A 142,426-nucleotide genomic window follows, 5' to 3' on the forward strand; every position below is an offset into this window, starting at 1 on the left:
CCAAGTCTGAGCGTGTGACAGCTATACATATTGCATCTTTTTTCCTAATCTAATTCCTGCCTGGTGCCATGACAACTGCATGTGCATGAGTATCGAAGCATACAAAACAAAGTATGCAACCCCACACTCTGAATGTTACACACACAGAGAACACTAAATAAATCAATAAGCAGTGACCTAGGGCCAGTTTATAAACTGCTTATTCTAGTCTTAGATGTTAGTCATCAATTTTTTTTCTTCAAGACTGGTCATAACTTCTTTAAATCAGTTACATAAAAAGGTAGATTGGGCTAATAGAAATATGAAAAGTAATACTGATTAGTCCTAACTAATTCCTAATCTGTGAGAATAGCTTTTAAGACGCTGTCTTAATTTAGCGGCTAAATTTATGCAACTGGGCCCTAATGTGCCCTCGGTCTAACAGACACTGTGAATATTTCTGGCACAGAGGAAAAGACGCAGTACAAAGGTCCCCGGGCGCTCTTGTCTCAACAAGTTTTTGTCCAAAACCATCTTAATACTGTCACCCCTCCCTCTCTCAAGCACTCTCATTCTTTCTTTTTACTTCATTCTCTCTCTCATTTTTCACTCTCTCCCCCTTCCTTTTTGTGGAGTGTTGGCTGTCATGCAAATTAAATTCTGGGGGTATGATGGTCATAGAGACATTCTGATACTCTGGGTCATTGCTAGATTAAAGAGAGGCGAGTTTCTCCCTCACTTTCTGTCTCTCATGTTAATTAGTTTACAAAGGATATTCTATGTTTTCCTAAAAAAGCACAAAATACACTAAATGAAGTCGAATTGTCTGCAATGTTCAGTGTAGTTAAATCATGCACAACACAATCTGCTTTCATTTCAAAGTTTTTTGGTTGAATCGAATTTACATCTCAAATTTTTTGTATTAACCAATAAATATGTATACAATTATTCAGTTTGGTCCTCAGCAATCAAGGGATGTTGGAGGAAAAGAAATTAAAGAGGTGTGGCAACATCCACCTCCACCAACATGGTGCAGGGATGCTGGATCCCTGCTTTCTCATTGGCTACAGAAACGGTGGAACGATGACATACTTATCTCAGATAGAGTTCAGCCATTGGTCATTTGAAATAGGCACACACACATTCAGCTGTGTTAGGAGATTTGGGTTGTGTGGGGTTTGTCAGAACACGCTGAACTAATAAGGAATGTTAATGCTTAAGATTATTAATGAGCCCTTTGGATGTGGTCTGAGAAGCCTTTATAATGGAAATTTGCCCAATAGATTATGGTCCGAATGCTAAAAATACTCCCGCACCGCCTTTTTCCTCGAGAGCGATTTGTCACGCTGAGTTTGTCATGTCCATTTGATGTTGAAGAGCATATGAGGTCTAAAGTATCCAACAGTTTTTCAGGAACAACAGATATTATGTATTAATGTGTTTAAATTGTGTTATTTATTTAAGCACAAGAGATAAATGTTTTAATTTTTTTTCAAGTTTACAATGGAGTAAATTAATTAAATTATATTTAAAATAAGCTTCATTTTCTACAAACCAAACATATTAGAGGTTTTATTAGATTCACCCATGAACTAAAGAAAATATTATTATTATTATATTTTATTAAACAATTGTATTATAATAATTATTAATAATAATAAAAATAAAATCTAATTTGTATTTTATTAAATAATAGCATTATTATTATCATTATTATACGAACTTTTCATTAAAGCACACCACTTGTGTCTAAAAACACCGCTTCATCCTTTTGAACACATTTTGTGTTATTGTGTGCCAATGGAAATGTGCTTTTTTCCTTTGCTTGTTCTTTTCGCAGGGACAAATGACAATTGACATCGAGCTCCACTTTCCAAAACACGCCAAAGTCTTACCCCACCACAATCCGTTAATCCACCATGAAGTGTTTCTCTATAAAGTGGCCAAATCGCCAAAGTACAGCAGGGCGAAGCACAGGGTAAGATGGCAGGACTGTGAATACTGTGCCTGTGAGTCTCCCGTCACCTGCTATCCGTCCTACAATACCCTCAGCACACGCTCACTGCCTGCAATCACTCACGAGAGGACTCGACCACGCAAGCGTGTATCATACACCTTAGGAGTGCCTTCTGAGCCGGTCCTCTGACCATCAGGTGTCACACCAACTCCAATGGTCTCATTATTCTCATGGTGAATGATCGATACTGCAAAGTGGAGACCTGAACACTGGCTTCATAAAATGGTACTAAAACAAGAAGTATTGTGGGAAACGTGGTAAAGTAGACTTAAGCAGTGTAATATGGTATTCATGAAGTCTAAGTAATGTATATTAATAAATGACATAAATGTGTCATAATGATTGTTTCTCTACTTCTTTTCACTTGTATAAAAAAGACAGGACAACACTGCATATCCCCATAATGCACATTAAGGAAACTTGATAAAACCATCATGTGAAAACCATCAGTGCATTTTACATTTACATTTAGCAGACGCTTTTATCCAAAGCGACTTACAAAAGAGGTAAACTGAAAGCAATTGGAACAACATAAGGACAACAAAAAGCATAAGCACAGTGAAACTGGTCTCGTATTGCCTACCAGAATATACAAAGCTACGTTTTTTCCTATCCTTAAAAAAAAAAGAGTAGAAAAGAGGAGTCAGATAGATTTCCCCCAAATTGGCAGAGTCACTTATATGGCTCAGAATATCTCTTGATTCTCTTGGGATATCACTTGCCAGATTGTTAAGGAACACCTACAAACAAAAAATCTATCTTTAAAACGAATATCTTGTTTTTGCATATGTGCACATTTATTTATAGCAAAAGTCAACATAAAACAAAAGGGTATTATAATAAAGGCTTCTTTGAGCCAATATGCGTCGGTGTTTTTAAGATGTAGGCCTGCCAATAAAGATTTTTTTGTATTGATATTCCACGTGCATGCTTTTTTCCACCCTATATGTGGTTATCTACTGTTTCTATGCCATATAAGAAATAAAAAAGTTATTTCAGAGTCCTTCTGTATGAGATTTGAGGTAACTAATGCTAGATACGATCGAATTTACATTTTGTTTTGAAACAAAAGAGGTACATACATTTAAATCAACATACGAAACAGGTCCACTGCGTAAGGGTTTCATTTATCAAGCCACTGGCTAAACTGGTGGATTGTAAGTGTTTGAGACTCAGAAAGGACCCCTACAATTTATTAGACCTGGACTGTCCGACCCTCTGCCATGAACACAGGTTGACAGAGCCAGGGTATGTGCAAAGAGTTTTGTGTGGTCAAAGGGACTCCTGCAAGAAAGCAACAGGACTGTCTCTGGAGCTCTGAGGCCCCTTTGTGTCACATTGGATTAAATTAGCACGGTCCATTGGCTTCTTGGTGACACAAAGACACAGTCGCCTGCTATGACAAAACACACACACACACTCAGTGTCAGCATTTTCACTTTCATTTACATAAGTGGTTCTCAACTCTGGCCCGTGAGATCCATTTTCCTGCCGAGTTTAGCCCCATCTCTGATAAAACACCCGAAGAAGCTAATCAGCGACCTCAGGAAGAGACGCGATCAATTTAATGTGGGGCTGTGCAGATGGTTTGGCATATCGCATTAAAGTACCGCGAGAGCGATTCAAATGCACACAGAGCAATCTGCACTTGAATCGCTCTCGAGGTATTTTAATGTCATACGCAGATAGACTGGCGCAGCGCCGCATTAAGTTGAACGCATCTATTACTAAAATTACTAAAGTCGCTGATTAGCTTGCTCAGGTGTTTTATCAGAGTTGGAGCTAAACTCGGCAGGAAAATGGATCTCGCGGGCCAGAGTTGAGAACCACTGATTTACATCATGGTATTTTATAAATCATAGGTTGAAAATATGATTCCTAATATCTGCAATTTAAGTATTTATAGTATCAATACTTGATTGTTAATGGGCTATATTGTGTCAACGGTATAACTTGGTTAAAGAGTGAAATCACCCACAGCCTAGTACGATTCACAAGACAAAACTCGTTCAAAGAGCAAAGCTCGTTCACAAAGCTTGTTCAAAGAAGAACAAGCATGGCAGAGGTCAGTTTTGGGTAAACACATGATACACATGATGAAGATGTGGAGAAAATCTTGGGACAACTGCAGCCAAAGGCACAAAATAACTTGTCACGGTTAGAAACGAAAACGGCATGGTCTGTTCTGCCATCTAGAGGCTAAATATTACATCGCAGTGAGAGAGTAAACCATTTTAAATCCTTCGGGTACCTCAAAAGCATAGTAGCCTATCATAATCTGCAGAATTCATAGATGTTTGTTTATGCAAACAATTGTTTATTGCTAAACAGTAAAAACGTTACGAAAATGCGAATGGACTTTTTTTACTTTCTTCAAACATCTAAACATTATTTATGTAACGCAAAGTTGTGTGTTATTACTATAGATTGTGACGAATATGTTCAAATGTAAACCATATATAGAAAATATTTAAAATGAACTATTGCTAAGAATTGTATTTCTATTTATTTCTTATAAACATTGCATAATTATTTTATTTCTATTTCATTTTAATTTTATGTTACGTTTCTGTGCATGCAGCATTAAAATTAGATTGATAATGTTAATTCCAAGAAGCTTTCAGTAAGTAAATTACAAAAATTAAAACGATTTCAATCAAATATCTGTTGAAAACTACAGCGAGGAAGAGGCTTTTATTATGAAGATTTCACGCATGTTAATCGTTGTTGGAGTTGGGTTCACACAACACTACACTCATGTCGTTTAGGTAACAGAAGCCGCTTGATCTGAAATCCAAAAGTTTATGCAGGTATCGTATGTTTTTATGACTGTCATTTGCATTGGTAAGGTTTGTGGTCTTCTACTTTTATGATTGAACGTTGACAGCGTGCATTCGTCCTGCTGTTTTCATGGTATGTTGCTCAAGACAAGTCAGGTTTGATGTAACGTTAAGTCTACAAAACAGTATCGTTTTTTTTAAACGTTTTTGTGACTCATTTTTTTAATTAGCTATGAATAATACTTAGCTTTTTATTATTACTGTAGTGTTGTATTGTATTAAAATTTAAATTATATTGTGAATTATTAATTTATTTCTCACTATTTCGTAAGATGTTTTTATAGTCTGGTTTGACATCCCCGCTGATAAAACAACAGAGCCCTACTCAAAACACAATAGAACATTAACATATCTATTTATGGGTTAGCATATCATGGGAATTGTATTGGTTTTAATATGGAAACTATAATGATGTCTACTACTGGTTTGTGATGGTAGGATGATAGCCCTGCTGAAAAAAACCCCGAAAGAAGTTATAATGGTTTTAAAGGCATTTGTATTGGTGCACACATTCAACATGTAAATAATTCAGCACACATTTAATTCATAAGCTCGAAACTTTTCGCTTTTGTTTGACTCTGATAAATGACAGCACAGCCACCTTATCTAGGACCACCACCCTGATACTCCCATCAGGGGTCACACAGCCCGTAACCATTAACTTCCAACTCTAATTTTTCTTTTGCTGTCAAGTCAGATGAACTCAAACTTCCTGCATTTCTTTACAGTTTATTGTGGTTCAATTTGACTTATTCTTTGGAATTAGAAAATGTTGTAACTTGGCCTGTCCATTTTTTCCGTAACAGTCCTAATTCATGTTTTATTATTGACTCAAAGTATAACAGTGCTGTATCTAAATGTTTGCCTGCTGTTATTTTAGACTGTGTTCTTGTTGGATGTGTGGAGGTGTTTGGAGTTGAATGCAGAAGATTGTAGCAGTGGTCGGTGGGGGGATCGGGGGTCTGTCTGCCTGCCACCATCTCAGCAAGAGTCCTAATGTCTCCAAGGTTAAACAGCATTAACTTTTCTAGGCAAAGGTTCCCATCGATTTTATTTTATATTTAAATAGTTAGCCGATATTCAAATAAATTGTGACCGTATGTAAAGAGGCTTACAAACAGCAGTTCTTTTTATGTTCAGTTTTTTAACACGTATAATATAGATCGAATAGGATTATGTATGAGATGTCTAATTTTAATTCCTATCTTTCTCTAGCTTTTTGTGTTGTAGCTCTTGGATTGAAAATATCTGTTTTTATATACAGTATTACTACCTTGCATTTCAAGTCACATTATTTATAAACTTGTTTTTTCCACTGACTGTACACCTTAAACCACCACATATCTCCTGTCATGATGTAGGTGGTGCTCCTGGAGGGAAGTGGGAGGTGTGGAGGTTGGTTGAACTCCACACGGAGAGATGATGGAGCGGTGTTTGAACACGGACCCCGAGGGGTGAGACCTGCAGGAGCTGTCGGCTGGAACGCTTTGAATATGGTATACATGTTTGTTTTTATGCTTTGTATGAGAGTTAATAAGTCAGCTTACTTTAAAAAAGACTAATGCATAAGTACTACACACCAAATGTAATGAGATAAGAGTTCCTGTAGCTCAGTTAGTATTAGCAGTTCAAAGGCCAAGGGTTTGATCCCCAGGGTACACACATACTGGTTAATTGTATACCTTTTAATGGACTATAAGTCACTTTGGATCAAGCGAAATGCATAAATGTAAATGTGGATTATGTCTTTCTTGTCTGAGAGGGTGCTTTTCCATTGGATGGCCACAAGAGGGCCTCAGTGCACTAATAATATCAAAATAGCCATAAATGTAAAATCTTTATCAAGATGCATGGATCCAAAGAGATTCATTTCTATTGTAAAGGTCTGTTAACATTTGCATTGTAAGGTCTTGTAAAGGTGTACCAGACATTACTGTAACAGAAATACTCAGCTACTATCAAACTCCTTAAACTTGAATTATTATATCTTGAATTGACTGGTTAAAGGGATAGTTCACCCAAAAATGGAAATTCCACCTTAATTTACTCACCCTCAAGTTGTTCCAAATCTGTATAAATTTCTTTGTTCTGATGAACAGTTCTTGGCCACCATTGACTACCATAGTTGGAAAAATTGCTTGTAAATTTCTTTGTTCTGTTGAACACAAAAGAAGATATTTTGAAGAATGTAGGAAAGCCAACAGTTCTGGGGCATTTTTGACTACTATTGTAATTTTTCCTACTATGGTTGTCAATGGTTGCCAAAAACGTTTTGGTTACAAGCATTCTTCCAAATGTCTTTCCCTGTATTCATCAGAACAAAGAAATGTATACAGATTTGGAACAACTTGAGGGTGAGTAAATGATGACGGAATTTTTATTTGTGGGTGAACTGGGTTCATGGTTTGTGCAGGTGTCTGAGTTGGGTCTTGAGACTGAAATCCTGTTAGTTACAAAAGACCACGTGGCTTCCAAGAACCGGTTCCTGTATGTGAAAGGACAACTGCACAAGATGCCTTCAGGACCCGGGTGAGAAGAAATTCACTACGGTTTATCATCCATAAAGCAATACTAGTACTTTTTTGACACCACAGATCAGCATGAACAGGTATTGAATTTAAAGAGCTTAAAACATTTTACTGTGGTCCCCCCTGAAATGTATTTTAATATTTTTTTTAGCGGGGTTCTGCGCACCATCTCTCCCTTCTCCCGTCCCATCATTCATAGCGTTCTGAAGGAGATGCTGGTCAGTAAAGGAAAGGATGAGGACGAATCTGTTCATGCTTTTGTGTCCAGGCGTCTGAGTTCTGAGGTGAGAACTAGCCTAACAGGATGAGATTTGATGACCTACACAACAAATCCCTGCTGTATGGTGCACTTCCCTATCACTCGCAAATGCCTGTTTTTCTTCTCTCTCTGTCTCTGTGCAGTTAGCAGATATAGCTATAGACAGTTTGTGTAGAGGAGTGTTTGCTGGTGACTGCAGGCAGTTAAGTGTGAGATCTTGCTTTCCGCCTCTTTATAAAGCAGAGCGGGCACGGGGCTCCATTGTTCTGGGCATGCTGATGGGTTCAGGTGAGACCTCAGAAGAGACGTTTCTGTTGTAGTATACAGTACTGTTTCTGAATGTTGTTCACATTAAGTCAGAGAACTGTTATTTAAAGGGATACTTCATCCAAGAATAAAACTTCTGTCATCATGTATTCAAATTTTGTAGGATTATCTGTGAATTCAAATGCACAAATTAGAAACAATAATAACCAACTAATGAAGAAGAGATGGCTCTTCATAGAATATGAAATAGTTGATGTTTTTGACATTTGCATGCAATTGCCTTGAAATGTCATCGAATGTTTGTACATAATCGTATTACATAAGGTGGTGGTGGTCCTAATGTAGTCCCTTCTGAGTTGGCCAAGAGAGCATCAGAAGAGTCATGGAGCCTGTGGTCTCTGAAGAGAGGCATGCAGACACTTCCAGAAGCCTTGGAGAACTCGCTGAGGAGACGAGAGCGTGTGGAGGTTCATCACAACACTTGTGTAAAGAGCCTGACCCTGCAAGGGGGGGTCTGGGAGGTGAGATGTGGCCATAGCAAGAAGCTTCTTATTCAAATTAGGCAAAAAAAATCATGACATGCTTTGCTGTTTTGTTGCAGACAGTAATCTTGATGTCTTATGTTTTTCTACATTTTTGAAAGATCAAACTGGAAGATGGAGCCACATTAAAAGCTGATCATGTGATTTCCACCCTACCTGCATCAGGTAAATCTTTTTTTTGTCACAATGTATGTCTTTTTATTTCCGTTCTTTATTACTTGTTTTATTTCACGTTTAGTAAACTCATTTAGTAAAAGTAAATTATTTTACAGCACTTTCTGTATGTATCTTTACAGCCTTGGCATCAGTGCTGCCCCCTACTGCTCAACCCCTGACAGAACAGCTGCGAGCCATTGCCTCTGCCACTGTTGCCGTGGTGAATTTGGAGTATGAAGGTTTCGTTCTTCCTGTTACAGTAAGACCTTATTCTGTGATCTCAAACAACAATAAAGAATCTATATAGAAGACACTATATACAATATAGTCCACTGACTGTACCCCACTGTTCAGATGAGCAAGTGGGCGATATTGATTAAACTGTGGATTCTGTCAGTCTGGTTGGAATGTTGAAGTTCACACATTCTCATGATCCAGAGGTTTTGTTTATATTACCAGGAACATGCATGTGTTGATCTGTTTAGCAATGTATCTGTGATGTGTTTAAGGGCTTTGGACACTTGGTGCCTTCCTCAGAAGATCCCGGTCTGTTAGGGGTCGTATATGACTCGGTTTCCTTTCCGCAGCACAATCGAAATGGAGGACCGACCACCAGACTGACAGTGAGACCTTTTACATACACAAAATTTGTGTCACAGTATGTTTTTTATGATTATCTTCATACAAGCAAAAAAGGGTTTCTGATGTTTTTGGCTCAAGCAATGGGAAAATATATATAAATAAGAGACACACTCAAGGAGTCAAAAGCTTATAATTTGTCTTTTAAAACTACAAATTTTGTTTATATATGAAGAGACACATTTCTGATTCGATCAAATCCTACCGGTTCTTATATCAGGAACATATTAGCCACAGTAATAAAAATAGCATCTAGTGCTCTCCTGGCCTCGAAACAACAACAAAATGTTGCTGAATTATTCATTTCTTATCCACTTAAATCGTTATTAATTTACGAGTTACGAGTCCTTTGCTGTGAACATGTTTTCCCACTGCTGGATATCATCTGTGTATTCGAGGGGCTGGAAACTTCTGAACAAGCATGAAATCCGAGTGCCATTAGCAGAGTTGAAATATGCTGTGTGTAGTGTTAGGAACCTGAATAACATAATGTAACCCCCCAAACCTGCGCTGTGAGATCAGTCATTTGAATGGATATTATAATAATGATTCCAACTGTTATCATCACCAGGCGGTTTTCTGAATAGTGTCATTTTCCAGTGTAATTGCTGCCGCTCTGTGCTCTAGCCGTATGTGTGTGATTATTGAAAGTGTGTGTGTGTGTGTGTGTGTGTGTGTGTGTGTGTGTGCGTGCGCGTGTGTGTGCGTGCGTGTGTGTGTGTGTGTGTGTGTGTGTGTGTAGGTGATGATGGGTGGTGCCTGGTTCGAGCAGGCATTTGGTAATCGACATGAAGTGACCCAACAGACAGTCTTGGATCGGGCCACCAGGGCGGTAACCTCTCATCTGGGCGTCACGTCCCCACCTGTGTGGAGCCTGGTTTCTATACTGAAGGTACTACAATGTTTGCTGATTAATTATTAAAGAGAGAGTTTACACATGAAAACTCCCCCATCCTCATGGCATTTTTTTTCATTTGAACACGATTTGTTTTACATTAAAATGCTGTTATGTTGTTTAACTTATGTGATCCAAAAGGGCGAAGCAACAAAACGCACACAAATACACTCACCTAAAGGATTATTAGGAACACCTGTTCAATTTCTCATTAATGCAATTATCTAATCAACCAATCACATGGCAGTTGCTTCAATGCATTTAGGGGTGTGGTCCTGGTCAAGACAATCTCCTGAACTCCAAACTGAATGTCAGAATGGGAAAGAAAGGTGATTTAAGCAATTTTGAGCGTGGCATGGTTGTTGGTGCCAGACGGGCCGGTCTGAGTATTTCACAATCTGCTCAGTTACTGGGATTTTCACGCACAACCATTTCTAGGGTTTACAAAGAATGGTGTGAAAAGGGAAAAACATCCAGTATGCGGCAGTCCTGTGGGCGAAAATGCCTTGTTGATGCTAGAGGTCAGAGGAGAATGGGCCGACTGATTCAAGCTGATAGAAGAGCAACTTTGACTGAAATAACCACTCGTTACAACCGAGGTATGCAGCAAAGCATTTGTGAAGCCACAACACGCACAACCTTGAGGCAGATGGGCTACAACAGCAGAAGACCCCACCGGGTACCACTCATCTCCACTACAAATAGGAAAAAGAGGCTACAATTTGCACGAGCTCACCAAAATTGGACAGTTGAAGACTGGAAAAATGTTGCCTGGTCTGATGAGTCTCGATTTCTGTTGAGACATTCAAATGGTAGAGTCAGAATTTGGCGTAAACAGAATGAGAACATGGATCCATCATGCCTTGTTACCACTGTGCAGGCTGGTGGTGGTGGTGTAATGGTGTGGGGGATGTTTTCTTGGCACACTTTAGGCCCCTTAGTGCCAATTGGGCATCGTTTAAATGCCACGGCCTACCTGAGCATTGTTTCTGACCATGTCCATCCCTTTATGACCACCATGTACCCATCCTCTAATGGCTACTTCCAGCAGGATAATGCACCATGTCACAAAGCTCGAATCATTTCAAATTGGTTTCTTGAACATGACAATGAGTTCACTGTACTAGAATGGCCCCCACAGTCACCAGATCTCAACCCGATAGAACATCTTTGGGATGTGGTGGAACGGGACCTTCGTGCCCTGGATGTGCATCCCACAAATCTCCATATGGGCCAACATTTCTAAAGAATGCTTTCAGCACCTTGTTGAATCAATGCCACGTAGAATTAAGGCAGTTCTGAAGGCGAAAGGGGGTCAAACACCGTATTAGTATGGTGTTCCTAATAATCCTTTAGGTGAGTGTACATCTTATCTACATGCACCATGGGACCCCTTACATGGAATTCACCATGTTGTTTCTACAGTAGTAGAGTTCAGTGAGCAGAACAGAATGGAAGATGCTGGTGCAGGAAGTCTTAAAAAGGGTCACCCATGACCAGACAAGACAGACTGTCTCAGAGGGGTCGAGAAGAGCCGCTCCGCTTCATTTATGACTGAATTTTGTTTAATTATATAGTCAAAGGGCAAGATGAAAATTTCCACCTTAGTGCGCCCACACGCTCGTGCTCATATTCTTTCATGCTACATTGTCTAATTGACTACAATGTCTCTGAACGGTTTAATTACCCTGATATACTCTCACAAAGAGGAGAGCTATTCACTCCTCTGATGTATCTAAAATCTCATATCATCTTTCAGACAAATGAATCCCTCTTTGAATTTTGATGTTTTTCTTTGTGTGTTTTTGTCTGAGCTCAGCTGTGAATAAATCATGCTTATTTATGTCATTTGCTTTTCAGAACTGCATTCCCCAGTATCATTTGGGACACTGGAAACGACTTGGTAAGTCAAAGTTCATTAATCACCCGAACTGATGTTCTATTCTAGAGACATATTAATTACAGACAGACGTTTCTTATTTTCAGAAAAGATGAGGCAATACATCAGCAAGAACAATCTTCCCCTTACACTGGCAGGAGCTTCCTATGACGGTGTCTCTGTCAATGATGTTATATTCAGTGGGCGAACAGCTGCCGAGGGTCTCGTCGGAAAACCTGACCTGCAGTCGCTTAATTCTGATTGAGCGAGATGGTTTGGTGTCGTACATTTGATGGTGATTCCTGGGAAGTAACAGCTTTACTTGAATCCTAAATGGAAATTTAAGTGTCTATAGTAAAATGTTTGGTTTTCTAATATATTTCTGGACTGCTGTGAATGTTTAGACCCTTTGTGCAAAAATGAGCCACCAAAAAAATGAATGCAATGCAGCTAAATGATTGTAGAGCTCGGCTGTCCCTATGGCAGATTAATTAAATAATTTTTTTTATTTTAAAAATTAATCTCGGATGAAGAATCTAATATTGCCCTGGAATATTGTGTACCGGGGTCTTAACTAGAACATCTATATAAATCTCACTTATCATTAGGAAAGTTTACGCACCTTTTTGTTACCATTCAGCTATCAGAAATGGCCAGAAGCAGACTCGTATTTTCAAAATATAATATAATTTCACCCGTTTTCTTCGTTTGCCTAAAAATAGATGGCATTTTGACCAGGCTGAGATGATATGGCATTAGAAAAGAGTGTATTTTTTTCCCGAAATGTCCATAACGTTGTAATGTTCACATTTCATACGCGCAGCAGATTGGAAATGACTGTGGCCATCTGTATTGTCGTTGACTTTGAAAGGACAAACAAATGTGTAAAGTACACTATCACTCAGAGAAGCAGTCTTTTAATGGCCGCTTGAGTGCCATCCGTTTAACATGCAGATGCTTGGAAAAGCATTTCTCATAATGTATCGCAGTGATGTGATTCAATGCATAATATACACAGGTGTGCCTTTTTGCTTTTAAACTGAGCACTGCGGGCGATCGGTGGATGGGCCAAATAACATTTTAAATGGCTTTGTGTCTGCAGTACAAAGTTATATAATGTGAAGTCAAGTGTGTGTGTGATAAGGAAACCCAATGTATGAAAGCCCTAAACAGTTCCATTAAATTACCTGAATTCATTTATTAGGAATGACAGTTGATCTTGGTTATAATTTTGTTCATATTATCTGTAGATCTTTGCATGTGATCAGCAATAAATGAGATGTGTTTGCTATGTCACGTCACACGTAATGTAGTATCTGTATCTTGATAAACAGTAAATAAAACAAACCGCGCCAATATACTGTATATGTGAAAAGGCCAGCAGGTAAACAACAGCTTGCGTCAATAACGTACACAACACAAATGAAATAATTAATGTGCCAATTACACGAGCCCACTCGAACCCATTACCATCAGCCATATGGTGAGTTCACCTTGACATGTTGCTCGCTCCTCTGGGTCTGTTGACAGCTCGGTTGGAAAGTTGTTTGACAAAAGGCACATCATCAGACGTGCTCGGAGAATGCTGTGCCTGCCAGCAACATTGACATGTTTTTGCAAGAGTTCTTGTTTGTTTTGTAAATTGTGCATTTTAAGCCATTTCCTGTCTGGATTCACACTGCTGGGGATTTTGACATTGTCGCTAATCCTTATTTTGGATGTCAAGACCTGACAACCATTTATGATTTCAGCTAAACCTTTATTTGTATTTTATAGGCTATAGACTTGTGTTTAAAGATGGACTTGGGTTGCACCCATGGAGAGGTGCAACTGGGATGTATTGATTTGGACCAGTAAGCAACCACCTAGCAACTGCATAGTAATGCACTAAAAATAGAAAAGCCTAAGCATGTTTACACAAGGAAACAACTTTCACCATTCTTGTTAAATCTAGTTTAAGATGAACAAACTTCACAAATATATCGAAAAGTTAGGTGAGGATCTATGAGATCTGTGACTTTCCACTTGAATATGACAAGCCCACCTTTCCTATCAGTGCGTCATATAAAAATAAAACTAGCATATGGCTGATTCTAAAACAAGGAAGTGAAACATATGGTTATAAAAGAGTTTAAGGAACAGCATCAAGAAGAGACGCTTTGGCGTTACTCGACAGTCGTGAAGACGTGTGAAGGAATCTCTTTCAAATCCCGTCGGGAGCAGTTGGCAGCCGTCCTCCGCTGAACTCCTGACAGAATCAGCTTTGTTAAAATGCCTGGCATCAGTTTCACTCTGAGCAGAGATTTTCTGTCTTTTTTTTATTTCTGTACCACCTAGGACAGTACTATTCCTGTTTGGCCGTTTATTTTTTGCAAGCATTTCACGTTGACCAATGTCATTCCATGATGCCACAACACATTCCCTTTGTTGACGATGTTGTTTCATTAGGAGCTCATGTTTTATAATCATTAGCCAATGTGTCGTTTAAATACCATTCTCAAAGCTGGTGGGTGGGATTTCAGATTCTCTTTCAATTTGCATATATTTCACGCTCAATGTGGGCTACTAAATACCTTCGCATCTCAAAGATAAGCTTCAGTTTCTGATTCTTATACAGAAATTATAATTGAGTCTTGTTTGTTTTTTGACATGCTCTTTTAAGTTCAACAATGAGCAGCGCGTTGCATAATAATGACAAATCCAGTGAAACAGTCAGCCAGTTAGATGATCCATGGGTTTATTTTAGGCTTATACACAGTAAAATCGCCAGTGTTAAAAAAGGTCACATTAACACTCACGGTGTATATATAATCCACACTCTCACACTGGCGATTTTGAAGTACTCCAAAACCAATGATCTGAATTATATGTATCCTCATTTTTGTGTTCTCTGCTGGCAGGTAAAGCTACAGTATATGATGCCAAAATGCAAACCTGATAGTTAATAGAACTCAATAGAAATCATGATTTAATACAACACACGCAATAGTATATCATGATATTTTGACAACAAAATCCAAAACATGAACAATGTTCAGCAAGATTTTTTGTTGTACATATAACTTGTTATAAAGATGACAATCTAGATTGAATTGAACCATCTGTATGTAAATGGTTACATAGTAAACTGAATGTAAAACTACATCTCAACATTAACCTTAAGAAAGCTAAACCCTAATAAGTTAAAGCGGTAAAAAGTATGAAAAAATAAAACGTTATATGTTAATGCAGATCCAATATTAAACAGTAAAAACATTGCCAATACAGTACACACAGTAAATTGTTTCGTATTGCAATATGATGTTACACCCCTACTATTTAACTATTTATAGGCTTGATCTGAAAATGTACATATATTCTCCTCAGCTATTCATTCATTTATTTCTTATTATTATATTGCTTAAAATCCCATCATTCAAATAACCCGTTTAACATCTTTTGATTTATAATGCAACATAGTCAAAGTATGAGGCTAATGGCTGTAATTAGCAAGACATACTTATCTATTCCTTTGTTTGCTTGTTTTTCAATCAATCATGGCAACACAGAGATTTTCATCTCGGAGTTGTTTTTTATACTTTAATATTCTGTTTTTTTTTTTGCGCTGTCCTTGGTTCCTCTTTGTCTTTTCACCATAGACATTCATTGGGTTTTCTACCCCCCCACCATTTTTAATATTCTGTAAACGTATCACTGAATTCAATTAATTAATAATGCACATTTCTTTATTCACACCTGAGTGTCCCTTTCTTTTGTCATCCCCAAAAGATCTAATTCAAATGTTGGATTGTATATAAATAGAAAACAAGATTTTTAGATTTTTTTTAAAGAAAAGGTGAATAGTGTTTGCCTGTTCAAAAACCCTGCATGCTGTGGTTGCCAGGGTGTAGGCCTGTGGTTGCTAAGGTGTTTTGAGCGGATTGTAGTGTGATGTGCTGGTTAAGTGGCTCCTGACTTTCCTAAGAAAAAAACAATTCTCAAGTTGATATTCTGGTTCTGGTATTTCAGATATGGCTCAGGTCCCTCTTTCATTATATGGGATTTGTTTGCTTTTATAATCCCTCGGGGAAATATTATAAGTCTGAATGCTCAGGCATGTAATAGCACAGCTTCCCTCAATAAACCACATCATGAATTTAGCTTTTATTCAGGTCTGTAGCTTAAACAATGCTAGACTTTTCTTTTAAACCCATAACACAAATAATAATTTATATATTAACAATATTTATATTAAAATATCTAACGCAATATAAAACATTTTTCTAAATCATTTTAAGTGTCTGTATTGCTTTTGTTTCATTTCATTTTTGAATTTTATGAGCTATTCATTTACGCTTTATCCCACATCAACAGTGCAATTTATTGTCGCAGCGGCAGTAGTGACTCTCACCGCAAGTGTCTGACAGACAGAAATGATTTACCTTTATAATACATTAATGCGGCGAGGGACATGTACGACGATGATAAAATGTTTTTCTTCCCTTTGTGATTTAGAGATGGGAAGTCATCTTTCATTACCAAAAAAATACACGTCACACTTTGTGCTGTTGGCCTCTTGTTTATAATCCACTGACAAGTTCTTTCTTGAGGACTGATTTTTGTGTTGAACATTCATTGCTGGATGGATCTTTGACGTACAGAAGCATTTCAGGATTCCAAGTCGCTGTCTTAAAAATAGGTGCGTAACTATGAGTGACCTGAGGTGTGCCAAATTGGCACTGGTGCCCACCCAATAACTGTTTAAACAAGTTAATACAAGTCTGAAATGCTTTCTGTTGTTTTCTTGTTTTTATTTGGTTGTTTCTGATAATCAATAATCAATGCAACTTTGTGCCAATGTCATCGTTTGGACATATTTGTCGCTCGGCACTTACAGAAAAGACACATGAATTTCACATGTTTTTTTTTTTACATGTTTTTCACATGTGATCACATGTATACAACATGTGTTTAACATGTGCAAAAAAACACGTGTGATCACATGTGAAATGTGTGTTTTTGGAACATTTTGGTGTGAATTCCATGTGAATTCCCACGTGAAACCCATGGGATAACATGTAAAAACCCATGGGATGACATGTGCAACATGTGGTGACGTGAAGAACATGTGATCACATGTGGAGACATGTCGCATATGTTATCCCATGGGTTTTTACATGTTATCCCATGGGTTTCACGTGGGAATTCACATGGAATTCACACCAAAATGTTCCAAAAACACACGTTTCACATGTGATCACATGTGTTTTTCGCACATGTGAATTTCGTGTGTCTTTTCTGTAAGGGAGTGGTTGCTCTGTTAGCTATAGTTCGCTCATGCTTTAAGTTACATAGTCGCTCCTAAAATTACTTTGGAGAAAACAAAGAAACACACGAGACGATTGTTAAAATACATGAAGAGTAGATGGAGCTGTAATGTAAATGTGCATTGTATTGATAGAATAATCTGGATTTCTCTCATTTTGAGAATAATCTGGATTTCTCTAAATTTGTTGACAATGTCTGAGTTCATATTGAAACCTTCAATAACTTTTGACTTGGCAAATCTGAGCTCAGTTTGAGTTAAAGTAAAAACTTTAATAAAAGACGTGTGAAATGTCTTAGTCTTTTTCTCAGGAGAAATATCTGAGACGCAAGAGACATGCCCAAGCTTGCTCTAAAATCTCATCTGTGATATTTTTTCTTCTGGGATATCAAATGCGTCCTTTGTAGATATTGTGTTGTTTTGAGGTCAATATTAAGAAAATCTAAGATGGCTGGCGAATTGTTGATGATAAATAATAAAATGACGTCAACTTTTAGTTATATTATAAACGTGCCTGTGTTCTGTTGTGCTCCGTTTGTATACAAATACGAAATACCCTCTATTTGTTGTCACGCCATAGTCTTTCTTGCACCAGAATGGTGCACGTGACCTCTGGTCCGTTAGATTGCAGTAGACAGAAACATGAGGAAAACCTCCCCCCAATGCCTCATTACTGGAGATGATGAAAAATATAAGGGAGGTGGGTAGTGGGAGACTGCAACCGCCTTTATTAGTGAACGGAAAAGAGCTTCATTTACCACTGTCAAAAGCTAAAAGCCCTCCAAATCGTTCAGTAATTAAAGCAGCCTGTTTGAAATGCATACGGCGCCGCTGAGGGTCTCGTGAGGAGCTTTAGTTTTCACGTGGTATCGGGCCGCTGCTTTTAAACATTCAATCAGTCGACGCGTTGAGGAGAAAAAGCCCCCGGGTGCCTCCCACACACCTCCGTCCTGTTTGGCTTTGTGTAATAATGGACCCGTTTCTTCCAGTGGTCCCTTACCATGTTCCTCGTCATATTAACAAAGACGTATTGCCTCCGAATGCAATTACCTGCAAAGCTTTGGAGGACGTTAAACCGCACACTTCGGTAAGCAGCACAGACAAGCCGGTCATATTCCACAGGAGTTTAATTAATCAGAAAGTAATACTGTTTCTCCGAGCGGGGACTCGAGCTTCTGATCTGTTCATGACAGTGGATAAATCTTGCCTACGCAAATGTGCGCCCGCGAACTTAAATATTAATCGAGCTCATCGTTTTACTTCACCAAAAGTGAATGGATGATCGTTAGCGCGGCTGTCTTCGTCCATTCGTCCCCGTGTTTTTCAGTATCTAGAAATAATTACTATGAGCTGTAATAAATACTCTAGTTCCCTCTTTTCCTCATGGTTCTGTCTGAATGTGACTGTTAGACGTTGATATTAATTGGAATAGTGGAGCTCATTCCCCTGCTTGTGTGAATAGGGATCGAAACAGCCTTGCTCGGTCCAATTAGATGTAGTGTCAGTCAGAACCTGTTGTAGATTTGTCCTCCAAAGCCAAAGGGTTTTTTAGGCTTTTTATTATAGAAATAGTAGGCTACAGAGAAATGAAAGTATGAGGGGTAGCGAAGAATGGGATTAGAGTGTATGTAAGTAGGCAGGCAGCCGGTTGTTATCGCAGAAGTCCCGACAGTGTGATCAGGATTTTGTACCACACTGAAGGGGCTTATAGCGTGATAACAGCTGGCTGCTTGCACATTATCCCGCTTATTACACGGCTACTTGCCACATGAAAAAAAACTGGACATTAAATGTGAATTTGAAATATTTTATTAGCTCATTTTTACTGAATGGAGACCTTCCGCGAGGGAAGCTGTTTAGTTTCGGTTTCAAGGTAAGAAACGACGTTCAGATGTCACGAACAGTGTTGGGTGTAACTAGTTACTAAGTAATTAGTTACTGTAATTTAATTACTTTTCCCTTGAAAAAGTAAAGTATGGGATAACTATTATTTTTCTGTAATTTAATTACAGTTACTTCCGATGTAATTAAACTAAATACTTTGTGTAATATGTGTGTGCAATAGTGGAATTGACATCAAAATTCAAAGTCTAACTTTAAAATCCTTGCTTTAATGTATAATTCTCACATCTGTAATACTTTAGTCAGTTAATAAGAGTACTTTATGTAGTTTAATATTATTTATTTGAATGAATAAATAAGACGTTTCATGTCTATCCTTCAATCACTTAACTAATCAAGGTTGATGTAGGATATAGAAAGTAATTAGTAATAAGTAACTAAATACTTTTTGGAGAGAGTAACTTGTACAGTAATCTAATTACACTATTGAATATGTAATGAGTAACTAGTAATTAATTACTTTTTCAGAGTAACTTACCCAACACTGGTCACGAAAAGGCAATTTGGTTTAATCATTCGTAAATATAATGTCATATATGTTATTAAAAGATTTCATTTGTCAAAAAAAACTGTTAAAATGATTTGCTGCATGCGGGTTACCGTGTGTTATTAGTTTTGAGAGGTTGTTATCTGGGAAATAAATAAGGAACCTGCAAATGTCGCGACTGGCCAATCAGAATCAAGCATTCCAACGAGCCGTGTAATAAACCAGATTAGAACATATGGTTCCCGCATAAGCACCAGGTCTTAAACTTTTAGTAGAAGGAATTTAAATAGCTGGCATATAAAACCATTATGAAAATCCTGAATCATTATAAATCCAGCATTTTCATCCAGTAAACTTACAATTAACCTCCTCTTCAATTCCTTATAAATGCTTTTTAAAACGGAGAGGATTGCCCTTCCACGTTTACCCTGTACTGGGTTGATATTGGAAAGCAATTTAAAGTGACGATTGCTGGGAAAGCCACAGATCTGAATCTGAAGGCAAACCTCTCCCAAAACTGTAGAAATGTTCTTTCAAAGACTGAATTTATGGGATCCCATGAGAAGTGCAGTTACAATTAGGTTATTTATCCATATAAATTAGATGTGTGAGCTGAGGGTGATTGCATAAAAGAGAGAAAAGAGCTCAAATTGAAGGGAAAAGTGCCAATTTGTGCCCACTTAGCACAGATTTGTAAAGGATTTTACTGCTCAGTCCATTTCTTGATTTATGCAGGTGAATCTGTAATAATCCATAACAATTTGCAGTACATTTATTCCATGAACTAACTTCTGCAGGAGCCTTAAAGGAGCAGTTCATACAAAAATGAAAATTCTGTCTTCATTTACTCACCCTCAAGTTGATACAAATCTGTGTACATTTATTTGTTCTGATGAACACAGAGAAAGATATTGGGAATAATGCTTGTAACCAATCAGTTCTTGGCCACCATTGATAGTAGGAAAAATTGTCTTTGTTCTGTTGAACACAAAAGAAGATATTTTGAAGAATGTAGGAAAGCAAACAGTTCTGGGGCACTTTTGACTAGTATCATCGTAATTTTTCCTACTATAGTAGTCAAATATCTTGTTCATATAGGACAAAGACATTTATACAGATTTGGAACAAATCGAGGGCGAGGAAATGATGACAGAATTGTTATTTTTGGTTGAACTGTCCCTTTAAGTTTTCCCTTAAAGCGATAGTTCACACAGAAATAAAATTTCTGCTAACATTTATTCACACACTCGTTGCTCAAAACCTGTATATGCCCTTTTCTTTTGGAACAAAGAGGTTTTGTGTCTATACAATGGAAGTCAGTGGGGATCGATTGCTTTTAGGTTACCAACATTCTTCAAAATAACTTCTGTAGTGTTCTGCAAAGTGTTACAGGCTTGGAAAGACATAAGGGTGAGTTAATCATGAAAGAATTTTCATTTTTGGGTACGCTATCCCTTTAATTATTGGTACAAAGGTGATACTTTATGTAACGCCCCTTGAACTATTTGAACTCATCATTCCAGACCTTTAAGCACTAGGCTATGATTAAAGTAAAATCTTTTCTTTAGTACTCCTCAAGGTTATCAATGTTAACATTTATCAGATATACGCTTTTAAAATTTAAAGTCTGTCTTGTGTTGTTAAAAGGACCAAAAAATATTTACTTGTCTTACACAGACCAATGACACCAGTAATTGATACAACTGGCCTTTTCTCCTGCAGTTTCATGTAGTTTTACGGTGGTAAAGTGAATCTGAAGTAAAATCTGCACAAAGTTTCTATCAGTGAGATGGAGTGAACCGGATCCAGGGAATCCGATTAGATGCAGGTTAGTCCAGCAGCCTTGACATCAGATAACACAGCAGCAACTGATCTCCTGCATTTCAGTATCTGACGTGCTTCAAGCACGAGAGATCAGTGATTAAATGCCTGTTTGTGCGACACACTGTTAACGTGTGTCTAGCCATGCGACAAGATCGTCTGTTTGTTTTCCCTGAAATTAGATGCTGAGACACAAACTCGCCACATGTTTGTATGTGTGTATGTCTGAGCAACACAGCAGGTCTATGTATATCATTGAATCATCTGCTAGATCCAGTTATTTTTTTTGATATTCATAACCTACTGTAAATCGATCCTGCTCATTACAGACCATTATAAATGTGCATAAATGCCTCAGACAAATAAAACATTCAATATTTTTCTGTATAATGTTTGCATATATAAATAACATAGAACAGAGTGACAGATGCGCTATATACAGCGTGCATGCAATTTCAGAATAAAATTAGTTTTCATGCCTTGCACTCAGCTCCAATAAAAAAAGATTTTAGAGTCCATATTACATTTCAGGCTCATACAGATGTTCTTTGGTGAGGTTGCTTCAATGTTAGTGGGCTAGATGACCTCACAGACCTTTGAATTAGATCTCAGCCTCTCAAATATGAAATTAAATAATACCCAGGAGGAGAAAATTCTTCCCTCTGAGCTCGAACGGTTTTAAACCCACTTACAATGCTCGTAATGCTTGAAATGTGTTCTCTGCAATAAAAGTAAACTCGGCGTCCATTGAGATCTGGAGTTGTGTAACTGTGCAACTCGGCATGCGCGCAGTGTGAGCTCCCAAAGCAAAGAGAAATATTCCCCGCGCAGCTCTGAAAGAACCACAAATGCGTCCTGGAGCTCTGCTGTGTTGAACAGTGTATCTATTTTAAACATGTTATAATGTAACTTATGAAACTATATGTGTTTTTAGGTGCAGAAGTGAACATTTTACATCAACTGTGGAAAATGAATAGACAGACTGTGCAGAGGAGAAAAATAAGGTTAGTGTTTCAACATAATTAGTTAATTTCCAAACATCGACAAGAAATGTATTATTTCTTTTGTGATGTTTTCTCTACTTAAAGATATAGTTCACTCAAAAATAAAAATTCATTCATCATTTGATGCGGTCTGGGAGAACCCGTCAGATGTTGCACTGGGACGTTTTCAGAAATATCAAAAAGGTTGAATGACTTGAATGAATTTTTGTCAAAATTGGTTTTCATTCAATTATTATTCTATAACATCATGTCTATCATCTCTAAAAACATCTTGGCACAGATGTAAATGTTGTCATTCCAAACCTGTATTCTTTCTTCTGAAGGAAGATATTTTGAAGAATGCTGGTAAACCAACAACACTTTACTTGCATTGGTTCTGTGCCTACACAATAGAAGTGAATTGGGTACCGCCATTGTTCGGTTACCAACATTCTTTAATATATCTTCTGTTGTGTTCTGCATAAGAAAGAAAGTCATACAGGTTTGAAATGACAAGAGGGTGAGTAAATGATGACAGAGTTTTCATTTTGGGGGGAACTATCACTTTAATCTCACCACCATTTGTATGTTTTTAACTGTAAACTGTATGTAAACGTTTAAGAGTTTGTTTGATAAACTCTATTTACAGTTGACTTGTGCCTTTTATTATAATTACTTAATTTTTTCATGTCAGTTAGATTTAGTGGCAGTAACATTGCATCTCACAAGAAAAGAATATATATGTAGTATATTATAGTATATACTATAGTACACTGTAGTAAAATTCTTATAGTGTTTTTTAGCCTTACTCTAGTAAATATTAAGGCTTACTAGAGTGTTTGCTCAATTTACTGAACTACTGTTATGGTACCATGTCCAAAACAAAACATTTATGAATTTCGTATGTTTATACATTTGACAGATGTTTAAAAAAAGACATACATTGATTTCAATCTTTTTTTATCAGTTTGTGTGTTTCCTGGGGATCGAACCCATGACCATTGTTTTGCTAACCCAATGATCCACCAATTGAGTTACAGGAACATATGGAAAACAAGGATTTGCTGTTTTGTATTCAGAGTATTCCCTTGTTCAAAATCAATTGATGAACAGATTCTCCTGCGCTTTGATTTTAGCCCTGCGTTCCCTGTTGTTCTCGGTCAAGTGAACAGGAAGACAATCAGTAGCCCTGTAATTAGACTTTAGCCCCAAACATGTGAAGGAAGTATCACTTCTTATTCCGTCTGTGTCCATTTGCATAATTTAACATTTGGAGATGACAGGATTAAATAGCAGCTCTCTCTACCCTGTAATTGCGGCCACAATCAACGGGTATTGGCATTTACATTTAACTGATGCTGCCTCTTGTTACTGGGATGTGCCCGGCATTAAACACCAAAGGCTCGTGCTCTCGCAGCTTGCCGGTCACGTTGAAGGTCTGTCGGGATGAGGGGAGACGGAATGTGAGAAAAATGAAAATTTCTTCCAATGACTTTCACACACAGCCACAGACCCTTCGTAGAAATTCGAAGCTCCGTCTGGTTTTAGAAAGAAATAGTCTTAAAGCTGACAATCTGCTACATCTATTATTTCATGTATGCAATGCAATTTTTTTCAGCTTTCAGCTGAATAATGGATTGTTCACTTCCTTCGCCAAGCGTATTTGGCTTGCCTTGTGTATTTACATTCCAATAACATTTACGTCTGTCTGGGCATTTATTTCTCTTTTCTGTCTTTATTTCTTTCTCTCTCACTCACCTCAGGGACATAACAGCAGGAGGTTCAGTAATGTGAAAGTCTGTAATCACAATGAGGATTCATGCTTAAATTATTCATTTTTACACTTGGGTTGTTTTGTCTTGTCCATAATTACACCTTATAATGCGTCACTGTGGTTTAAATATCATTTAAAGTATACTGTTTTGTATTTTTTAGGTGAAATCATTGAATGCCGTCCTTCCTGGAGTTATAATTGTAACAGAATGTTATATTTGAATAACAGTAATGCTGCTGTATGATGCATAGTATCTTGTTCAGAGATGTCATAGTTCTTTTTTTATGTTTTATGAAAATGCCCCAAAAAATGTTCACAAAACATTTGTTCACAAATGAACACAAAAAGAAATGTTCACAAAAGAACACAAAAGAAATGTTAATTTTTCCCTGTTCTGTTGAACAGGATATTTAAGCAAACAGAAAGATGTCATCATTTTGTTTCTGCAACAGTGAATCAATCTGGCAACAGTCATTTTTCAAACACATTCTGTCACTTAATATCTGCCCGGCATTTAGGATTTTACCACCAGAATGCTTTATATTTCTGCCCCTTTTATTAAACATGGCTGTATTTTCTGTTTTCTAATAATAGATTGCTAAATTAGCATCAGCTGTAACTTCCTGTTTGGTGACATTTCTTGTCTGAATCAGTTTCAGTCTGGCTTGTCTTCTTCTTAACTTCCACTTTGTACATTGATTGGCCCAAATGAAAACTGTTTGGACGGAGAGGCGCCGATGCCCTGGAGGCCAGACAGAATCTGGGAAAGGAAATAAAAGTCACTTTGTTTGCTTACATGAGGCTAAAAGAACATTTTCATCTTTACTTGAATAAAGAGCATTTTAGTTTTTTTGATTTTTCTGTGTAAATTCAGGTTGACATTGAGATGAATGTGGAATGGAATTATAAACCTTATTATGACTCATGAATATTAATTAGATGGTGTTGCATAGTCCTTACTGATAGTTAGAAGAGTTGCAGACCACAAATCTCTCAGTGGGCGTGGCCTCGGCAGCATTAGGCTTGTGGGTGCTCTGGTTGTCTGATATTCAAAAGGATTCATTTCGTGCCATACATTGACAAATCTGTCCATTAATCCAAAAGAGGAGAACCCCTGGGAAATGTTAGACTTGGAAAGGAGCTCTTGATATTTTTATTATTCCTTAACGCAAATGGGATGCCAGTTTAACACCGATGCTCTTATTAGATTCGACAGGGTTGGAGGAGTTTTGAAAGGATAACATTTAGTGGCTTTGTGTTTAGAAAGTGAGGAATGAGATGAGTCATTTTGCCGAACGGACTCAGAATGCACCAAAATGCCAGTGTGTTTGTTCTGAACGTTTGCTTGTGTGTCCTCAGATTACTAAATTATGCTGGGCCCTTAAGTACTAGAGCGTGAGTGTGATGGGGTAAACGACTAAAATTAAGATTTAATAAAGAGATTTTTGTAAGTTTTAAACATTCTTTGAGACAAACAATGTGTTTGAATTGTGCCTTGATACATCAGTTATACTTGGCATGCCTATGCGTGACTTTTGCACAATATCAATAACTATTGTGCCTTAAAATGGGTAACAGGGTTGACCATTTTAAAGACGAATTTGACTTTATTTCTATTTTACAGTGTTCAATTATCAGTTGCTTGAAAATCATGGTAACGGGGTTGACATTTTACGTTGTTTACTTACAAAAGTGACGAAGAGAAAAAAGCAATGTTCCACATTCTGCAGAATGTCTGAATCTTATTTATAGTCATGACTTTAGCTCACTGTTAAAGGTTTGCTGTATTGTTGCTAATACTGAAAGTTTTTATTTTATAGAGCAAATGCTCTTAATTAATGGTATAACCTATGCAATTGTGCCTTAAAATAGGTAACAGCGTTGGCAGTTTTAGAAATGAATTTAACATTTAACAGATTAGCAAGACTAGTAAAGATAGTAAAACTAGAAGGTGCATCTTTCAAATAAATTTTAATGCCGTTTCTATTTTACACTTTTCAATTATTAGTTGTTTGCTGTAGAAAGTCTTGGTCACGGGGTTGATATTTTAAGATTCTACTGACATAGAGAAAAGGGCAGTGGTGTACATTCCGCTGAATATTTTGCTATATTGTTGGTGATACTGAAAGTTTTTATTTTGTAGAGCAAATGCTCTGGATGCCATAACAACATGTTGCACCTAGACATGAACCTGCCTAGATGCGTGACTTACACAATGGTAGTTTGACCGAGCATATTACCTTTGTTACATAACGCATGACTCAAATGCTTATTTTTTCTGACCCCTTGAAACCTGAATTTAACAGGCATAAAAAGACAACACTTGAGGCAAAGTCACAAAGAAACTATATTTGTAATGTTTGTAACACCACAGTAACATTTCAATTTAAATCCAGTAGCACTGACACATAGCACTATATATGTGTTTCAAATACAAACATGCCCTGCCATCTTTGAGGTACATCAAGTGCTTTCACTCTTTCAGAGCAGGTATATAGCGATGTTCACTTTGGATCAGGAAGCAAAAGAGATATGGAGAAAGATGGAGACACAGTAAACGAGAATGTATTGTAAGTGAACAATCTCAGACCTTCTGTTTGATCGCTGCAGAAGTTGCTTTGCAATAATGGAGCAATTATCATATTGTCATTTGATGCACAATTAATGGTTTCAAATGTACTTCAGGGACCTGGATTTCATTAGAGGGGCTGTGATGATATGAAATACTTATTGAGTCTATTGTGTGTACTGAATCATTCTGATCATTGAAGCCTTGAATCTCGTTTAATCAGATTTGTATTTAGTCCTTGAAATGTTGCTTTGCATCTCTCTTTCTCTCTCTGTTACTCGGTCTGCCCATTGAAAGGGCATAGACATACATTTTAAAACAAGATTTGTTCTTTGTCACTAACCTTTGCTTTCTAAAGTGTGTTCCACTTGCAAAAGAACCTGAATCATTTATGCATGAGGTGTTTTGACAAGAAAGCAGCTTTTCTTTTAGCCAGGGTGGAATTAGGCATCAACTCGCCTAAACCGAAGTGTTAAGCTCTGATCGTGTAAAGGTTTAATTAAGCAGCGAGAAAACGCAAGCAATACTAATCAACTCTTGCTTGTATGTATTTCTTGGCAATTGCCTGTAGCTCAACTGGTAGAGAGTTATGGGTTTGATCCTTGGGGAGCACATAAATTGATTGAATGTAAGACTTTTAATGCTCTTTGGATAAATAAAGAAAATAAAAAAATATGTCAATGTTGTGTTGAACATTTTGATAAAGGAATGAAAGATTTTCCTTTTAAAATAATAGTTCATCCTTAAATGATACATTGATAGTTCATTCTTGTCTCACTCCCATTTTGTTTTTGACATAAAAAAGACATACATTGTTTGTTTTTTATCTTTTTATATCCTGACAGGTATTTTTCATTATATGGAAAATATTCTTCAAAACACTTTTCACGGATGAAATCAAGGCGTTTAAAACAACACAAAGATGCTTATTTTTGGGTGAACTGTTCCTTTAAATTCTTAACACACACCAGAGAAAATGAACTTTGTAAGCCTTGTTTTTCCGAGCATATTTGAATTTGTTACTTTAATGTGCCAAGTAGCTTTTAACACCCATCAATGCATGCGGCTCTGCTCTCCTGAGGGGCACTAATCGGGCAAAATGTCTTTTAAACAAACCGCCTCATCAGAGTCACATCTGCTCTTGTACGGAGGGCATGTCTCTCTGTGTCCCTTATCTCAGAATAATTTCGAGTAATGTGCAATTTGCAGTGAGATTAAGCCATGAAAGTGTGCACCGGGTCAGGCGTGTAATTACAGGGACTGTAGCAGCCCATCAAAATACAAGTCATCTTTCACATGAGCCTTTGATGGTTATCTGACCTTGCCTCAACCCTTCTCTCACCCCTTCCATCCTCTTGCGTATTCGTTTGCGATATAAAGGAAGAAATGGTTACGTATCATTCAAAAGGATCCCTTGAAGGCAGAGACTGTAATGGATTCATTTCCAGCATTTAGGCGCACAGTCATTGTGATGGGCTATTTAGAAGTGATTGAGAAGGACATGGGGCCGCAGGGGCCACATTTCAAACTGATGGAGAGATTTTGAAGAGCACGCTTCTCTCCGTGTTGTTGAATGAGGATCGTTACTCTCAGAATTTAAAAGGCGCAGTGGTAGTGGGTTAGATCTACTTGCTGCGTTGGATTTGTTTTCTCTCTTCATGTTGTGTTAAAACACAAAGTGCAACATTTTCAATAAGTTTGGAAAGAAAATACTTAAATATAATAAAAAAGGTTTATAAAATAAGCATATAAAGTATACTATATGGTTCAGAATAGGGGAGGTCAAAAAGGGAGGAAGCCAACGGTTGGGTTGTAAATTAACCTGTGCTGTTTTTATTATTTCATATAAATCATTTTCAGGTTTAATTTAACCCAACAGTTTGTCCATAATGTTTGATCCAACAGTTTGTTTTGTCTAACAGTTTGACCCAACGCAAAGCCTTTTTTAAAGTGTAAAGAAAAAATGTCGGTATTGACAATAACCGTGATATTTAAAATTATTATTGTCAATATTGTGTTAAAGGAGTCATATTGCATGGCTAAAACGAATATTATTGTTTGTTTTAGATGTAACGCAATGTGTATACACCATTTAAAGTTTAAAAAACGCTGTATTTTCCACATACCGTGCATGTTTGTATCTCCTCTTTGCCCCGCCTCTCTGAAACGCGCTGATTTTTTACAAAGCTCATCGCTCTGAAAAGCGAGGTGTGCTATGATTGGCCAGTTCACCAGTGATTGGTCAAATACTGCAAGCATTTCACGGAAATGTAATGCCTCTTACCATATTCGGAACATCAGGTTCCAAAGCAATTGTACTGACAGACGATACAATGAGATTTACAATTACGCCCACCTTAACTACGTGTAGATTTGGGCGGTCTTAATCAAATCATGTTACGAAGTTACGTAGATTCGCCGGGGTGTGGTTACACGAGGCGTTTCAGGCAAGTCTGGGTGAGCATTCGCTTTTAGATAGAATGCATCTTTTGTTCCCACACTTTCATTTGTGCAATTTTACTTGTCTAATACATGCATGGGCAACTTATAACACACCAAAAACACAGAAAAACACGTACTTCCTCCATATGACCCCTTTAATACTAAATGTATGAAATAAATAATCACGTTAAATATTTTGCCTTTAACCACAATGGTTACAAACTCTCTCTTCCTCCCTACACTCGTATTTTGAATGTGATTCATTGGCTTAAATAAAAGAAAACACAAAATAAACAAATTTATTTATTAAAAAAAATGAATCATTTTAATAGTTGTGATAATATTGTTATCATGAATTCTTGCATGACAGTCGTGTAGTGAAAATCTGATATTGTGACAGCCCTTATAGACATATGCAAGTCGTTGACACTGTTGAGCTCTAAAAATGCCAAAGCAACACAATAAATGTAATTCATACCTCTTGATGTGCTGTATTTTCCTTGAATAAACTTGTTAGTCATTATCTTGCCAGTGGAGTATATACTAAATCTACAGACCTTTGTGTTAAATGATGCTGCAATAGGGTAGTTTTTAAAGGCTTACACGCTTTACACTAATGAAGATACGCTAAGAGTCCCAGGCCAAGTGCTTCTGACTCTGCAGCCCTTTAAAACACATAAATAATGACCTATGTTGCTACATAAAAATTTGTATGTAAGCCTATTATATAGCTAATTTTATATACTAGTCCACAGACTAGTACCTCAGAGAATGGTTTAAATTTCAAGTTTGTAAACTTTAACAAACAGTGATATCAGATTCAGGAGGAATCGCTTCACCCCTGCGCTGTAATGGAAAAGTGAAATACACCACACAAAGCCCTTAGCTCAACACAACAGCGTAACATTCATCACAGTTAAAGTTCCTGGACCTTGGACGGTTTTGCCCTTTTGAAATGGTTTGTTACAGATTGAAACTGTAAACGCAATAGCTGAAGGTTAACAAGTAAAAGAGAACATGATGAAAGAGGGGCTAATAACTTGACAAATATGTTTAAGTACTCGGATTGCTCTTCTTTAAAAAAAAGTGCGGCTTTCAGATGATGTGTTGCATTCAATCTTCGGAGGGATAATGAGACAAAAGCAATCCATTGTGGTTCAAAAGCCAATTTCTTCTGTTTTAAAGGAAACAAGTTGATCTGACTTTTTGTGCATTGGAGTTAACAGGACAGTTCAACCAAAAATTAAAGTTTTGTCATAATTTATTCACCCTCAAAACCTTTGTATGATTCTTTTTTCTGTGGAACACAAGAGAAGATATTTTGAGAAATGTCTCTCTTGTTTTGTGTCCATACAATGGAAGTCAATGGGGCCCCGATGTTTTTGTCTTCTTTTGTGGTCTGCATAAGAAAGTCATACAGGTTTGCAATGACATGAGGTTGAATAAATGATTAGTAAATGAATTTTCATTTGTGGGCGAACTCTCCTTTTGACATGGTCTAAGCCAGATTTTATTAATCATCCAGATATGGCAAGGAATCATACATCATCTGTCTTTTTTTTTTACTTTGTGTAGAATTGTTTTTAATCCAAAAGCTGTTTAGATTTAAATGATGTGGTCTCAGACTTCTTGACCCCACTGCATTTCCACAATCTGTTGTGTGACTCCCCTGGCGTCCCCGTATAGTGGTGCTGAATGTGGCAAATATATCTGCAAATAACAGGTGTTCATATATCATTACAACTTTGCAAACTGCTGAACTTTCTGTGTTATAGGGCATTATTTTAGTATGTGCAAATCCTTCTCTCATCATCCTCATCCCATCAAAGTGCAGCGATCTCTGGGCTCCTACAGAGATCCTTGTGGCGACTCCCCTCTTTGCTCAACCCTTATTATATGGCATCTTTACATACATAGTGTGTTTGCTGCGTTTAAACATTAGCATGCTTTTGTAAAAAGTAGCTAACAAATTATGATGTAACTAGTATTGTTCAGTGATAGTTCATAATTAAAATACAAGTATAAGAGTACAATCTTGGTAATGTTTGGAGTATTGGTATGAACCAATATTCTTTCATAAAAATCGAGTGTTAAAAAGTTGATGGCTAGTAACCGCAAGGTTTTTCACCTGAGACCTGCAAGAAGCTAATAATGAGCAGTCACCATTATGCCCATAAGCACTGTACTGAAACCTGGGTTTCTGCTTTGAGTAAGTGTGCTGGAATTCACTTTATATTGTGTTGGTTAAAAACTATTTACTATTATCACTGTATCGTTCACCCTTGGTATTACCAGCTAATATCATTGCTGTGTCTCCACAGTACCTTTTTGTAAGGGAAAGAATAACAAAGTAGCACCTGTGTGTTAAGAGAAAACAATCCTAATGCAATATTATCAATCATACCTCAAATTCAAGTCTTTTGAATAAAATGTAAATGCTTTGTTAGTGGTTGAGTATGTATAAGAGAGAGAAAGAGAGTAGTGGTTGCCTTACAATTAAGCATCTGACTTGCTAATGTGATGGTGCCCGTTCCTCAGGGCCAAGGGCAGAGCTTGTCTTCTGTGTGTGCATGTGACAACGCCTGGGGTACTCTAGAATTTGCTTCGAAGAGGCTCAAAAGTGGCTCAAAATTAGTTTTGCGATATTTATTTATTTTTATGCAACACATTTCGTACATTTATATATTTCTGGATTTTGCACACACATCGAACATCCAATGGTGCCTAATCCCTGTTTCTTATTGGGGGAGGGTTTTCTGTACAATAATGGCGTACTTTCACAAACACTGCTGGATTTTGCTTATTACAGCTCCAGCGTTTATGGTAACAACATTCAGCCGCCTACATGCCGAGGTGTTCACGGGAAGGGAAATTATTTCTACTTTTTAGGGCTGTCAGTCGATTAAAATAATCACGCTTTTGATATTAACACGACTGATCTTGAATTTGCTGAAATTCACCATCAAATTGTTTTTTTTCTAAATGGAATACATTCTCTTTCTGAATCATAAAATATTTTTCCATCCTGCAGTCCACTGTTGAATCTCTCATTAATAATGTGGCATTTAAATTCCACCATACAACGATTGCAAGTGCCCTATGGATGTAATTTTTACACAAATGTACTCTTCAGGAGCTCTTTGTCTACACTGATTCAACACACATTGGTGGTATTAAGCCAAGTACACGCTCTGATATTTTGTATGTACTTTTTGCCTTTATACGCTTAGCAGTATTTGATCTAACTGCACACTGTAACTCGACTGTAATAGTAGAATTACTCTGAATTGGGTTTTTTTACCAGTAATCTGTGTCAAAATGCAATGAAGAAATTATTGTTTCAAATAATTTCACTGCTACGCGCATTTCAAAAGGGGGTGGGGGGTATGTGTATCACGCGTTCAGTGATGCTTTCGCGTACCAATTCCTCTCCTCCTCGTGCGCGAGCGCGACGCGATCGTCCAGCCTAACCATCAGCGCACCTTTATGTGATGTGCATTTTTGCTGCTTGCGTTTCGGAAGCGTCCATTCGCTTGGGAGAATAACCCAACGTAGCTTCGTGCGATCCACTTCCCATTTCATCTGACTTCGTGGGACGTGGTTTTACTCTAAAGCCCTGCCAGTCATATTGTTTGTTTGTGCGCGTGGAGACAATAAGCAAAGCTTGGTGCGCGCTTCTCTTTAAATGAGCCCGTATTGGAAACCCACTGCGAACCGAGGCAAGGAACTAACTTAAACTACACAAGTGAGTTTACTGCTTTAATTTTTTAGTAATTGTTATCATGTCGTGCACGATTTTGTATGTAGAATTCAAGATTTGGACGATTTGCGACCGACGCGCTTTGACTGATTCTCAATGCAGGGGTAGGAAATATATATTTTCGTTGAGTATTAGCATCCAGTTATATACGATGAATAATGTTCATGATTTTGTTTTGTTTTCGTTTTTCCAATTTTAAAGTTTTCACGAATACAATTTAAACTGTGTTCGCGTTGCGTCAGGATCCAAGAGTTTACCCGTTATGTTTATTAGTTTCTCCACTTCTGTACTAGGCTACTATGATTTATGGTTGTCGTGAAAACGACGAGGCTTTCACTGTCGGAACGACATGCGTATAAATAATTGACATGCATGAATGATGTATTGAGACATAAACCTGAACGCGGTTTTCATGGCAGTACAGGAGCTGGCCGTTTGTCGCGCGCGCTTCTAGGCTATTGAATAAATCATCATTCTAGAACTGACAAGAAGCGGTGAGTAAAAGCTTCGGGCACTGTGTGCTCAACAAACCCTCTTATTCATATTAATGTTTTTAAAAGGCGAAGTCTCGCCAGACCCAGAGTATTTTCTAGTCAGTGCAATTGCATTTGTTTGGAAGGCTAAGAAGAACATTGTTGCACTGGTAAACAACTTTCAGCCAACGTTCAGTCTCCCCTAAAGGCTTCATGAGATATAAAAGGATGCTTTTCTGGGTATGGAAATACAGTATATAAACTGCTCATAAAAAATCTAAAGCCATAATTTGTATTATTGTAATTTATTTAAACATACAATTTAAAGCTTTTAAAGTGATAGTTCGCCCAAAATATACACATTTCTGTTATAATTTACTCACAATAGTAGTTCCAAATCCATTTGATTGAATGACAGTATACACTATATGTCCATGTAAAGGATGCTTTTCTTTTAGAAAACCCTTCACATGGGTACTGATGTATGCCTGTTTACAGAAATAATGGACAACTCTGCATAAATTGTGCATTTGATTGTAATGATCCTGTCCTTTCCTAACTTAAAAGCTAAAGTTAAAGCATTAGTCCACTCAAAACAGTATAGTTTAAAGCAACATGACAAAATTTTGACATTTTTAGACTTGTGACTTAAAAGTGAACTATCCCTTTAAGATAAAGATGAGACATAATATCACTAAACATTTATAATATCACTAAACATTTATGGATATTAGATACACTTTCCTCTGATGCAGAGCCCTTGCAAGAATTGCAAGCGTTGTGTCATGCGTAGAGATCAGGACTGCAATACAACGAGGTCTAGACATACCGTATATTTGCATTGAGGTAAGTTACGTAACTCATGTTGTCAACACAAGGTCTAACAGTTTTCTCTCAGGAGACTGTGTGTAATGGGTTTGCTCAGTGAAAGCTTTGATGTTTTACCTGTTTCTCTGCATGAAGCCATTAGGATATCTGACAATTGGTAAAGTTCCTGTGTTGCTGGTGTCCTCCTGTCCAAGGTTATCTTGTTTAACACTACTTTACTGAGTTGGTAAATAATACTGGATGGTCAGGTTTTGAGATTTCATGAACATTTGTAAGCCTTGGGTTAATGTTCAAATTTGCATAGTTATGAAGTAAGATTGTATACATATTTGATGAGGTAAGCGGCAGTTTATGATTGGTTGTTTATTTTATTTGTTTATAAACTCATAACACTACATTGTTTTACAATGCGTTAACCTGCTCAAGAATTCATAACCCATGGGTTAAAAGCGGTGCTAAATCTTTCTAAGCTCCAGGGTTAAAATTTTAAGTGTAAAGTATAGTGTGAAAGGCCCTTTTATGAGGTGGATGATGGGTGACAAAACTGGTTTTTATTTTCTTCAAAGTAAAACCGTTAGCTCATAGCATAAAATAATTTATCCTCATTTGATGACATATCTGCCATCATTCCATTTACTGAACCTGTCAAAGAAACCAAAAGCAATATCATTTTATATCACACCGTATGAGTTAATAAGCATACGGACTGAGACAGGCTTGCAATGAACGGACCTCAGGCTATAAGAGACCCATAGAGCTTCGTAAATGTAATGAATTACTTTTCAGCTCTATAGATTAATGCTGAAACAATAAGGCCCAGTTTAGGTTCTTCTGTTCATCTGAGACGAAACACAGACATAAAATATAACCCTTAGGCTGTAATTAAACCCAAAATTCTCAAGGGAACGTTCCCAAGGGAACGGGCAACTTAGAAAAGGTCTCAAATTTAAGCAACTCTCAAAGGGGGCCAGATTTGCGAAGAGAAAAAAACATCCCTCGTAAGACTTCCTATCTTGTTTGGGAAGGATGCAATATAATGTTGCCCAAACTATCACCTGCTCTGTATGAGCACCCTAATGGAATAGAATCAGTGGACTAAAAGCTTTGAAAATGCAGATTTATTTTTGGGACGTTTTGGATGGCTCACTTCTCCATGCATCTGTGTGTATCTGTTGTTCTGAGCAGAGAAGAGACGGCTGCCAGACGCAACAAAGCGATTTTATCGCTGGAGATGAAGATGCCCTCTGTTGCTGATAAAAGGGTTTTGTAAATACACAAGTGCATAATGAGAGCCCATCTATATTCTGAACCCCTAAAGCTTTGTTTTATCATTTTGTAAAGTTTTTAGTGAGCATAGTATTGTTGTTTTGGAATTTGTACAACAAGAGATTTCTAAGCGTTTTGTTCTTCAGTTATATAGCGAGAGTATATCCTTTAAAGGGATAGTTCACCCAAAAATAAAATTCTTGCATTATTCACTCACCCTCATGTTATTCCAAACCTGTATGACTTACTTTCTTCTGCACGACACAAAAGAAGATACTTTGAAGAACGTTGGTAACTAATCAACATTGGACCCCATTTACTTCCATTGTATGGGAGCAAAACCACTGAGCGATTTCTCAATATATCTTAATTTGTGTTCCACAGAAGAAACAGTCACATACAGGTTTTAAACCACATGCTGTATGGGTGAAAAGAATAGAATATACAGAATTTGTATTTTTGGGTGAACTATCCCTTTAACAAATAAATATAAGGCTATGAGGAGACACACATCGCTGAATGTCCATCATTAGCTACCCTGAAATTCTGTGCAGATTTGAGACAATAATGAAAATGTTAGACTATTACAGTTTGTCTCCTTTGAGGTACAGCGTATAGCCGTATAACATATATCAAAGGTTACTAAATCCAATTTACAGGCCAGACAGCCTTCAGGTCTTTCCTTATGTCAGCAGTAGTAAAGGTTGAAGAATCACATCAGCGGTTGTATGTACTGACCGACCATGATGCAGTTACACCACAGTAACCATCTAAAAGGTGAACCCAAGGTAAACCCCCAGTCTTCGATGGCGGTGATAATCCAGTATATCTCTGAAACAGAAGTATTATGTAAAAATAGTTGAAAAGGTGATTATGTAAATCGTGGGAGCGGAGAATTAGTGCTCTATACCGCCATACTAAAACTCCCGAGTCCCTACTGCTGGACGGGTTTGAAGTGAAAGAGCTTTCTTTGCCCTTGAGGTAGTATCAGCTCAGCACTGATGGTAGATTATAAAATAGGTGAAGTAAAGCGGTGACTTCCATATATGTGATGTGGATGAGGGTTGTGTGAAGGTCAGAGTCTGTCCAGAGATCAGTCAAAGTCGTCCGGCGAGATCTTTTCTTGAGCACTGTCTAATCTATTTTGGCATTGGAGCCATTTTTATATCTTCTCAATTTCTCTCAAAGTGCTGTCTGGAGTATATCATTCAGCTAATAGAATGTGGACCGCAATAATAGCCATGTTCATCTCTTCGGTTGTGTTCTGTTTCTCTGCTGGTCCTTTTTAAAGGTGAATTGACTCTATGCACGATCGCTTCCACGTTTTGTCTTAGCCAGCTCAGTTACATCTGGCACACGTAGCATCCATAAGGAAACAATGACGTTTTCACTAAAGATGCAAGTCGGATTACGGTCAACGACATAAGTCAAATTATCCAAACACTATCATACATCGACAACCAAAAAAGGGAAAGGCTTCAGGCTATCCGTTTCAAGCTACATTCACAAATATGAAAAAACACTAAGTAAACTTTTGCACTTACTTGATCACGGAGGCACTAAACAATGCTGAACGTTTTTTTTAGTAAACACTTAAAGCCACAATATGGAAGAATTTTGTTATGAAATATCCAAAAATCACTTGCACAGTGTGATATATTTCATGCAGTTGTGTACTTACATTATCCCAAATGTTCCCAAGAATGTGCAAATCCAGAGAAATTCCTATTTAAAATAATGGCTCGTCCCTTGTCTCCCTTGTATTTTTCGCATATCAGTGACTTAAGCCCAATCCCAATTCTACCCCTTACCCCTACACTTTCCCCTACCCCTCCGTTTGGCGCGTTCACGTGAAGGGGTAGTGGTGTCTCAATTCTCTTTTGGTTGGAGGGCTAGGGGTAAGGGGAAGGGCCAGATAGCCCTTCAAACGAAGATTTTTCGGGACCTCACTTCAAACGAAGGGCTAAGAGAAATTTCCAACATGGCCGCTCACTCGAGCAAGCAGACCCATAAATGTAAGTAATTTTTGCCATTAATAAGGATTTTTATGACAATTTTTCCTTTTATGTATGTTACATTCAATCTTGTGTTAGTATTTACGGTGATGTTCTTTTAACGTTTGCAAAAAAATCTCTAAAGTTTGCTAGCGGACAGCACTGATTGCACGATACTAGAAAATATATTTTTATGTCATATACACGGTGCATCGGCACATGTCCTCTGACGTGACGAGCTAGCAACGACGTATATGATGACGTATAACAGTGTAGTAGTGGTGTCCCATTTCTTAGCGGAAAATTTGTAGCCCTTCCCCTTGCCACTTTGTTTCAAGAGGCAAGGGGAAGGGGCGAGGGGTAGGCGAAGGGGTAGAAAATAGAATTGGGATTGGGCCTTAATATCCGGTGCTCCGCACTACCCTCAGTTTCCGGTTGTAGAAACTACGACAACACGCAAATGCGGAAGTGGTTATACAGCATCTGGCACGCAGCATCTGTTGTTCTGTTATTATGGATCACAATTACTCTTTGGCGAGTAAAGGAAACCCAAAAAAGTGTAAATGTAGGCCAAATGAGGCAAGCAGGCTTATGGACAAACAAAGAAATATAACAAGGATTAATATCCTTTTTAATATTAATAAAAGCGTTTTCTAAATGGAGAGAGCTTCGCGACAAAGTTGGACTCGACACAAACTCTGCTCTCGCATGTGCACATTTTTTTTATTGTACACGAAATACTCATGCACAGATTATTTGAATAGTTATGAATGCAGTTACCCTATGAAATACAGTATATGTCGCACAAAAATATGTAGCCAATAACGTTACTTGTAAATGCTGTGGGTTCGTTCCAGTTTACTTTTTAAATGATGACTGTATGACTATTTTAAACATGTAAAACTGTGTAGCATTACGCTACCAAACCAATTGACAAAGTCCAATATCAGTCGCGAGCTAACGTAGCATATCATTCCACGTTTCTTGCAAGCTAATTCATTATGATGACTACTCTCTGGATGGGTTAAATGCAGAGGTCACATTTCGGGTATGGGTCACCATATCTGACTAATAGGTCACTTTCACTTCACTTCACTTTAAACATCGGTGTATCTATTACCAGAAAATGAAAGACAAATGTTTTCAAGGCGACGCCGAAGTTGCCTGTTTTCTGCTAGACTGGTAAGATAATTCAACATTTTCAATGTTTCCACTTTTTCAATGTTTACCAAACAACTGTTTTGTTGGAACGGTAACGTTAGCATTTTATACAAATGGCCATATAACCTCTGAATAATAATGTTTTTCCGTCCATGCGGTACGTACTCCGGTTGTTCCTGACTTTACAAAGGGGGAGACAAACGTCTACTAACTTACACCTAACTGCCTATGTCGCTGTCAGATCAAACGCTTTGAACAGCGTTGCTATTTACGATTAGCTAACTTTAGTTACTTCACTACTCTCAGCGTGTACTAGATAGCACGCAAGAAATATATCTAATTATAGAATTGTAACAGTAACTTTCGCAATAGAATACATGTTAAATGATTAATTACGTTAATATATTGCCTTACCTTTGTAAAGAAACATCGTTGCTTGTATCACTGCTATCCGCTGTCTCAGTAGACGACATCATTTTTTACTGTTGCGGCCACCGTCGTACTTTGAAAGGGAGGGGTGAGCAAATGACTCAGAGATTCGTTGCAAACTATAATACAACGCTAGTGGCCGCTGATTTTCAAGAACTGCGCCTTTAAAGAATTTTGTTTTCTTTGTTGCAGTAGTTCTTGAAGGGCCTTTTTTATGTTCTGAAATGACTGTACCCCTGTGTTTGGGTTTTTGGTTTGGGTGAGGCAGTGTTCAGCTCAAATGTGTCCAGCTGTACCAAAATTTCAAATAAAAAAAATATTTGCATTTATTTGCAGAATATGAAGACTGGAGAAACAGGTCAAAAATACAAAAGATCTGTAATTTTTCAGACCTCAAATACTGCAAAGAAAACAAGTTTATATTCACTTTTAAGCAATACAACCGTATAATAATTCTACATGTATATAGGCAAAGTTTTAAAAAATGTGATAACCATGATTTTATCACAGTTTTCAAGTGTCTAGTAAATATATTGCCCAAAATATTTATTCAGTAGTGGCCAATGTCACGTATTAAAGGTGCATTAAAATGTTTGTATGCATGTTGCACTGGAGTGCTTAGAGTGTAAACTGAAGATCAGATTTGAGTAAACATCAGATTTGGCCACCACAGTACATAAATAAATAAAAAATATATATATTTTGGTATTGACATGTAAAAAGGCTTGGTATGGGGAGTTAAAAGAAGCTCTCAGGAGTCATATGAGATAATGAAACCGTAATCAAATAGAGTCAGAGTGCTTCAGTCCCACATGGCTTGTCAGGGTCTACACTCTGTTCCATCTCAGTGAGACACACAGAGGAGCAAGAGTCCACTCCTGCTGTTCTCCACAGTTGGTGACATTTTACACTGACCCCTGCCGCAATCCAGTGTTCCAGCTCGAGATGACGCCACGGTTTAGGCAGCGTGACAGTGCTGCAGTTGTGCCTGGGCTGTTTGACTGTGTAATGGAGATGACAGAGTCCGGAACCTTCAAACTTTTTGCATTTTCTGCATTGATTTAAGAAAAAAACCAAAAAATTGTGAATGTGTGAAATGGAAATGAGATGTACCTTTAACGGTAAAAATGCACTATAGGTTACTGTAACTCAGAATCAGAATCAGAATCAGAAGAGCTTTATTGCCAAGTGTGCTTGCACACACAAGGAATTTTCTTTGGTGTTGGAAGCTTCTAGTACAGACATTCAACACAATGACAATACAATATAATACGATTTACAGTCTAAAAGATTCTAAATTGTGCATATATAAAATAAAGACTATTTTACAGAAAATGGGGGATAATAACATATAAGAGACATTGTACAGGGTAGTATATAGTAGAATAAACATATTAACAGATTGTATGTACACTTGTGCAAATGGATAATTTAGTAAGTAGAGGTAGTGTTATATACATGTATACATAAGATGTAGATATAATAAGGCACTATAGTGCACACTATAGGAGTAGTGGAAGTGGAATATTGCTCTTAAGGAGCAGTTATCTGTTTAGGAGGGAGATTGCCTGGGGGAAGAAGCTGCTTCTGTGTCTGGAAGTCCTGGTGTTTGGTGCTCTAAAGCGCCGGCCAGAGGGCAGCAGATCAAAGAGTTTGTGTGCTGGGTGTGTGGAGTCAATGATGATTTTTCTTGCCCTGTTTTTCACTCTGGAATCGTACAGGTCCTGAAGTGTGGGCAGAGGAGCACCAATAATTTTCTCAGCACTACGAACTGTCCGTTGTAGTCTTCGTAGGTCTGATTTGGTGGCCGAGCCATACCAAACAGTAATTGAAGTGCACAGAACAGATTCGATGACCACTGAGTAGAACTGGGTCAGTAGCTCCTGTGGTAGGTTGAACTTCCTCAATTGACGGAGGAAGTATAACCTCTGCTGGGCCTTCTTTACAATGGAGTCTATGTGGGACTCCCACTTCAGGTCCTGAGAGATGGTGGAGCCCAGGAACCTGAATGACTCCACAGTATCCACAGTGCTGTCCAGGATGGTGAGGGGAGGAAGTGATGGAGGGTTCCTTCTGAAATCCACTATCATCTCCACTGTCTTGAATGCATTCAGCTCTAGGTTGTTTTGACTACACCAGGCAGCCAGCTGAGCAACCTCCTTTCTGTAGGCAGATTCATCACCGTCTTGAATAAGGCCAATGACTGTGGTGTCATCTGCAAACTTCAGGAGTTTGACAGAAGGGTCTGTAGAGGTGCATTCGTTTGTGTAGAGTGAATATAGCAGTGGAGAAAGAACACATCCTTGAGGAGCTCCGGTGCTGATGGTACATGTGCTGGATTTAAATTTTCCCAACCTCACTAGCTGCTGCCTGTTCGACAGGAAGTTAATAATCCACTGACAGGTAGAGGTTGGCACAGAGAGCTGGGTAAGCTTGGGCAGGAGGAGGTCTGGGATTATGGTGTTGAAGGCCGAGCTGAAGTCTACAAACAGGATCCTGACGTAAGTCCCTGGTCTGTCTAGGTGTTGTAGGATGTAATGCAGTCCCATGTTTACTGCATCGTCCACAGACCTGTTTGCTCGGTAAGCAAACTGGAGGGGATCAAGAAGTGGTCTGGTGATGTCCTTCAGGTGGGCCAGTACAAGTCTCTCAAATGACTTCATGACCACAGATGTTAAAGCAACAGGCCTGTAGTCATTAAGTCCAGATATTTTGGGTTTCTTCTGTACAGGGATGATGGTGGAGCGTTTGAAGCATGAAGGGACTTCACACTGCTCCAAAGATCTGTTAAAAATATTAGTGAAGATGGGCGACAGCTGCTCCGCACAGGCTTTCAGGCAGGAGGGTGAGACATTGTCTGTAACCAATGTCTGTAAGACATTGATTGTAACTCAACTGGTATGGAGTTACAAACTGGTATGGGTTTATTTCAAGAGATCACCTAAATTTGATCAAATGTATTTTGAATACACTGTTTGAATAAAAGCAGAATGCATTTAATATATGAAGTCATAGTAAAGCCTATTTAATGTTTTATCCCAAATTATTGAATAATTGAATAATTAAATACTTGTATGAAAAGGGAGTGTGCCTGTATGAATGACTTTATAAAATAAATATCTAATATTAAAATATCTGATATTAAGAGTAACAATTGAGAAATATATTACTTAGTAAGTCATGAAAAGTCAAGTTTAAAAAATGTGTTCATGTTCCTGCTATGGAACAGTGACCCAAAAATAAAAATTCTGTCACCATTTACTCTACTCAAGTTACATTACCCTCAAGTTGTTCCAAATCTGTATACATTTATTTGTTCTGGTGAGCACAGAGAAAGATATTTGGAAGAATTCTTGTAACCAACCAGTTCTCGGCCATCAATGACTACCAGATAGGAAAAATTACAATGATAATCAAAAGTGCCCCAGAACTGTTTGCTTTCCTACATTCTTCAAAATTTTGTCTTTTGTGTTCAACAGAACAAAGAAATTGATAAAACATTTTTACTCAATTGTGGCCAAGAACTGTTTGAAACAAGTTTGTTGTTATCTATCATTTTGTTTATCTCCCTCTTTCTTCCTCTCTCTCTCTCTCTCTCTCTCTCCCTCTCTCTCGCACTCTGAATCAGTTCATGTATGAGTGATCAGATCATCAGATCTCCTAGTGGGTGCCGTCTGCCCCAATCTGCCTCGCTCCGTGCTCCCCACGGGGCCGGCTTCATTAATATTGCTTTCACATGTGTGTTATAAGAAGTCACAGACACCCACACCTGCTGTCTGTAGTGTTGTGTAATGCTTGAGCCGAAAGGAAGAGTCGTAGTGTCATTGGGGATTCAGAGCTAAAGGCCAACTTGTGACAACAGATATGAAGTTCAGCGATCAATGAAGGTGATCAATAAAGTGGAAGATGAGGCGGATACGGCACAATGTGCAATTTGTTTAAAAGATGTATTTGGACCATTAAATTATTGTATCTGAAATGGCTGAGGATTATAATTTTGGCATGCAGAATGCTCATAGTGAAACTGACTGAAAAGACCAGTTTAGACCTGCATGTTGGCTTAAAGGGATTGTTTGCACCATAATAAAAATGCTGTCATCATTTATTCACTCTCATGTCATTTAAAACTTGTATTTGAGAAATGTCTCAAGGTTTTGTGTCCATACTAGGGAAGTCAATGGGGACCAATGATATTTGGTTACCAACATTCTTTAAAATATTTTCTTTTGTGTTCTTGCAGAAAACAATCATGCAGGTTTGCAATGCACGAGAGTGAATACATGTTGAAAGAATTTTCATTTTTGGGTGAACCATCTCTTTTAATATATTAATCATGGCGCTGGTTTGTCAGATCTGAATTGCTTCTGTAAATATGATGTTCAATTAAACAAAAGATGCAGTAAACTCACAATTCACCATGTAACATAATTCACCATTCTGCGCTTATTTATGTGCTTCCTTTTTGAGGTAAACAGCTGTAATATTTGTTCTCTGTTATGGGTTTGACTTACTAGTCTTTGTATGTTTGCTTTTAATAGCTTGAAAGCTCCAGCTGCTGTGTTGGATCTGAGCGGGCATCCTCGACTTCAGCCTTCCAGGCCATGAGTAGTTTTAAGTGCCAGGATGTGGAAAAACAGGGCATCAAGCTGCCAAAAAAATGGGCTGATCCCAATGACAAGGTACGTTCTTTACATTAATCACATTCATTAAAGTCCTCTCTAACATTAAACTCCTTTGTTTTGTCTTTTTTTCAATTCGTGTACCCAAACACACTTGATGTCAGATCCCAACAGACCATACGATGGTTGTTGGTGGAGTGGTGGGGGGAGGAGACTCCTTCGACCCCGCAGGAGCTGCATTAAAGAAATGCCGGCAGCGTTATGTGGAAAAGGACGGCAAGTGCAACGTCCACCACGGAAACGTGCGGGAGACGTACCGTTACTTTACGGACATCTTCACCACGCTGGTGGATTTAAAGTGGCGTTTGAATCTTTTGGTGTTCACGCTGGTCTACACTACCACTTGGGTCTTCTTTGGTCTCATTTGGTGGCTCATCGCATACGCCCGTGGAGACCTGGACCATACCGATGACAGTGACTGGACGCCTTGTGTGAATAACCTGAATGGCTTCGTCTCTGCGTTCCTTTTTTCCATCGAGACTGAAACCACCATTGGTTATGGGTACCGTGTCATTACGGATAAATGTCCAGAAGGAATCATCCTGTTGTTGGTGCAGGCCATCTTGGGCTCCATCGTCAATGCCTTCATGGTGGGCTGTATGTTCGTGAAAATCTCACAGCCAAACAAACGTGCCGAAACGCTGATGTTCTCCAACACAGCTGTGATATCCGTGCGGGATAGCAGGTTGTGTTTGATGTTCCGAGTCGGTGACTTGCGTAACTCGCACATAGTGGAGGCATCCATTAGGGCCAAGCTGATCCGCTCCAAGCAGACCAAGGAAGGAGAGTTTATCCCTCTGAACCAAACAGACATCAATGTGGGGTTTGATACGGGGGACGATCGGCTGTTCCTGGTGTCACCGCTGATCATTTGTCATGAATTCAACAAGAACAGCCCTTTCTGGGAGATCTCTCAGGAGCAACTGGCACGAGAGGAGTTTGAGATAGTGGTCATCCTGGAGGGAATGGTGGAGGCTACAGGTGAGGGGAGATCTCAGAGAATTAGAAAGAGAGTTTTGTCCAGAGCAGCAAAAACTGTATTGGCCTGGCTTGTGGTGATGTGATTTATTTAAATAAGATGTTATGATTTTTGCCCAATTACTGTTCAAAAGTTTAGGGTCACTTACTGTTTTTGTTACTCTTTCACGTTTTTAATGTTTTCAAATTAATCCAAACTTGTTATATCATCTTCAGTGTACCCATTGCCCACCCTTACAAAAAAGAAGTTTATTCAAATGTACAGTTGTTATATTTCTTTTAAACAAAAAAGAAAGTGTACTTTTTATCTTCTTTTTTAGAAATAGACTTTTCTGTCAGCATAAGTTAAGTTTAGTTAAGTATAATTTTTAAGTATATTTGGCCTACTTGCCCTCAATCTTTTGGTGCAAATGAAGAGTTTGGTTCCAAAACGCTATAAATCCATTTTGATTAATTTGAGTAAAAATTTGTTTGTTTTTTTACAAAGAAAGTGGCAAGATGAAAAACACTATTTTCTGGTTCAAAGGTTCACATAGCATCTTTAGGTTCTAGTAACATAAAAATTTCAAATCCAGATTTTGATTTTAAAAGATTTATTCTGAAAACTGATCATTTTTTCCTCAAAATGCAATAAATCCATAACATTTTTTTTTAATGCAATAAATCCATTGAATCAATTTAAAAGTTATTTTTCATATTGAAACTGTTGAAAATACACAAAAAAGTGAGTTGATCCACATATGACAGCCTCTGAACTCAATACAATACTAATCTTACATACAGGCACTGGACTAAAAATACATTCAATCAGTCATCGCTCCTAAAATGAATTCAACGGGTCTTTTTAATACTATAAATTAGTGCCTCTCTTCTTAATCTCCTCACGTAAATGATTAGATTTCGATGGTTTTCGTTTCTTCCCCACCACAGAAACCAGCACAGGTTCATCAATGCCGTCAAAATTATTCATTTGTTTGTTGAACACAAAGTACAAAGTAACGTTAGATCAGGGAAACTAGGAGCCGACCGTATTCAGAGCGCCGCCATTACTGTTTACAATGCGTGGAATGGTGTGCTGTGATTGGTTGAGCGGATATATCGCATTCTGAAGAGAAGTGAGACTGGCGTATATTGCGGTTTGAAAAGAAAGGGAGAAAACATGACAGAATAACACGGCAGATATCGCATTTTGCGTAAAATTAAAAAGTGACTTTTCAATACCGACCTGATACAATACTGATTTTGGCGGAAACTTAAATGGCGTTTATCGCGTTTTGGAACCAAACTCTTCATATAGCCTACTTAAATGTATAATGAAGCATTCAAAGTATACTTGTAGTTGCGTTTACTCTTTTTATTAACTAGCCAATAGAATATATTTTTACATAGTTCTGCATACAATCTTATAAATGTACATGTTAAAGTTTATATAGAAACAATATAATGTATTACATAAATAATTAACTGTAAATATGATGCTGTGTTCTCAGTTTTGGGATTTTTCCCACCACATACTCAGAAGTAACATTTAGTTTTGTGTTCTTCAAAGTTCACTTCAATAAACCAAAAAGTGGGCCAATTTAGTCCCAAGCATTGAATGGTATACTTACAAGTATACCTACATAAAGTATACCTAAACATATACTTACAATATACTTACTAGAGCAAAGTAGATTAGAATAGAATTTATTTAAAAAACATTTTTATTAAAAAAAATCTTTTTTGTAATGAAAGAAACTAATATGTTTGGACAATTTTATTTTTGTCCACAAAACTATTTCAGACATTTAAGCACAAGCCTTTAACCAGAAGTAAGGTTAGGTGAAGAGAATTATTTCACTCAAGTAACCCTAAACTTTTGAACAGTATATGGAGGAAGTGGGTTAACATTTTCTCAGAGTAGTTATGGTGCGACGTCCATTATCATGGGGTATTTAGAAGTGTGTGGGAACCATGAAAAATGACCAGATTTGCCCGGAGTTCCCCTGGTAACAGAATGCTGACAGCACATATTTGATGTGGAATTTTCATGGGAATCTCTAATTATATTGACAGTGAATTCATGTGACAGCAGTCGCAATTACACCGCGCTAATTAGCTTCTGCATTGTGATCAGTGTCAGTATAGAAAAATACTGCAGCCTGCAAGCGGAAAGACTGAGGACCCCTGAGATGTCTGCGAGTTAGTAAGACAAGCCTGTGTCCTGTCAATAGAACCGCCTCAGGGAAATTAATGAGCCAAGGACAATAGAGGGAACTTTAATGCAATTCACAATAACCATCGAAATATCACAATCACAAACCTAAATACACATACTCCACAAACACACAGTCTCCTACTTCTAAAACAGTGAATCATGGCCCAGAAGTGGGATGCTGTGAAGAGTTTGATTCCGCCCACAATGATCACTTACTCAACACTGTTTACTTTTTCGTCTCACATTTGAAACCCTTGGACAGCCCACTTAGAGCTGAATGTAGGTTTGTCCTGTCTATTTTTAGACAAAAAGCAGATTATCAGTGAATGAACTACTATCAGAAATCCACAGCAAACTATTCGGGTCAGGACTGCACCCCAAGGCCTAATAAAATTAGAAAATGATGAGGAATTATTGATTTTCTAAATATCGCCCTTCTCAAAGTTTATAGTGATTGAAGTGATAAAAAAATCAGGGTAATGACATGAAGGAGGCAATGGAACACATAAAAAGTTCAACCAAAGTCACAACTTTACAAATAACATGTTTGTCTGGACAAGAATATGATATTCTGCACATTTCTGATTTTTAATCACATAATTTGTTATTGTACAGTGCATTACTGTAAACACAAACTAAGGGACAAGTCAATAATTTTGTGAAGTAGACAATATAGAGCATAACTTGTTTTGAACCTGTACACCCTTAAATGAAGATGTTTTCAACTAAGTACCGCATTAAATGCAGAACTGCCCACAGGGTGCTGCTCTTAGCAGAACCAGCTCGAAATGACCCTCAGAGGCATAGAAATGTTTTCAAACTGCTTTCCTTTAAAGGGGTCATATGACACGGCTAAAACGAATATTATGGTTTGTTTTAGATGTAATGCAATGCGTATACATGATTTAAGGTTAAAAAACGCTGTATTTTCCACATACCGTGAATGTTTGTATCTCCTCTTTGCCCCGCCTCTCTGAAACGCGCAGATTTTTTACAAAGCTCATCGCTCTGAAAAGCGAGGTGTGCTATGATTGGCCAGTTAACCATTGCGTAGTGATTAGTCAAATACTGAAATGTGACGCCTCTTACCATATTTGGAACATCAGGTTCCAAAGCAATTGTACTGACAGGTACGCCCATTTTAATTGCGTATACATTTGGGCGGTCTTAGTCAAATCATACCACGAACTGACGTAGATTTGTTGGGGTGTGGTTACACGAGGCGTTTCAGGCAAATCTGGGTGAGCATTCGCTTTTAGATAGAATGCATCTTTTGTTCCCACACTTTCATTTTTGCAATTTTACGTGTCTAATACATTCATGGGCAACTTATAACACACCAAAGACACAGAAAAACACGTATTCGCACCATATGACCCCTTTAATAAATTAAGTCTTTAATACCAGTGAGGCTTTGAATAAAATTACATAGATTCTAGAATGTTGTTGAGGAAATGCATTCGGATGTAACAGAGTACGCGCCCTATTTTAAGGTGCCTACTCTGCTGCTGCGCGTCCTTCATAAGAAGAATGTATGAGTGCTGTGCATCCCCTATAGGCGCATATTTCTACAGAGCAACATAACACTCTTCTAATAAATCATCTTCAAACACATAAAACATGAACAAAAACACACATTTGTCATAATGAATACAAATGGCATGTAGGAAAAACATGATAGGCTAGATATCATTTGTTACATTAATGTTCATGAGATACACTGTAAAAAAATACATTTTGAAAAACGGTCAAAAACCATCGAATTACAAGAAAAACTGGAAAAGTGTACCTTTACAGGAAAAACTGCTATTTTACGGAATATTTCTGGCGCCCCGCCCAGCTTCCAGAAAATGTCCGTTTTTTAACAGGATTTTATATATTTACCATGTACATTTCAAATGTACAGTAGCATGCATACTATATATTCAATGTGTACTATGACTATACAGCAAGTGTAACATTTTTCAATTGTCTTTAACACATTCAGATGTGGGGCCCTATCGTATACACCCGGCGCAATGCTGCGCAAGGCACAGCGCAAGTTTCAACCCGACGCAGTTCTCATTTTCCCGTCCTGCGCCGCGTTGTTTAAATAGTAAATGCTCTCATTTGTGCGCCCATGGGCGTGCTGGTCTAAAAAAGAGGTGTGTTCAGGCATTGTTGGCGCGTTGCTATTTTGAGGAACTGAAAATAGTCTGCGCCATAGACCAACTCAAACCTGGTCTAAAGTCAATGGCGCACTATTTTTTTAGTTATTTAAAGAGCGCGTTGTTTGTGAGCGCACTGTGGGTAATCTGTGGAGTAATTGATGCATTTTTTTATGGTTCACATAAGCAAGTGATGAAGATGCTTGTGTTCTGTTTTTGAGAGATGTGCAAATAAATATTCAGGTGCATGTGCATGCATGTCTTAGTTTCTTAGAAAACATGATATTTTAAAGTTTAAAATTATTAAGTACAGTACATTCCCGTTCTATCAGTAACATTCAAAGGTCAAAAGCACAATTAGACAGTGATCTTTATATTCAGGCGATGAAATGGAACAGCTCATGCTGCACAAAGGGGTTTTTGTTGAGATCTTTATATGTCGCTAATAACAAATTGGATCATATTATGATCAAAAGTCATAATGTTTTATCTCTGTAGACAGCATCAGTTAAAGATACAATTACTCATTCAGTGGCCACTTATAAATAGGATTTAAAAAGTATATATAAAATACAAAATACTTTTTTTTAAATAAAAAATACCAATATTCATCTAAAAAGACTATTTTATTTATAAAAAATAAAAATATTGTTTTCTTTGAAAACATTAGTTATATTTAGTCTAGAGTTCATGTGTTGATCTGCACCTGTATTAACACCTGTAACTCTGGCCGTTCCACAGGAATGACATGTCAGGCCCGCAGCTCGTACCTGAACTCAGAAGTGCTTTGGGGAGAAAGATTCACCCCTGTGCTTTCATTGGAGGAGGGATTCTATGAAGTCGATTATGACACGTTCCACCACACCTACCCTGCACCGACCCCTTCCTGCTCAGCACAGGAGCTAGCGGAACTGGCAAAGAAAGGGGAAGCTATCCCACTGCCCCCTATTTCACCCCCAGCAACTTTGGTAGAACCCCAACGGCCAAAGGAAATGCCCAGCGTGGAGAACATAGAAGCAGAGGAGACTGTTAGCAACGGTGATGTGAACCAAATGGAATGTGGGCAGGAATGAGTATGAGCCTTTGCTGCCCCTGTGTGGATGGATTTGAAATATAGACATTATAGCACATCGCGGGAATATGCATCATTGACCTAAGGAAAAAAACTGACTGTGCTTGCTTCAGACACATCAACTCCACATGAATTGCTAAAAATCTATAGACCTTTAAGTCTTATTTGCCATTGACGCTATGCTGGTACTTTTAATAAAAACTGTTTTGAATGATAGTACAGAATCAGATTTTAGGTGTAAAATACCTCCTTTGGCATGCACTTAAATGCAATGGGCCTCATTCATGAAACATTCGTAAATATATGAGTAAATTCCCAGTAATTTATGAAGTTATGCAGCCCTTCCCGAAAACTTTCCTCAGGATTCACAAATACTTCGTAAACGTCCGATTTGATAGTAAAACGTGTGTATGTTAATGAATTCCAATCATACCTAAACAGGGCGCGCATGCACGCTCATTCACAATTAGCATAAACCCCGCCTATGGATTACAGCTACGCAAATCACGTATCTAGGAATGCCGGAATCCTCTGGACTTCATTCTCTGGTTTGGCTACATTATATTGCATAAATGCATAATATACTAATAGGCTATATGCTTACCAATAATTGATTCAATTAAACTGTGTCCACCAAAGCGTTTTTTGCCAGCTAAGATAATAATACCTGGTGCTCTTCTGAAAACGACCGCTGGTGGCGCTTGAGAACGCTGTGGAGGCACTGCGCGTTATTCCAGAGACGCGTTGGTTGCTGTGATTTAGAACAGTTAGCATCTCATTTTAAAGAATGTTACTTCATATGAAAATGCAGTAAGCATTAATCTTAACTTTGTTATTGTTGTGTATGATGGTTGGTCAGTGTAGTGTTTGTCCCGCCCCTTCTCCACTGTGATTGGACGGCTGTGTAAAAAGGACAGTGACGAGCTCTGCGTTTCACCCAAAGTTAAAAAGTGAAAAATTATAAAAGAAAGGGCAAAAGAACTCGTGAATATCATTATGATAGTGCATCAAAATGCAGTGTCATCCCTTCGTCTAAAAGAATACAGAACGTTACTGCGGTTTTAAGCACACGTGGTATAAGTGTCGTAACTAACATTTTGAAAATACGAACATTTTCATGAATCCGAAAATTTACGTTAGAATGACTTTACGAACGATTTACACAAAAATTTGTTCTGCTCGTGTTTCATGAATGAGACCCAATGTATAATTACATTATTTACAGCTTTATACTGTGTTTGCTTAACACACACACTACAGAATTTGCATCATTGCTTCTGTGGTTTATCAGTGTTATACATTCTTTTTAAAATTTTATTTATAGATTATAAGATTTATTGTATGAAATGGTGCTTATAGCTACACAGCAGCATTGTTTAACTTTGTTGAATGAAATAATTTTAATTACCTATGAATGGCATATTGAATACAGTATGCTTATTAAAGCACATTATCTGTGATACACAAGGGTTGGAGTCAAGGCAGAACCAGCTGTCTGTTTTAATGAATTGCAATAAAGAACACTGAGATTTAGAATTCTTGTGAATTCTCTGTTTATGGTGAAAATACTGTGCCAACATGTGCTTAACGGTGATCTCTAGTACAATGGAAATATGTTGTAATGTGGTCTGAGATTGTAAGCTGAGACCCAAAAACAGTGATTATGTTAGATCTGAAGAACAAGGCTCCAACTCTGGTTCACATTTATAGAGCATCTGTTCTGTAAATGGCAAAATATCAAGTCTGGATTTTCAGTATAAACCAACAGTGACATCTTCTGTTTACGACATCATAACACACATTAACTGGGAAATAATGTTTCTTTACTGACGTATGTCATATACTCACAAGTTTGATTTTAATTTTCAATAAAAAATTGCACATTGTAATCATTGCAAAATGTTTTCATTTGCACAAATAAGAGTGTATAAAACATTGTGTTGCTTGGCTAATGTTGTCATCTTGCATCTAAACATTCGTGCTTCTGTTTGTAAAACATCACTGTTGTTGAAAGCTGTCATTTTTGCTCTTTTAACATCATTTTTAATAAAGTTAATTTTTTTTACAAAATGTGAATAATACTTAAATACTTAATTTGATATTGTGAGGTGAATGGAAGGAAATTGATGAAAACAAGTGCTAAAACTTAAAATACCATAAACTGCATAGATCTAACATTATACAGAAAGAGAGATTAAAAAATGCAAATTTGTAAAAGAAAACAAGTAGACTCAGGAGAAAAACTTTGTTGGTTTCTTCACAATGTTACTCTAATGATTTAACGGATGCTTTTATCCATTAGATGCACTAAAATTATATTAAGGCAACAAACATACCATGGTGTAATTGGTTATCTTGTATGTAATTTAGCATTTTTGTAATTTTATATTTTTTATGTGAACACTTACATATAAAACCAAAGAAATTGGTTAACATTAAAATAGCCTAATTATCCATTTAAATCTATCCTATTGGAGTCATTGGGTTTCAAATCATTGCACACTGGCACATGTGCATTACAGCATTAGTGAGTGAAACGTCAAAAAATGGAAATAAGATTGTATAATACTTCGTAAACGTCAGATTTGATATTAAAATGTGTGTATGTTAATGAATTCCAATCACTCGTAAAGGGGGCGCGCATGCACACTGATCTAAAATTTTTAAAAAATCTAAAAATCTAAATCTAAAATTCACAATTAGCATAATCCCCGCCTATGAATTACTGATACGCAAATTACGTATCTATGAATGCTGTACAAGCCTCTGGACTCCATTCTCATTTTGGCTACATTTAATTGAATAAATGCAGACTAACGCCGGTGTTCTGCCAATTTATGCTACCCATAAATTTGTGCTACCCTCGTGTTGTGATTGGGTTGGGGGAGGGGTTATTTAGGTGTAAGGGTTGGGTTGGGGGAGGGGTTAGTCCTGTTTTGTATGGAGGTAGAAAAATTTGATAGGGATGCATAAATTGGCAGAACACCGGCTTCACACAGCACGTAAGCAGAGCGTGAGCAGCACGTAGGCAGAGCAGGAGCAGCGCGTCGCCATTTTCCTTGTAGGCCTACACGTGCAGCGTTAGCAGCACTCAGCTAAACCACGGCTTTTGTATTTTGTGGGTCATATAAAACTTTCCGTTTTTCCACCTCCACAATGAGACGCGTGTCATCCATGTCGCTACCTGTTTGCACGTGCTGTTGCGTGATGTCAGCGTGACATCACTTCTTCTATCATATATAGTTTAATACTTGCTTTTGAGGTTAAGCAAACGGGGAATAACCAATTAAGAAATGTAATGTGATCATCACTGCGCGTCTATGGTCAAATGTAACTTTTAGTGTAAATTCATGTGTATTTTACCTTACAGAAAAGACACACGAAATTAACATGTGCAAAAAACACATGTGATCACATGTGAAATGTGTGTTTTTGGAACATTTTGGTGTGAATTCCATGTGAATTCCCACGTGAAACCCATGGGATAACATGTAAAAACCCATGGGATAACATATGCGACATGTCTCCACATGAGATCACATGTTCTTCACGTCACCACATGTTGCGCATGTCGTCCCATGGGTTTTTACATGTTATCCCATGGGTTTCACGTGGGAATTCACATGGAATTCACACCAAAATGTTCCAAAAACACACATTTCACATGTGATCACACGTGTTTTTTGCACATGTTAAACACATGTTGTATACATGTGATCACATGCGAAAAACATGTGAAATTCATGTGTCTTTTCTGTAAGGGTTGGCCAGAATCAGTTCACTGTCGCTTTAATTGAGCATGAGCAGCGCAGCAAAAATAGACTCGGCTCCGAAATGATCGCTGCACTGCTGCTTACACGCCGCTTCTGCTCCGCGAGCACGCACTGCTTACACGTGCTGTATGAATGCTCTCATCTGTTAACATTTGCGCCGAAAAAAATACGCGTTTCTCACGCTCTGCTTACGCGTGCTGTGTGAAGCCGGCGGCCGTATTCAGACCTGACTTCTTTTTTGAAGCTGCCAACGTCTGTTTTACATTATAATCCTATGGAGTAAAGACACGAGCGCTTTTTTAAACGCCACCGCCGGCGTCTTTTTTTGCAGCTCCGAGCGCCTTTTTAAGTTGAAAAAAGTTCAACTTTTCTGAAGAAAACGCCCTACGTCAAGCATCGTTTTTGACAGCTGACCAATGACAAGCGAGTAGCGAGACCTGTCGTTTCCATAACAACTATGGGATTACTTTTGTGTCAATAAAAATGAACGCAAATTTAAAAAAACGAACAAAAATATACAATGAGAAAGAAGAAAAAACACTTTGATAATGAAAACAATAAACTCAATTGCAAGAATGTGACATGATTTTCAAATAAACTGCTATTTTTCTTAACAATTTTCTAAATTTCGTTTTTGCAAATAATAGTTTTGAATTCGCTGCTAGATTTTTCATTTGCGCTTTTCGAGTTTTCGTTTACGCTTCTCAAGTTTTCGTTCGCCTCTCTGGCACAAATCTCACGTGTAGGCAGGGCTGCGTTCAGCCCCGACAAAACGTTGCAAATGGTTTTTTAAACGGAAACGGTGGTGCGGTTGAACACCCTGTTGTGATGACGCAGGAGTTGAACTATGGCAGCTGAGAAGGCCATTTTTGAGTTCTTTTTGAAGAATTTTCCTAGCCTGGTGAAATCGGTATAAATACGTGTTGAATACTGCAAAATACATCTCTTCTAATATCTTCAGTTGTCGCGTATACCGAGCTGCAGCAGACACATTTAAATGACTTTACTTGGACCCATTGTGCGAGCTGTCTCTTTAACACCGCGTGGGTTATATACCTGTTGCTGCTGATTGGGCTGACATTCTTGACACACCCACCAAACAAGAGAAAACGCATCTCAAACCCTGTTGCACACCGTTGCAAACCATTTCCAGGAAACGTGTTGTTCAACCCGGAAACCGTAGCAAAACGTTGCGCACCGGTTTGAGCTTGAACATGCCCCAGGACTTATGGCCGCTTTACGCTGATTGGCTAGTGAGTTTTTGATTGATAGCTCCCTGACAAGTAAGTCGATACTGAAGACAGTACAGTGCAACGAATTTTAGAGAACGATCTGCATGCTGTTATCTTTATTGTTTGTACTTAAAACTACTTTTTTATTTAGTTAGTATATTAGTAATTGGTATTTGAAGTTGGTAAGTCATGCGTGGTGTGGATCCAAGCGTCTTCCTCATCATCGTCCTCCTCACCCTCAGGTAAATTAATGTAATTCAGATAATAAAGAAAATCGCTAAAAGTTTTATTCCTGTACAGTAGCAATTCTGTCTTTACTTAGCTCGTTCATTGTGTGCTTTATATTTTTTGTCAGGTATTATTTTATGGACTATTAAGATTATTTTCTTAAAAAGGAACAAACAACTTGCATTATAACATCCAATAAAGACACATTACAGATTATTGGGTTGTGAGAAATGAACATGCTAAATGAAAACATTGCTGCATAGTTACTGTGTACAGCAGTGTTGGGTAAGTTACTCTGAAAAAGTAATTAATTACTAGTTACTAATTACATATTCAACAGTGTAATTAGATTACTGTACAAATTACTCTCTTCAAAAAGTATTTAGTTACTTATTACTAATTACTTTCTATATCCTACATCAACCTTGATTAGTTAAGTGATTGAAGGATAGACATGAAACGGCTTATTTAATTCATTCAAATAAATAATATTAAACTACATAAAGTAGTATTATTAACTGACCAAAGTATTACAAATGTGAGAATTATACATTAAAGCAAGGATTTTAAAGTTAGACTTTGAATTTTGATGTCAATTCCACTATTGCACACACATATATTACACAAAGGATTTAGTTTAATTACATCAGAAGTAACTGTAATTAAATTACAGAAAAATAAGAGTAATCCCTTACTTTACTTTTTCAAGGGAAAAGTAATTAAATTACAGTAACTAATTACTTAGTAACTGGTTACACCCAACACTGGTGTACAGAGATTAAAACTTTTAGCGATTTTATTATCTCGGTTACATAAATGTACCTGAGGGTGACTTGTGTCCAGCTGAGGAGGAGGATGACGATGTCGCTCTTGCATACAGTCTCCTTTTAAAGAATTAAGTCCACTTATAAGTCAAGTAATGTATCTTTCTTTTTAAACTCATTGTGAATGTACAGTATTATACCCCTTTCTTTACATTCACAGAAAGTACACCTCATAAAACAGTACCAATACATTCAAATGACAAAAATAATAATATTAACTTCTCTATTGTTGTGTTGTACAAGTATGATGGTTGGTCAATGTAGTGCTTGTCCCGCCTCGCCTCGCCTCTCCTCTACTGTGATTGGACGGCTGTGTAAAAAGGTACAGTGAAGAGCTCCGAGTTTTACCCAAAGTTAAAGAGTAAAAAATGAAACAAGAAGGGTAAAGAAACTCGTGAAATATCATCATGATACACAGTGCACAGTTTGTCTAAAAGAATACAGAACGTTTGAATGTTTTACGCACCATTCACACGTGATAGGAAGCAGGTGTACATTTATTTCGTACCAACTACATTTTGAAAATACGAACACTTTCATGAATCCGAAAATTTACGTCAGAACGACTTAACAAAAAATCGTTCTCCGCGTGATTCATGAATGAGGAACAAATATTCCTTATAATGACCATATAATTCCCGTTAATAAGATATTCATGGACATTGCACAGAAGAAAAAGGGGTGGGTTTGTTCGGTGCTTTTTGATTGTAGTTGCGTATTCCTCCGCTAGATGTCGGTAAAACGAGCAAGCGCCACTTTTTGCAATGCATTATGGGAAAGCACGTTTGACGCACATGTGGCCATCTGATCTTCTTGCTCCGCAAGACCAGAAGAAAAACGGTTGAACTTTATCGGCCGCAGTTGTTTAAATAGTCAAAGAGAGGATTTGCCATATTTAAAAGGCTAAAATGAAACCAGGTAGGTGACTTGCATGCATTTAAAATTAGAGTCACTATGTAGCATCGCGTGATTAAACAAACTGTTATTAATGTAACGTTAGCTTTGCATGCCAACCAGTTAGCCGCGCGCGCTAAGTTTTAATATACGAATTTGACTTCCAATAAATGTCACGACAGTGTTGCCAACCTGTTTATTTATATTTAACCGTGAATTTAAGGGGAAGAAATTACGTAGTGATTAACTTTACTTGTGAGTAGCATGCGCGTACAATCGAGGGTTTTGCGCACGCGGGTCTGAGGCTCCCACATGGCTTTCAACGATAAGACCGTTCGTGTTTGATAAAACTCGTTTGGTTTATATACTTAGATTCTCATAATAAATAATATTCATTATTCTGTTAATATATTTGGTTATGCTTCGTTTGAAAAATATAAAAGGCTTTTAATGGTTAAGTTTACATACATTTTTGGGGGAACACATGGGTTTGGGTAATGGAGTCGTCTGTTCCACCGTGTTAAGTTAATGTCAACAAGCTGGTAACGTTCCATGTTTTAGTTTACTGCGGATAACGTGTAACCAATATATTAAACTCGAATGTACTAATGAATTAAAATATACGTATTTCTGGACACCGGCTGTTGAGGTTATGTTTGAATTGGTTTAAGCGTGTAATATCTAATTGTACTGTTCCATATGATGTTTTAAAATGTTTTCACTCTTCTCAATTTAAAGAAACAATGTTTGTTTCTTTTTGTCAGGATTCAGCCCAAGAGGGGGAGGCAGAGGAGGATTTGGTGGAGACCGAGGCGGAAGGGGAGGGTTTGGAGGAGACAGAGGTGGAAGGGGAGGATTTAGAGGAGGCAGAGGTGGTGGTAAGCAAGATTTCTGTCTTCAGTTTTAATACTCGAATTTTCTAACACATCTTATCTAAAGTCTTTTCTTCAAATAATAATGCAGCCGTAAAGAATTTCCCCATGGAATGAAATACTCTTGCTGTGTTAACCAATGTTAAAGGGATAGTTCACCCATAAATGAAAATTCTGTCATCATTTACTCACCCTTATGTAATTTCATACCTGTATAAATGACTTCGTTCCGATGAACACGGATAAAGATATTTGGAAGAATGCTAGTAATTTTCAGTTCTGGTACATCATTGACTACCATAGTAGGAAGACTTAAATGGTTGTCAAAGAAATTTATACAGGTTTGAAACAACCTTAGGTTGACTAAATGATGACAGATTTTTCAGTTTTGGATGACCATAAACTGTGTGCTGGACAATGTGAAACTAAATAATTTAAACTAGACGTTAAACACATCTTTGCTGTTTGGTAAAGGTGGAGGGTTCAGATCCCCTGGTGGTGAAGGTGGGTTCCGTGGGCGAGGTGGCCGTGGCATGCCGAGGGGTCGTGGAGGACGAGGTGGCGGAGGCTTCAGAGGGGGCATTCGAGTGACAGTAGAGCCCCACAGACATGAAGGTGAGATCTTTGTTGTAATTGATCCTTCGCAAGCAGTTTGATTGACTGGCGATCTGACCAATCATAACGCCGATATTATGTGCCCCTGTGACTGACTGGCGTTTTGTCTGACTAACAAACCTGACGTAGTAGAAATCGTAATATGAAAAAGTAGCTTTTTAATTATTGTAATGGTAAACAGAGAGATATATACCCAGCTTTAATGTATGTTCGCAGTATAACGATAAACGATAACTAAGTTATCACTTTTCAAAATCATTGTAAATGGAGAATAGTGGAGTTCACATCACAACTATACCAGTACAGACACTATATTGTTGGATTCATTCATGTACGATTTACAGACGGATAGTGGTGCAATGGATCACAAAACTCACGGTTTGGATCATTTTACGGATTTTGGGCCACGGATTGGATCATTTTTCGGATCAGCTAATGTAAATGCTTATAGTTTATTATTGTATATTATAATAATAATAATAACTTTAATAACTGTTTGCAATCAACAAAATGCTCAAAAATAGGGGCGCTAATATAAGGGGTTAAAGAATTTTATAACAATGAAGGTGTGAAAGTATCCTGAAGAAACAGATTATTTAACATTATGTTCTAGGCTATGTCATACGGTATGCATACAATATGTATGACAATGTTTAACAAATAAATATGATATAAACATGCAATTAGAGTATTATTATTTGACTCTACAATGAATAAACTTAGTTAATCTGTGAATAACATGCTTTACAGTTTAAGTTAAGATATACGCGAGAATGCTCTTTAATATCGTACTCATCCAGATAATGGAGAGAGACAGCGCGTGCATGCTAAAACTATCTGATGAATAAACTTAGTTAATCCGCAGGTCAAATGCGTTCCGAACCGTAGAGCACGATCCATACGGATCATCTGTGAAAAAAGTGGTGTTTTAAGGCGGAATGAAATGCTTATTGACATATTACATGTATGAGCAAGATAGCCAGATATGCTTTGCGTCCCTGTGATGTGATCAGTGCACCTTCAGAGAGCAGCATTTGCAGTGACATTTAAAAGAAAAGACGTTTTCAGCAATGAAGTTGTCAAGCAACAGCTGAACTGTGTTTGTTGTATTTAACACAAAAAAAGTTTAAGACACTGATGGACTGCTATTCCTTTCTGTACTGAACTAATTATTAAAAGTTTACTTTCTTTTTCACAAAGAAGGATCATGGCCGATCGTAGTTACTCTCTCTGTAACATTGTCATTACTACAAATTTTGGAGTTAATATAAACACTTAATACACCACATTTACAAAATCAGAATTTGCGAAGGCTAAATTCTGGATTTTACATGTTGCATGAACGTGTTAAATTAAATTCCATTAAAATATCGCAGGTGTGTTCATCTGTCGCGGTAAAGAGGATGCTTTGGTTACCAAGAACATGGTGATTGGGGAGTCTGTGTATGGAGAGAAAAGAATCAGTGTTGAGGTGAGCTTATTATGACCGTAACATTTTTGTTTGGGTATTATTTCTAGAAAGAGCTATAATTATGTAATGCATGCGTTTTTCAAGGAAGGGGAAACGAAGATTGAGTACAGAGCATGGAATCCTTTCCGGTCGAAGCTGGCTGCAGCTATATTAGGAGGTATAGACCAGATCCACATCAAACCTGGAGCAAAGGTCATGTACCTCGGAGCTGCATCAGGAACTACTGTATCCCACGTTTCTGATATTGTTGGACCGGTAAGTTTATTTGTAGAGTTATAGGCCCGGTTTCACAGACAAGGCTTAAGGCTAGTCCCAGATTGAATGAATGATTGACCTGTTTTAACTGGATATAACTTGCCCTGTAATATCTTAAAGTGGCCGCAACTCAGACAGTTTCTGCATATCTCATGTTAGTCACAGTGTATCGAGCACAGAAATACTAAGTCATATGTTCAACTCGTTTTTGACAAGTTGACCATGTTAAGCATGAGAAGATGGCACGTTTAACATTGTAAATAAGTCAGATTGCATGAAACACCATTGCACATCCCCTTAAAAATATATCAGTGCCATTGTTTTGTCTCAAGATGCACACCAGAAATGTACTCTTCTAAGGCATTTTTATAAAAGCGCCATAAATATCTTAATTCAACTGAGGCTTGAGCTAAGCTGTGTCTGTGAAACTGGGCCATAGAGTTTTAGCACATTTAATAACAATTCTTCATGTTTAATTGTTTGTGGGTCCATAATGGCTTGTAAATGTGTAAAAACCTTTGCACAGTTTGTTTTGTGTTTGGGCGGCACAGTATGTCGAAATTAAAAATGGCTATAATTTGCAGTGAAATCTTCAAATTTGTTTTTGTGTACATTGTGTCTTGACAAATGTATTTCTTTATAGGATGGATTGGTGTATGCTGTAGAATTCTCCCACAGATCAGGCAGAGACTTGTTAAATGTGGCCAAAAAGAGAACCAACATTATTCCCATCATTGAAGATGCAAGACACCCACACAAGTACCGCATGCTTGTTGGTAAGTTCTCTTGATGTGAGCGTGTTTATCATTTAATAAATAAATGGATTGGATATTAAATCACAGCTCTGCTCCTTAAGGTATGGTGGATGTCATCTTTGCTGATGTTGCTCAGCCTGACCAAACAAGAATCGTTGCCCTCAATGCACACAACTTCTTGAAGAATGGAGGCCATTTTGTCATTTCCATCAAAGTAAGATGACTATAAATTGCTTTCTAAAACAAAACGGGTTAGTTTACAAGCTTAGTTGCAATTTGTAATTGTTTGTGCATTTATGACTTGAATGTTTTGAGGTTATTGTGGCATGTCTTGGAACCTTGGTTAGCCAATGTTTAGTTACAATTTTTTTCCCCCCTAAATTCCTTCCTCAGGCAAACTGCATTGATTCTACAGCTGCTCCAGAGGCAGTGTTTGCTTCAGAGGTTAAGAAGATGAGCTCAGAGAACATGAAGCCTCAGGAACAGTTGACACTCGAGCCATATGAGAGAGATCATGCGGTTGTTGTAGGAATCTACAGGTAAGTCCTGATAGGTTACTTTGTTTAGGTTAAGTTATATTTGCCTATATGTTTTATAGTTTTAGAAATTTTCAAAAATATCCCTCATGGTATTGTTTTTTCAGACCTCCACCAAAACAGAAGAAATGAGGGGTCATGCTGAAAATCTTCCATTATTCTTCACGTCCTCCTTTATTCAACTTCTGCCACTAGGTGGCGCCACCATTTGGAGACGCAACAACACAAACTCTATGTAAATGACCCATTGAATTGTTTCGGCTGGAAAAGCCACCAGCTGTATTGGATTGATACAAGAGCAATTATGAAGAGCAGCTCTGCTACCAGCTTTTTCTTTTTTGTTTGAAAGTCCTCTGTCAATATACTGTACTGAGAGGGGAATATTGTTTTTGGCCTTCAACAATTGAATACTAGATGTGTTATGCTAATTAAATTGAAAAATGTTCTTAATGTTAAGCAACTCAAAACTATGAAGCCTAGAATATGTAAGCGGTTTACTTTCAAGTCTAGGTGTTAAGTAAAACATGACATTTTGTAATGGTTAATGTTGAACAAGTTATGATTTGTGGCTTCCCCAAATGTTAATCAGACAAAAGGTTCTTATTGCATTGTAAGAATACTGTTTGTCAAATGAAAATGTAATTTGTGGAAATTTACGTTTGTTGCCGTTTTGTTTGAGTATTTTATAGTAAACATTTTAAACGACTTGACTGGCATGCCAATATCTGTGGAACATTTACAAAGTTTGCATTTGTGAAGACTTTAACTTGTATTTTACAAAAAAGAAAACATTTGGTTGCACAGTAAGAAAAAAAGTACAGCGAAGGGTGAGGCAACATAGACGTGTTGAGACTTTAGTGTATTGTTTGATAATGTGGGGAGGAAACGGTCGGTTAAGTCATTTGGCTGTTGTGGTAAATAACAAATGAGGTAGATTAAACCTGTCTGTGGGTTCTGTAATGAAAATGTTTGGTAGCTTGCTCACTCAAAATTAAGTTTACCGGACGATTCTAGGGGGTCTGCAGAAAATATCGTGAGAAATAAAAAGAAACGGCAAACATTTTAAGTTTACTGAACATTACCGTTTCATTTAGAATCAGAAAGGGCTTTATTGCCAAGTGTGCTTGGACCCACAAGGAATTTGTCTTAGTGACAGAAGCTTCCGCTAGTGCACATACAGGTTAAAAAAGTGACAAGGCACAGCTAACAAAACATAAAAAATAAATATGTGAGAGACTTATTAGGCAAATGGTAATGTTGAACAATCATGAGTTATGATTTGTTCATATTTATAAGTGTTTATCTCTGCTTTCTTGCTACATGCATACTTTGCAGAATTGCTTATTTTTTATCTTATCGTTTTTCCTCACTACAGTTCCGTTATTTCACTTACTGGGCTATGTTAAGTAGTCTTTGCAAAGATGTAATGAAAATTGCTACAGTACAAATAAATACATTTTGAATCGATTTTTTACAGATTTATACATCCAACATTATTCTTATTTTAGCCAGTTATATATATATATATATATATATATATATATATATACAATATCACTTATTTATTTTACACAGTTTAAATGTTTCTTACAAAAAAAATTCTATACAAAAATGTATATAGATGAATATGTGTTTTAGGAAGGGGGTCCACACGAAAGATTTATCATATGATGTTAAAATATAATTTTTATGTTAAAATAGAAATTCTCTCCAGGTTGTCTTTCGAACGGGAGGTGACTACAAAGGGGACTCTTTAATCATAAGTCAAAATGTTATGCAATGGTAAAACCCGTTCTAGGAACCAATGTTGTGTTTTTGCGCACGCTGGGACCAAATAAACGGTTGCACAATGGAGAGCAGGATGGACAGCACAAATGTCAGAAGAACTAAAGAGGAGAAAAAATGGCTTCGTAGGCAATTTAAAGCCAGTCACACATTACTCAAACATGAGGGCATAAGTACAGTATCGCGTCCCACAAAGGTACCTGTTCAGCGTATTTTAAAGAAGCGGGATGTTGCATCACCCACAGATGAATTGCACTGTCACTTCATGATTGTTTCTGGTGTGCATGTATTTAGGTTATACTAAAGTTATAAAGTTCACTAAGAACATTGACACGTTGCAAATAAAATCAACAACTTAAACTTATCTTTGATTTGTTTTTCAGTAAAATAGATATAATCAGTTTGCTTCTAGAAGTCCACTTTCAAAATAATGCAACAAAATTAGGTAAAGGGTGATAACCAGTTGACACCAGTAATATCGTATTAAATACAAAATTATTAAATTACTATTAAATAGAAAAACAAACCAACACAAACTTTAAGAACCATTGGCCATAAGATAAAAGCATTCCTGTAGTCATCAGGTCACCCTTGTACCTGTTTTTGTCAAATGATGAAAAATATGAAGTTCATAGCTATGTATGAATGTCTCATAAAGGTAATCATGCTTATAAATGTCTGTTATATATCTCTTGCAGCATCTGGTGGTCTTTAATGGGGGTTTGGGAAATGGAGTGAGCAGGGAGTCGCTGCTGGAGGTTCTTAAAGAGGGAGGTAACGTCGAGTCGCTTCTCACACCCCCTACTAAACCATATGCATTTGTGACATATTCATCAACTCAAGCAAGCCAGAATGCTTTCACACTTCTCAGCGGACGATCACTGATGTATTCGGATCAAAGTGTCACACTTTATTTCAGCTATGTTGAGAGAGGTACGTTGGACCTGTATGTTCTTTTTCAAACTATTGTGTTATTTATTGTCTGGGATTATTTACTGTGGGAATTGATCTGGGGCCCGTTTCAGAAAGGAGGTTTAGTGGAAACTCTGAGTATATTAACCCTGAAATGAGGGAAACTCTGGGTTTTCCGTTTCAGAATGTGAGGTATGTCAAACCTGAGAAAGCGGGGTAACTCAAGCCCGTTTCTAAAGGAGAGGTATCTTATACTCAGAGTCAGTAACCATAGTAACTTACTCTGTGAACCTAACCTGGTCGGGAGCAGGTTTTCTTTGGTAAACCCAGAGTTTATTTCGATCTCCTCCCCCTTTTAAAGCGCAAGTGGTGTAACTCATCCATTCATTCATTAATACAGTCATTCATGGCACACATTTTGATTACACAGAGACCATCTCAGTGACTTATACTGTATGTCATATGTGCTTTTATAGAGGATTCATGAAGAGGCTGCATTAATTCATTGGAATGTACTTTGATTTCAGGAGAGCACCGAGTGGAATTTTGTCATTTCCCTGTGCATTTTTATTAAAACTGTACCGTTTTTCTTTACAGTGAATTAGATGTATCAAAATATATCTCATCCATCCTTACACATAAATAAAGTGCATGAATAAAGAAATGAATAAATACAGACATACATGCAGAAATGAAGCGAAAAGGTAATAAACAAGTAAATTTGACATGCAGCCATTCCAAGTGAAATCTGTTCAGAGCAGGATTCGAACCGGCGATCAGTCTAACTTTGCACGAGAGTCTGACGCCCTACAGGTGTCCTATACACCATGACGTCTTACTTGCGTAACTAGAGCACTCATGGCGAGTGAGAACATACGTTTTTTTTATTATTTCTGTTGTTTCATTCATTTAATGATTAATTTATTTGTTTATTGGTATCAATTTATTAATTTAAACTTAAGTAATTTTCAGGACATCAGTAAATCGAGCGGAAAGTGTGCCTCACTCTCATGTGCTTTCTGCCGCCATGTTGCTTTTTTGGTGCTGTTGCCATGGTGAATCGTGCTATCTTCGCTCAATTGATGATGGCTTTTTAAATCAATGGTGCACGCGCATAACCTAGAGTGAACTTACTCAGAGTGGATTGAACTAATTGAAATCACCTGTTCTGAAACCGAAAACTCAGAGTTGCGATTCTCTGAGTAAATCAACTCAGAGTTCACATTTTAACTCGGTGTTGGTTGAACCTCCTTATTGAAACAGGCCCCTGAAGGGCCCCAACCTACAGCCTTGTTTGGGGACCGAGACTAAAGTGTGTCTAATGTTTTCATTATTTTGTCAGTGGACAGTGACAGGACTGTGTCTTGTGCTTTGCCCCCTGGACTATCTGTTTTGGAGGATTTTGTGTCTGTAGAGGAGGAGCTACAATTGCTAAAGGCTGTTGATTGGACGTTGGATACTGATGATATCACAGGTTAGAGATATTTGGTATTCTTATATATTTGGAGATTTTCTATAAGAATATATTTATTGAACGCAGTATTAGTAACATTCAGTTGCATTTTCTTATAGTTTTGTTTTTGTGTTTTAGTGCATAAAGCTTTAAAACACAGAAGAGTGAAGCATTATGGATACGAATTTCGCTACGATAATAATAACGTTGACAAGGACAAGCCATTGCCTGGTGGTAAGTTAAAAATGTTTAAAAAAAATCATGAAGGGGTGTATGGATATTTTCTTGAGTTAAATTATTAAGTAAATTTTACATTTTTCCAAATAATTCTTTTTGCCCCTTTTATCTTTCCAAGGCAAAAAAAGATGATTTCAACCAAGTGCAACAGTTTTGAGATATCAATGGTTTTATCATTAATTGTATGGGACAATTTAGTGGATTATTAAAATCCCTGACCAAAAAAAAGAGCAAACTGGTGGTTTATGTTCTTTATGTTGCTAAATAACTGTAATCTATAAACAATTGAATAGACATCTGTCATTTCAGGTCTGCCGGTGGAATGTGACGCTTTACTTCAAAGATGTTTGACTGACGGCCACATAAGTGTCCTCCCAGACCAGCTCACTGTAAACCAATACCGAAGTGGACAAGGTAGTGCATGATGTATTTATAAAGCTAAAGGGAAATGAATGTCTGTTATAGATGTAAATGTTATTGTTTGTTACAGGAATTCCACCCCATGTGGACACTCACTCAGCATTTGAGGACCCTATCCTCTCTTTGAGTCTTGGAGCAAAGGTATGAATGAGTGAAGCACTCTTTGGATTAAAAAACTGAAAAGTTATTTTTAAAATATGAGAGAGTCCATGTAATATAGCAGTGGTGCAGAGGGTAGCTGCTCCTGACATGACATGAGTTGTTGGCTCATGAGATCTGGGTCCAAGTCCAGTCCAAGACACGTCCTGATCCCGTTCCCTGTGCTCTCCCAAATTTTTCTGTTTGGGTCATTCCACTGAATGGCTAACACACTGAATCTAATAACACACATATTTTACTATTCAAAATGTGTAGTGGGCAAACTCTGGGAACTATTTTACTTTATTACATGATTTTTAAATGGAAGATAGGTGCATTTTTAACTGAACTGAAAGTAACAGGACTGTATTTATAGCATTGAATGAACAAATACATGAAATATAGCCGCAATGCAAAGGATATGTTAGTGTAGCACTACAGGTAGCAGAGTAAAAACCTGGGAAGACACCACTACAAATGTGTAATTGATCTAAAATATTATGGATAATTGAAGCGTAAATAACATATTGAATAAAAACATTTTAACCCATTATATTTCATGGTAAGATACATTGATAAAGAGTGCTGTTTTTCAGTGTTCTAGGTTGTTTTTATTCATGTTTTACATTTTAAATTTGCGCTTAGTTTAATATGCAGGACACATTGTCTAGTAATACAATGTATTTAATATTAGTATTTAATATAATATTTAAAGATAATATTTATGCATTTTTATACATATAATGGCCTGGTTACAGAAATGTCAGATTCGGTGTAATGGTCTGTTTACCTCTACTGTCTTATACATGCTTATTTGCTTATGTTTGCCTAGTTGTTCCTTATTAATGCTTATTTTTCATAATTTTGATCAATGGGTTAGTTTAACATGAATCTGTGTTTTGCCACAGAAGACCTGTATTGAAAAACAAACATATAACAATAGGAAAATATCAAGACATTAAAATGAAAAAGTAAGAGTAGAGATAAAATGATGCATTATTTTATGAATAATGTAATATTATGAAGATACAAATTTGAAGTAAGCTATAGTATAAAGGAATATAAATTTACATAAATACTTCCCTGAGTTACATAGGGTTATTAATTTAACATGAATCATAGCAAGAAGCAGAAGAAGATTTATTATTTTATAATATAATATTAATCAAATATTGATTATTGATAGTTCTTGTTAGCATCTATCTTGATTTTTTTCCTTTTGTGAAACAAAGATAAGGACGGTAAATGAACTTAACCAATATCTCTGTTCAACATCTAATCATATGTCACCTCTCCACCTTCTTTTAGACAGTTATGGACTTTAAACACCCCGATGGGCGCTCTGTCTCTGTGGTACTGCCAGAACGCAGTCTACTGGTGATGAAAGGAGAGAGCCGCTATCTGTGGACTCACGGGTGAGAAAAAGGAGAATAAATAAAATCTTAAATCATACAAAAGATTCCATCAAATGCTTTGCTGCATATAGTTTTTGTAGGGTGCTGAAACAGATAGATGAGATGCAACATAGCAATAGCTATGATTTGTTACTTAAATATTTTGTCACAAAAATAAATCCTCCTTTCTATTAAATGTTGTAGGATTGTAACATAAGTGAAGATTAAATGACATTTGAATGTTTCATGTTAGCATAACTCCTAGGAAATTTGATGTGGTGCCGGTTTCAGAGGATGGAGGGTCAGGGTTCTTGACTTCTGATTTGAGTAATCTGACCCTGAATCGCCGTGGCACCAGGACATCACTAACCTTCAGAAAAATTCGGCATACACCATGTAACTGTGGTGAGTCCATTTACTACTTGCTTTTATGCTTTATGAGTTTAACATCAGAAGAACTATGGATGTATTCAAGATGCACGTTTACAAGAAATTGTTTTCTGTTGTAGTCTATCCATCTGTATGTGATAGCCAGCAGCCACCCGCCCCACCCACAATGCCTGTTGTTGAAGCTGACGCATGCTGTTTGGAAGCACAGTATGTTCACCAGGTCTACGAAGAGATTTCTTCTCACTTCAGCAGCACACGACATTCACCATGGCCCCAGGTGCGAGACTTCCTGCTGTCCCTGCCACCTGGTGCAATTCTGGTGGATATTGGATGCGGCAATGGCAAATACCTTGGGATCAACCCTGAGGTGATGGCGGTGAGTCCAATAATAACACAGTACATCACAACAGACTTTTCCAGAAAGTTGCGGATTTGTCTTTAGGGTGGAGTCAACAGTTTTCAAATACTGTGATGATTTTTATTTTCTCTGAAGCGTTCAAAGCTCCTCAGATTTCTCTCATCTCTCTATCTGTAGGTGGGCTGTGACCGCAGTGCTAATCTGGTGCAGATCTGCGTCGAGCAAGGTTATGAGGCATTTGTGTCAGATGCTCTGTCTGTTCCCCTACACAGTGGCTGCTGCGATGCCTGCATCTCTATTGCGGTCATTCACCATTTTTCTACAAAGGTGATCATACTTATGTTGCGAAATATTCTAATACAGAACAACCATTGGCCACATATGAACCCCATTCAATTAGCCTTTTCTGTTTTTTTAGGAGAGAAGACAGTCTGCTATTAGAGAGTTGATCCGGCTGTTAAAAGTGGGAGGAAGAGCACTGATCTATGTTTGGGCCATGGAGCAGGAATACAACAAACAAAAATCTAAATATCTAAAAGAAAACAAGTACAAAGAAAATGCTGTGCCTACATCATGCATGAAGACAACTGAAGAAAATAACACTAACCAACAGGAGGAGCACATTAGTTCAGACATTAGAAACACAGAGGACGGTTCTGGGGATGTTACAGCACGCAGAATACACGTCCATACGAATCGCACAACTTTCCTTTCCCAAGATCTCCTGGTGCCATGGCACTTAAAGGGTAATAAGGACAAAAACAAAGAGGCTGCGAGTTGTAGTACAGAGGTCCCTGTGGAGCAAACAAGCCAGGGGACTGTATTTCACCGTTATTATCATGTGTTCCAGCAGGGTGAGCTGGAGGAACTGTGTGTGTCGGGTGTAAAAGTGCTCAGGAGCTACCACGATCAGGGTAACTGGTGTGTGGAGCTGGAAAAAACGAATGATACTTCTTCAAAAATTGATATTGCAATGGAAAAATAAAGTATTTTATTATGAGTAAATATTATAAAATAAAGAACAATTATTATCAATTTGGAATGTATTTTAAGTCATGCAAGTAAGTTATTAATAGACAGACTGTATAAGGGTTTTAAAAACTTTATAAATTCTTAATGACAATAATGATGCATCTTTGCTAGTTTTAAGTATTGACATTTTCACATTAAAATGAATGATAATGTATATGAGCAATACAAAAATCTAAATTTGTTATATAACTTCATATCAGAGGTGGACGAAGTACACAACTTCCTTACTTGAGTGAAAGTACAGATACTACTGGTCAAATATTACTCCACTACAAGTAAAAGTTGTAAAGACAGATTCTTACTTGAGTAAAAGTACAGAAGTACGTGCTTTTAAAAGTACTCAAGTATTAAAAGTAAATTTCCTTTATGTCAGTTGTGCATTGTTTTATTGTCGTATACCTTGTGCCTCTGAAGCAACCTACTGAATACACCGAGTAGCTCACAGAATCAGTGGTATTAAAGGAGTAGTTCACTTCAAAATTTGCCCCCATTGACTTTCCATAGTAGTTTTTATTCCTACTATGGAAAGTCAATGGGGGCAAATTTTGCAGTGAGCAACTCCTTTAAGAGCTTTATATGTTTAGCACACATATGTTTAGTTTAGATATAATCCTGTATGATCATTTAGCCTATTATCCTCATTAGCCCCCTAGGCCTATATGTATTTATGAGCAGTGTTCTTTTATTTTGTATATTCCCTTTACCAGTTTTAGCAGCAATTTACCAGTAAGTAGTAAGGTTCTTGTAAATAGTAAAGTGTAGAAGCCATGTGTTTGTTGGACTTATTACCATAATTTAACTACAAACATAAACTATAGCTAGTATAATAATGAATATAATGAAACTATGGTATGTTTAGTTGCTGTGGTTTTACTAAAGATTATTAATTGGAGTATGGTTCCTATATTTAGAAAATGGTAAATTTGTGGATACTGTGGTTTTAATGCAAATACCATCCCTGCTGAAAAAAAACAATGAATTTTTTAATTAGAATGAGATTTTTAAATTAAATTCCTCTTTGTAGTGTGTTTTGGGTTTTATTCCAATAGGATTTACCATCCCATCAATAGAATCCATCACATACAAGTAGACAACATAGTATCCATAGTACAATTCCCATTTATAACCATTAAATCCATTACATTTTATGTTGTATTTTGGGCAGGGTTCTATTGTTTTTATTTCAAGAGGAATACTTCAACTATAGTTACTTCAGTAAAAACATCATTCATTTTCCAAATCGCTTTAAATGATATAACAGCAGATCAGAAGTTAACACGCACGTGTAGCTCAAGGTGTATGTGATGCTTATTTACCGTTTAGCCGTTATGCCGATCATTTTCATGACAATGTTTCAACGATCTTTGACTGATCGTAACCCACAGATGATTACACCACACTTTAACATGTGCCTTTTTCCTCTTTTAATGTTCTATTTGCCTTTTCAGAGCGCTATCAACGATGTAGCAGCGACTACGTTTACATTAGTTTAGCGGGGAAGATCCCAGAGTTGCCAGATTTGCGTTAAAAAAATCTGCCAAATGGCCATTCAAAGCTTGCCGGAAAACCGCGATCTTAGAAAAACTGAAATACTTGGCAACAGTAAAAGGTCCTGGCAGATCGCAAGCCAGATAAATTGCGCACACAGGAAACCCCGCTGCATAGAAACCATTTTCTACTTTTGGACCTTTTTATAAATGTAGTGGAGTAAAAAGTATGATATTTGTCTTTCAAATGTAGTCAAGTTAAAGTACAAGTACTCAGAAAAAATAATACTCAAGTAAAGTACAGATACTCAAAAAGTGTACTTAAGTACAGTACTCAGGCAAATTTACTTCGTTACTGTCCACCTCTGCTTCATATGTATGATTTTACAATTATTTTTGGCTAAATTAAGGCAGTATTTACCAGATTTTTTATAACAAGATTTACAACATTTAGTGTAAAATATATACGTTTTTTATATTATATTAGTGCATCATTTTGATTTTGTGTGCTGTTTTTACACCACTAGATGGCATCAGATTAGAATTTAAAGCAGAGGTAAAGGTAGCGCTGTGAACTTTCACCTTGTGTGAATTTGATGACGAACTTCCATAATGTTTAATTTTTAGACATGGATGCTCAGTTGATCTATATCTAATTTAAATGCACATTTCCTTCTCATATATTTCTTACAAAAATAATGCAGTTCTTACACTTTAGGGTAGCCGAAATAACGTGCAAGATATGAATCCCACATTCTTGCAGAGGCAGGTGTGAAATGTTATCAACCAGACACCTTTAAATATGATTGGTGTGAAAGTGACTAGGTCTTTATTATTAGTACGTGGCACATTCAGACAATTCTGAATTATTAGACCCCGGCCTGGAGTAAGACATTTGTGTGATTGCAATAAAAGGCCTTCGCAAAAATATACATGTACTACACGAACCCTTCTTGAAAAAAGCTGTCTGCAAGCACCTCGCTGTCGGAGAACTGAAGAACAGCGCGCGTTCACGATATGCGCGTCTCTATGCAACAGATGTTTTAAAAGTTATTAAGTTACTAAGAGTCAGTTAATATTATTTGATGATAATTTGAGGCAAAAAATGATAACATTTATATATCGAACAGATATATAAATAAATAAAGAGTAACAAAGAAACGACAGAATAAAAAAATCGACGTAGAATGTTACTGTGGTAGTTTCGTTTAAAATAAAGAAAATTCTATAACATGATATTACTTTTAAAAGGGGTGAATATGAACCTGTTTAACTGTTTAAGTCGCATTTAAAGTGCGCATGATGGTTGCAAAAGTAACTTGATGCGCAATGTTTTACAAATGAAACCTATTAGGATAACTTCTCAATTGCTTTGTCTACATACATTTAAAAAAATACATTTTAAACTAAAATGAAAGGCGTTCTTATTTATAACTAGTTATGGTCAAGGATGACCTCAGGAAGATATTACACAGCTCGACATTGTTCCATTTGTTTTGCCTTCAAGCAGCCTGTGATTTTGTAATAGCCTACAACATGCTATAAAGTCACTCCAGTGTAAGTTTTTTAAATTGTTGTTTCTTTAAAGTATCATTTTTCTCCCCTATACAGGCAAATGCAGAGGCAAATCACGCTAACAGCCGCTGGGTGCAGCCCGTTGTCAGGTTTGTTTAGGCGGCCATTTTGTGAACACTGCATACACCGAAGCGAGCGGGAGGGAGCGCGCTTTGCTGCAGGAACGCGCTTTACCGTGCAGACCCTCTCCAAGCGACAAGCAGCCGCGGAGCCGATCCGAGATTAACGGGCAGTGAGGGGGGGTCCCTGGCGAATGCACAACGCTAACTGTAGCGGTGCGACGGAGAAACCCCGATTTTTAGTTCGTCCGTTTTCTTTCTTTTTGAAATTCCTTTAATTTAATCGCTCTCCTAATCATCTGCTCCTGCTGCTGCAACACGACCGCGAGCAAGCCGCTACTACACTGCCGCTGTTGGGCAATGTGAACGCGGTTAGCCTGAGCGCTAGCCGCCGAGACCCACACACCACCACCGCTATTGCTTAACGCGTTGCGGTTTCTTTTTTTTCGGAGAAGAAGAGAAGAGACAACCACGTCAAGGCGGAACATCGCGGAGTACCGAGAGGTGGCTGTCACGGTTGCATGTACTGCTCATCGGACTGGCGGTTAGCCGCGCCGGGGGTTTGAAGACGCTCCCGCTGCGACTATTCAGGACTGTGCTTTGAAGAAAAAGGACAAATGTGGTGAAGAAGGATTGTAGAGCGACGACAGACAGCGTGTGCGTTTCGTCTTTTTTGTAGGGCGATTGTAGCAACCCGTCCGTCCGAAGGGGTGGCGGTTCGGGGGAGGGGGGATTCGTTTTGCCGGTTTTTCGGTCCGCCCCGGTACCTGTGCGGCGGAGGTTCGGACAGTAGAGAGGGAATACTGGTAATGGCTGCTTCGGGAAGCTGGAAACCAAGCTGAGGTAAGAGGACAGTGGGCTTCTTAAAACATAAAATACACATTTGGACCAGCTAGCTGATAAACGGGCTGCTGGATACGATCTGGTATCGTCATTTTTAAGCGAGTGGATGGATGCTCTCACACGGTTCTGCCTGTTCCCTCCTTATTCATGTCAAATAATCAAGAGAAGATGCCCTCTGAACAGGCCGTTCAGTGCCGGGGCTTTAGGCACAGGAACGGGGAGGGAATGTGGTATATTCGGGTTGTTACTTCATGTAAACTGGGTCAGACGCAAAAGACCACTGGCAGGTATTTAAACGTTACCCTCTTGTGCCATCCAGAGAGCAGCAACTCATCTCATGGCAGCCAAGCCTGTTGTCAGCAAATGTATATCATTCAAAATCATGCAATAGATTTTTATCTCGTCTGACATGAATATCGATTAGATTTTGGCTATTGCACATACATTTGAAATTGTCCATCAGTCAAATGCATTGCATGGCATTTTGGGTTGCTGGCATTTGCAAGCATGCACCCGTGAACATGTTCGATTATGGATTATGAGACCTTCAATGCGTCTTTCGATTATCGTTTTTCATTACTCAGATTGATGAGTCAGGTTAGCCCATCACGTTTGTTTTAGACACCCAGTCGTCATTTAATGGTTGTGACAAAAATCCCACCGCATCACTTCGGCAACAATTACATTAATGCAAAACTGCGGTGTTGCATGGGATGCAAATCTTGTGAATATGATGTCTCTAAGCTACCGAAATTTGCCAATACCTCGTTGGTTTTTACTGCATCAGTTATTGCATTTACCGTTTTGGACCTAGGATTTTCATTTTGATGTATAATGGATGCATTTTGTTAATAAAATGCCACTTTGTATCGAGGCTCTCTGTATAGGGTGACGTTACGATTTTTCTTCTTATTGGTCATACGTGCTCGACAGGGGATATACGGCCGATTCTTATTTCTTTTCACCTCTGGAGTAAATTCGGATCTGACACATTTATCCAGGTCTCAATTTAGCCTGGTGTGTCGTGCAGCTGAAACCTTGGATATATCTGGCATTGCCTACACCCTTCATCTCCATGGCGTTTTCTGTAAGGATTCTGCTGTGGTGCTGAAGTAGCAATGCCGGTTCAAAATGGACACAGTTCTCTTCTTCTCTTGCATGTTGCCATCTCGATCAGCTTTCTTTATGGCATGTTTAGATATTGTCACCTTTAGGAATGAATAAAACGTAGCTATTGCCATTGTGTTAGTTAGGATTCATGCTTTTGCGACAGACTATGTAGATTTTTCAGAAGAAAAATGGGTGGAATCATTTGGATTGTAGAGGAAAGCTTGGATTTAAAGATTTTCAAAAACCACACTTTTAGAAAACCACCTGGTTATTTTTTCCATGAATTCTATCTAGGAATATAACATTATAAAGAAACGTATTCATAAAATAGCTTATTTAAGAGTATGTGTAAATGAACTTGTCTTGTGGTTGCAATGTCTTCTGTGTTTTAAAAATCTTAGAATTTCACCCATTTTCAACCTTTTTAAAAATCAACTTGAACTTTTTAGGGTTTCTTAATGCATTTTCAAACATCTGCCTGGATCCTACATTAATCTCCCCTTTTATTTTTTGAAACACTATTTATCTGGTTTGTTTTTGTGTAAAGCTCTGTTTTGGATGTTTTTAGGAGGGGGTATTTCTTTTGGTGTCTGTGGCAGACTGACACGGAACTGTGAATAGATTAACTAACTTCATTGTACGAAATCTTACAACAACTGTAAACGTATTGTGATGTTAAATTAAAAGGGTTCTTTGCCGGACAGGAAGTGTTTTATACTAAAACACTTGTTTCAGCGGTCCACTCAAAGCCACGGCCAATGCATGTTATATCAGAATACTTTGTAAACGTTTTCAAGGAAACACTTGTTCTGTAACTTTTTAACTCGGGGACAGCACATTAAGCATGCAGCGGGACTCTGAAACAAGTTTTCCTCAATTGAGATTCAAGACATAACGACACAGCATGGTTAAACAACTCCTATGTATGTGTTCAGGAAGAATTTTTTGAAGAAAAGTTTTCTTTTGGCTAGACAACAGTGTTGCCCCTGATAAGCCATTACTGTCATGTCTTTTATGTTCTTTCTGTAGCTGACAATCTAAACCAAAATAGACACAAGCTTGTCAGTCATTTCAGAGTCCATCTGAGGCAGTATTTCCCATTCATCTCACAGCATACTCCTAAATATGATAGCTTTGGGAGAGGACACACACCCACTTAGAACTACATCGTTTCAATACCAGTTTTTGCATGCTGACTTCCTTGATGAACAGCATATGCTATATTTTGGTTGTTCAACATGTTGTTAGAAAGAATAGGAAGGTTGCTTAGGAGAAAAACTTTGGTAGAAGAGTTCTTCATGTATCCTCAGCATAAGATGCTCTCTCCATAGCCCACCACTATATCCCACTCATGTACCAGCTGTTCCTCCGCTTCTTTATATATGTCCCTGTGACTTTGCCCTTACTGTCAGGACAAATCCCTTCACTCATCAGATGGCATATAGCCTAACACATCGATTTGGATGTGGCTCTTAACAAGCTTTTCCTTGTGTGTGAGGTCAACATGTGGCTCTATGAATGATAACATACATTCTCATCAATCTGTAGATTGTCCAGGATGTTAAAGGGTGTTGAAATCATTCTGCAGATCTTCAAATTGGATTCAACCCATCAAAGATACAGATCTTTCCAAGACAGCTGCATCAGGAAATAGGGACGCATTTTAAACTCTTTCTTAAACATTAATTGCTACATCTTGTAAATCATAGATAAATGTCAGTGAGGCACCAATGTTGGCGGCGCCAAACTGATGCATCTATCTTGCATCATCACTACCAAAAAAAACACTACTGACTGATGTGGTGATTTTAGGTCTATATCCAATATTATACAGGAGTTTTTTGCACACGGTCGATTTGGCACTTAAGGTCACTTTGAAAATTATTTATTGTCATTTCACAAAGTATGCCACTCCCAAATGATCAAATAAAATGGAATGTACTTTAATTGACTGCACAAGCATTTTTTTATAGCTTTTGATTCATCTTGAATTGGTGTAATTCTAAACTTGGATTTCTCATGGAGCCAACATTTGGTAGCCACACGAGTGATAGATTTTATTCATTCATTCATGTTACCGTGACCCTGTATCACTGTGTGATCTCCATCTGTGTTTGGAGCAAAAGTCAAATTTGCATAAGGCACATGAAAGCGTCTTAGCTGACTTCATGGGCAGCTCCCAGCTTCCTTTCACAAGCTGTTGCTTTATGTCCCTTCCTAATGTAGTTTGTTTCTCGCTTCCAGTATCACATAAATTGGTATTGTAAAGCACACAGTGGCTTTCGTAGATGTTGGACAGGTATGGTGGATACCTAGGGTACGAGAGATGCTAGGAGCTGTACTTTTTTCAGCCACTGATTTGTGATGGAGGCGAGAAGAAATGGAAAGTTAGATACTGTAAAAGCACTGATAGCTGCTCTTATAGTGATATGTGATAGGACATCGCTTGTATCTGGACCACTTGAACACATAATCTAGTTAGCAGAAGTATGGACGCTTTTTCCTCAGCCTGCTCTTTGTAAGTGGTGCAGGGGGAGATATGGACACTTTCCCTGTAGATAGTTTTTGTTTCTGTATTCTCTGTTTCTCTTTTTTTTTTTCGACCACTGCATGCATATATGAAGCAGCCCTTAGCAGCAGTAATGTGTGTATGTGTGAGTCATTCTGGTCTAGTCCCCACCACTATGTGATGCAGTCTTGGTCAGATTTTAAGGTGTAATTTACCAAAAAACTTCATTTAAACATACATTTTTGTGACTCTTATATCTGAAACATCTTAGTGTGTTAACATACATACTTTTTTATCTGCGTTTATCTGTGTAATCAAAGACATTCACAAGGCTTCAGTGGTTAACTACATGGTTTCAAACATATTACATATTTCTTTACTTTCATAAGTCTGTATTTGCTTGTGCTAAAGTTTAGTGATTTGAACAAACGCCAAACCCAGGTAGTAAACTTTTGTGTATAGCTCATTCAGTTTGTACTGCAGATAAAAATAATACTTCAAATAAGGCGGCTTGTTGACAAATGGTGTACTGTTGATTTAAAAAAGCAGCAAAAAATCCCCTTGATTTACTTTAAAGGTCCTTAGTGTCTATGGTTCAGAAAATCACAGAGATTTGGTGTTAAAGACTTTTGACTTGGACCGTTGGCTTAATGTCTGATGCATGAGGCACACTTTCTTTGAAACACTTAAGGAAGTTTGAAGTCATCATCTGATTGAATTCTACAGGATTTCAATGCGTGTCGCATTCTGTAACGGTCCGTCTGGAAACAACACAAAGCCGCCTGATTGAAGAAGTAAGCTGTTGTGTTTACATCGGTTGCAGTAAGAATTCATCATAAGTATGTGAGATTAACGGCATAACCTCTGAAACATTGTTGTTGCTGTTAACTTTTGACACGTTCGTGAATGTACACCGGTCTGTTACTGTGGGGACACCTCTAAACACGGCACAAAACGAAGTGTGATTGGTTCTTGACAGTCATATAGCCTCTTGGGCGGGCCTTGTCCAACGAAAGCGTCCAAAGTTCCCAGACCTTTAGTATGAAGTCTACGCGGGTAGGGCTGAAACGATTCCTCGAGTAACTCGAGTAATTCGAATACAAAAAATCATCGAGGCAAATTTTGTTGCCTCGAAGCTTTGTTTAATCCATTTAACTACAATACACACGGAGCACTGCGTTTCCCCACGGACCGTTATTACTGACGCACAGCCCGCTAAATTCTATTCATGTTACAGGGCTCTGAAGTTTCACGCATTACCCTGTGAGACACACGCATTTTAGTCTGTTCACACGCTCACACGTATTTCTCATGCTGATAAATAAGTGAGAGCTTATTGAAATGGTGAACTGCTATTTTACTTAGTTTTAGTCTATTTTGCGAGTGAAACTTGTTTTCTGGCTGCATTGAGTCCATTAAACTAGATGCGTACTTGTGGACGCCGAATCCTGTTATTTACACATGCCATCTGTCTGTTCTGCGTGTCTGCGTGAATGAACTGCACAGTTTAACGTGCTACACGCGTGATGCACATAAATTTGTCTGCGCTGAATGAGGACATGAACTTCACCTCCAGAGTTGCTCTGAGAGTTTATTTCACGAACATGTTATTGTTTGAGTGAAGAAACAGACATAGTAAAAAATAAGCGTCTTCCGACAACCTGCCAAAATAAAAGTCATGGGCTATATATTACTATTCAATAGTAAAAAAAGAAACTAAAACTAATTTATATAAACTAAATGCATCATGCATAAGCTGAAGTTAGTTGTTTACCTTTGAAATGATTCTTTTTATTTTTATTCATGTTTCTTACTTATATATTTGTATTATATTGCATTTTGAATTTAATATGGCAATGAAATGTACTAAATGGGTTTAGTTTTCACAGATATTAATGCATGCAATTTCAGCAATAAAAACTTTAATTAAAAAAAGGAAACAAATTAGTTGTTTTACTCATTTTAAGAGACCTGTCTTATTTTCTCTTGTATATTTAGTATTCTTGTACAAAGCCAGGTATTCTTGTCAGATCTGGGTTTTGTTACCGGGAGTTAGAGAAGAGCAGCGCGTTTCTATGCTGTCGGCTTGTTAACCGTCGGCTTGTTGAACAGACTTTCACCAGAGTAAAATAGACCTATATGCTTGTTTTTCTTATCAAGAACATGTAAAACAAAATAAACAAGATAACCATATATTACAGACTGTCGATGTACGTTGTGTTTTGTTTTGTCTGTTTTCTTTTTGTATTATACCGTTCCGCGCAGGTTTAAATGCAGTTTTTATGTATTTTTCTATTTTTTCAACATAAAAAAAAACGATATACAGGATATAATATTAATGCATTATGAATATTTAATGATAATTATAAGATTGATGTGAAATTGTGACTAAATAAAAACGTAACAAATTACGTCATTATTAACTTAATTCCAATATTCGAATATTCGTTTTTTATGAGCTCAAATATTCGAATATGAAATTATTGAAAAATGCCCATCCCTAGTAACAATGTGCTAAATACCACTAAAAGCACCTTAGCAACAGCAAAAACAAGGTGAGACCATTTTCTTGACATTTACCGCATATTTAGGTCTGAAACCATTTTCCCAGATAAAAAGCTGTGAATATCTGAGTGCAGTATTGTTAAAAAACTGAAATTGCCTTTATTAATAGCATTTATTTTAAATTTATGTGCAGACAGAAAGTTGGTTTGCCTACATTAGTGTGATGCATGTATGTGTTGAATCAATGTGAAGTCACACTGTACGTATGTGTGTTTTAGCATTCTCTGTGCATCTGTGTGATAAGAAGGTCCGTCTTCTCTGTGGTGATCTTTTTCCTTCTCAGCATCCCTGCCTTGCTGACCCAGGGGTTTTTCCTGCATAGAAAATTTGGAGGCGGCCGCCTCAGTCAAATTTTGTGCCGCCTCAGTCTCTGGCCAAAATTATGTTGGGTGTCTTAAATAAAAAAACAGCATGCATTCAACAGACTGTTATTTTAACCGCAGTTGCAGCATTATGCCACAATGATAAACTAATAACTCATTTGAACTGATTTGTTTGAACATTTGAAACTATTCAGTCATTAGTGAATATAAGAGAACAGTTAATCATTTAAAGCTCCGTGAACCACAAGAGAACGCAGGATGTGAATGAGCTTTGCTCATATAGTAAAACTGGTGAATTCAGTTGGCTATTGTGGGCTGAAATGTTAGTTGAAATGATTAAAAGCTTATATTTGATTTTAAGTAACTTTTCTGTTGGTTGGATAAATTTTATGTTTGATATAACTTAATGATTGTCACTTTCATCAAATTTTTTGAACTTTTGTATGTTGTTTGTGAAGTGTTTGGTTAATCCACTTAATGGAATGGTAGGCCTACACATGCGCATATGTACAAGATCAGGATGGCACCACCTCCGCCTCATTTTGAGCCAGGAAAAACCCTGTGACCTGCTTAAGGCAGCTCTGAGATGGAGAGAGAGTGAGGCTGAATGGGTTTGAAAGTACAGAGAAGTGATCCCGGAAGATGGTTGCAGGGAAGTAGAATAAACTTCGAGAGAATCACTCTCAATAAATTAAGATGGATGAAACTTCAACCCAATCTAAAGACAAAAAGGAAAGGTGTAAAGATGGATGTGTATGTGTGTCAGAGAGAGAAAGTCGTCGGTGGAGCTGGATGGGATAAAGATGTTATGAGCTGCTCCTGAAATAGACTTTTCTTCATCATTCTAGTAATCTTTATCCATCCCTTGCGAATCCCTTTACCATTAGAGCAATGTCATTTAAAGTCAAGTGCATGACACATCCACAACTTTAATTAAAAGAACTCAAGGTGAAAAATATATTTTATTGTTCTGCTGTTTACTAAAACTAAGTGCAGACCAAATTTTGAGCTGTCAGGATATAAGCTTCAAAATTTAAATGTAGACTTGAGCAATTGAAGTTGCCCAAAGAGGTTTTTTGGCCAACAGAGTTTTTTTGTTCTGAAAGTTTTGCTGACAGTAAATGCGGTGTGGAGGTAAGGATTCAAAATGGCATCTTTTGCATGAGCACCATAACTCAACATATCTAAATATGTTTATATTTAGAATACATTCTCATCTTCTTTGGAAAGGAAACCAGTTTAGATTCAGTCCATCACCTGACCAATATGAACTACCCATTCAAAAGTTTTAAAACTAATATTGTGAATAGTTTTGTAATTCCTACTTGCTTGTTCCCTCTTTGACAGGGTTTGGAATCACATGAACACCCTCATAAGGCTTGTATATTGTTGAATTTTGGAATTTATTTACATGGCCCATGTCTCTATGGATACGGTGACGTGGGGATAGTGCAGGGCAGAACAGTATAGGATCCTCATCAGGGACATTGCTGGGTCACTCTCTCTTCAAAGGGAGATGAAAGTGGGTCAGGACTGGGGGAAGAGATGAGAGGAGAAAAGAGGAGAAAGACGGAAATGAGGAGCAACTGAGAATATGCCACCGTTTTATTTTAGTCTGTTGCACTTATGTTAATAACTGTTTATTTCACTATTTTCCAGGACATTTGAAGACCCACTGAAGTGCCCTGAAATGTGCAGCTTCAGGTTCAATGTAGTGATGTAATTTCCACTGAAACAGAAAGTTAGGGTGGGACATATTCAGTGACTCCTCCTACTTTTAAAATGCCCAATAGCATTTATTTTACCTCACATCTGGAATTTGATAAGAAGCTGAGGTGCAGAATAATGTCATAAAAAATTGATCCTTATTGGCACAAGTGAGAGACTGTCAGTTTTTAATGCTTATATTCTCTTTATTTAAGTTTTGTCAATGTTTGGATGGAATGTTTATAGATGTTCTTAATGCTGTGTTTAATATATTCATATTAAAGGGCAATTTCCTTTTTTCTTAAAGGGATAGTTCACCAAAACATTATTTTGTCATTTTCTCATCCTCATGTCATTTCAAACCTGTATGACTTTCTTCTGTAGAACACAGAAGATATTTTGAAGAATGTTGGTAACCAAACTACATTTGACCTCATTGATTTACATTGAATGGACACAAAACTACGAAGACATTTCTCAAAATAGCTTTGTTTGCTTTCCACAGAAAAATAGTTGTATACTGGTGGTACGGCATGAGGGTGAATAAATGATGACAGATTTTCTATGTTTGGGTGTACTCTCCCTTTAATAAAAGGCCAGATGTTTTCAGCTAATGTAAAGCCCTCTGGGGTTGCTTAGACTTCAGGAGAAGGATTTTGCAGGTACTTGGTTGCTACATTGATTCAGAAACTCTGAAAGTGCAAGTGCTAGAAAGCAATGGACATTTGATGATCCTAGTCCTACAGGCTGGCCTAGCTATAGACAGTATGCATCTGAATCGGTTAAGAATAGATAAACCAGGGCTCCAGACTAACTTTTTTTTACTAGGAGCACTGTAGCCCCTGATTGAAAATTTGAGGAGTGCAAGCAAAAAATTTAGGGGCACACCTTAAATCAGCCTGCAATGCAATTATTCAATTATTTTCCCCAAAATAGCTGTACTTCTGATACTGACAAATAAGTTACTTGATGACCGCAGATTTGGTTCTGCTTATTTAAAAAGAGGCAGAGATTGGTGCTAAACAGAGAGACTGTAATCTGAATTAATTTGAACCAACAGAAATTGTGTTTGTCAAAAAGTATATATTTAATTGTTAACCGTGTTACCCATTAAAGCAAAAGGAAAGGTCTCGTGTTGTTACGTTCTTACGATAATTTTATTGTGCATTAAGGACACTTTTCCTCATGTTCACACAATGCATGTAAATATTACGTCAAATAAAACCAAACAAGAGCATTCGCCTGTCGTTCGTTCTTGCTGTGAACAGAATTGAAATGATCCAGTGCTGTCTCAAGTAATTAACAGATAAATTATGTTTCCTGAACTCCTCCGAGGTTAGTTTCGTTTTAAACGTCTCGTATATCAAATCGTTCGTTCTCGGGCTCAAGAAATCCGTCACAGCAAACAGCGACTCATAGTAATGCGCTCACATTGTGTGTGTGTAAACTTGTCAATGACTACCTGGATTGTGCACGGCAGCGGGAAACATCAGTGACGTGTGAGTGACCCGCGCAGTTGACTATCACACAGCCTACACTGGTGGCGGACTCACGTTCTACTCGTCTTTCCACATGAAATAACAACTAGAAGAAATTCCAAATTTGCAGGTCGCACATGCGCGAGTACTTGTAAAAAACGCTCGTGATGTCTCGAAAACTGGTCGCAAAATGCGACCATTTAGTCGTAGTCTGGAGCCCTGTAAACCTTTATGGGCGGTTTCCCGGACAGGGTTTAGTTTAGGCCCAGACTAACTTGAATGTTAGAGGTGTCTTGATCGAAACAACTTGCACTGACATATATTAAATTTAATTTCAGTGCGGTTGTCTTGTCTCAAGATGCACACAGTAATGTTTTTTGTAAAGTATATTTTTTAAAACGACTTAAATATCCTAATTTAACTAAGGCCTAGTCCTGCCTTAAGATAATCCTTGTGCAGGAAACCGCCTAGTGCATAAATGGTCCCCCAAAGTCAAATGAACCAAATTCATTCATTGGCAAGCTGGCCAGTCTGGCGGTCTGTCTGTACAGTGTACACATGCATGCATCATGCAGCATGTTGAAAGATGACTTTCCATTTCAAAGCCCATGGTTAATAGATTGCATGTGTCCATGTAAAAGGCCCTGTTGTCACTGTGGGAGTGCGAGACTGCTTCATGCACTAACCGTGACAGCCAAAGTGCCTGCCTGCACACACCCCAATGCCAGGCTCCATGACTACTCTAAGCTGGCACAGCAAGAATTAAATAGCCAGAGCTTCTAGAGATTATGCCTGGCTTAACAAAAGCTTAATCACATCGTATGTGCAGTATAGGAGGAATGGGATGGTATGGAGAAGAGGAGAGAGGTGGCAGTGGGGCATTAGGTGTCCATGTGGACTGAGGGTCTAAGAGGCCGTGTACACAAGACCGTTTTCAAGTAAAAACTGAAAGCTTTATGCGTTTTGGCTGTTCATTTGCACGACAACAGCGTTTTGGGGGACGGAAAACTCAAACTTTGAAAACGGGTCTCAAAGTGCAAGTTTTTGAAAACTATAGCGTTATCGTCTCTGTGTAAACTTGGAGGTGGCGTTTTCCAAAAACGATGACTTCATACGCATTCGTATTACACGTTCAGTTTGTAGGCATGCGCGAGTATTCCCAAAACAATAATGGTGGCGTCCATGCTGCATGTTTATGCTGCGTGATCATTTATCCAGCAATAAGTAGATTTACTCACCACTACAACCAGCAGAGACATAGTATTTATATACACAAACTGTATAAACACACATACACGCGGCATGCCGACAAAGTATATAATAAGCGCTTTTAGCTTAAAACAGGGATCGATGTAAATGCAGATCATTTTTGATAATGCTGTCATGTGTATACGTGAAACTTTTAAAAAACCGCAAAGATAAAACTTTCTGTATTTCATCGCGCAAACATACTCTAAGAATTGCTGTATTGACAGTACAACTGTTAAGGGTATATATTTGGCTTGATGTCCAAAAGGGGATGGGGTAGAGGTAATTTTTTTAGTCTTATGGACTTTGTGTGTTCAGAAGCATTACACTGAAAATCCCCCTGTGTTGATTAAAATCTTTGAACTCGACCCTTTTAAACTTTTTCAGCTAACAGTTGCTATTAGACTTGCGTTTTTATGAATAAGATTTAAAGGGACAGAAAATGATGTCATTGTTTATTCACCCTCTTGTCATTTCAAAGCTGTATGACTTTATTTCCTCTGCAGAACACAAAAGAAGATATTTAGAAGAATTTAACTTGTAAATGTTGTGAACGGCGGCGGCAGTACCCATTCACTTGCATTGGTTTTGTGTCCATACAATAGAAGTGAATGGGTGAATTTTGTGCATTCATCAAAATTTGTGTTCTGCGGAAGAAAGAAAGTCACAGGTTTGAAATGACAAGAGAGTGAGTAAATGATGACAGAATTTTCATTTTTGGGCAAACTATCCCTTTAATACAGATGGATGCTATCAAAAAATCAAGGCTTGTAAATTATAATTTCAAGTCAACATTAAACATCATTCTGTGACCAGATTTACTTCTGTAATATGATGTATTTTCAAAAGATGCAGGATATTGGAGTGAAAATGTGAATTTCATTCCTAAAATGACTGTTTTGCTGTTCGTAGACATTATTTTGCACCCACGTAAACCAGGTTATGTTAGAAAAACAAGGCCATTACAGAGGCCGGGAAAGTTACTTTTGGTGAAAGACTACAGAAGCAAGTTTTAGATGACAAACTTTTTCTGTTTGAAAAAGCTCTATTAAAACAGGAGCTTGTTTTAGTAAAATAAATAAAGTTGCCGTAACTCAGACAGTTTCTACATATCTCCAGGGTTTTTCCTCGCTCAAAATGAGGCGGAGGTGGTGCCATCCCGATCTTGGATACACACACACACACACACACACACACGCACACACACACACACACACGAAGGCCTACCGTACCTTTAAATGGCTTAACCAAACTGACTTTGACATATTAACAGTTCTAATAAAATTAGACGAAAATGAAAATTATTAAGTTATATAAAACATTACTTTTATTCAACCAAACAGAAATGTTTTTTTCAATCAAATAAAGCTTTTTATCATTTTCAACTAACTTTTCAGCCCACAATAGCAAACTGAATTAACCAGTCTTACTAAATGAGCAAAGCTCATTCACATCTTGCATTCTCTGTGGTTCACTTTAAATGATTCAATGATCTCTTATATTCGCTAGTGACTGAAAAGTTCAATAGTTTAAATGAATCGGTTCAAATGAGTCAATCGTGTGCGAGTCGTTCTTAACGCAATGTGCGTTCATACTGGGGAACTCACTGTGTACAGTATACGCTGATTCAACGATCCGACTGCACAGCTAAAGATACTACAATGATGTACGTCATGTTAATTTAAGGAATTAAACGTACTTTGATGCAAAACAAACAGCCGTGAAACACAGCTAGCTCTTGTTCTGCAACTCTTTTTAGCGCCTCAGTGTGCTGATAACGAAACAGCGCCTCCACTGTGGCGTAATGCCGCAACTGCAGTTACAAATGACAGTCTGTTAAATGCGCGCAGCATTTCTTGTGAAGACACCCGACATAATTTTGGCGAGTTTCAAATGATCTGCAAATCCAGCGTTATATCCACCGTTTATATAACATTCCTCATCGAAATGCAGTGAACAAACAAACACAGCTGAACTTAACGCAGTGCTCTCTCTCTCTCTTGCTCCAGCTGGTTAATGTGTGGGTGTGCTCTTCTCGCTCTGGCGGGTTGACGCTTGGGCATTTTCCGGGAGAATTTTCCAATAAGGGACTAAGAAAAACTGATACTAAACGGATTTTCATGTTCGGAAAAAACTTTCCGAAACCTACAGTATACGAACGCTGGGGGAGTGTATCAAGCACAGAATACTACGTCATACGTCCAACTCGTTTTTTCAAGTTGATCATGTCAAGCATGAGATGACAACACGTTTAACACTATATAAATGCCTCATTCATAGTCCGGTTATGCTTAATAAGCTGATAACAAGTAAGGTCATGTAAATGCGTAAAACGGTTTACTTTAATCGGGGAAAGCTCATAAACGGCGTAAGCAAAACCCGCTCGGCAGAGGTAGTTTTTTGCCCATTACTCCAATTTCATGCTGCATGTAAGCACGCCTTTACCGGTTTTCTCTCAGTTTTGTTTATGTGCGCATGTCTGACAGTGCAATAGTAAAAGTCCCAAACTGAAGTAATAGTAAAATGACGCATAAAAGTCCGCTCTCGAATCATGCAGTTGATGTAGAAACGTCAAAATTAAAAACTGTTGTTGCATATGCAGGTACTGCGGACATGAGAAGAGATATAAAAATACAGTTTCTGACCGTTTTCCCGCTTCATTTTTAATTACTAAACAAACTATCGATGGTGACGTCACTGCACGCGAGAAACCAGGCCAGTCTCAAACTTCCATGTAAACGCCGTTTTGACAACAGGTTTCTTTTATAAGCTGATTTTTGATCGATATCCGTTTATTTTGTGCATGTAAATGCACTCATTGTAAAGAAGTCAGAATGCATGAAACACCGTTGGACATCCCCTTTAAAAACTACTTTCATGTTGACTTTGACACATAAATTTAGATATCTGTTTAATGTACTTATAATGTTAGGAGTCGTGTCTTGTTACATTATAACATTGTCTGTAAAGATAATGGCAGTTTTTCAAACAATGCCCTTTGTGGAAGGTTCATGTTAAGACGCTGTTTAGGGCTGTTTGACAGTTATGCTTGTGTTGTCTTAAGAGTTTATTTACCATTTTCTGTAGGTGGTAACTTAAAAGCAGTATGCAATGTTGTTCTTTTGTTTATGTGACTGACATTAACAGGTTTGTCCAAAGAGGACGAGATTGTCTCTAAAAGTTTATAAGAAGTTGTTGGAAAGCAAGAAATCTTAAAAATTACTTGAGACTTGAATTTGAGTTGTTTATTGTGTATTCTGTTGTTTAGTGTAGCACAACACAAGGGTGTAGCATATAAGGAGATCCCAATATAATAGAAGCATCAGTTTGATTTATTAATCACGTTTGCATCCCTCATGATTGTTTAACCTTTTTGAAACAATTGACTGAGGACGTAGGACAAGCAGTGAGAGAGAAAGCATTTTTTTAAGGTTATTGGAAATAGTTTCCTCTTAAATATATTGCATATAGCATTCATGCCTTATAATGGGGAAATATATTGACCTGTGTTTTAGATTGATTTTGTTAAATGGGTTTGTCCCTAGGCAAGTACAGTGGCCTTTAGTCCTGCTATTAGATCATGTGTTTATGAACTTTTGTGTGGATTACTGAGCTGGTGTTATTTGTTTTGTAAACTGTGGTGGTTACTACATAATGAGACAGTAAATATCTACCATAATACTAATACAGTAGTTTAAATAGTTATAATACAGTTATATTTAAATATATATAAAACATATAACTAATTTAAAAATACCTAAACAGATTTATCGAATTTATAAATGTCTGTGTTCACGGCGCACACTTTACCTAAAATGTTGTTTCAGATCCTATCATATTGTTTACAAATTCTTGGGAGGTACAGATAGAGGTACTGTTTCTAAATATCATGTTTGATTATGTTGTTGTTCTAAACATGTTCTCAAAAAAACATCAAATACAGATGGACTTTTTTTTCAAGCACCTATTTCCAGTATGACTTTGTGAAACAAAGACCTATTTGAAAAACGTATAAATAGCCATATCAGCCTATGACACTGTGCTATGAGCAATTATACATAATTAGAGGCAAGGTAGAGGTTGAAATCACATTCACCAAGTGCTTATTAGGTAAGGCAGTCTCAGGCACAAATGCTCTCTCCTTTTATGCAGTGACTTCATTTGACCACTAGAGGCAGCAAAGGAGGCATCACCAGAAAATATCACATCCCTATGCATGCATTTTTCTTTTAATCTCTGTTCCAGGAATAATATCAAGTTATATGTAACATAAGGGAATTGTTTTATTTTGTATTTTATTTTCAAATGTAAAATTATGTACTGGCTACATCTGGCTGCTATTTTGGTGTCACCTCAAGGCCATTGACACCTGCTGAAAGAACCCATGATTTATAAACTCTTCATGAACCCTTAAGAAAGAAAATAAACTCTAATCCCTCTTTTGTTGCCTATAGCATGTAGAGGACCCAAACATATTCAATAAAGCGGTATACTTGTACACAGAATAAATAATTGTAGATTAATTGAGCATAGAAAGTGACACTGGTGTGACCCGGGCGACAGCGCCCTCGCTGCTTCTCTCATTGACTGTCTATGTAACTGTTAGATGTGTGGTTTTCAGGTGAAAGGTCGCGAAAGGGAGGGCAGGGTGGGCGAAGGCTCATCAGGGATTAACAGTGGGGATTCTCCTGCATCTATGAAAGGGTCAGGTGTAAGTGCATTGACACGTGTGAACAGATACTGTAGAGCTTTGTATCTTCCTGATCGTGTGTATTATTACCAGATCATTTAGGCTATGTTAAATTTACTGTGATCTTAATTATTATATTCCTTTACTGTACTGTAAATATATTTATTTTTACATGAATTAGAAATATTATGACATCCAATTGCTGTACTGTGAACGCATTTGTTATTTTTACGTGAATTGTTTATACGTTAGAAATATTATGACATCCGCTTGCTGTACTGTGAATACAATTTTTATGTGCATTATTTGTGTTTTAGAAATGTTACTAAAATTAGTATTATATGTGGAAACATAAATTTGGCATATTGATGCTCTGTCGATATTTATGAAAAAAACGTTTTATGAAAGTCAAATGTTTTAAAACAAGGCAAGACTAAAGATGTGACAGCAGTGGCAGTGATTTTGAAATGCTTGCACCATTGTACCAGCTGGTCCTAAGTGTTGGACAGCTTTTCTGTTCATGTCTTGTCCAAGCATGGCACCTCATGCAACCTATTTATGGATGAAACCTCAAACTTCTGTAATGGTAAACTTGAGCCCCTCTTTGGTTTCTTGGCAGAACTTCCATGGCAGTAGCAACATTGTGCCATTTTTGTCACATGTAATTGATGTGTAACAAGGTAGAATGTTTTGTTTTGAAACAATTTTGTACCTACACCCTCATATTCTGTACATGTGGTTATTTGCATGCTACAGTGACATCACTCTCTCCTAAACCAGGATTTCTTGTTGATTAAGTTGAAAAGATTAAATGCACATATTTTACTGCTAACACGTGAATATAGACATTAACTTGTGAATAAAATGTTGAGACTAGTTTTCTGTTAAATGCAACTTTGTCATGGCTTCAGATGGTCCCCACCTGTTTTAAATGTCCATTCCATAATTGGCATGTTTTCTTATACTGCTCTTGGATATAAGGAATAGATGTTGTCCAAAGAAAGCCCAACTTTGTTGCTATTTTAAATATTTAGGGACTGAGAGGTCAAACATCACCCTGTAGCTTTCCTTAGTTGTAAACATGTCACTGTTGGCGGACAGGTGGCTTGCCAATGGGAAGCGTTTGCTGGAAACGCTATGATGTATATCTGGACATTCTGCCTATCGATAAGGAGGTTGAAAATAAACCACTGAAGAGTAAATGATTTGTTTTGGTCAGCATGCCGTCCTTATCTGTGCTTCCAGCAAACCCATATTTGTTGCCTTATTTAACTTGCATGTGTCCAAACAGACAAATGTAACTCTGTAATGCACACTTTAAAATGGAGAAAAAAACATCTCTGGCGCGAGCAGAGCTGAAACACAACCCCGGCAATCTCCCCGCAGTGTAATTGTAATTCGCTGCTGTGGTACCCCTCCGTTCCTTTTGCGCTCGCTAGCTTCTTCCTTGAAGTTCGACTACCGTATCTTCCCACTGCATCATGTTTACCTAGCAACACGCATCACCCGCTGCCGGCCCTCCCATTGGTCATTTCAAAACGCACCCGGGACCAATGGCAGGGCTGTTACCATGGTACAATGTGCAGTTGCCGGGTGGAATTTTGCTGCAAGGCACGTGAGTCCCGGAATCTTCGTCTTGCGTTTTTAATCTCGGGTGTCTGGAAGCTTTGCAAAGGTGATTTATTGGAACCGAGTCACATTTCCTCTCAAGAACCAGCTCACTTATACACGTAGACGTTTATCTGTACCTTTACGATTTACAAACTAAATATAATAATGTGACATGAGGACGGCTGCCGCAGCTGTCACAGGGGCGCGCGCTGCTGTAGCTGTGGAGAGAAAGGAGCAAAGTTTAATTCTTTTTTAGTTTAAATTGACTGTTTTAAAGGTTATGTAACAATAAAATATTAAACGGATCTTAATTATATTTTCTCACATCTCGGTATTTTTTATAGTTTGTTCATTTTAGGTTAAGTACGTCTTCCAAAATTATTTTACAATTAATCTGGTGTATCAGTGAATCAGACTTGATCATTATATTGTTTTTTAGATAATGTTTAGGTTAGGCTGTCTGTGTTTAATGCGTTGATGGTATCCATCTGTTTGTCACTAAGGTGTAACATTTTTAAGACCTTTGCTCTTTGGACTAGTGAAGATAGTTTGCACGAAAATCGAGATAAAATAGTTTCACATATGATTCCAAATTGGGCGGGGTTATCTGTTATTTAAGTAATTGCTTTTCACGATTAAAAAAATATTAAACGTTTGTATATCACTCACTGAAAGCGGTCTTATCGATCCTTGCCTCTCATCAAGAGGGGTATGTTAAAAGATGCATATAAAGGGGCATCTGTGGAGTCATGCAGGATGAATGACGGCATGGTTAACCTCGTTTTGCACCCCCATCGACCCCCTCCCCTTACAATTTTTTTAGGGGAGAACAGAGCAGAATTATGAACCATCATTCACCAGGGTTTTAAAACAGCTTCTTGACAAATTTAACAGTTTAAAACAGAATATATTATTGTCATGTTTTAATCAAACTTAAATTTGCCCTCATTTTCCTCGTAAACCCATTTTCTATAGAGATGCCACCAAACTAAAACTGTAAATAAAGTAAACTCTATGCAGGGTTCATTTATTTTTTTTGTTTTTATTTTATATAACCAAACTGAATAAGTAAAATGATTTTTGGTGTCGCTTTAAAATATTATTAATTTAAAACTGCCATGAGGCCTGTGGCCAACAGAGCCTTTTCTGACTGAGGACACATTGTGTAAAGTTACATTTATGTGATTTCTTGTTTTTTTCATAAACTGGGAATGTTATATATTAAATTTAAAGAAGACCTTAACTAAAAATGCACTCTCTTTTATGTAACAGTTATGGCTTTTGTGTTTGTTCTGTTCAATATAGGGACAATAGGTGAATTATTATTGCGTTGTCTTGTTAATAAATGTTTGTTTGAGTTTACTCGCAAAGCGAGCGTTAATTAAAACATGAAAGATCTCCTAAAGTTTGCCTCAGTGCAACACTTCTCAGCCTCCGTTTAGGGCGCGATGACAATTCCCCGCTCTCAACTTTTCTCTGTTGTCTCTCCCTCCTCCCCCTCCGTATCTATCTACCTGAAGTCTTATGTTATTTCCGCGGGCACGTCATCTTTTTTCCGCGGCGTATTTTGGAGACAACGAGGAGCTAGGGGAAAGGGCAGTCTCTCGTCTGTTCGCCGCCCACATACCAAGCTGACCAATTCAAACAGCCACGGGGAACACTTCTGACCAATCGCGAGGAAGCTGCCGTGGCGTCGGATAGCAACAGACTCTACGAACGCGCACACGGGGTGGAGAATGTAGCGCCCATGAACGCGCGTTAGCAGAAAGGGAGGGAGGGATAAGAGGAGCAGCAGTTATATGGAAACTAACATCGCCGTGTGTGCGCGCTTTAGCACAGAAAAGTTTGACAAAACTTAAAAGGGCACTGAAAAATTAAGGCTCTGTCACGCACGCAATATTGCTGAGCCATTTAAAAAGATGGGAACTGATTTTTTTCCTTCAAATTATGACCTTAAGTCAGGTTGTGAATTGTTCATTTTAAAACATTTTCATGAGGCAGGGGTTTTTATTCCCCTTTAGGGCCGACCTTGACGTGCCTGTCTGTGAATGTACAGTGTCCAGTGCATTGTAAAAAAAACTACGGTTTGCATTTAGCAATTAAATTAATACTTTGTGTGCTTACCCATTGTTTTACAGCCTTAAAACCAACGCAATTGTCTCAAGTGTCAGACATTGCTTCTAATGATTTCAGCAGTCTATATATATGTGCGCTATGTGAATATCTATATCTGCAGAGTTACTATAAATGGAGAGAAGCGGCTTGGTGGCGCTACTAAGCAGGAAAGGGGGATGCTGGGTCTTTTGACTGCTCGTGGATGTGTTTTGTGGTGAAGCTTTGTTTGATCTGATGAAATCTGTGTAAATAAGCACATAGTCATGCGTCACTCATTTGAAACGTGTTTCGTGGTTCTCGTGGCAACCTTCGGCTTTTGGTGTTTAAACATTGAAGCGTGGGGAACTGCGTCAAGCGAGCTCCTCCACAGAGTGGCTCTCATACATCCCCCCCTTCACTTGAATTGCTGATGGAACAATCCTCATTGCAGGGTGTGGATCCAGTGCCGGCCAGAGAGGCTAGACAACAAGGAGTAATAACGGGCGAGCAGCGAGTATGAAATGAGACTGGGCTAAAAAAGAAAACTACTTTACTGGGGGAAACATTAACCGAGATGAAGAGACAAGGAGACGCTTTTAAACGAAATTGAACGTCACGGCTACGGGTTGAAGTCAACCAGCGCGAGTTACGGAGGCAGATGCATATGTGAAAGTGTACGCGGAAACCCCACTAAACTGAACGGAATTGCGATTGCGGTGACAGCTGTGGATGCAAGTAATGTCAGATTGTTTTAGCGGTTGAAATCTTGCACGAAGACACTTGGTGGCTTACTGAATCCTGTTTTTACGAACGGCAGAAAGTTGAAAGTCGTCTATCGCGGAAAAAACGGTCCCTGTTGTTCTTTGAGTGGGCTTGACAGCGCGCGGATGGACGACAGCGTGACAGTTATAATCCCAATTTTTTAATTGTCACTGCTTGATCAGAAAAGGAGTCGTTGGTATTTCTGGAACTTGCTTTTGGATATTTTTTTCGTTTTGTTTTTCCATTCGGAGTGTCAACACATTCATATAACGTTAACCAAATCCTCTTTTACCGAACTGAAGAGGTTGTGCGCGCAAAGCGCAGGCTCCTTGTTTTGTTTATTCGTTTGACATCTGCGCACTATAATCGAAACCATATTGTATTTTAAAAACGTATAGTGAAATCGACAAGTTTTAACCTTCTCACAATAGTTGTATATTTTGTGCCTGTATAACTAGCACTTCAGCACTTTGACTGGTCGTCGTTGTTTGTGCATGCACGTGTTTGTTTTGATCCTGCAAGCACACGAAACATTTATCATAAGCTGTATGTTGTTGTCACCCGTGTTTTGAGCTCCTGCCTCCCTCCTTCCCTGTTTTTGTCTTGCCAGCGAATAAGCTTGCCTGTAGACACCTGCGGACTTTGACAGATTCACTAAATGGGGAAGAGTTGCTTTGTTTTTTTTCCCACCAGGAAGTCACTGATACCTTTTTAATTTTTTGCATATCAGGATTAAGACAGAAGATTACTACTGAAAAGAAGTGGCATCGCAGCCACAGATGCCAGACACAGCTGCCTTTTTTGACTAGTTTAAGTCACTGCAAGATACCTAGACAGAATATAAGAAACACTTGCTATTTTTAGAGAGAGTGATGGGGTAAATGGTGTTGAAAATTGAGACCCCCCACCCCCAACTTTAAGGCCACCAACACTTCCAGGTTTAGCTCTGGGTTCCTTGTCAGCTGGTGAATTATCTGGATTGGAAAATTAAAGTGGGGGGGTCCTGTCTCAGCAAAGCTCTCAGACATATCCCACTCGTGTGAACAAATATTGATATTTTAACAGATGGAACCCCCTCAGTATCACAGGACAATGAGTCTAGATACAGTACAAGTACAGCAAAGTGTAGTAACCAAATAAGCTCATCCCCATATAACCAGAGAAATATACATATCTATATATGTGTGTGTGTTGCAGAGTATATATATAGCTCTATAAAATATATGAGACATAGTTTGAATATGTATATTTTTATGCCAAAAGTGAGCATTGTTGCCTGAAACCCAATCCATTGCCTTAGAATCTCATAGTAATAAAGGGAATAGCAAGGAAAGATATGAAACGGTGTTTGAAATAACTAAATGGTGCCTTTTTCGTTCATCAGTTTCCTCTGTCGGTCACTTCAGGATTTCACATGTAATAGAAAGATATTTTTGTGTTCAAAGTCCTAAACTTTATAACTTGCCTTTATGGTTCAAATTTGAGTTTAGTTACTGTTGGATGGTACCCTACTGGATTATTTACTGAAGTTATAGGCACGTGAGGATTATTCAATACTTGATGTCAGCTACTTTTTCAAAAGTACTTTTTGGGATTCCCAGCAAACTTTATTAGAGTCATTTTTTGGATATCACGGGCCAACGCATAAGCATTTCAGATGGTGATCACTTCGTCCGTGGAAGAGAAGCCGCAGCCTTCTAACAGAATGGTCGCAAACTTGCCGACCGAATCCTGGATTGGCAGCCCAGATCAGAACCGCTACTTACCCCAGTCACACCTGCTACGAAAGCCAGCAAGAAGTTAGTATCTCTTTTTGCATCCATAACAAGTGCACATCTGCATAGTTCGTGCACTGCGCAAGATCACGTGACCTGAACATGCATGTATGTTAATAGACTACATGGGTTGCAAGCTTTTGCCATTCATGTTTGTTGCATTTTATATAATTGATATTCTGATATGAAGTAAAAGTGTTTGCATTCAGTCAATTAAAGTCTATAGTGTAAATTCACACCTAGTTATGGTAAAGTATGTTTACCATTAGATGTAATTGTGGCTCAAATGCAGTTTGTTTTTGAAGTTCTTCAATGGATCCAGTCAACAACAACAGAAATTATGTGGAATCCATGTGGAAAGCATCAGAATGTGTGGTTGATTATAGGGCTGTAGATTATGAGGAAATGTCTAATTTTGCTTCAGTGTGAATTTAAACACAATTTGGTCAAAACCTGCATCACGTCTTATAGGTCCATTGGTAGTTGCCACCATTGCTTTTAAACATCAATATTTGTCAATGAAAGCAATTAAAACTTGCCATGATGTAGCTAATTTTATAAGAGTGGCTATTCAAAGTGAGTATAATGTTGTTAATATGTAAATATTAGGCTATTTAGGGTAGAAAAAAGAGCTCAGCCTGGGGCATTTCCCTTTGGGCTGGACATAAATTAGTCGAATGTTTCACACACTTGAGATACCCCTACAGACCTGCACTCCTTTTCCCATAATTGTCTTAACATAATATGTTCAAACAATCATGGGAATAGACTCGTTCTCAAACGGTTTCCGAGGCTGCTTGATCTTTGCGTCACTTCTGCGCGGTAATTTGTGCTGTGTGCTATGGGAGCTCTACGTGAGGTGTGAGCTCACAGTGATCGCTCTGTTGCTGGGAATCTTAGAGCTGCAGCAGAATGCTGCTCTCTAGACCAGCGTGTACTGTATCGTACGAGCACAACGTACGTCACAAAGCAGATTTGCTGGGTTCGTCAGTCATTTTAGATTTTAAGACGTTATGTTGATGGCTATGTGACTGACCTGTGGTGATGCATTCATACAGCATTGTATGCTTTTGATTTAAGTTAAATTTCATTTTTGCTTACCGTTGGGTGATTGTCCAAATCATTTTAGTTGTTAAGTGCTGTTACTTGAAAGCAAGTCATTGTTTGTGTAGTCTGTTTATTTAAAGACATTAAAATACTTAGGTTTTTGGCAATGCTTCTGGGGCTGCAGGAAATGGTTTTTGAGTATTGAGTGAAGTTCGAGTCCGGTGACCATCAGCTCATTGTTTCTCAATATCCGATATGTAAAATGGAAGTTGATTTGTTATACAGCTAGGCTTGTTTTGCTTCAACCTTCATTATTTGTTGTCTCTCTGTCAGTTCAGGATTAGAATAAAGGACTCAATTATCCATCAATCATTGAACTGCTTAATGCAGTTACCGTATAATTGCTTAATTGGACCATTTCAAGAATGTTTTTAAACACACATATGCACTCTAAATAACTTGCCCAACACCACACAAATCTAGAATTAGCTTAAAGTTAATTTTAGCCGCAGCCATTAAGGTCATGAATTGGTCTATGAATTGGTCATTTGTTGGATCGTGTTGTGGTGTCAGTAAACCCCTATTGCATTCAATTTCTTGTTTTTCTCTAATTTACACAAAGAGAGAGAAATAATGAAGATTATACCAAACTTGTTGCACAGTAGGCTTGACAGATGACAAGTTGAAAGACTATATATCCTGTAACATGCTCATTTTTTAAACTTAATACTCTGCTAGACTCCATACCACTTTGCATCCAACTGAACTATTGTTTATGCCTGTTATTACTTGTGGTTATTGCTAATAGATTGATAATTGGCTTGGAGAAATAATCAAATCTTTGTTTGATTATGACTAGGGTGTCTTTGCGTTTTCTGTCGCCAATCTTTATTTTTATCTGTGTATCCAACTGACTTTTCTCAAGTTGCTATTTTTGTCCCCCCCACCCCAGTCTGGCATGTCAAGCACTATGTGTATAACTGCCTTTCAGAAGCCTGGGTAACTTTTTAAGGATAGATTTAACTGCAAGTAACCTACTGGGTTCAGGGTAACTGCAGGAATATTTCACAAGCTGTCTGTCTGTGCACCCACCCATGTGAGACTAAAAAAAGAGCCACATCGTAGCCCATAGGACACCTGAACATATCATGTCAGCAGAGACAATATGAATGAACCAATAGAGTTAGGACTAAAAAAAGTTTGTAGGAGACTCCTCGCCCTTTGCCCCTTTCGCCAGACCGGCTTTTATTGTTTGTTTGCTCACCAGTTTTCAGTCTGAAGGTGAAACCTAACCATTTTGCCATGTGATATTTGACATTAGTTGCTTATAGAACATTAGAACGTTACTTTTTTCACAAGTTGTTGCAGTTACAAAAATTTGCTTGGTTTTGGTGTTGTGTGGAACTATTCCGCAATGCATAATCCAGGAATAAAAGCAGAATTTACTCTATAACACAGAATGTCACAAAATTTTGCAAAGGTTTTTTAAACCCATTATAACTCATTCACAATGAGGTTTCATTAGCTTGCAAATGAAAGGACAAAAATGCTAAGAAACACTTCCCTGTTTGTGTAATGTTAGAAAGTTACATTCATTTCACTTTAAGCATTGCAAGCAATAAGAAACATTGCTGTGTCTGCGTCAAAGCCACCAGTAGTACGGCGCAGAAAACGATCTGTTATATATGAAGAACCTACTGACATTCCAGATGGCAGTGTTCTAAACATTATGTGAATAATTATGATCAAAAATAGTAATCTAAAGCTCCGTACAGTTGCACCGAAAATATGTCATAATAAACGCTGGTATTAACTGGATTAAGATGTATGCAGACAAAGGATGTTTCACTGTAGCAGGAGTTAGCTCACACACTCTGATACAGCCAGCTCCATCACTAAAGGCATGTTAAACATTGAGGCAACTATTTTCTGTCTCATTCCCAATATCCAGTTCCCTGTCGCGTTTGCTCGGGTATTTACAGTTTTCTCTTGTCTGTGTTTGTGTCCCACATCCTGACTCATTCTGACATCACTCTTGCTCTCCTCTTTCCAAGAAGGAAAGTAAACAATGTGACTAGGCCTAGTCCTCATTCTGTGTCAACATCCACCTTCACAGGAGCAAGTGGCTCTTTACTCAAGGGGCACTTGATTAGTGCTGGTCACTTTAGATTAGATGCTCCGGTGTTAACGGGAGCTCACAGTTGCTTCGAGCTGTGAAGGTGCAGCCTCATATTGGGAGATCGGCACGTAAGCGCCTTTGGGTCCCGCGGCCGGTGTTTCTAACGTAAGAGGGGTGGAGTCTAGGCATTGTGCATGACAGCGGTTGGCATGTATGCGTTAGGTTGAGCAGCCGTAAAATCCATTGGTGTTTGCAAGAGTTTGTATTTTTTAATTAAATTCAGGACGTGCTACATTTTCTAACCAGGTTTGTGTAGTGATAGCGTGATACGGCCTACAGCTTAAAAGTGTCCTTCTGGTCTGTTCCACGATCCACTGGCTGGATTATAAACTGTGAAATTAAATGTTTTATGTGAATTTCGAGCACTTAAATTTGAGTAAGATATGTCTTGATCTCTATGTTATTGTTTTATCTTGCCTGTATGTTAGCAGTGTATCAGGATTCAGTTCTCTAAACATTGGCGTACTATCAGCAAGTTCACAAAACATACTGGTCAACCACTAGTTTCATGCTTTGGTTAGTTGTTTGAATATATAGCGTACTGACTGCAGTGGGCTTGTTTTAGTTTCGCCTGTTGCTGGCCTGCATACATCTATAGCTAATGATGTATTTTGAGGCGGGAGATTTATTTTATTTTTAATGCCCTGGCCTGTACTAGCTCTCATTTTACCAGTGTCATTGTTTGAGGTGTCGACCCAGATGGCTTTTTATTAATAGTGGAGACTGACTCAGCTATGGGGCCTGACTGTTTAAAGTCCTCTGTAGGAGTGTTTGGGGTTTGGCTGCCAGGTTGGACGGGGTTATCGCACAACACGGTTAGAGGTGTTGAACTTCATTGAAAGGTTGAAAGTTTTGCACTAGCCCTGCGGAGGACGGTGTCCTCTTGCAAATGAGGCGGTTCAGAGAATCGGGTGGAAGTTTTCTTTAGTTTGATGACCGGTGGGATTGTAGTTGGCAGCACAGGCTCATTCAGTTCCTTAAAAATAATCCTTTAAATAAATTGTCCTTCCTGTAACTTTGAATTGGTAAAACACAAGTATAACCCAACCCCACTGCCCTTACATTTTGTGAATTAACTATTGCACTAGTTTGGCGAGTGGGCTAAAGGAAATGACGGAAAGTCGACAACTGAAAGAGAGATGACAATACAAGGATGTCCTTCCTTTCATAAAAACAAAAAAAGAAATTACATAAAAAGTTCCAGAATGTGATGAACACCTAAAGTGGAGTCATTAAATGGCATTAGATTGGGATCACCAGACTGTTTCCCAGTGCATGCTGGGAGATGTGCCTCATATCATCAGGTTAAGATAATTTTGGCCACTGTTTTCAAGAACTGTACAGTCTGTAATATATTAATTTTAATTTCTGTAGTTCTTACAGGTTCTGCAAGAGTTGTGCCCTGCACCCTTAATAACTCATACCTGCTTGCATGTACCCCTGCTCATTGTTGAGCAGCATAGGCCTGTTTTTAGCTGCACCCGTCCCTCAGAGTTCGGATTGCATGAAAGACTGAGGTCCTGTGGTGTGGGGCATGACATCCATGTGACCTGCCATCTGCGGGCACAGTCGCACATTAGACAAGCAGGCATTGCATCACAATGTCCTTTTTTCATAAATTTCATTTGTTTTAGACACACTGAAGTGTTCAGTGTTCATGGAATATAAACTTCCTGTATACTAAGGTTAAGCTTTAGATCTTTGCCAATATTTGCATGCATATAGAATAACTTTGAATGTGTGATTTTAAAGATGCCTTCATAAATTTAATAAGACGTTTATATGGGATAAATATATATTTATTTCTTTTCTGTTCAGCAATTCTATCTTTCAATGTAATGCCAACTTTGGCTCAGTAGCACCAGCATTCCCATTACCCTAACAGGGAATAAGATAGGGGGTCAATACGGACTTTGGAGGGGTTAGGTTTGGGAGGAGGGCCTTTCAGCTGTTCTCATGCACACACCACCATCCTCTTCCTGTGCCTTAGAGACAGGGAATAGGCTGGTCTGTTGCCATGGCGACATGGTGATTGGCAGCTGGCAGCTGTGTTTGGTCAGCTGTGGGGATGCGAAGTGAAGTGTGGGGGGTCTCGTGGTCGGTGCATGGTTAATTGCAGCAGATGATTACTTCATCCACCACCTGATATATTTAACTGCTGGGATGGACACTTGGCGTATGTGACAATAAATTCTAGCCGGGCACCTGTGTGTCTGTGGATGTTGTATTTTATTAACATTCGTTCCCATCGGGGACAGCGTTTATGCCAGCGCCGTGGCCAGATCAGTGCGAGGGGGGAACAGAAAGAGTAACAGGCAGGGAAAGGGAGGGTGAGAGCGGCATTGTGGGAAGGGTTGCTGATACAGCACAAGCTACCAGGTTTATTTATAGAGACCTCGCCGCCCAGCCCTTGGATACCGGCAGCCAATCAGGAGGAAGAGAGCGAGGGGGCCTCCGCCAATCAGAGCGGAGGAAGGGGGGTGTCACACTCAGGAAGTTCTCAATGTGTTCGTTTCAGCATTTAAAGGCACAGTGTGACAATTTTTTTCTTGGTGCTCAGCAGATCGCTGTCTTTGATGCCAAAGATGGAAATCAATAAAAACACTTGAATTCTGATTTATTACAGTAAGGTAGAACATTTCTCTCGCTTGTTTTTTGTGCAGTTTTACTGTTGCTAGAGCACAAAGCAGATGATGCTCTTTGACAGTGTGTCAACCAGTTGCTTTCAGGCATTCGGTTGGTCTCGCAATATGTCATGTGAGAATTGATCGAGCCGTCGTCTGTATTCCAAACCGAAATCAACCAGTTTGAGATGAGTCACATATGTAATTCTCTGTATATCCAAGCAGCCTTCCTGTCAGCGAGTTGATGCTGGGACTCCTCCTATGGGCATGTAACAGCAACGCTTGCCGTCACTCTGTGGAATTGATGGCGGTCAGATGTGTCGTTTTGCACTTTGTTTAAGCTACGGCCATTGATCGCGGGGCTATTTCAAGTTGTAATGTGTCATTGATAAATTTCACCCCTATTACTCCTCACCTGTCAGCCGGTGAAAGTGGCAATAAAAGCATTTGCTGTGGGATATCTCATCCATTTCATATCCTCCCCGTTAGACTTTTACATCCTCGCTTCCGGCGGACTCAGCAATCTCACTTAATTACCGTATTCTTGGCCTCGCCTGTTCTCAAAATGTCTGATATTTCCTTTTTACATTGAGTGTGAGCGGGCTGGTGGATTATTGAGGATTTAAAAAAAATGCATCCTGTAGTTACAATTTCAGTTCATCAAATTTAGAACCATACATAGTTTGTAGTTTAGTATCCAGGTCCTTAAGATCATGACGATTTTTTGTTGGTATTATGGCTATGCTGAATTCTCATTAATGCAATGCAGAAAAGTATACATAAATTTGGGAATGTTTGTTGTAGTGCAGTTTTAATGTTGGCATATTTTAATAAAAGCAAAATCATTGTATTACAAATGTGGTACATTTGCTAAAAATTTAAAACTACACTGTTCCCTTTTAATTTTTTGGGCATAAAATATGCCATGCTTTAAATTTTGTGCACCTATTTACTTAAAATGTTGGCATCCACCTAACCTGAATAAGGTCAGTAAAATACTAATATGCACCCTGTATGCTGCATATTCTTGGCCAACAAGTGGCAGCACAGGACCATGGAGAGCTCTGCTTGCGTTTCGGTCACTCCCATTTCCACTGAGGTTTTAGTTTGCAGTGTCAAACTCTGCTTTTCTTTGTTCTGCTTGTTTTACAGTGACCTACTGAAAACTGATTTCTGGTGTTTGCATATTAACAGCCCATAGCTGTTGGCAAAATACACAGATAATTATTCTGAATTTCAAACTCTTCTCAGGGCATTGAAGGTGTATAGCAGGGAAACTGTTGAAAATTTCCAAACCAAAAGATTAGTTGCAGATTTCTTCAGTGAAAAGCTTCTGTGGCAGTACTTTTCTTATATGTAGCAATGTATGTTCTTTAACCTTCTTTCTTCCCCGTTTTCTCTGTGAAGGTGGAAGCAGCTCAGGATGCAAGCCCCCCTCCTCTACCCTCTGCCAGCCTGCCGCCTTGGGCTTCTCCCCCGCTGAGCCAACCATGTCGAGCCAGCACAGCCACCCCTCCTTTAGTAACATCCACTCCATGGCCGACCAGCAGCAGGTATCACCTACAACTAAACCATACCATAAATCATTTACAAGTGTGCAAAATGGATTCTTGTACAGAAATACAATGCGCTACCAAAACTAAGATCGTAGGTTCGAATCCCAGGAAACCCACATAGTAAATCCACAGATTTTTGTGCGTCATGTCTTCTAATCAATGTTGTTGTGTTGGTGCAGGTGCTGTCAGATATGACCATCCTGCAGAGGAGGATTCCACCCAGTTTTCGAGATCCCGCCAGCGCCCCGCTACGAAAACTCTCTGTCGATCTCATCAAGACATACAAGCACATCAATGAGGTGAGCTGTGATTATTGTACAAATTTCCCTTCTGACGGTTCGGTGTGGTCACACTTTTTGAGATTAGATTGCTAACATAGTATAGAGCAGTCCTTACAAACTCAAGGACATCCCCCACCCCGACTCCCAGCCAATCCCTTCTAAAATATAATGTTCATCACATCATTCATTTGAAAGTTAATATTTAGAAATGTTGTGAATGTTTAAGAACATTTTTTATGACATAAAATTGCATCAAATCCACTAATGCATGTTATATACTTTACTCTTCAGGTGTATTACACGAAAAAGAAACGGCGAGCCCAGCAGGTTCCCCCTGAGGACTCCAGCACCAAAAAAGAGCGCAAGGTGTACAACGACGGCTACGATGACGACAACTATGATTACATTGTGAAAAACGGAGAGAAGTGGCTGGACCGCTACGAGATCGACTCGCTTATCGGCAAGGGCTCCTTCGGACAGGTTAGCCTATTTTGAGGAATGTATTGAGAAAAGGCTATAGTACAGAAGGAAAAGCGTTTGTTATGTTAAATGAAGGGTCTGTTTCTAAAAAGGCTGGTTCATTTTTAAGAAAATGAAGAGATAGTTCAACTTGGTGTTATTGAAGCGCTGATGATTCCGATTCTTTGTGTAGGTGGTGAAAGCCTATGACCACCACGAGCAGGAGTGGGTGGCCATTAAGATCATCAAGAACAAGAAAGCCTTCCTGAACCAGGCCCAGATCGAGCTGCGGCTTCTTGAGCTCATGAACAAACACGACACTGAGATGAAGTACTACATAGGTAAAAACTGCACACTTACTGGTTCAGATTGTCACTAAAAGTAATGAGTTGCAATTCAGTGAGTGAGTCAAATGTTAGTTCAGTAAGAGCTCAGACTGATTCATTCAGTGAATAAGCCACTTTACAGTTTTTCTGTGACTCATGTGCGAGTCATCAAGAACCGGCTCATTTGCTCATGAATCGGACTATACCAGTCACTCTGTTGTTGTGTGCAACCTGCGTCAACAACGCAACAGAAAGATTGATTAAAGCAATTTTTTATGTCATCAGATTTAGTATAGATAGTATGAACTTTATAGAGCTGTATGCACGTCATAAAAATAGCTGGTTATAGCATTTTAGATTCATTTTAAGGGAACTGATTCTTGACTCCCATTAGACACGCGTGTATGCATGCTTAGATTTCACATCTGTTTACTCAAAACCTCTAACTTTAATAAAGGTCATTGCCCTAAAACATCTTTTTTTGCTTTGTTTCCCTTCAGTCCACTTAAAGAGGCACTTCATGTTCCGTAACCACCTGTGCCTGGTTTTCGAGCTCCTCTCCTACAACCTGTACGACCTCCTGCGCAACACCAACTTCCGCGGCGTCTCGCTCAACCTGACGCGCAAGTTCGCTCAGCAGCTGTGCACGGCATTGCTCTTCCTGGCCACGCCCGAGCTCAGCATCATCCACTGCGACCTCAAGCCCGAGAATATCCTCCTGTGCAACCCCAAGCGCAGTGCCATCAAGATTGTGGACTTTGGCAGTTCCTGTCAGCTAGGACAAAGGGTGAGACTGCGTCTCAGGCCTATTGGCTTCCGTATTTGTTACCGGCAGGCTGAGATGAGGTCGCACCCGGTAGTTAACTAGCGCAGATTTCTGAAAAATCACACTCTTTATGGCACGGCTGATGTGAAAGGGAGATGCTGTGGCGGTGACGCGGAATTTGTTTTATGCGTTTTTAAGAAAGAGGAAAAAAATATATAGTGGTTTTAGCTAGGTGCCATGTGCATTCATGGCACATTCTAGAGGACTTTCCCAGGGCTGAATAGGTTTTACTGCTTGAGAATAGATTCCCAGTGGTAATGCTGCACCCTCCTTCACTTGCAGCTTCTGCTGCCCCCTAGTGGAGAAAAAGTAGAAATATGTTTAGTCACTGTGCAAATTCAACTTGATTGAAAACTGTGTGAACTACATGTCTTATCTGTTTCTTCTTCCTCTCTAACCCCATGCAGATTTACCAGTACATCCAGAGTCGGTTTTACCGGTCGCCGGAGGTGTTGCTGGGCATGCCGTATGACCTGGCTATAGACATGTGGTCGCTGGGCTGTATCCTGGTGGAGATGCACACGGGCGAGCCGCTCTTCAGTGGCTCCAATGAGGTAAAGTTTATATATTTGCATTATAACAAAACAGAAGAGAGCACATGTGTTTTAGCCAGGTTTGTTGCCAATTACCCATGATTCTCCATAAAAAAATGTTAAGACATTGTAGTAAATGTCTTGTAGTAAAAAGCTCTCAAGATGCTTATCCCACCCTCTGCTTCTGATTGGTCCATTTTTTTTTTAAGTTATTATTGATTGGTCTGATGTGTAACAAAAGTTGAACTACTGTATGTATAACCTGACAAAGCAAGTTAAGATCGCAATAATGCAGCCACTACAAGAACAAATTCATTACCAAATAATTTTTAATCTAAATCACTGATATTTGTCAACAAAGCAAATGCATTCTTGCTGCCAGGTCAGTCAGATTGGGATCTTGCCCTGACACTGTATGTCTCCCTCAGGTGGACCAGATGAATAAAATAGTGGAAGTGCTGGGGGTCCCGCCCAACCATATGCTGGATCAGGCCCCTAAAGCACGCAAGTACTTCGACAAGCTGTCCGACGGCCTGTGGACCGTCAAGAAGAACAAGGATATTAAGAAGGTACTTTATCCTTCAGCCTCCGTGAGTAAAACTCTGCTTCTACTTAACCTTGACCCTCCTCCCAAAGCCCCGCCCCCTCCCACACTCCACCCAACGCTCACCTTATCCTCACGGAGAGGGGAAGAGAGAAAGTAGGGTCCAAATGGAGGAGGGTGGATTAAAAAGGTTGGAGATGAGTTTGAATCATAAGATAAGAAATTTCCACGCTCCTAGCTCCAAAACGGGGTATACCTGGGCCTTAATATGCATTTACACATTTGGAATAAGCTTTTATCCGAACGCAATTTCCAGTGCCTTCAAGGTATACATTTATCAGTTGTGTGTTCCCTGGAAATCGAACTCTTCACCTTGGCGTTGTCAGCACTGTGCTCTACCTTTTAAGCAATGGGATTGCACTCGAGCTCATTTGTGCTTGACAACAACCTCCTCCTCTCTCCGCTGACCCGCTTCTTGGTCAATCAAGCCTTCAGCATCTGCTCTTCATTGACATCACTGTCCTTTATCATGACCATCCTCAGAAACATCCTCATTATAAATATGAGTGCCTTCAGCAGAGGTCTTGAATGTCTAGAGTGAATTTATTATAACTTGATATGATATTTAGTTTAATATAATAGGTGAAGAGATTCAGATAAAAAATAAATCCTCAATCACTGATGCAGTATTGTCAATATACAGTATTATTGTGTTAACACTGCCTAATTTTAGCACAGCTACTCACTGCCTGGTAAATACGGTTACAGGTTAACTGAGTGCTGAGTAGATAGAATGACCCTGTGTTTTCAATGAAGAGAAGTAAAATATCTTTTTAAAGAGTCAGTGTTAAAGATGGTGATAGCAGGTGGAGGGTAAATGTCTGGATGAGGTCTCAGCACTCAGTTTTAAAGTATTAGTGTCTGACACCTCCTGCCAACTCATCCAGAGACTCAGCTCAGGAGGAAAAGCTTGAAATTATTCTTACAGTAAGATACATACATGTTATGTCCTTATTGTAGTATTTATGAAGCAGGATTGAACAGTACATTTTCAGGTGAGGACCTGTGTGCCGATGTCATTACTTCCACAAAACCACAACATATCTCCGCTTCAGTCTCCATTCACCTGCATTCATGAATGATTTTTTTAGGCTGATTAGTTTACTGTTAAAGTCAACATGAAATCAAAATGTACCCTTGTTTACTAACGTTCTTGGTTTTATTTGTATCAGATAAATGCTTGATTTTGTGATCTTTCATCAAATATTCAGGCGTTGTTTTTCTTTGATTTGTCCCGTCCTGTTTTGACAATCCAGTCAACAGACAATGGCAAACATGTTGTCCAACCCTGCTTTTATTCTTGTTAAATTACTTTTTCATTAAGAAGTAGATAAACTTCCCAATGATTGTGTAAATACCATTTCACGTTGACTTTAAAGTATTTACGTGATAATTATATATAAAAATACTAGAACATATATGCATTATGTATGATATATGGTTAAAGCTAGTGTAATATTATATTTTTAAACTCTTGAAGAAATGATGACTGATGATGTGTTTGCGACTCATTCCTTCCTTTTCTTCTGTTTTCTCTGCTTATTCGTCATTTCAGGAATATAAACCACCCGCCACACGACGACTGCACGAGATTCTGGGGGTGGAGACGGGAGGTCCAGGGGGGAGGCGAGCTGGAGAACAGGGCCACGCGCCCTGCGACTACCTGAAGTTCAAGGACCTGATCCTCCGCATGCTGGACTACGACCCCAAGACGCGCATCACGCCCTTTTACGCGCTGCAGCACAACTTCTTCAAGAAGACGACGGATGAGGGCACCAACACCAGCAGCTCCACCTCCACCAGCCCTGCCATGGACCACAGCCACTCCACCTCCACCACGAGCTCGGTCTCCAGCTCTGGTAAGCGGCGTTCACCGTGTCAGCCCGTCACTAAAACCTGAAAGGATTGTTCATGTCATGAATTCTTTGTCATCGCAGGTGGATCCAGCGGTTCTTCCAACGACAACCGAAATTACCGGTACAGCAACCGGTACTACAACAGCGCAGTCACTCACACGGACTACGAGATGCAGAGCCCACAGGTGAGGTTGCCAACAACTACGTCACATGATTTTTGTCATTTACAGAACCCAAGTTGACGTGTCTCTCGGTTTCTCGGCTCTAGGCTCCGTCACAACAGCAGTTGCGCATCTGGCCCGGAGGAGACAGCAGCATGGGTCAGCTGTCCAACAGCAGCAGCGATTCATCTTACTCGCAGCTGATGCTGCACAAGCCGGCGGCCACGCAGCACTCACGCCACTTCATAGGCAACATGGGGGGCATGATGGAGCCGCACCATCCCCACCCCATCTACGGCAGTCACCACAGCAACGGCAGACAGCTCCGGCAACAGCAGCAGCAGAACCAGCCGCAGGGCCAGACCTCGCAGGGCCAGCAGGGCCAGGCACTGATGCCCGTCTCTTCCCCACAGATGCAGGACAGCATCGAGCTCAGCCTCACCCACCACCACCATCTGGGTCAGTCTTCCATCATGCAGCCACCCCCGTCGAGCTTGGACTCCAGTCAGTACGGCTCCTCCAACCTCCACTTGGGCCTCTCTGCCTTTCGGACTAGGACAGTCATGGCCCCCCAGCAACCTCCTTCCGCTTCCCAGCAACAGTTGCCGCAGGCCCCAGCTTCCCAGGACAGCATGGTCGCTGCCTCCGGCTTGGGATACATCCCTCCATGCTACGCCGGCAGCAACAACAATAACAACCCGGCCCAGGGAAGCGTCGGAGTGGGGGGTATGCTCACCGGGGGGCCCCCGCCCAGAGGAGTCGGGGGAGCTGGGGGGCGGCCGGATTCCGAGGAATCCGCCATGATGGCAGTGTGCGGGAGTGGGAGCGGTCAGAGTGCAGCCAACTCTTGATAAATCTTGAACAAATTCCAAAAGCCATACGAAAATTTTAACGAAACAACACGACAGTGACAAAAATGCCACACACACACACACAACACGACACAAAGTAGTGTGACATCAAACACACACACAGCCACACGCAACAGAACCGCAGAGAAAAACTTGTGAAATATCAAACAGTTGATTTTGGTTTCGTTTTGGTTTTGCATGGGGGGACGGTCGAGGGAGGGCACGAATGGAATGATTTTAAACTATTTTTATCCTTATCTTTTTGTTCCTGTTCATTTGTTTTTCTTTAATTGAAGGAGAAGCGCAGTGGGCAAAGTCGTTGTAACAGAAGGTTTCAGAAAGTTGGTTTTTACCGTTGTTATATTGTTATTTAATTTTATGTGCTTTGAGGTCAGGTTTGCAGCGAGAGATTTTTATTTGTTTTGTTTTTGCGAGGGAGAGCTTTAGATTTTTCGAAAAATTGAATGTGTTCGTCAAGACGACAGCAGCAAGAGAGAGTTCCCTTCATTTTGTCTTGCCATAATTGTACATTTTTAATTTATTAAGAATCACTACATGCAGGAACGAAATGGGAGAGGGCTGGAAAGTGGTCTAAACTGAGAGGTGGGATTATTTATTCTATGTTTTATTTATACCGTTGTTTTATTTTACTGTTTGAGGGACGGATGACATTTATGCATAGACAACAACAAGCAAACAAAACTGGGTTTGAGTTTTTCATTTTTCGTTTGTTTTTGCTTCTTTTCGTTTGCTTCTCGAGTATCTCTCACCCACCCACGTGCAGCAGACATACACACACACACACACACACACACAGACACATTTTTGTTACTTTTTTTTACGTTTCCAATCTCTATTTCGCTTGACACACTGGCTTATATATCTCAAACTATGAAACAAGTCCTACGAACGAAATAAAGCAAATGACAGAAACTCTTTTTAGTCACCACACAGTGAGAAAAACCAACTAACAACTAGAGGAGGAGGCTGAACTGTGAGCCGCTTTCACGAGGAGAGGGGGAACGTAACTCAACTTAACATACAGGAGGAAATGATACAGGAAAGTCTTAAAAAACATCAAAACATTTTGCCAGAAGGAAAACCAAAATGCTTCCCTGTTGTTCGTTTCAAAAAATAGTCTGCCTTCTCGCCATCTCACTAGACTCTCACCTCTCACTCTTTTGGTTTCATCTCTTTCTCTTGCTTTTCTAACCCCCTTTGTTTTGGACAGAAAACTATAAAAGCGTTAACACACGTTTGTATTAACTCTGGATATGCTAAGCCAAATCTTGCTGTAGCTCTCTCTCTCTCACGTTGTTTTCTTTCTCGAGCCATATTTCTGTTGGAAGGAAGAGTCTGGGGCGAGATTTAGCAGGAGGGTGGAACACTTCACTCTGAAGGGACATTTTCGTGTCCTCCTGACTGCAGCGGGCCCACTCTGACTTCGCATCCTGCCTCTCATTTTCTTTTCTCTCCTGTCTTTAAACCCCTCCCACCACCACCTTCACAACACTCTGTGAGTGCTGTTTGCCATCAAGTCAAAAAAAGTGAACTACTCTCTCGGCTGCTATCTCCACTCTCAACCATGTTCGGATTGCTGCTAAAGAAAACAGACAGATAAATGAATAAATAAATAAATAAAAATGAAAACTTTTTAACCCTCCTGCTTCAGAAAAATGAAAAATAAACCACTGCATCTCATGTATTTATTACTATTTAACAAGGAAAAAATGAGAGAAAAATAATCTGTTTTCTGCTGTTTTTTGTTTGCTTTCTTTCTTGGTACAGGTTAAAGCTTGACATTTATATTATGTAACGGAAACATGGTATTAAACAAGTGCCTCGATTTATTGGTCAGCCACTGGACAGAAATGAACAGAAGACAATTCTAGGAGTTTGAACAAGGTTTATTAAATGTATAGCGGCAGAAAATTCAAGCCTCATGCAACTGTGTAGAAATCCACTACAATTCAGAATCATCTGAAACCTTCATATTGGAAGTAGGCTTCGGTATGACTGACCAATACCATTATATTTAATTAACTGCTGACATCTTCATCCATTGTAATCTGTGTACATAGCATTCATGCATCATCCAGTTAACGTTAAAGCAATGTTAGGGTGATGTCATTTTCAAGGTTAATTCTGATGACTGGGATTCGAACCTGCCACCTTTAAGGCCGCAGGACCTGCAAACTACCTTATTCTGCTCAGATCAGTGATGAAGACTGCTTTCCTTTATGTTCTTAATAACCGGTCGAAACTTGTAACTGGCCGCACTGGCTTCTTTACTTTGTCATTTTTTTCAACATCATCCTTCATGAGAACATAATGTCTGAAGTATTATGATATCATCAGTTTTGGTTTCTCTATTAAAGGGAGAGTTGCCTCTGTAGGTCCTCTAATCTTGTTATGTCTAGACGACGTTGGTCACGGTATCGATTTGTCGCACTCACAATGCACTGTCAGAAAACGTGTCTGAGCACTGATAAACTTTGAAAACGCAGATGTTTCCGAGCTGCTTATAACACCAATACAGTACTTTGTGTCTATTCAGTTGTTATTTAAGAATATAAGGAAATATATATAAAACTGGAGTGGTCTCGGAGGACGATTTTCAGAACAACTTGTTGCTCTGTCACCTCTCAATACCTTTTGAAAAGCCTCACATAAAAATACCTCTGTTCAAGTGGAGGAGCATCTAACGGAACATTCTGAAGCATTGCCTTTACAATTTTAAGCTGTAAACAGATGATTTACGCACTGCAAAAAGTGACATCAGTAGTCATGGAAACACATGTATTACATAAACTCATCCAAATATGTAATGGAATTTCAGCTTGTTTTTATAAGCTATAGCAAATGGTAAGAGTAAAATGGTAAGTTGAAATGACTTATAAAACCAAAACCAATTAGATTGAATTTAAAGATTAAAGGCAGCAAAACAAATTACAATGCAGAAATGCAAGTCTACTGGTTACACATATATATATATATATATTTCTCATCTGATGCTAATTTTAATGTCTGTTCTACAAAACAAAACAAAAACTTCAGTTTTACTGTAATTTAACGAGAATGATAAAACACTTTATAATATTGAGTGATTTCTGTATGGCATTTTTGCATGTCATGGGTGATCCTGTAAGGTTAATTAACTTATAATGAAATTCATAAACTCAATTCAACATAAAGATGGTTAAAATGTGAATTTCTACCGATGTTATATTTTACGTTTTTTAAGTTTATTGCAGTGTGGTATACGTTTTCTAATCTTTCTAATTTAAAGTTTATGTTTGTTGGGAAACAACAACAAAAAAACATTAAGTGACGTTAACCTTTATACTACAGCCCAAATACTGTTACGAACATGAAAAAGATTGAGTAAAAATACAACAAATTAGACCCAGTAGCGCGCACTCGGTAAGGCGCGAGTGATGCGTGATTGGACTATACGTCATCAATCAACAGGTGAATGTCGTGCGTGCCTTGCGTCCTCTCATGTCGACTTTGTTTTTCTCTGCGTTATGATGGGACGCATACGTGTTTGTTGTCCTTTGTACTTGTTAGCCTTACTCTACATATGCGAAACCTACATGGCTGATATTTTTGAAGGTCACTCAAAATATAGCCACTTAGTATCCTCGGAGCAGAAAACCTTTCACGCGCAGCCCATGTCAGGGGCACTCAGGCCGTGGACAGGAGACGGCGAATTTCTAAAACCTCCTCCGGTGATGCGTCCTTACCACGTTTTCCCGATGTTTGAACATGTCGCGGTTCCTCTGGTTGACATGGAGCTGTTCAGACCTGTGTCCGGGAGAAGACGCTTGCCGGATATTATGAGTAGTCTTCTTAATCCTCAAGTGAACCCTCAGCGCATCCAGGTGTCTCCCGTGCGCAATACTCATGGTGTGGAGGTCTGGTGTGGGTACAGTAAAGTTTCGGTGCGTGTGAATAAGATGCTGCTGGGCTTCAGGAGTTCACCGTCCTCTTTTTATCTGGGAACGTGTTCTGCCTCGCGCTCCCAGAAAGACGTAATCTATTTTCATTACGACCTGAACGAGTGCGGTAGCTCTTTAACGGTAAGCTGTGACGTAATAGCAAAAAGTACTTTTGGCACGTGTTTACATTAACAGGGCTGGATTATGAACTCTCAAAGTGGGATCAGAGTGGAAGTAGGTCTACTTGAGTAATTTACTCAAGACCATTTTTCAAATATTTGTTTTTTATTACTTAACAACATTAAAGCATATATTATGCTTATACTCTACTACATTTTATAAATACATTTTTACCCGCTTTATTTTTCTATCTTAAGTAGCCTACATTTAAAAGTACGTTAAAAATCTACTTTCTTTTTTACTGAAGTAAAATGTTTGAGTAAAACGCAAGTAATAAATGTACAAAAATCGACATGTATTTATCAAATGGTAAAGTATTTTTTTCCAAAGTAAAAACACTGATAAAATACAGATGTTTGAAAATCTACATAAGTACGAATACTTAAGTATTTTTCCACCTCTGCTCCGGGTGGGGTGTACGTGTGTTCACCACTTTCTGTGCGTGTTCACTACTCTCTGGATGGGTTAAATGCAGAGGTCACATTTCGGGTATGGGTCACCATACCTGACTAATAGGTCACTTTCACTCTTGATCAATGACCTAAATCACCCTTATGAAAATGAATCATAGTTTAACCATGATATTTGTAGTATTGCTATGGTCATACAAATGATAATTGATCAACCAAAAAACATTGTTAAAATTACTGTGATACTTAAATGTAAATAATGCTTTGAAGAATAGTTTTTGGAACACCACTGCCATATTAATAAATGTTAATTATTTTCTTCAGATGATGAATGGCCACATCATATATTCCAACACCTTACAATATATGCCAGAGTCTCAAGGGACAGTAATAAGAGCTGTGCCGCTTACATTAAACATCCAGTGCCTTTACAACAGGTAAAACACAAATCCCAAGATGGTTAAAGACTTTTGGATATCTGATGCAGTATAGCACCCTCCTTTTAACATTTTAGATTTCATCATTCTTACAAAATTGGCTTCTTACCCGTGATACGGGAACGCATGTTTCACAAGACTTTAGAAAGGAGGGCCAAGTTTACCATATCTGTGTGTAATGGTAAGTCTCTCTCTCTCTCTCTCTCTCTCTCTCTCTCTCTCTCTCTCTCTCTCTCTCGCTCTCTCTCTCTCTCTCTCTAAATGTTTTGTTTGATATGCTTTAAGGTGTTTTGATGGTCTTTAATCTTAATTTGTGTGTGAACTGTAGAACGCTGGGAAAAACTCAGGGAGAATGAAAGTTTTATGCTTGGGGAGCCCATGTATTTTGAAGTGTCTGCTGCTCATGTATCTAAGAATGTGAGGATTTTCGTTGACTCCTGTTATGCAGCATCTTCCAAAGACCCAAACTCAACTCCAGAACACGTCATTATTCACAATTACGGGTAAGTTATTTGGCCCATTCTGCTTTTCATTAAGAAAATATGAAAACAAATATGAAATACCTGTACAATTTCAGGTGTATGGAGGACAGCAGAAGACAAGGAAGTTTTTCCCGCTTCCTCCAAAGACAGTCGAACTTCATAAGGTTTTCAGTTGATGCCTTTTTACTCCCCCAAGTTACAGGCAAGGTATTGTTTTCATTTTTAAACTGGCTATATTTAGGGACATATTTTGACTATTAATTATTACCTTCAAAAAGTATTGGTCAAAAATCTGTACATTTGAAATAAACATCTTCATTTTTGTTGCCCATTAAGAGAGAAGTCAGCACAGTGGGGCATGTTGTCAATTAATATGCCTGGGTATAATATGTGTGTCTATCTGTCTAGAAATGTATGTGTGTGTTAATTCCATTTTTTTCTGATTTCTTTTACAGCACTTTTACCTGCATTGCATAGTATCATCAGTTCACAATACCCCTGCAAGTGCCTCAGCGAAATCTTGTACCTATAACAGTGTTAAGAAAAGGTGAATCATTTCACACAATTCTGCAACATCTATCACCTCAATTAAGCTTCATTCATTCATTTTTTCTCTATTTGTCTTCAGATGGGAAGAACTCTACACTGATGCATCTGTTTGTGCTTGTTGTGAAGTCACATGTGAAACTGAAACTAAATGTGAGTGCAAAATTAAACCGTATGTGTATGTGTGTTAATACATTTTTCACTCATGTAAAAGATCCTAATCCTGTCAGATGTTGATTCAATTTTGTATTATTTGTATGTCCGATTTATGCTTGCATGTGCTTGTTACCTGCATCATGATGGCTCAGACTGTCCTTCTTACAATTAGATTTAAATAGCATAAGAAATAGATTTCAATGAATATTATTTTGCATAGTTTATGAATGACATTCTTTCTGATTTACCAGCCTCTTTGTCCCATGTGACGCAATCTCTGATCACAAGTAAATCCTGGGTCTTGAAAAAAACCGAACCCTCATTTACTCAGCATAAGGAAGGATGGGTCAGTACTCAGGATGGTACAGAAGAAGTGAAGGTTAAGAGCGTACAAGAATTTAATGAAGAAGAGGCGGAGGATTACACAGAGGAGAATGTAATTGAAACTGAAGAACAAATGGAAACTTCAGCGAAAAACAAAGACATGCTAGTGAATGATGCAGAGGAAGAAATTGAAGTGATTGCAGGTACAGAGACAACGTTAACAGAGTTTCAGGAGGAAGTTGCTGTTCGTTCTGGAAAAGTGATGATTTTAGGGGACCAAATGGAAAAGAGTGTCGATATAGATGTGGAGAGTGTCCAGAGCACAGTTAAAACTGACACTGTGGTAAAGTCTAGAGTTCAGTCTATAGAAGAATCATTGGATGATGCTCATGATGACAAAAAATCCAACATAAGTGTGCCAGAGAAGATTTCCAGAAAAGAAATGCAGCCTGACAATTTCGAGAAGAACATGGATGTACAAAACACAACACAGTCACCAATGATGATTGATGAAAATATGTTTCTAAATGCCAAACAAGAACCAAACGAGTGGAGTAAAGATGCACAAGAGCAAATGAGAATGAAATACTATACTGAGGGGTCATTGTAATGCTATATGACATGTCTCTAAGGTATGAAGTATCTTTATACAAATTTTATTCATTCAAATTGTTTTAATCAATATAGTATTTTAATGATTTTATTTCTGTTTTAGGACCCTTGCTTGGCAGTTCTTCTCAATTTCATATGTGTGGCAGGGAATCTCAGCAACATTCTGAAAGTTGGTGTCATGTTTATGGCTTGAACCTAATTCACAAACTTGTGCATAATGACATTCTTGAAATAAAACAATGTTTTATGATTGTGTGCTGATGTGTCTGCATTTTCTTAGGGAGTCTGAAGAGAATAATTTAATAAATCTTTATTTTCATATCAATTTATAGGCCTACTTAATCCTTAAAAATACCGAGAGGTTAATATTTGAATATGCATTTTACATACATTTTAGCGGTTACAAAGCAACTTACACTATTCAATTTATTAGTTTACCACAACTTTTTTCTTCTGTTCTCTATATGATTCTGAGTCTTTTTTTCTTAAAGGGTCATAAGGGTCTTACAGTTTTATTTCACAACATAATGAAAAGAATAAAATGGTATTTGTTGTATAAATGTTTTTTTATGCTGGAGGTGGGAGGTAATTCCATAAAAAAATATGGTATGGTGCAGAAAATCGTAATACGCCTAAATAAAAACCCAGCTAACACATACGTTCTGACAAAGTCGCCAGTTCGTCTTCATTTGGTCACCGTGACATTATTTTGTGACAACGTTCTGAGGACGTCTTGGCAACTCTAGCCACGTCCTCAAATAACGTCGTGAATTAATCCCATGGAGAACGTTGTAGCGACGTGATGTACTGGTCTTCAGATGACCTAGACACTGGTCATTTGTTTAATGAATCTGGTCATTTCTGTTGTATAATGTCAAGACGAATGCTATTAATCTGACAGCTATTAAACTGAAGTTTAATTCGATACCACAATTACAACTATTTATTTTGTGCGCGAGCGTCTGTTACGTGCCGTCTCCAGCACGCACCTTTGTCCTGCAAAGAGCCGCGCGCTCTCATCATTTAAACGTTAACGGTCATTTCTTTTTACCTCACTGCCGGATATATTACTTTAGCGATTTATTATATTCTTTCTTTACTTTATACCTTACCGATGTGAGAGTAAACAGATATTTTAGTGATTTTCGATCGATTTAGCACGTTTAAATGAACGGACCCTGATGGTTGTGAGTGGGGCTAAAGAAGCTTTTGATTGTTGTTTCTAAAAACGGAAAACCTGCTAAACTTATGTGGTAAGACAAGAATAATTAGGGCTGGGAATCGATTCCAAAAAGAATCGATTCCTCAAGGTGTTGAGAATCGAAAGTCGATCCCAACGGTTCCATTAAAGGAATCGACTCCACCTTAAGAGCCTTCATAAGCATATAAGACCCGTCCCTTAGCTGATGTCATTGGTCAACTAAATCACACTAGTTTCTTGTCTAAAACAGTGCATACTTCAGAAAAAAATGATGGATGAAGTCTAGAGCTGTGGAATGACATAAAATATTCTGCATCCATAAAAGCAAAAGCTTTGTTTGCACGCACACAATGCAGATATAATTACATGCAGGGCCGGCGCTACATAGCCTACTGTATAGGCAGAGCAGGGAGTTGCCTAGGCGGGCCTCAGGCTTGGAGGTGGGGCCTCCATAACTGTAATGTGTCTCAAACTTCGATGCACATAACATCAAACTAATGCAAGACAATAGTGTTTCGAAAGCATATACGCAGCAGTCTACTTGAGTCTTTGCTGTACTCACCTGTCCTAACATGCAGCGTGTTAACATTTTTTGTGTTTATTTAATTCATAGAGTGAAGAAGCAGTGTTTCATTAATTATTCAGTTTCGTTGTTAAAATGCTGCTGGACTGTTAAATAACCCACTGTACCTGATAATAAGATTTTGTTAACCCCTACTTTGGCCTAAATAGTCTGTCATTCTTTCTTTCTTTTGAAGTGGAACACACCTATCCCTATATACACTTGTCCACCAGCCAAGACTGAGCAAAAAACTGAAGTTATAGCCCTTTGGTCCAGTCTCTGAATGTAGGCTCTAAAGAGAATAAACACTTTCCTGCAGCTGACTGATTTTAAGTCATTACTTACAATTACAATTTACTGATTATCGATCTGTCTATTTATATTCCTCAAATATTTTGTGTTCACTGCTGAATAACTTTAAAAATAGTAATTTGACCTATGCTTTATTTTTGAAAACAGCTAGTAAATTTGATTATTATTGATTTTATTAATGATACATTGGAATTGCAGGACAAGATCGACATATTTGGTTAAGGTTGTTGTTATAGAAACAATAAACAATTAATAAATGCAAAACGTGACAGCTTAGAAAATTGTATTGCATTAAAAAAGTGTACATTTTTTAATAATAAATAAAAATCTGTAGTAAAACAGGGAATTGAGCAGGAATCGAAAACATCAACTAGGAATCAATTCTTGGATCAGGAATCAGGAATTGGAATCGAAATCGACTCCAAACAAATTTAGAATCGAACAGCCCTAAAGAATGTAATGTTAAGCCTAAACATAACGTTTATTCATCTCTGTCAATAAATATCTGCTTTAAATCCTCTATATTGTGTTGAAGTCTTTGATTATTTATGTCATGTATTATAAATAAATTATCTGATTGTGATGTAAAGTGCTGTGTTGCGTTTTATAGTCGTTATACTGTGCTTTATACATATTTGAATAGAAAATTACTCCAATTGTGCATAAAATTGAATCTTTAACGCACAGATTAAATCACAAATTAATTTAATCCTCCATGTGAGGGATGATAATTGTTTAAATTAAGTTAAAAAAAGATTTTATCAACGTGACTGTTTGGTGCTCATCACGTCCCAGAAGCTTATTTGGTACGTCGCTGCGACGAATATGATACGTTCCAGGTATGTCTTCAGGAGGTAATCGCCATGTCCCAACAACGTCCAATGTTACGTCGTCAGGACGAATATGGGAATCACAAAGTTATGTCCCTGGAACGCGTCGTGGCAACGAATATGGTCCGGTCCAGGTACATCGTCACAACGTAACTGTGTTAGCTGGGTTTACTTTTCCGTCTTATTTGGGGGTGAAATATGAATTCAACATTTCTTAAACCATGCAGCTAACGCAATTTAGCTTTTTCATTCACAGATTGCGATTTGTCTCAGAGACGTCCATTTGAGCATGCGCATAACATTACGTCAGTCATGTTTGCATCTTCTGTTGGCTGCTAAATACAAAGGACAGCTGCATTCATTTCAATGTTGATCCAATTTACACAACCAGTTTAAGTTGTTATATAGGTAGTTTGCAACTTTATTTAATCATGTTTAGAGAATTTAAGAATTATTTACCATCCGCGAGCATTTGCATTGTCTTATTTACACTTGTGTACGCTTCACAGTCACGCGTGGCATTTGTACCAAATCCCTCGAGGGATCCGACTTCAACATTGAACAGGAGTTTTGAAACTTCTTTTCACGAAACTGCTCTCAAACGCCCCGATTCGCCTTATTTACAACTTCCCATATTCCAGCATTCTCGAGTACCTCTTCTGGACAAAGAACAGTTTTCTCCCGCGCATGGATCGGGTCGCGAGGAACTACCGGAAGGCACGAAAAACGTTCTCATCCCTCCCGTCGGCGCCGCGCAACAAGCGTCCCATCGCAGCAGTCGATCGCGCGGAATAAACGTCGCTTGTTACTTGAAGAAAATGATTGTTCGAGTTAACAAACAGATTTTAGGACCCGAAGTCCTTGAGGGCAAATTAAAACTGGGCACGTGTGACATCAGCAAGACTACGAGGAAATATCATCAGTTTATTTACGACATGGATCAGTGTGGCAGTAAGAGGAAGGTGTGTTTGTGCATTCCCATACAGAAAAAAGCCACATGTATTTCACACGTGCAGAAACATTTTTATGTGAATGTTGTAAGGTAAAACCCATGAGATCATGTTTTTTTTCTGAAAGGATTTTCTGCTTGCATAAACCTGACATAATAATGTTTTTTTCCAATTTAGTTGATAAAAAACAGAGTTACTTATTCCAACGTACTGCACTTTCCAGAGATTTCCCCGGGTCCAATTCGCCGTGCCATGCCTTTCTCGAATGAAATTGAGTGTCACTTTAACAGGTAAGATCTTGGTGATTTAAACTTGTAATATGTTTCCATTTGTAGTTTTTAATTGTCTAACCGACCTTTCTTTCCAGGTATCATTACTCGTACAAAATTGGTTTCATGCCCCAAGTAGAATATCAGAGCTACTTCAGACCCCTGAAAACAACGGACAGTGTTGTGCTCACGCCCCGTGATGGTAAAATATATTACTACTTCATAATATGTTTACTTCAAATGTATTATGTGTAAACTAAAAATAATACTTTGTTTTGGACAGTAACACTTTATTTTTTGTTGCAGCTATGTGGAAACGGTTGTCCCCCACTGAAGCTTACACCATTGGTGACTCCATGTACTTTCAGGCAGACGGTCCCCCTCTTGCTGAGGACGAGAGGCTTTTCGTGGATTCCTGCTATGTGACTTCTGACAGTTCTCATTTGTCCATGCCTCGATATACAGTCATCGAAAACCACGGGTAACGTTTATGTTCATCCAGGGTTAAGATTTTTGCTCCATCATGGTCAGAACAACTACTGTATATTCTTTTTGATTTCAGGTGCATGACTGATAGTAAAAGCAGTAGATGGTCCAGATTCATACAAAGTGAAGAAAGGAGCATTGTGCAGTTTTCTTTGGAGGCTTTTCTGTTCCGTGGGATGATTGGAAAGGTAAAATAATGATGTGCTTGATGTTCTAACATAGTGTGGATTATAAACAAACAAGTGCTCGAAGTCATTTTTTGTTTCCTGTTTGTTGTTCTCAGCATCTGTACATGCATTGTGACATATATGTGGGAGGTATAAATCCAACACCAAGTTCAAAGTCGTGCACCTACAACCAGGCAACAAAACGGTATATTGAGCTTTGAGTGTAATGTTTCGGTGTCATTTTAAATTCAGTTGTTACATGAGGATATGAGCTGTTAATTTCTTCTTTAGATGGGAAGAGTTATATGGTGTAAATTCTGTGTGCTCGTGCTGCGACACCAACTGTCTGGGTTCTGATCTGTCTGGTAAGAATATTCAAGGCTGATTTTAAGAATATCCAGATCGGTTGGTTTTATTAAGACATTTTTGGTATATAGATTTTTTCATAACACTACATTGTGCGTCGATTTTTAACTTATAAGTCAAGTCTACAAGCATACTCTTTCCTGATCATTTGTGCACAGTGACCAGTATCAAGGTGATCACCAGTGATATCTGGACCATGGAATCTGATTTCAAAATTCTCGAGGAAGAACAAACATCAACTTTAATCTCTCCACCTTCAATAGAGGTGGATGTAGGCATGGTCCAAACAATAGCCACGTTGGCGCCTGATGCAGGCCAACATTTTTATGTGACAGGACTGGCTGTGATGGAGAAAGAAGATGAATTTGTAGAGCCACGCAGAATATTTGAGGAGGTATTTGGACTGGACTGAACAAGGAGCATTTCAGGTCATGAGTGAAACATTTGATTTAATTGCACTTGAAATGGTAATAAATCGCAGCATGCAAATCATTTTGATTTAGGTAATGCCGTAGGATCTTCTAATTGCTTTTTTGCTCTCTGACTCATGTCTTGCACCTTGTAGGTATTTCTAGTTGTATTAGGAGATAAGTTATCTCCATCCTAATGTTTGATTGAGCAATAATTAAAACTTGAGAATTTATGTTGGTATTATTAAAAGCTTAAGATAAATTAAATTAATAATGTAACTGCTTTGTGAAGTGTTATTTTGTGTTTAAAAGGGATACATACATTGTTGCGTTGCTTGTAAGGGAGGTGAGTGAAGATATAGAAATTACATACACAGTCATTGCAAAGACACGTACAGACGCAAACTCGTGGCAGGCGGTGCGAATCGGGCAGCGCGATTGCCGTGAACGCGCGTCAATATCATCTTATGCTGGGTTCACACCAAACGCGAACAATCGCGTTCTACGCTCTCTTTTTTTTACTCGCACCGCCTGCTGCGAGTTCGCGTCTTTGCATTGACTTTGTATGCATTTTACTCACGCAAAACGCTTAACTTTATGCCAGTGAAACGCGGCAATGAACGCATGCTTTATATGCGCTACCTGCACGTGTGTAAATACATTAGGACAATTTATATATAAAACAGTATACAATATTCGTTAATGTTCCTGTAGGAAGGAGCTTGTTCTGTTGACAGACAGAGGCTTCAATTCCGCGAGTAGGCTACAGTTTTCAAAGCCGTGTGCACGGATTGCGAAAGCGTGGGCACAGATTATGAATTCGTGGGTACAGATTTCAAAAACTGAGGGGATCTTGTTTTTTTTCTCCGAGGGGTGACCAGACGGGCTCTGTACTTATCTCATTTTGGGCACTTGTGCATGCTTTTCTTAAGCCCAAATGCTATGCAACAAAGTGTCTTGGGAAATATGATAGGGCTAGTTTTTGTGATGTATTGAAGAGTAATGTAATGTAATGTTCATCAGGACAATCAAACAAGATCCAAAAACGCATTTAGTGAGCTACATGTTTTTTATTGGTATGAAATACACAATGTTACATTTATGTGAGTAATGTTATTTGGTTAAAAAAGTCTGTACAAAGAAATTGCATACAATAGTCATATTACATGTGAACATTGGATATGAATTAATTAATTTTGGGGTTTTTGCAAAAGCCTTATATGTAACATGCAAGACATATTTACAATTTAGCTCTGAAGTACAGCTCTTTGGTATGAATATATACTGTACAAAAATGCCACTAGATGGAGAATGCTACAAGAAATTTAAACTGACTACATCTCGCATTGGATATGAATCCCCCAAGTTTGGTGGATTTTTTTTACTAAAACCACCAAACACTTTTGAAGAAACCATCGATATTCTTTGGCAACCTCATAAACCCTAGAAACATGGCTATGAATGCCATACGCTCTGATTTAAGGCTTTGCGATCGCCAAGTCTTCCTCGGTTTAGTAATACGAGTTCAAATGAGCATGCGTGCTGGGATGCCGTGGCATGGGTGAGCTTGGATACATCACCCCTGTCGTAGAATTCCAATAGGTGCCGGAAGGCCCAAAGAAATTCCCTGAAGAAACGGGCATAGGGGTTGAATGAGTGCTCATGAAGTTCATTTTTGGCTGGTGACTGTGATAGGTCTGCACATAGGGAACTTCTGCCTGGTATTTGAGCACGCCACCATCTGGAGTGTGGTTTTGGTGAGCTTGGGAAATGCCTTGGAAATCGAATTTGTATGCGTAGCGCTTTCCGTGCACCTTGGTCATGATGTTTTTGTCATAGTAGTAGCGAAGGGCACGACTGAGCTTGTCGTAGTTCATGTTAGGCTTGCTTTTCCTCTCCCCCCAGCGCTTGGCTACCTCATCTGGGTCGGTCATCTTGAATTCACCGTTGGTTCCCTCCCAGGTAATGATGGCAGCATTATTGCTGTCAGACAGAAGCTCCAGCAAGAACTGCCATAGCTGGATCTGACCAGAGCCTTCGTAACGAAAAAAGAAACTTTTAGCAGCAGATTAAATTTAATACATACTGCTGTGTATAAAGTGGATAGAAACAGTTTGTTTTATCTCCAAATGTGACCTTTTTACTGTATGTTTATAGAAACGGAATGTGGGTCGGCCAGACACCTACCCACGGTCCTGTCAGTGCTGGTGATGGGCAGGTTGTAAGAATTTTGTTTGGACGATCGTTTCTTGGTGTTGAATGGTTTCGTTTCTGTGTGAAGAAGGTCGGGCAAACAGTCATGCTAATTATGGTCTGATGTTTTTGGACATTTTGTCCTTGTGTCGTAAGCATGTTTGATTTTTACCGTTATGAATGGACTGAAATCAGAAATTCCTTAGGTTTCAGAAGTGCTCAGAAAGTTTACGTACTTTAAAAAGGCCACATTTGTTGCTTGTTTGTTGCTGATGAATGCAGTTTTATTAAAGTCATGGTTCACCATGAAATAAAAATTCTGTCATCATTTATTCACCCTCATGTCGCTCAACCTTTTTATGAGTTTCTTTTATGGAACACAAAATAAGATATTGTGAGAAATGTCTCGGTGGTTTTGTGTCTATACAATGGAAGTTAAAAAGGGGATGGCGATGTCCGGATACCAACATTCTTCAAAACATCTTTTGTTTTGAGCAGAAGAAATAAAGTCACACAGGTTTGGAATGACATGAGGGTAAGTAAATGATGAAAGATTTTTCATTTTTGTGTGAATTGTCGCTTTAAAATTCTTACCTGGATTTGCAAGGCGGCTGCTGATAGGGCCCAACGCTTGGTAGGGGTCTGCAAAAATATAAAATACCAGTTAGATGTTTCATGATGTGGAGTAACGGGACAGATAGTCGCATTGACTTGAGTATTGAATTAAAAGATGAAGATCAACCTTGCGCAGGTCTTGGTGGAGGCTCTGTAACTCTGGTATTGTGCTGATGTTCAATCGGAGAACCTGTAGTTTAAAAAAGGATTATTGTATATATGTATACATTAATCTATATATATTTCATATATCCATGTATAATGCAGTGTAATTGTGACTTTTTGCTTTGTGGAGTATCTTTACCTTTTGGAACAGCTGGCAATGCACTTGAGGACCAACTGTTCCTTCTGCTGATCTCCTCAAAGGTGTTTTCTGTACCAGGGCAAAATAAGATAAGACTGGTTAACAAAGGGAGATTTTACAGGAAAGGATGCTTTAAAGAGCAGGGAGAAGGCCGTCGAAGAAGGAAGGAAGCCTTGCATTAAAGATCCCCAAGGAGTAACACAGGGCAGAACAAAGCCAAGACGCGAACAGTAAGAAGGCCTGAAGATGGCACACAATTCCTCAGGGTAAATGTCCTTTTGTTTCAACCGATTCTGTTTGCCACAGAATAGTCGATTGTGTCCTAACCTGAGGTCTACACCCCTTGCTTCCTGTCCTGATGCAGCTGTTTCCTGTCTGAAAGTGCAACAATTCGAAAGCCGTGCAACGGTTGAGCGCTGAGCATTACAGAAACGCCACAGTCCTTAAATGCACCTCTCCATGCCGAATGTAAGGCCACAGCAGTATTTTATTGTAGTATCTTGTGCATTTGGTGAGAAATTGTTTAAAGTTTTTGTTTAAATTGAATTTTGTATCCTGTTTAGGTCTGCCAAGCCACAGTGCTGTATGTACACTGATTTTACCACAGGTTCTGCAGACACAATGCGGTGCAAAAGTGCGGAACAATGCAAAGTAAAATGATGGTTAACTGTGGTAAAATGACTGTAACGTACAACATTTTGTGATTTTATAGCAATTTTGAAATAAAATTCACATAATTATGATTTGGCTGCTGATTGGTCAAAAGTTTTGCCATATTCATGATGCATTCAGGAAGGTGCGCAGAACCTATAGAAAACTGTTATTTATCTTCCATAGCAATGTTCTGTTTATATATCAAGCTTTTACTATTTGAGAAAATGTTCTTAAAGGGATAGTTCACCCAAAAATGAACATTTTCATTATTTGCTCAGTTATTATGTCATTCCAAACCCGTATGACTTTCTTCTTCAGAACACAAAAGATACTTGGAAGAATGTTGATAACCAACAGTTGACCCCCATTGACTTCCATTGTTTGGACACAAAACCACCTAGACGATTCTCAAAATATCTTTTGTGTTTCACAGAAGAAAGAGTTCTATATATAGTAAGTTATGAACCACATGAGGGTGTATAAGTGACAAAATTTGTATTTATTTTATAAAGTGTCTCTTTAAAGAATTTTGTGGCAAGCCACTTAAGCCTTTCACTTGTAGTTTGACTTACCAGCTTTCACTTGTATTCTGGGTTGTGGTTGTGTATTGGTTGGGGTTGTGGGGTAGGAAAAGGTGGGGCTACCTGAGTAAAGAATAGAAAGAAAACAAACCGTTTATCTACGGTATATATAAATAGGCACATAACATTCCCCAATTGTTTCCAAACCGGTAACCTACAATTACAAATTGAAATGATTAAAATTGCTTTATGAGTTCTCCCGATGCGTTCTCGAAAAATCTAACAATTAGTAATGGATTATTCATATGGATTACGGGCAAAGTCCCTTACTCTCCCGGAGGTAGTTTAGGTGGGAGAGCAGGATGTCTGTGTTGTAGGCGGAAGTGACACGCATCATGTCCTCTTTGGTCATTTTGCAGAGCGATTTTCCATCCAGTGTCTGGAAGAGGGACACGTCCACATCTGACAGCCCGTATTCCTTTATGGCCCAGTCCACCCATTGCCGTACATGGTCTTGTGTCCAAACCTCTGGGTCTGAAAGTGAAATGGAAGGAAGGCATAAATGAGTGCTTTGGAGTTCAAACTAGAGGTAAGAGAAAAGTAAATTCCCAAGCACTCTAAGGCTATCTGAACTACAGTAAATGTACTGTACTATTATAAGCTTCTCTCTCAAACCTGTCTTATTTACAGGCTCTATGACGTCATATCCGTGTATTATGAGCACTGTAATTGTTTGGTCTGGGTGACACATAAGTATCCCCGCTCTACATGTCAAGCAGAACGTCTCCACCGTTCCGCCCCTTTTTAATGATGTCACGACGACCTTCAAAATGGCTAAAAAAGCCTCCCTAAAGATCCCCAAACATCGTTATTGGCTTGTGAGTAAGAAGTGATTATCTCTTCAGGAATCTATGCAGTAGTCTGGTGATTTGGCTTTGACTACCGGGATCTTAGAAGAGCAGGAAGAAGGAAGTGCGTTGGCACACCAATGGGTATTTTTCGCTTTTACAATGTCCAGTTACCAAGCTGTGCTTTTTCCCACAAAGTACACGTAGTTCCTGAGTGACGCAAGGTGCTGTGGTTAGTGCATACTTACCACATATTTCTGTGAACATGGTATCTTGACAGCCTCTACATGGGTTTAACCAACAGTTGACCAATTTCTAAAACTAGTCTTCTCTCCAGTGGTCAAATGCTTCCCGTTTTAACTTACGAAGCATGAAATCAAACCCCTTATTACTTTCTTAATACATGTTCTTGGAGCCTGATGTACAAATGATGGAAAGCTGAAAAAATTCAACTCGCAAATAAATATTTATAAACTTTGCGTACACACCATATGACTCCCCTATACTGTGCATATACACGTTTCTTTTTTAAAGTTTTTTCAGATTAACTTGCTTTGGCTCTGAAACAACCTGTCTTCATGGCGGATCATGATTGAATCAACTGATCACTCTTTTATAAAGACTATTAAATCTTACCTGCCGGTACAATGACCCTCTTCTCCTCTGTGGTGGTGGTGCTGGGCGGCGTGGTGGACTGTGGGCTGCTCCGTGGTTCAGGGTACGAGGCCTGATAGGCCAGTTGCCCCCCATCGCTGTTGCTCATGTGTCGGGTCCTTCTCGTCACACTACAGTCCACCGGGGACTCACGACTGTCGTATGAGAAACGATGTCAGTATGCATGTTTGCGTTCTACATTACATTTGTTTATTTAGCAGATGCTTTTATCCAAAACTTTGGAGTTTTTAAAGTAACGGAGCATTTCAAATTTACATGCTAAATACATTACGATGTTAAAGTTTACACAAACATTTTTTATTCATGTTCACATACGTCCATTCATGCCATTTGAATGCATGTCATGTGATTGTCATAATGTGAATACTGTATCACAAAAGCCGGATTGATTTTCAGGGTATAAAGACTCAAATTTATGTCTTTACAGAAATCTATTAAATGATTTGATTTTCATAGCCGGTGGTCACTGTCTGCTATCATTGCATAAAAACATGCCTTTTCTCCTTTGGTATTCCAAGGAAGAAAGTAAATTATAACAACATTGTCTTTTTGTAATAAGCTAGTCCTTTACGCAGCGACAGCACAGAATCACAGAAGCTCAATTCTTACATAAGTATCTTATCATACGTGCCATATTTTGTCATTTACACGCATGTGTTGCAGCGTCTAGTTCTCCTCACCTGGTTCCGTTGACGTGTTCTGCTCTTTTTGCAGGGTTCTGTGTGGCCGATCCTGTCCAGTCCGGCTCGGTAGGTTCGGAGCTTTCTTCAGAGCCCTGTCTGAACACTGCAGGCGAGCCGATCTCTCCCTTCATATGCATGGCCTGAGGACCACTGAAGGGTGACTCGAATATGGACTGGTCTTCACTCACCACCGATAGGGCTTCCTGTGGAAGACACGCTTTGATTGGTAAATGAAAAACACATAACCAAGTAATAAATACTAGTCGTATGAATGAATAAATCGTTAAGGACAGAACGTGGATGTTGAGAGTTCTTGCTTTGCTTCTATGACTATGCTGTGTCTTTCTAATCAGATTTTACAAATGTTCACTAACGTAAGTTTAGCAGAGCACATTATGTCTTGAAACTGAAACACTTTCCGTTACCCGTTTATCGAAATGGTTTAGGGTGTTGAGTCAAATTAGTTGCGAGTCAGATTGGAAATGTTAGGGTTGGTGGATCTGGTTGTTTTGCTCGCAGACGTACTAGAAGCGTTGAGAAGAGAATAAGAGACTTCAAAGGCGAGTTTTAAACCTTCAAATGTATATCAGTGTTTATGTGTGAATAAATGTTTGTGTTAAAGATGAATTCAGAGAGCTTGTTTAAATGGCTTTGGTATTGTCTTTAAAGGAGAAATACGTCAGCGCTGAGCTTTTTCGGTGGCTTACAGGAAATCTGGCCCCCATGTGCAGCGAAACCTTTTGGCATGGGGCATGAGATAGGAAACAGAGGAGTGGTAGAAATGTGGGTCATTTGAAGCTGAAAAACAAATTTGTTCTGAATGCAATGAGGTTGAGGGTCACCAAACAGGGTGGAGGTAGTCTTTCATTGCGGGGTCCATTCACCTGACATTCTAAAGCATTGCTGATGTGTTACAAGAAGGATTCATTAAATGCTTTCTAGTGGCATAATTTACACTACCTATAAAATCCTGTTTTCTTAGTGCACCTGAACTGAAACGAACCTTTTTTCAACCCTCTTGTAATGGCATAATACCCGTTTCTCATCAGGCATGTTCTGTGAACAGACATATGCCATGAAATAATCCCGCCTTGGTAGAGAAGTGAAAGCAAACTCATAACATGACCAAGCTCAGAGCTGGCGTGGCTTGTGCAAAACGATCGTCTGTATGAACCTGCAAACTGCAATGAACATCCTCTGCTAATAGTGCAGATGAGTAAACTGGTGCTGCTTTGTGTGGCAAAGGTGAATAAGATTACAGTGCAGCACAAGTTGTGAAGCACTCGAAATACTTTGTGAAACATGTACACGTTCACAATTTGAAGACCTGATTATCATTTAATAATAAATGATCAATCACTCTGTTCTTTAAAGTACACTTGAACACGATCACCATAGTTTGTGACTATACACCTGACAGCAGGTGACTGACAGGAGCTGCAGTTAAATTTATTTTTGCACCTATTGCACCTTTGAAACCACAATCACACACACATACACACTATTGCTATCTCCTCAAACGATAAACATAAACTACCGTAGCCACCAATGCCACAACTGACTTCCTGTTCAATGTGTTTCATATCAGACTCTGTTGCTGAGAAAGCAAGCACAATATTTTAGCAAATACAAACTGTGCAAAATGTCAGGATCAAGGTCAGCAAGATTAAGGCACAGCTTGCATCAAAACAACAAGAGAAATATGCACGTACGCAAACATGATAATCATGGCATTGTTGTGCTTTCCTTTGAGCCACTCACACATGTGACAGATGCATGAGGTGTTTCAGGTCAATTGCAACAGACGTCAACTTATTTTGTCACGAGTGAACTTGCCACAGATACGTTCATTGGAGATTGTTTTGTTTTACAATCTTTGTGTTTTACAATGTTTCTTGTTGTGTTTTGGATAGAAACTAATCACACAAATCGCCCTCAAAGGGTGGATCTCAAGTGTGCTGTGATAATCTGTAAGATTTACTAGAGGATCGTGTGTGTGTGTGTGTGTGTGTGTGTGTGTGCGTGCGTGCGTGCGTGTGTGTTTGAGGTTAAAACCCAGCGTCTTCCCTCATTCCCTCCTCTATTTTCTGCACAGGTTAGAAACGGATGCCTGATGCAGGAAGCACCTTAGATTAGTGGTCAAACTTTAAAAATGCAGGCAGGTTATGAAACGCCAAAACTCAGATGTGCAGGTTCTTGCTTCATCACAGTGATATGTGAAAATGACCTATGACCGCTGGTTTGTCAGGTTAAAGAAATGTTGGGGTGACAATCACTGTAAATTGCAGAGGTTGAAAGAGGAAAAGTATACTAATGCTTAGGGTTGTGTAGTAACTTAGCTAAAAGCTTTAGCTGTGTTTAGCCTGTATATGCATGCTCTGTCTGTAGTCTATTTAAAGAGAGAGTTAATCAAAAATAAAATTGTATTCACACTCATGTCGTTCAAGACCTGTGTGACTTGTAAAACACAAACAAACATATTTTGAGAAATGTCTTTTTAAATAGTTTTGTGTCCATACCATGGAAGTCAATGAGGGCTAATGTTTGATTGCCAACATTATTCAAAATATCATCTTTTGTGTTCTGCAGAAGAAAGAAAGTCATACAGGTTTGAAATAACATGACTAGGCCTATGCGTAAATGATGAAAGAAATGTCATTTCTGAGTAAACCATCCCTTTAATACCTTGAGATCATAATTATTATTCGTTCATTTTTTTTGTTGTCATCGTGTAAAAATTAACAACTTGATTTTTACTTAGCCATAGTAGCTAATTTAACGGTAAACGCATTTAATTTATTCGACATGCAAACCAGTTCAAAAACTTTGATTCAGAATTTAAAATTAATTCGTGATCGTTTGCAGTGCAGCTGCATCGAATAATGCAGCATATCTGATTGGCTGACAGTCTGCAGTCACTGCACTCAACCAAACCCAAAGACTAGCCTATTTTGATATTTCTCAACCGCAGCAGGAACTGAGAAAAAAATCGTTTGGATTTCGTTGTTTAATTAATTACTTTGACTGACTGATCATTTTTTACTGCTTGTGTCAGTTTTATGTGCTTAATAAAAACAATAATTAAATAAAACAATTATATATAAGAAGATTATTTAACATCAAAATATAAATACGCTTAATACATTTATCCTTTGTTTTTATGCACGAGAATTTAATTGCTTATAAATTCGAAGCGAAAACTTTCACGGTTGTTATGTTTGTCATGTTGAGTTTGCGAGAGTGAAAGAAAAGCAGAAGTTGACGTTGAGGCGTGCTGATTTTGCAAAGACACACGCAGCTGCGGGTTGAGCTGCAAAACACTTTTGTGGTTTCACAAGTTTTTAATCGGCAACATCAGTGTAGAAGTGGAGAGGGGCGCTTTTCTTAAGAGAGTCCGTTTTAAAACAGCGCAACAAACGCGTGGGGCATCGGCACGTTCGGTTTTGCTTCGGTTTATTGTACGGCTAATTTAATAGAAATGTTGAACAATGTATTGGCATCGCACATCTATCGAATCAATTTTGTTTTGTCAGTCTTTGTTGCCTTTTTCGAATGGAGGGTGCGGAAGTGTGTGCGGAAAGTCTGAGGTTTGAGACAGGAAGCCTGCTGTGTTCTGATAACGACACCTGACAAGCGCCCAGCGCTCAGCAATAAATTATTCCTTATAGAACTAAATCAGGCATGGGAAGAAAACATACATAATGATAAAAACAACGTTTGTAATAACTTTGCACTAGTTTGCCAAGGGTATAGGTTACAGATATCATTGCGTAAAGGCGCAGTGGCACAAAAATGTGACAAAACATCGCTTTCAATAGTAACATTCGAGTCATTCGTTAGATGGAAAAAATAATAAAATAAAAGTGGTTCAATTTATATTAGCAATATATTGGGCTGTAAGATATTATATTTAAGAAATTCATAAGCGCCTGTGGAATTAAGTGCTCTGTTGGTGAAGAGCATTTGAACAAACACAGCCACCATTACAGTACATATCAAAGAGAACGAAATAATGACGACAATAAAAATAATACACAAACCAAAAACAATCAGCAAACGATAACCTACTGAAAATAAAAAAAACTCTTTGTAATATTGATGACACTACTACTGGAATGTGAAAACGACAGATAACGACTGAGATTGTAAAGGTTTTTTTTGCCCCAGTTATGCTCCTTTTATACAACTTTTACGAATATCATTTAATCACTTATGGGATGTTTATGTGTAGGCCCATACTTGCTTAAGCATTGGTCTAAATGAATATCTATAACCTTCATTAGTGTTTTACTCTTGACAACCTAAGAAAGTTAAGACACAAATAGGCTAAAGCACTTTTAACATGCGTAATAATGTAAGCAGTTACTTTCCACAATTTTAAACTGCATGACATGTTAACAGTTAAACTATATGCTAAGAAATTCAGCCTCTAGATATAAACAGAATTAGTTGTACTTGCAAAATGTCTTCTTAATTTCTTACGAAAATATACAAAGTGAAAATACCCGACGCAATATGATCCGTGATTTTTAAAGTCTCCGTAGTATTCCATGTTGTTGGCGCCATAAAGCCACCTGCTTCGAGAGCGCCCGCCATAATTGTGCCGTATTTGATATTCGTATTTTGTTCTCCAGTTTGCAGTTGCTTCGTTCTTTCGATCGTAATTGTAAAAGAAATTAGCAATATGTGCCTCTCAGTCTTGGAAAGGACATTAAATGTACCACTGCGCACACTAGAGCGTAACTGTTTCAAAAAAAATTAAAACAAATTTAATCACAAATTTGTTCATACCCTCTCACGCGCGCTCTGGCCACCATTTCGTTTTTTACACGAGTCTAAAAGTTGTAGTGGTTTCTTGTGTTATTAAAGAGCCGACATTCAACCACGAACGGGAAGGAAGAGGAAATTTTGTACGAGAAGGAAAGAGTGGGGACCTGCATTACCGCCTTGCCTCTCTCACCAGTAGTCGCACTAACCGTGTGGGTGGTTGCGCGCTCTCTACTCATTTTCAGAACAGACAATAAACCAGATCAAACGCCTACCTTAATAGTACAGTCCATTGCAGTTTTCTGTGGAGTTCATGAAGAAATACTATGGTAAACTCGAGCTACGTGAACTCAGGCACTTTGATAACCCAGCTGAAACGCATCGACGTGTGTGCACAGGCGCATTTAGTAATCGGCGCAAACCATTGCTGCAACTATTTTCGCTTACACCATAACCGGATGGTAACGGTTTTTTTCATGCTGAGCTCTCCTTTCTAAAATTGGGAAGTGAAGTCACACAAAAGCATCTAGCGCTGTTCCTTATTGGTGAGATCTACTGCGTTAACTTCTCAGAACACTAATTTAACCAAAATCCCTGATAACAAATTACAAACAGTTGCACAGCATGAAACACTGATGTATTAATAATTCGAAATAAATATGTTGTCTTTCTGCTTGCTTTGAGTTTAAAAATGAAACCTCAGTCATTTGGAAGATACGTCTAAAGTTAATACAAACGAACAAGAAAAGGCAGATACGGTTTCATGGTTGATAGGTGGATGGATGTTTTCCTCAAACACGTCGCAAGTAAAAACCAACAGGAAATCGCACCTTATACATTCTTAAAAATAAAAGGTGTTAAAAGGGTAGCGATGCACAGGAGAATCATTTTTGGTTCACTACAAAACTTCTCAGTCAAAGGTTTTTAAATAACTATTTTCTTAGCTTTACCTAGATAGTCTACTATACTTTTTCCACAAAAAAAAAACTTTTATGCAACAGAAATGTTTTGTGAATGTAAACGTTTCTTATGGAACCATACAGCCTGACAAAGAACATTTTAGAAACTTTTTTTTTTTTAAGTGCATGTTAGATAGGATCTCAAACCCCAAACTGGTGATATGAAACATCTCGTCGGGATTATCACTCAATATATAATAAAAAATATAATAAGGTAAATATAAATAAAATAAATAAGTCAAATCAAAATAAATAAGGTAAATAAAGTAAAATGGAAAACACAATTGGAATACAAAAATATTCGCTGCGTAATGCACACAAACATAATGCACGCGTTTTGTACGCCCTCAAATAAAAGATAAATGAACATATTAAAGAATAATTAATTTAAAAATCGATTTTATTCCAAAGTTCTGTGAAAATCATTCATGTGAGATTTTACGGTTCATTAATTTTTTTAGATTGGGATGAACCTGCTCTTCTAGTGTAAACACATCGTTTAGACACAAATGTTGAATTAGACGCATAGCAGGGGTGTGTGGAGGTGTCATGGGAATTTGACACTGATTGTATCCTCTTAGGTGTGCGGGTCGCTTCAATCACGACTCATGCCTTAGCACGATTTGGGAACTTACTTTTCCAGATGTACTTTTTCTGCGCCGGAGGAAAATGGCCTGAGGTGTTTGTTTATACAAGACCCTTGGGCTGGTCTTATCTGTCCAAAGCACTCACGCCGTGATTTCAGGCCTGCTCGACTCGGAATTTTACAGTCTATTGTTCTCATGAATGGCTTTTAAAGATACGAACGCCTCATAAAGGCAAAGTTGTTGGTTCTGATTGATCTTATTTAATTAACTTTTTTTCAAGTTTTGAAAATATCTCCCCTCTGGTATAGCCTGCATAAAATATGCGAAAGGGTGATAGCAGGCCCTAACAAATAACTTTCAACTTGTGTCTTATTTATTTATCGATTGTGTATTTAATTTGTGAAAAATATTTATCTTCAGCATCGACACTGAATGTCAGTCTCGTGCACAATTAAACGTTCACCACAAGTTTAAAGTGTGGTGCACGTCACAATTGTCTACCGTTTCTTATTTATAATAATTTCACAAAATATGGCCTGTCAAATGTATCATATCATTATTATTCGGATTAGCAGTGCACATTTGTTGCATTTTGCGTTCCCGTTTTTGTGTTCCCATTAAGTGTTTAAAACGCCAAAGGCCTATGGACCGTTTAATCCAAACATTGTTTATTTGTTTTAAACGTCTTGTAATCTTTATTTCAACACAGACACCTTTTCTATGAATGAAAGGGTAACAAATCTGTGGTCGTGACTCCTGTCTGACGTCACGAGGGAAACGCAGTCACGACGCATTCCATCACAGGGCGCGCGGAGACACGCCCCATCGCGCACCGCCTCTTTATAACGGGCCCGAGTAGCACCAACAGTGAACGGAGTTGTAAGACAGCGCTTGAGGGTGCAGCAAATCCTTACTATCTGGAATAAGACTCTGTGAGAAACTTGAGGTAAGATCAGCTTTTTATTTCATACGAACTAAATCTAGCTTTTTTATTCCATACCAACTAAATCTGAGATTTTTTATCTGATCAATCAAGTGTTGATTCACTGACTGATATTGAAGATAGTGGACCATTGTGCTAAACATTGATAATTTACTTAATAAATGAATCTGTGATTTAACAATACATTTATTGTGAATTGTATAACTAACATACAAATAAGGATACATATGTTTTAGTATTTTAACTAGGCCTACGTTTAAAATCTGAAATAAAAAAGAATCACAGCAAAGGCTGAAATTTCATTTTATTTCAAATGAAAAAAAAATGTTTCTTTCTTCAGATGGAAATGTATCAAGCTGGATTTTACACAGAAGACTTCAGAACTCAAGAAGTTCCTGGTGGATTTGACTTCAGTTCATATGGTAATTTTCCACTTTTATCGATCATCATTTATTGAATTTAAACTATAAAAATATCTGATTCTCAATATAATTGATAATATAGTTTTTCCATTATTGCTATTATCCATTCACTCAGCCCTCAAGGGGAAAAGTCAGCACATTTTGTGGGCTGTAGTGCTCCTCCGGCCTTGTTTCCTGAATCTCTGTGCAAAACATTTCCTTTGTCCTTCAGCTGTAAAGGCAGATTTGCAACACCCCTGTCAAACCCCCCAAAATTAGACCTTGACATCTTGTTTGCGTGCACTAATTCAAAGCTCATCAGGAAAAGGGGGTGTCAGGCTGTGCATGCTCTGAGATTTAGGAATGTCCCATTCAGGGATGTCGCAAAAACGGGGTGGTCAGGTTAAAGATACACCCGTTTTTCTGTTCCCTCCCTCTCTTCCTAATCCTTTCCTCCAGACTTCCTCCTCAAACAGATTTAGCACCCTGTCTCCTATAGCCTTCTTCATCACCCTGTCAGAGTCGCTTTATAGCGTTTCCTTTATCCCAGCGTTACTTCAGCCTGGTGAAGAAAACTTTAGGGTGTTGAGTTGCACAAATATGAAACATCTGTAATCTGATCCGGTCCATTGTTAATTCTATGCATCGCATTTCTCGCTGGCTCTCATTCATTTCGTATCTTTGATAATGTACCTCCAGACTACAGTGGTGAAGACCTGTCCTTTTTATTAGACAGCAAAGGACCTGCCCAGCACCAGTATCCAGAAACATACTCGGAGCCCCAGAAGGAGCATTTGCACGCTTCCAAAGGTAAACAATTTTTTTCTTGAAAATTTCTGTCAGCAGTGTTAATTGAAATCTTAAAAAGCAAACAAGGAACTTCAATGATTAAAAACATACAAATGTGTGTTTACTCTTGGATTTTAGGTCACACTCAGACGGTCAGTTCCACAGACTCTGGACTGTTTAATCTGGACTCATTCCCTGAGTTTAATTGCTGGGCATCATACACGAATAGTGAGTATTGAAACATATCGGTACAAAACGTTTTCTTCTTTCTTGAAGTTCTTTCCAGACATTTTCGAAACCTTGTAAGTAACCTGTCTTTTGTCTTTTTCAGTTCCAGAGGGAATAATAGCAGATAGACAACAGGTTGGCTTTCAAGAGACTGCTCAAACCTACCAGAACCTTGTCCCACTGTGTCCTCCAGCCCAAAACGGTCCATTCAGCTCAGGAATGGACACCAGCAGTCATTACCAACCTGGAAAAGCTCCAAGATCATCTGTCACCAATAATTTGGAACATCTGGGTGAGTATTAACTCAAATCAAATCTCCAAACTTCTGAAAACATTGAAATTGCTTTTGTATAAATCTGTGTATGATAAATGATTTTATACTTAATTCTTGTTCAGTTGATGCTGAGAGAACATATGCTATGTATGAAGCTGACCAACAAAGCAGGTCTCCATACTGGTCCGACTACCCCTCACCAGGTTACTGCACATCCATGCTTGGACAGCCCCCATCCTCCTCCTCCCCTCCAGTTTCTCAACCCTCAGAGACATTCTGCACCCGTGTGGCCAAAAGACGTAGCGCACCATCTCAAAGATCAGACAGGGAGGGAGACCTGACACCAATGTCTGCTTATCCAGGTGAGGGATTCTGTTGTAGAAGGTCTTTGTTTGTTTTTATGAAATAGTGAAATAAAATGTGTCTTGTCACGATGTATAGCTCAATATTGATTGTTCTGCACTAGGATCTGGACCTATTCAGCTTTGGCAATTTCTGTTGGAACTTCTGCTGGACTCCGCTTGCCACACCTTCATCAGCTGGACCGGGGATGGCTGGGAATTTAAAATGTCAGATCCTGCAGAGGTGAGATTCATTCCTCAATCAAACACAGTGGTCTAAAAAAATGGAGACATTTTACACTAGAGAGGGCATGTGTTATCTTCTCATCGGTGAATTTTTTTTAACTAATCTTATTGGTTGTGTTAAGACACTCACCGTGTTCCCTCTAACCTGCAGGTGGCAAAGAGGTGGGGTCAGTGTAAGAACAAGCCCAAAATGAACTACGAGAAGCTGAGTCGTGGTCTGCGTTATTACTACCACAAAAACATCATTCACAAAACAGCAGGCAAACGTTACGTCTACCGCTTCGTCTGCGACGTTCAGGGCATGCTCGGGAAAACTGCACACGAAGTTTTCGCGAGTCTAAACATCTCGCCATCAAATGCAGGATCTCCACAGTCTGTAGTAAGCGCAACCAGATCAGAGGAAACCACAGAGTCCTGGGGACATTAAAGGGAAAGAACTGTAATGATCAAAAAGAACTGACGAACATCAGAAGTCATGTCGAGGATTCAATACTAACTGTAGCATTCAAAGTTTGAACTGGATTTTTGCAGGAGCGAAAAAAAATGGGGACTGCAGTTTCGGCAGCCGTGACAGATCTCAGATCAGTGTTCAAATATAAAACTGTTATTAGCTACCTCTTTTGATGTTGGAACACTAATTTTGTAAATGTATCTTTTTTGTTTTGTAAACTGATGTTGTGACATCAGATTGTGAATTCTTGTAAATAAACTGAATGTTGTCAATGTAAATGTTTCTACACAAAATGTTGCTGATCAGTCATTAATCATGTAATTTTATATACATCAGTATCACAAATCTATACTATCAAAAGTTGGGTTCACTTCGCAAAAATTGATCTTATCATCTTGAAGCGACCGTTCACCCAAAAATAAAACTTCTGTCATCATTTACACACCCTCGAGTTGTTCCAAACATATTTGTGTCATGGTTCTGCTTCTTTTAGTCTTGGATTTCCTGGTCCTGTAGCAGAGCCATGACAAAGTCGTTGGTTATGTGTGGAGAGAAACATATTATTGTCCTTTTGACAATAATATGCGTTCTCTCCAGTGTCTTGTCATTGGCCCCGCCCCTCTCGTTTCCCGTATTACTTCCCGACCGTGTTCCATTACCCTCACCTGCCCTGTGTCACTATCCCTCGTTTGTCTTCCCTTTAAATAGCCCTCATGTTTCATTGTCTTGTGTTCGTGGATTGCGTTTTGTACCGTGTATTGTGTTCCTGTCTAAATCCCTAGTCAAAGTCAAAGGCAAAGGCAATGTGAAGTCGAGCCTGTTTAAGTCTGTGAGTTTGCGTTTCTATAGTGTTGTTCTTTTACCCTGTCTCAGTTATATTTGTCCTGTCAGTTTTTGTATCTAGTTTTGTTGGTTTGCCCCATCGTGGGTTTTTGTTTTGTCTTTTGGTATTTATAAATAAATATATTTTGTTAACCCCTTCATCGCTGTCCTGCTATTGGGTTCTTCCCCGTACTCGTGACAATTTGGAAGAATGCTTGTAACCAAACAGTTCTTGGCCACCATTGACTACCATAGTGGGAATTAATGATAATAGTCAAAAGTGCCCCAGAACCGTTTACTTACATTCTTCAAAATCGTCTTTTGTGTTTAACAGAACAAAGAAATGTATAGCAATTTTTTCCTACTATAGTCAATGGTGGCTAACATCGTGTCTACACCGGACGCGACCGACGCGACACGACAAAAGATAGAAACGCATTTAGAACCCATTATAATTTTTTTACCGGTGTAGACACGGTGTTAGAACTGTTTGGTTACGAGCATTCTTACAAATATCTTTCTCTGCTCTGTGTTCATCAGAACAAATACATGTATACAGATTTGTACCAACTCGAGGGTGAGTACCTAAATGATGACAGAATTTTCATTTTTGGGTCAACTATTTCTTTAATCGTTTGATTGGAAGGTGCATGCTTACATGTTCAAAATTTGTGCCGACATCTAAATATTTTGATTGCAAAACAACTGTACGCAGAAAATTTTGTTTACGTATCCTTTGTCGGCTGTCTCACGGTATTCGTAACTATTTTAAGATTTTGCTAATTCGTAGGAATCTCTACATTCGTGAGTGTGGTTAGGGGAGGGGCTTCAGTATGGCTTTTATAATTCTCGTGCGTTTTTGTACAGTTAACATGAAATCATATAAGCCACCTTGTAAGAGTTCTTGTGAGAACCAAATATGGTTATTCTATGGCATCACTGCAAAGAACATTTTTTGCACAGTTATATTTAAAAGTGAAGATGGGAACTCCTTGAATATTATTTAAATAAGTAGCATATAAATGCAGGAACTAGAACGGAATTGCGCTCATATAGGGGCCGTTTAACTTTCACTTCGTGTCAGCGAACAACAGGCACTAGAGGAGGAAAGAACACTCTAAGGAAACATGGAGAAAACCACTAAGGATCACCTGATCGACACTTTTGACGATTTGGGAAAGGACGATCATAAGAAATTTAAGCTCAAGTTGTGCGATCGAAAGCAAGAACCGCGCATCCGCAGAGCTAAGATCGAGAAGACCGAAGACTCGCTGGATCTGGCAGATCTGATGATAACCCATTTCACTTCGAACGGAGCGGTTGCAGTAACACTCGAAATTTTAGAAGCCATTGCGTGTAATGAACATGCAGAGGAGCTGAGAGAGAAAACAAAACGAAGTAAGTGAAAAAAGTGTTAATAATTAACCAGGCAACACGTCTGGTGTGTATTATGTTACTTATTAACTCACTATTACTGATATGAAAAATGAACCTTAATACAAATTATTTTAAATGTATGAGTCAAAATCTGTCGATAGTGGAACAAGTTTCACTGTCGTTTTCACCATTATTACAACAGAAAACCTGCATTTTCGTGGGTTTAAATGATATTTTTGTTATAAGAGAAAATTAAAACAACTTGTTTGTGACAGCTGAATGTTACAGTTTTGACAAGCCAAACATGTCAGTCTCAGTTGTTTAAAAGATTTATACAGTTTTCAAAGTTTCATGATTAAAGTGTGGTTTAATTTTCTAATACAATTTTTTTATTTGATTGATTTGATTTGATTTCTGTAGGCACCCCAGTGGCTCAACCTGAAGAGGTCGACCAAAAACCAGCACCAAGTGATCTGAAGACTGTTGACTATCTGTCAGATGACTGTCCGGAACATTTTACTCCATGCAGCCCAACGTTTAAAGACAAAATTCTCAAAGAAAAGGACAAGGAGGCAAGTATCTTATTTTCACCAATGTTGTAAGGAAAAACAATCTTGTATTTTGTCAATAATACACACCTTTGGGTTTGTTTTTAGATTTACAAACAACTGGATAAATCCAAAAGAAAACGCTTGGCCCTGGTTATTACCAACATAAACTTTAAGATGACTTCTATGAAGAGAAGCGGTGCAGAGAAAGATGAAGAGAACATGGAGTGCCTGTTACGGCAGCTGGATTATGACGTTGTGAAACATAGAGATCTCTCTGGAAACGTACGTTAGTAAAATTTATTAAAGTAGAAATTGCTCATTTTACAGCTAAAATCTTTGTGTTCTGTTCTGTTCTGTTCTGTTCTGTACTTATCACTTCATTTTTGGTGTTTGGTCTTCATTTATGTAACAATGTGCATTTCATTTGCCAGCAAATGGATGAAGCCATCAAGAAATTTGCTCAACGAGATGAACATAAGAATTCAGACAGCACCTTTGTGGTTATAATGTCCCATGGAATGCTGGGTGTCATTTTAGGCATCAATTATGATAAGGAAAACAATGACCTCTTCCCTATTGATAATATCTACAAGCATCTGAACTCAGTGAATTGTCCAGCTCTGCTTGATAAACCAAAGGTTATTCTTATCCAAGCCTGCAGGGGAGGTAACTTAAATGATTCAAAATACAGTCAATTGACATCATTACCTTCATTGTGTTCACTAAATCTTATTTCACATATGCTGCTGATTTTCAGAGGAACATGGACGTGTGTGGAGTGATGGAGTGCCTCAGGAGCCAATGGGAATAGAGGCAGATGACTTTGTGCACAAAGAGAAAGATTTCATCTCACTGTTGTCCTGCACCCCCGGTGAGTATTCCGAGACACAATCTTGAGATCAGTTGATGTTTTGCAGTGTCAGAGAATTAGTCATGTCTGACTGAAGGTTTTTATTATTAAAGTTACTGAGTTGTTTTGCAGGTTTGCTAATTCCATGCTCCACTATTGAATATTCTTTACAGAAACCAAATCCTACAGGCACGTTAAGTTTGGAACATTTTATGTCAGGTGCATACTGAAGGTGTTTAGGAAAGTTGCACATGAGGATCACATTGAGGAATTGTTCAGGAAGGTAAATCAAATGCTGCTGCAAGTTGAACAACGTCTGTGTGAATTTTTGTTACAGTTGAATCACGGTTATATTCCCTTTTTGCAGGTTATGAGATGCTTTGAGAGTGATACACGTATGGGGCCCTACAAACAAATGGTGTGTAAAGACAGAGCAACACTGACCAAGCTCTTCTACCTTTTCCCTGGACTCTGAAGGCATACTTCAGTCCTCTGTGAATTATAGCCCTGTGGCATATAGAGTCTTCATGTCTGTTGTACATAGGCCTGAACATGCTTAAGTTACATTCCTGTTGCGGTTGAAAAAACGGGTTCTTTTACAAACAAGAAAAAAACGAATTGATGATTATTCTGTCCAGATTGTAAACAGGGCTGTTTGTATGTTTCCAACATATGATTGTCATATTATTTTATCATTATGATTAAAATGTTTCTATTAAATTGAT

The 142,426-nt window shown here is 38.4% G+C and overlaps 10 protein-coding genes across 23 annotated transcripts in view; 9 read left to right on the plus strand and 1 right to left on the minus strand.

The window, feature by feature from the left end:
- Positions 1-4,722: 4,722 nt before the first annotated feature.
- On the plus strand, positions 4,723-13,297 carry ppox (protoporphyrinogen oxidase). Of its 2 annotated transcripts, none has more exons than XM_057341091.1 (13): positions 4,723-4,806; positions 5,717-5,843; positions 6,198-6,332; positions 7,250-7,365; positions 7,516-7,648; positions 7,767-7,911; positions 8,215-8,411; positions 8,534-8,597; positions 8,729-8,847; positions 9,098-9,211; positions 9,970-10,119; positions 11,983-12,025; positions 12,109-13,297. In XM_057341091.1, the coding sequence occupies exons 2-13, from the start codon at positions 5,757-5,759 to the stop codon at positions 12,264-12,266; spliced, it is 1,461 nt and encodes a 486-aa protein (XP_057197074.1). In that variant the 5' UTR covers positions 4,723-4,806; positions 5,717-5,756; the 3' UTR covers positions 12,267-13,297. The 2 variants fall into 2 exon arrangements, with proteins under 2 accessions (XP_057197074.1, XP_057197075.1); XM_057341092.1 differs by having other exon boundaries at positions 4,729-4,806; positions 5,743-5,843.
- Positions 13,298-19,821: 6,524 nt separating this feature from the next.
- Positions 19,822-52,281, plus strand: kcnj21 (potassium inwardly rectifying channel subfamily J member 21). 4 transcript variants are annotated; one of them, XM_057340409.1, is made up of 5 exons: positions 19,822-21,523; positions 22,451-22,520; positions 43,734-43,874; positions 43,979-44,855; positions 49,938-52,281. In XM_057340409.1, exons 3-5 carry the CDS (start codon positions 43,797-43,799, stop codon positions 50,267-50,269), a joined length of 1,287 nt encoding a protein of 428 aa, XP_057196392.1. In that variant the 5' UTR covers positions 19,822-21,523; positions 22,451-22,520; positions 43,734-43,796; the 3' UTR covers positions 50,270-52,281. The 4 variants fall into 4 exon arrangements, with proteins under 4 accessions (XP_057196392.1, XP_057196389.1, XP_057196391.1 ...); XM_057340406.1 differs by lacking the exon at positions 19,822-21,523 and adding an exon at positions 27,688-27,778 and having other exon boundaries at positions 22,008-22,520; XM_057340408.1 differs by lacking the exons at positions 19,822-21,523; positions 22,451-22,520 and adding an exon at positions 32,735-33,029.
- Positions 52,282-57,097: 4,816 nt separating this feature from the next.
- Positions 57,098-62,429, plus strand: fbl (fibrillarin). Its single transcript, XM_057340527.1, has 9 exons — positions 57,098-57,243; positions 57,984-58,097; positions 58,566-58,706; positions 60,083-60,177; positions 60,262-60,432; positions 61,076-61,208; positions 61,289-61,401; positions 61,581-61,726; positions 61,831-62,429. Exons 1-9 carry the CDS (start codon positions 57,234-57,236, stop codon positions 61,853-61,855), a joined length of 948 nt encoding a protein of 315 aa, XP_057196510.1. The 5' UTR covers positions 57,098-57,233; the 3' UTR covers positions 61,856-62,429.
- A 1,118-nt stretch (positions 62,430-63,547) lies between these two features.
- Positions 63,548-69,845, plus strand: alkbh8 (alkB homolog 8, tRNA methyltransferase). Of its 2 annotated transcripts, none has more exons than XM_057340525.1 (11): positions 63,548-63,704; positions 64,207-64,441; positions 65,763-65,894; positions 66,012-66,107; positions 66,420-66,524; positions 66,601-66,671; positions 67,977-68,083; positions 68,316-68,467; positions 68,572-68,828; positions 68,988-69,137; positions 69,229-69,845. In XM_057340525.1, the coding sequence occupies exons 1-11, from the start codon at positions 63,573-63,575 to the stop codon at positions 69,793-69,795; spliced, it is 2,004 nt and encodes a 667-aa protein (XP_057196508.1). In that variant the 5' UTR covers positions 63,548-63,572; the 3' UTR covers positions 69,796-69,845. The 2 variants fall into 2 exon arrangements, with proteins under 2 accessions (XP_057196508.1, XP_057196509.1); XM_057340526.1 differs by having other exon boundaries at positions 68,328-68,467.
- Positions 69,846-73,044: 3,199 nt separating this feature from the next.
- On the plus strand, positions 73,045-109,688 carry dyrk1b (dual-specificity tyrosine-(Y)-phosphorylation regulated kinase 1B). 3 transcript variants are annotated; one of them, XM_057339605.1, is made up of 11 exons: positions 73,045-73,806; positions 102,936-103,081; positions 103,264-103,383; positions 103,657-103,845; positions 104,018-104,165; positions 104,651-104,937; positions 105,384-105,530; positions 105,938-106,099; positions 107,669-107,972; positions 108,051-108,154; positions 108,238-109,688. In XM_057339605.1, exons 2-11 carry the CDS (start codon positions 103,019-103,021, stop codon positions 108,979-108,981), a joined length of 2,268 nt encoding a protein of 755 aa, XP_057195588.1. In that variant the 5' UTR covers positions 73,045-73,806; positions 102,936-103,018; the 3' UTR covers positions 108,982-109,688. The 3 variants fall into 3 exon arrangements, with proteins under 3 accessions (XP_057195588.1, XP_057195586.1, XP_057195587.1); XM_057339603.1 differs by lacking the exon at positions 73,045-73,806 and adding an exon at positions 93,421-95,702; XM_057339604.1 differs by lacking the exon at positions 73,045-73,806 and adding an exon at positions 93,422-95,702 and having other exon boundaries at positions 105,938-106,078.
- Positions 109,689-112,256: 2,568 nt separating this feature from the next.
- On the plus strand, positions 112,257-116,456 carry zp3d.1 (zona pellucida glycoprotein 3d tandem duplicate 1). Its single transcript, XM_057340524.1, has 9 exons — positions 112,257-113,063; positions 113,837-113,949; positions 114,027-114,130; positions 114,278-114,452; positions 114,527-114,638; positions 114,887-114,978; positions 115,060-115,130; positions 115,385-116,089; positions 116,173-116,456. The coding sequence occupies exons 1-8, from the start codon at positions 112,419-112,421 to the stop codon at positions 116,065-116,067; spliced, it is 1,995 nt and encodes a 664-aa protein (XP_057196507.1). The 5' UTR covers positions 112,257-112,418; the 3' UTR covers positions 116,068-116,089; positions 116,173-116,456.
- Positions 116,457-119,023: 2,567 nt separating this feature from the next.
- Positions 119,024-122,104, plus strand: zp3d.2 (zona pellucida glycoprotein 3d tandem duplicate 2). Of its 2 annotated transcripts, none has more exons than XM_057340543.1 (8): positions 119,024-119,936; positions 120,102-120,214; positions 120,292-120,395; positions 120,500-120,674; positions 120,756-120,867; positions 120,963-121,051; positions 121,138-121,211; positions 121,371-122,104. In XM_057340543.1, exons 1-8 carry the CDS (start codon positions 119,406-119,408, stop codon positions 121,622-121,624), a joined length of 1,452 nt encoding a protein of 483 aa, XP_057196526.1. In that variant the 5' UTR covers positions 119,024-119,405; the 3' UTR covers positions 121,625-122,104. The 2 variants fall into 2 exon arrangements, with proteins under 2 accessions (XP_057196526.1, XP_057196527.1); XM_057340544.1 differs by having other exon boundaries at positions 119,026-119,936; positions 121,548-122,104.
- Positions 122,105-122,645: 541 nt separating this feature from the next.
- Positions 122,646-133,335, minus strand: fli1rs (Fli-1 proto-oncogene, ETS transcription factor-related sequence). Of its 4 annotated transcripts, none has more exons than XM_057339688.1 (10): positions 133,158-133,335; positions 128,113-128,318; positions 127,394-127,566; positions 126,240-126,443; positions 125,961-126,032; positions 124,735-124,803; positions 124,558-124,620; positions 124,410-124,457; positions 123,810-123,893; positions 122,646-123,657 (listed from the first exon to the last, which is right to left on the minus strand). In XM_057339688.1, exons 1-10 carry the CDS (start codon positions 133,173-133,175, stop codon positions 123,134-123,136), a joined length of 1,461 nt encoding a protein of 486 aa, XP_057195671.1. In that variant the 5' UTR covers positions 133,176-133,335; the 3' UTR covers positions 122,646-123,133. The 4 variants fall into 4 exon arrangements, with proteins under 4 accessions (XP_057195671.1, XP_057195674.1, XP_057195675.1 ...); XM_057339691.1 differs by lacking the exon at positions 133,158-133,335 and adding an exon at positions 132,907-133,056; XM_057339692.1 differs by lacking the exon at positions 133,158-133,335 and adding an exon at positions 132,621-132,899.
- On the plus strand, positions 128,229-139,082 carry etsrp (ETS1-related protein). 2 transcript variants are annotated; one of them, XM_057339694.1, is made up of 9 exons: positions 128,229-128,341; positions 135,138-135,374; positions 135,712-135,793; positions 136,472-136,582; positions 136,700-136,789; positions 136,893-137,081; positions 137,186-137,425; positions 137,530-137,648; positions 137,802-139,082. In XM_057339694.1, the coding sequence occupies exons 3-9, from the start codon at positions 135,712-135,714 to the stop codon at positions 138,075-138,077; spliced, it is 1,107 nt and encodes a 368-aa protein (XP_057195677.1). In that variant the 5' UTR covers positions 128,229-128,341; positions 135,138-135,374; the 3' UTR covers positions 138,078-139,082. The 2 variants fall into 2 exon arrangements, with proteins under 2 accessions (XP_057195677.1, XP_057195678.1); XM_057339695.1 differs by having other exon boundaries at positions 136,505-136,582.
- A 740-nt stretch (positions 139,083-139,822) lies between these two features.
- Positions 139,823-142,426, plus strand: part of caspa (caspase a) — a 2,619-nt gene continuing 15 nt past the window's right edge. Inside the window, exons 1-7 of one of the 2 annotated variants that reach the window (XR_008963341.1) lie at positions 139,823-140,321; positions 140,721-140,872; positions 140,957-141,133; positions 141,283-141,517; positions 141,609-141,722; positions 141,834-141,984; positions 142,069-142,182. Coding sequence is in view for 1 of the 2 variants with exons in the window: in XM_057339693.1 (XP_057195676.1) it covers positions 140,051-140,321; positions 140,721-140,872; positions 140,957-141,133; positions 141,283-141,517; positions 141,609-141,722; positions 141,875-141,984; positions 142,069-142,176 (1,167 nt within the window). In the remaining variant the exon portion in view is untranslated. Of the gene's footprint in view, positions 140,322-140,720; positions 140,873-140,956; positions 141,134-141,282; positions 141,518-141,608; positions 141,723-141,833; positions 141,985-142,068 lie in introns of both variants that reach the window. The other variant, XM_057339693.1, reaches the window with a different exon arrangement.

This window comes from Triplophysa rosa, linkage group LG8 (assembly GCF_024868665.1).
Source record: "Triplophysa rosa linkage group LG8, Trosa_1v2, whole genome shotgun sequence".
Lineage (NCBI taxonomy): Eukaryota > Metazoa > Chordata > Actinopteri > Cypriniformes > Nemacheilidae > Triplophysa > Triplophysa rosa.

Bases quoted from the DNA above. Each gene is read 5' to 3' on its own strand.
- dyrk1b (XM_057339603.1), top strand. From the start codon at position 95,561: ATGGTGATCACTTCGTCCGTGGAAGAGAAGCCGCAGCCTTCTAACAGA. The intron at 104,938-105,383 runs GTGAGACTGCGT...AACCCCATGCAG, and splicing joins CCTGTCAGCTAGGACAAAGG to ATTTACCAGTACATCCAGAG. The intron at 108,155-108,237 runs GTGAGGTTGCCA...TCTCGGCTCTAG, and splicing joins ACGAGATGCAGAGCCCACAG to GCTCCGTCACAACAGCAGTT.
- kcnj21 (XM_057340406.1), top strand. From the start codon at position 22,429: ATGAAACTATATGTGTTTTTAGGTGCAGAAGTGAACATTTTACATCAA. The intron at 22,521-27,687 runs GTTAGTGTTTCA...ATATCCTGACAG, and splicing joins GTGCAGAGGAGAAAAATAAG to GTATTTTTCATTATATGGAA. The intron at 43,875-43,978 runs GTACGTTCTTTA...ACTTGATGTCAG, and splicing joins GGGCTGATCCCAATGACAAG to ATCCCAACAGACCATACGAT.
- zp3d.1 (XM_057340524.1), top strand. From the start codon at position 112,419: ATGCGTGATTGGACTATACGTCATCAATCAACAGGTGAATGTCGTGCG. The intron at 114,453-114,526 runs GTAAGTTATTTG...GTACAATTTCAG, and splicing joins GTCATTATTCACAATTACGG to GTGTATGGAGGACAGCAGAA. The intron at 115,131-115,384 runs GTGAGTGCAAAA...CTGATTTACCAG, and splicing joins ATGTGAAACTGAAACTAAAT to CCTCTTTGTCCCATGTGACG.
- alkbh8 (XM_057340525.1), top strand. From the start codon at position 63,573: ATGGAGAGCAGGATGGACAGCACAAATGTCAGAAGAACTAAAGAGGAG. The intron at 63,705-64,206 runs GTACCTGTTCAG...TATCTCTTGCAG, and splicing joins CAGTATCGCGTCCCACAAAG to CATCTGGTGGTCTTTAATGG. The intron at 65,895-66,011 runs GTTAGAGATATT...TTTGTGTTTTAG, and splicing joins GGATACTGATGATATCACAG to TGCATAAAGCTTTAAAACAC.
- zp3d.2 (XM_057340543.1), top strand. From the start codon at position 119,406: ATGTTTAGAGAATTTAAGAATTATTTACCATCCGCGAGCATTTGCATT. The intron at 120,215-120,291 runs GTAAGATCTTGG...CTTTCTTTCCAG, and splicing joins ATTGAGTGTCACTTTAACAG to GTATCATTACTCGTACAAAA. The intron at 121,212-121,370 runs GTAAGAATATTC...ATTTGTGCACAG, and splicing joins TCTGGGTTCTGATCTGTCTG to TGACCAGTATCAAGGTGATC.
- fli1rs (XM_057339688.1), bottom strand. The intron at 126,033-126,239 runs GTAAGGGACTTT...TTCTTTACTCAG, and splicing joins CCTAAACTACCTCCGGGAGA to GTAGCCCCACCTTTTCCTAC. The intron at 124,804-125,960 runs GTAAGTCAAACT...GCCCTGGTACAG, and splicing joins CAGAATACAAGTGAAAGCTG to AAAACACCTTTGAGGAGATC.
- etsrp (XM_057339694.1), top strand. From the start codon at position 135,712: ATGGAAATGTATCAAGCTGGATTTTACACAGAAGACTTCAGAACTCAA. The intron at 137,082-137,185 runs GTGAGTATTAAC...ATTCTTGTTCAG, and splicing joins CAATAATTTGGAACATCTGG to TTGATGCTGAGAGAACATAT. The intron at 137,649-137,801 runs GTGAGATTCATT...TCTAACCTGCAG, and splicing joins AAATGTCAGATCCTGCAGAG to GTGGCAAAGAGGTGGGGTCA.
- fbl (XM_057340527.1), top strand. The intron at 58,098-58,565 runs GTAAGCAAGATT...TGTTTGGTAAAG, and splicing joins TAGAGGAGGCAGAGGTGGTG to GTGGAGGGTTCAGATCCCCT. The intron at 61,402-61,580 runs GTAAGATGACTA...TTCCTTCCTCAG, and splicing joins ATTTTGTCATTTCCATCAAA to GCAAACTGCATTGATTCTAC.
- ppox (XM_057341091.1), top strand. From the start codon at position 5,757: ATGCAGAAGATTGTAGCAGTGGTCGGTGGGGGGATCGGGGGTCTGTCT. The intron at 8,598-8,728 runs GTAAATCTTTTT...GTATCTTTACAG, and splicing joins TTCCACCCTACCTGCATCAG to CCTTGGCATCAGTGCTGCCC. The intron at 12,026-12,108 runs GTAAGTCAAAGT...TCTTATTTTCAG, and splicing joins GGGACACTGGAAACGACTTG to AAAAGATGAGGCAATACATC.